Genomic DNA, 121896 nt, shown 5'->3' with positions numbered 1-121896 from the left:
AAATAAATTAAAAAATCTAACATCGTAAACAGTTACAATGTTACTCATTACTTCAGTTTTCTTTTCACCAAATTTTTACTTGTACTTGAGTAGATTTTTTGGATGACAACTTTTACTTTTGAGATATTATTTTGGACTAACGCTACTCTTACTTGAGTAAACGTTTTGGCTACTTTACCCACCTCTCTTCAGTTGTGAAGAAGCAGGGAAGGTGCCAAAGGAGTAGTTGTTGTATTTTGTCTTTGCTGGAGGTATATCACTTAGTTTCTTTGAAACGGGTTAATTGAATCTTTTGTATGTTGGAGATTGTTGGTGTTCTAAGCGACCTCCTCTCAACCCTCCTTCAAACCATCAAGCTCCTCTCTCGAAAATTAAAAAAAAAAAAAATAATAATACTCAGGGGGAAGAAGAAGTGACTGATTGTCCCAGTTCAACTCTCCCCTTTAGAAAAAGCAGAAGATATAAAAAACAACCTAAATGGTTGTGATGAATTAAGCATGGACCTGAATTTCATTTAAAATTTTATTGGCTATGAATTATGCTGTTTTAGAAAAAGACCTCTGAAACTGTTTACTGCGCAACAAGGGCTTGTGTGTATGTATGCAGGTGCGACCACAATCCAAGCAGCCTGATCTGAAAACTCAGCAATTTTATGATAGCTCATGGATATTCATGAGCTATCAGCAAGCACACAAATTGTTTTGGGGCAAGCTGATGAAATGAAAAAAAGATGCACACCTCAATCAAGACCTCATGTGCGTTTAAAACTAAATCAATGTTCAAGTGCTAAAACATTGGCTATTATAGTATTTGCATTTGAGATATTGAGACAAAATGAACTGTAAACTGTATTAGTTTTAAGACAATATTAGCATAAATACCTTTAACAAAATTGGCAATAAAGTTCTCAGCAATTTCACAAAATCAATAAAGATGCAAAATACTGAACATATCAAATACTGACAAGGAAATGCCCTTGAAATGGGTGTTTCAAAAGACAATGACCCTAAACATACTATTAAACATGCAGTCTTTGTCGCAAACCAACTAAAATAAACTAAAATGTCTTAGAGTGGAATAACAGCTGGATGATCCCATAAATTTATTGACTCCATGCCACACAGATGTGATGCAGTTATTAAAAAAAAAAAAATGTGGTCATACAACTGCAGTAAATATTAGTTTAGTGATTTCTAGTGATCCTTGAAACAAAAACATTTACACAAAATAGTTTTGAGTTTGTAATGTTAACTCCTATATATTTTTTTATCGACACACCACTTTCAACGAATTGCCGAATTGCACAGACTGAGGGCTTAGTCTTACGAAGCTTGAGTGCTGGCTCATGCCACTTGGCCAAAGTAATGATTAAGGTTTCGTCGGTGAGCAGTTAGATTCACATTTGCGAGTAACAGGTCATGTCATTTCACATGTTCTGTTTGGGTGAGTCGTGGTAAATAGTCTTTAGATGGCTGAACTTCGTGTTTTTCGAATATTGACTTACTTGGGTAGAAGTACAGATTACAAATATTTTTTTAAAGTGTAGTTTTCAAGAGAAAAAAAAACTATTATGAAGAAATGTATGCCAACACCGTTAGTGTGCTCCTTCAAGCTGGGAATTTTTTGGGGGGGCAATCCCAGATGGCATGAGGGATGTCCCGATCACATATTTTTGCACCCGAGTCCGAGTCATCTGAGTAGATACTGAATTTTTTTTTTTTTTTTGGAACAAAAGTTCCAAATATGTTACAGGACTGTACTTTTTACATTAGTTCCTCTTCTGCTTTTCTTGGGAGTGTTGCAGAGTATAAAATGGATATATTTTTGTATCTTTTGGCAATGCCATTGTATTTCTGCATTATTTTGTTACTTTTTAGCCCGTAAAATGTTAAAAAAATATACAGTATATATGCAGTATATACAAATTAGTCCTGAATGATATTGGGAAAAATTAACATTGCCAAATATATTGCCAAGGCTCCACACTTACTTTTTGAATTAAGCCCCTTTCACAAACGTATCCCGGTAAATTCCCATGTAAAGTGGCGTGGGATTTACTCGCATCATTGCTTTCACGCATGTAGCTATATCCCAGGGATGATGCGGGTTGGGCACTTTCACAGACTTGTCCCGTATTGCCCACTGGCGCTCTCTATGCGGGGACGGCTGCTGGTACGATTCTATAACCCAGACATTACGTCATTTTTGGTCAGCATCAACTGTCACAATGTTGGTCAGATTGTATTTTGTTACAGAGCCGGTTGTGGGAGTGTTCCCAAGGTCGCACCTGCAGCCAATTCAAGCTCACCAAGACTGTATTTAAAGTGCGTATGACAGGATAAAAAAAGTCTTAAATAGCTTTATTATGTGAATGAGAATCATATTTTGAGACGATTCGACGACATACAACAATTTGGCGAAGCGCAGATGACGAGAAATTAGTCTTTTAATCTGCCGTTTAGCCCCGCCTACCTTTATACCGCTCTAGCATCCCAAAATGGAGGATGACGTCGTCGCCATTGAGGGGAATTATTCAGAACCAGGAAAACGCGATGAAGAGAGCAGCAAAATGTCATTGTTTCAATCTATCTACAACAATATTTTTACAGGATATTCCTTTTAGCCAAGTATTTTTCCCCAATTGCTAATTAAATGACATTATTAAATAACAGTCTTGTTCTAAATGGGATATGAAATATTAAAATGCATTTATTCAGTAGGACATGGCAAAATTACTACATAATAGTCAAAACTGTCGACTTGGCACCTCCTGAACGATATTTCATGCCACTGGAGTTAGTCGGCTTTTGACATTTCCCTGCCCTGGCTTCGGAGAGTATAAACAAACCAGGTGGTGTGACAGCTAGCCGACATGCTAACCCAAACAGAGTGACGTCTCAAAGTGTTATTTTCGCTTTCGAAGCGAAAAATCACACAAAACTGCCCCGGATCATGTCACACGGTGGCGGGGTTGTGTCCCGGTGGCGAGCAACTTACAGCTTGTTGCTACCCTGCTAAAAGCAGGAGAGTTCGTTTGCCTGGGAAGCAGCTGGAGAATGACCGCCGGACAAACCGGCCGACGTTGGAGGAGTGTGTAGATGCCAGATGGTCAACACGAATGTGGCGTAAATTAATGCTTAAAAACATGGCGAAAACGTAAACAGAGAGTGCGATGTGCAGTTGTTGTGTACAGCTAACAAGGCATGTTGTGTCTGAGAACTTTTCTACATATCCGTCCATGATCAAACACTGTATTCCCAGCCATTTTTAACAAAAAGTTGAAATTTCTGATGGGGTGGAAAATTTGACAGAACACCGGGCACAGGAAGAGGGCAATAAGGTGAGTATAGCGCTCTCCCCGCGGGGGGGGGGAGCCGCCGGTCGTCGGCCGAGTGGCATTCTCGGTGGACAAGCAGCATTAAAACGTGTACGATGATTGCAGTTTTTGACATAATGCATAACACGTCACATGCATAACATGTTTACTCACTTCCTCGTAAGTCCAATGCTCCTACAGTTGTTGCACACTTGTTTTGGCCGATCTCAGGGTGAACGGGAACTTTTTGAAACCCAAAACGACTCACATGCCTCTCCCTAGTGCAGCTACAAAACCCTGCAGCTGTTTGGCTGGCGTGATGCGAAAAATAAACAAATTAATTTAATGCTATAAAGCAATGGTCTGTTGTGAGATGCTGACCCGGGTGATGTCACATTCGTATTCCTCCTAAACCCGAGACTGGAGCCGGAAGTCACCAATTTTAATGGCGCGGGATTCAAAAATGGAATAAATCGCTTCCACACACATCCAAGTGGTCCTTTTCATTCAGGAGCATGAAATACCAATTGAAATAAGAAATAAACGAGTAACACCATTTACGCACTTTAAGCCCAGGCTATCCAAGAGAAGGATTTTGAGATATTAACTTGCTGGTCACCATTCGGCACAGTGTACTCTCGGATTTCGTGCATTTGCTAGTTTGTTTTTCTGCCGCCCTTGTTTTGAAATTATTACAATTAGTATTATTGATCCCCGTCGACCTACTGTCACGGACCCATTGTGTTATTCCCCCTTTTCCGCGATCGTGTGCATTTTTGTTTGTATTTAATAAACCCTTGAACAAATTTCTACGTTGATTTTTCTTTAAGGTACAACCTTTTTTCCGCAGTTGCGGACCCTAACATCAGCAACAAAATTAACCACACATTTCCAAAGATGGACAATGGACTCTCTTCCTCAACACTACGATCCAGTAGCAATTTAATTTCGTTATCAGTTATTCGTTATTCGTTTTCAGTTTAATTTAGCTACTTCCAGCTTGTTTTGTTGATAATTGCAATGTTTGTTTGCATTGTTTGTTTACCGCTTTTCGTCTGCGAAGAAAGAAGAAGTGACGATCGGCCCGCAATGATATTACGTCCATATACAGCCATCGTGCTGTGACCCGGAAATTTGATGCTTGCTTTCAAATACGCCTCGTCCTGGGAAAGTCCCGGACATTATACTAAAATGCGACCAGTTAAATGTCCGCGTAATCTCCGTGTCAGTCGACCCGCGAAATTGCTTTCACATACAATGCCTTCCCGTTTAAATCCTGCGATTTTTTAAACTGTGTTTTACTGTATGTGAAAGGGGCTTTCGCTGCACTGGTGCTTCTTTTTCTTACGGTACAGCAGCACAAAATGTGGGTGCACCTACATTTTTCCGGAGCCGGGATTGAACCCACAATTCCAGAACTAATAATGTTTAATGTAGAAAAATGTCTTTATTAAATGCTTCATTGAGTGAGTCCACTCAAATTCACTCACACTACCACAGCACACTTAACGATAATTAACACATATGTGCCTTTTGATCGTAGAGGTTGGTGACCAAGAAAAGCCCCAGGAGGGAGGATGAGAGGCTCTATGGGCATGTAGCAAAAAAACATATATTTTTAAAATTAAAAACCGATCCTTCTCACCCGATTCCGATCCTCTGAAAAATGGTGTGATCGGATCGGGACATCCCTAGTCCTTAACATTTCCTCAAGCCATGGTTATGTAGAGGAACACAGTTATCATTTATGAGGTAAAATTCAAAATGTTATTTTTTTGTAGCAGTGCTCTAAAATACATTAGAACTAATGAGGAAGTGACATCAAACATTAGACAATATTGTCTGAGTTGTGTGCCTCTTTTTTGACGTCTTACTTGTTTTGCTCTCGTTCACTGCTTGATCACTTGGTGACACACTCTATCACAAATAAATAAAATGCCTATCCATTTTACAAGGCAGCATTTCTCAAGTCTCATGACCTTGTTACCAAAAGCTCCTAAAATTCAACCTCGGTGACTGGAGTGTGACTGACAACTTCAGCGGGGTCAGTGCCATTGTGGTTACACGATGTCAGTGAAATATTTGGTCTCGTAATTGCTCCATTTCTTTCACGTCACGCGCTCATAGTTTATTGATTATTGCATATGATGCAATCAGAAAAAACGCCTGTGTGGTACATTAATTTCATAGGACCGGCGAATGCCAGCCATGACCTTCACAGCTTAAACAGTCTCTTGGTGAGCCGTAAAAAGTGAGCCAATAAAAAACTATCCTCTATTTGTAGGTCAACATTTATGAAACAAATGAAAATGTATATAGCAGTCAAATTTTTATACACGTTAGCGTCCAACTTGCTGCAGCGAAAAATTACTATTTAGGGAGAAAAATACAGAACACGAAACCCCAGAGGCCTCCTGTCATGAATTAGTGACATTTCAGATCATAACAGCCTCAATACTTTTTTCTTTTTTTACCATAAATGCCTGTTGTTGCCAATTTGCATCATACATATTTTAGCATCTACTAAACCCGAGTGAAAGATTTTTTAAACCTTAATTTAAAAAAAATGTTTTAAGAAAATTAAAGAAAAAAAAAGGCAACATTTCATTCCCTGCTTCCCTCCCAATTCAAATGGATTGGACGTCCATCATCATTTTGGAAATGGGGAAAAGTGCTCCTTTTTTAAATTGTAGTGTGTGTAGCTGGTTACCATCTTTGGTAGATCTTGAAGAGTGTATATTGCGCAGCATTGGTGCGTCAGTTCTTCTTATGATACCGATGTCATTTTAGTGTCGTATTGGTACCAATACTGATACGGTGATACCTCGACAACATACGATCGCATCGACATACGATCCTTTCGACAGCCGGCGTAGAATTTGATTCGACATTTGACATGCTCAAAATAGGATTTATGTCAGTCGCAAGACTCGCAATTTTATTAGTTCATTCATCAAGACCGGCGAATTTTCTTGTTAGAGAAACCAACGTGGGTCCCAATAAGGTTATTGCAGTTCGTCAAAAAAGGAAAACGGTGACGCTTACCATTGAAATTAAGAGGGAAATGAAAGAAAAATATGAGCGTGAGTGAATTGGCTAGACAATGCGGCTCACCCCCGACAACAACAACAGAACCACGAAAAGAGAAAGTAAAAACCACTATTCCACACCTCTTTCACTCTCGTCAGTAACATAGTGCGTTCAGCAACAGCATGCAAAACACAACTGCCACATGAGAACCTGATTCGTTACATTCATTTATAATTATTATTACCTGTATTAAATTTATTCCGATTTGTATTTATATTTCTTTTTTGCTATGGGTAATTGTTACTGTGTTGTTTTCGTAAACGATGACGATAACGAAATATTTCGTCAACTAACACTTTTTTCATGACGATGACAAGACGATAACAGGCAAAAAACGTGTCTTGGGAGACTAAAACATAACGGGACCAATGCCAGTTTTCGTCTGATGAGACGTCACATGTTCAAAAGGTGTGACATTTCATATGTAGTTAGCCTGCATCGTAGCAGCATGTTCCCTGTGTGCCCCCCCCTCCTTCCCGACTCACCAGTGTGTCATCTCCAGTGTCCATGCAGGCTTGCACACACGGTAAGATTTGTTTTATTGGCCACAGAAAATATGCAATGTTGCTTTCGCCTATAAAGGTCTGTGCTGACGCCGCTGACTGACCATCCATCCATTCATTATCTACCGCTTAATCCGGGCTCGGGTCGTAGCAGCTTCAGCAGTGAAGCCAGATTTCCCTCTCCCCAGCCACTAGGTTCATACTGCAGGTCTTAATACACAATTCCATTTTTTTGTCATATTTGTTTTTTTGGCATGCCCTTTCAGGCTGCCTTTGTCCATTGAGCTCATTCAAGTACAGTGGTACGAGCTTATCGACACACGGCCTTTTCGACATCTGACGTAAAATTTGACTCGCCATTTGTTTCTACTTCCGACGACATGCTCGAAATACGACAACATGACGGATTTCTTGTGAGAGAAATCAACACAGGTTCCAAGAAGGTTAGTGCAGGTGGTCAAGAGAAAAAGGTCACACTTACCCGGAGGGTCCTCCCAGCGACGAAACCCAGAGGTGCAATGAAGGTGAGAATACCGGCCGCGGTGGGGAGCCAGCCTGAAAGCCGCTGGGGAAGAAGCCCCAGTTCAACCCAATCGACAGCAGCGCTTTCCCGTGATTAATTTCAGAACTTTTGCAACAGAAAATGCCTGCTGTCTGCTCCATATGACGGCGACAACAAAAAATTAAACGAGGAAGTAAAATAGAACTGCACTCTAACTCACCGTCACGTCAGCCACGCGGTGCATTTAGATACAGCAAAAAATGTCTTATCACATTAGAACTCAATTAGTTACATTATTACAGGAATTATTATTTCATTATTCCAGTTTTTATTAATAATTTATGTATTTTACTATGTGTAATTGCCATTTGTAATAGTACCAGCAGTATTTATTAAGGATTTAGTGTAGGTTTTTGGGCTGTGGAACAAATTAATGGAATTACAATGTATTCTTACGGGAAAATCCTGCTCGACATACGGTCATTTCGACTTACAAACAAGGTCCTGGAACGAATTAACTTCATATGTAGAGGTGCCACTGTATTATACATGTGCACTAATTCGCAGTCCGACACACGCTACGCAAACTGACCTGCATGCGCAGAAGCATGAAAACAAATAAATACGCACTGTGCGTATGGCGCACACACATAAGCCTTATGTGTGTGCATGGGTTTGCCCAGACTTGGCCATGTAAACAATACTGAAATATTGCTCATTTGGCGTAAAGAAAGAAACCGAGCATTGTCAGGCTCATTCTTTTCTTCATTGATTTTTTTTATGACTTGGTCAAGCCCGCCTCCTGCGTAGTCAAAGCTGAGTTCAAGGTAGGTGCTACCGCTAATGAACAGCTACATCGCTGTCGTCTTGCTTGCTGTTCTCGCTCTTTGCTGATGTAATTGTTGCATGAATTCCGATTTGGGAGACTTGACAGTTTAGACCATGACAACATTCTGGAAAAATCAGGCCCAAAACAGATTTAAACAACATACGAAAGTGACCCACATCGGATTTGAAATGGTCCACTTCTATGCGACTTGTCCCGTTTAGACCGTCAACCGACTGCCTCACTGGAGTCTAAAAAACACGAAAAAAATCGGATTCAAGCATTAAGACCCGCAAAATGAACCTAGCAATAGTCTCTCCAGCATTTCATGGGGAGGTAGTTTCTGTACCTGGGGCTCGGACCACCAAGGCCCTGCCTTTGGATGCTACCCAACTCCCTACGCACCCGACTTCTTTGGCCCCTCCCACAGGTGGTAAGCCCATGGATAGGGGGTCCCACGTTACCTTTTCGAGCTGTGCCCAGCCAGGCCCCATGGATACAGGCCCGGCCACCAGACGCTCGCCTTCGAGCCCCACCTCCAAGGTTGAGTGATCATCACACACTAAATGCAACTCGTAGCGTTAGCATAGCATTCGTGTTCGCATTAGGCAAATGCTAACGGCTAGCGTCCTCTTGAAGTCTCGGACAACTTTTTAACATACACTTTGTGGCATCTATAATTAATGGAAAATAATGTACTGCTTCCCTCCTGAGTGTGTATTATCATCACAAAGATGGCGATGCTACAATATGTGCTCGTCTGTCAATGTTCATTCAAAATAGTTGGAAAACTATCGATCGAGTAAAAATTCTTAATTTTACAGACGAAAATGTTTTTAGTGAGCATCGACTAAAACTAGACGAAGTTGGTCTTGAGTTTTCCTCAACAAAAATTAGACGAAGACAAACACATTTTGAGATGATTCAAATATTACAAAGACAAATAAGTATTATCGTCCAAAAGGCTAAGACTAAGATGAAAATTAAAAGGGCTGCCAAAAACAACTCTGAATTGCTATTAGTAATTGTACCTGCAATATTTATTAAGGATTTAGCGTAGGTTTTTGGGCATTGGAACAAATTAATCGAATTATAATGTATTCTTATAGGAAAATCTCGATCGACATATAACAATTTTGACATACAAACCAGGTCCTGGAACTAATTAAATTCCTATGTAGAGGTACCACAGTACTAGTATCGGTGCATCACTATTTTTAACTTATTTTCGGTGAAATCCCAAAGCATTTTGGAATCAGAATTTTACTGTGCTCAGGCCCTTTTTGTGAATATTGGCATCATAAATAGTACCATTTTCTGGTTTTCTAAAAGTGGGTTGCTGATTCACAGCTGAGCCATATTTCCTAAATATTCAAATTCGATCCAGTCAGTAACATATTCGTGTAGTAGGCCCCAATGGTAGGCCACCTTTAAGGAACACTAAAAATATTGCCAAAAATGTGAAATGATTAAAAACACAAATACTAGCTTAAAAATTGATTTTAAAAAAATATAAGCTGTAATGTATTTGGTAATTCATGATGCTTAATTCATTACAGCAACTTGCTTCATACCCTGAAAAAAGCCACAAAGGTGAAGGGTGTTTACCTCTAAAGTTGACCTTGAAGTAATAACAATTTTGAATTGAAAACAAAAACAACAACAGAAATGCATAAATTAAAAAATACTAGAAAAGCTATACAAAAACTTATTAGGTGATGGTGGTCTGGCGTCCAAAAAGATCAATGGTGAGGGCTGAGGTGAACACGGGGATGCTGTTCTGGTGGTGGAGGTGCAGATCCACCAGATCGCCCAGTGTCATGGAAAAAGGCGTCTCCATTAGCTCCATGCTTCCTGAGAGTCCCTGCAACACACACACACGGATACTATATAAAGACTTGTTTTTGTATTAATTCATGGTTCATTTCCCTTTACTTGTGCAAGACACATTTGCTATATGTACAATACATTTTTGGTACCCTTCCTCAGATTTGTACATTGAGACAAAACCAATGTTTGTTTGAAATAGCGTATCGGTTATACAGACATTTTAAATCTTTCGATCCAGTTAACTAAAAATAGGAGCAAAATCAATAGCAACACTATTATATTATTCTGTAAATTTATATGCACACGTGTATATACTGTATGCAGTATATACTGGATATATGCATACCTATCTGTCTGTCTGTCTATCTATCTAGACAGATGTGGGCTAACTTTTCCACAAAGGGCTGCAGTAGGTGCAGGTTTTTGTTTCAACCCATTAGGAGGACACCTTTTCACCAATCTGGTGTTTTACAAGTGCAATAAGTTGATTATAGTCAGATGCTTCTTGTTTCTGCTGAAACCTCATTGGTTTAACAGTCTGTGCTGGATCAGTTGGAACAAAGACCAGGACCCACTGCGGCCCTTGAGAACCGATTTGCCCACCTCTGATCTAGACAAACATAATAAACTTGAAAATACAGAACTTCTTGAGGTTGCTACAGTCTCCTTGGAAAATTTTCAAGATGGTGTGCTTTGAGTCTGTGTGTGTAAAAATCTGCGTGGATTAATTAGACGGAGCAGCTCGGGGCGACGGAGTGGAAGAGAAAGTGATGAGGGAAACGAAGGATGGAGTAATTAAAACATCTCGTCAAGGAAGGAAGGAAATCAGGGAGGAGGGTTGCTCGGGGAGTCCAGCAGCATGCTGGCAACTTACAGAAATATCTTAACGTTACCTAAACATTACGACAATGACAAAAACTAAACATTAAAACAAAGAAGGTAAATAAGAAGTAATTGTATGATTTTTAGACTTGAATAATATCTCTAGGTAGTACTTTCAAATATTAAAACCTCGAGAAGGACCGATTATCGGCTGGGCCGATTATTGGCGCCGATATTTGGAAATTTGACGTGTATCGGTAACAGCCCTTTTTTTAATCCGACTGGCCGATATTAAAAATGAATTTAGAGCTGGGCTATTTTGGATTAGGTGCAGCCACGCCCCTCTCTCCTGCCTGCTGTCTCCCATACTAGTATTCACCCCGTCCTCTGATTGGTTAAATGGTTAATGGAGTTACACTTTTATTGCACCTTTCCACCTTTTTAACCACGGGAACCACGGATTGAAAGACTTGCAGTTCTCAAAAGATCATTGTTAGTATAAGTTAAAATAATTTGATATGAAAACCCCTCTTAAAGTTTTCGTTTTTATACAATTTGTAAAATTAACTAGTAGGTTACCCTTGTTGTTGACGTTGCAGGACAGTGACGTCACTGAGGGCTGCTGGCCTTCCAGAGTATGACTCAAGCGACATAAACGTGTCATCTGTTCTGCCCTTTCAATATGTACGCGAGACGAACATTACTGCGCATGAGAGCACTCTCAAAAATTCACAAAACGAGCAGCGAAAGTAAAATGAACAGGAAAGACGGGATGAGACGAGATGAGAGAAGGACAAAGCCCGTGTTCTGCCAAAATATGCTACACCGGCAAAACGTCTACATAGAGCAGGGCGGTAAACCGAAAATTTACCGTCACCGAAATTCTTAACGATGACCGACGTAATTTTGACCATGTCGGTAAATTCGGTAAATTAATAAAACAAGAAAATATAGTCTTTTCATCCCGCTTTGATTCTGTGTTGTCCGTCTATGTTCATTCCCCTTTAAGAAACCGTCAATGGGCTTACGTAGGGAGTCACGTGATCATCAAGGAGCCAATCAAACAAAAGCCCAGTAAGCTAACGCTAGCAGCTAACGCTACAAGCAAAACGTGATGGAGTGTGGCTTAAGGGAGGTTCACCAAACTTTAACCGACATTTAGTAGACTCTTGGTGGCATCCGGACGGGCTTTCACCCGCTGTCCTCCCTGCTGTTCTCACAATTTCCGGAGATGGTGCTTTCAGTGCTTTCTACTGGTAGCCAGGCTAACGCTAGCTAGCGGCTAACGCTACAAATGAACGTGATGTAGTCGGATAGCGGCTCTAACTTGTCGAAACGGCTGAACTTAATGAGTGGATTGGGCACGGACTGCATCTAGCAATTACTATGTGGCATTATTTTGTATCTGTCTGTGTGTGATTCCTCTGATAGCTTTTGTGATGGTAAAGCATTCAGCTTAAAGTACAATCCAACGGCGAAACTTATAATGACCGAGAAATGGCCCCAGCTATTTTTCTGTATGTGCTTATTTCTGTGTCATTATTGCTATCATAAAATCTTAAGCGTTTCATTTGAAGAAGATCAATATAGCTTTAATGTGTGTGTGTCTCTCTCTCTGTTTGTTTGGGGTTTCATTTGTGCGTGCATTTATTAAAAAATGCACTGGGGGGGACCCTGAAACCATAATGTAAACACTTGTATTTAATAATTATGTCACAGCAGCCATTAACAAGTTGTCTTTTTGAAGTGTACTGTTCAAGCTGCAAGTCATTTGTGTTACAATGACATGTTTGCACAGGCATATTGATTTTGATAATGTACATTGTTCAAGTCATACACGCTGTTATAAATGTTCATACTTGAATTCTTATTGCTTACATTACATTTTTATAAACTTAATGTTTAGACTGCATGTACAATTGTTAAATACAGTATATGAAATTGAATGCTGGTAAATAAATCAACAAGAAACAGTTAATCAGTATTTCATGCATTGATTCAGATTTTCAAATTATATAACAGTACGCTTGGGCGAATTTATCGTCATTTATCGTTATCGAGATAAATCTGCTCAATTTATCGTGATACATGTTTAAGGCCATATCGCCCAGCCCTACGTCTACATGAGGCAAATTTGACACCTAAAGTACTATCGTGCGCTTTCAGCTTTTTTTTTTTTTTTTTGGTTGCATACTAGCAGAACGTACCAAAGATGCCTTATGAAAATACTTAAACGAAGAATATCAAATAAGGGTGGTTTAAATACGCTACGTGAATAATGTAGTCAACAGATCAACAATCTGCTTTAAAGCTACAAGAAAACACAATGCTTAAAAGTATGAGAGGGAAACACATGCAAAAAGTATTTTGGAGCTATGGAAAGGTAATAAAATACTCAATAAAAACACAAATAGTAAGTACTCGCCGCTTTTAACCGATGTGTGCATGTGTTGGATGTCTCACCGCATAGAAGGAATTGCAGAACACCTGTAGTGTTCGTCTAGTGATAGTGACTGCGGACTCCGCACTGTCGCTGCATGCAAGAAGCGTTCAAGAGCTGTTTAGGAACATTATCTAACACCACAAGGACTATGTTATTTTTTTCTACATCGATAGTAAAGTGGGCCAAATAAGTACTTAGTCAACCACTAATTGTGCAAGTTCTCCCACTTTAAAATATTAGAGAGGGCTGTAATTGCCAACATTGTTAAACCTCAACCTCGAGAGACAGAATGTGAAAAAAAAAACAGAAAATCACATTGTTTGATTTTTAAAGAATTTATTTGCAAATCATGGTGGAAAATAAGTATTTGGTCAATACCAGAAGTTCATCTCAATACTTTGTTATGTACCCTTTGTTGGCAGTAACGGAGGCCAAACGTTTTCTGTAACTCTTTTCAAGCTTTTCACACACTGTTGCTGGTATTTTGGCCCATTCCTCCATGCAGATCTCCTCTAGAGCAGTGATGTTTTGGGGTTTTGGGTCATTAGGCAACACGGACTTTCAACTCCCTCCGCAGATTTTCTATGGGGTTGAGACCTGGAGACTGGCTAGGCCACTCCAGGACCATGAAATGCTTCTTACGAAGCCACACCTTTGTTGCCCTTGCTGTGTGTTTGGGATCAATGTCATGCTGAAAGATCCAGCCACGTCTCATCTTCAATGCCCTTGCTGATGGAAGATTTTCACTCAAAATCTCTCGATACATGGCCCCATTCATTCTTTCCTTTACACAGATCAGTCGTCCTGGTCCCTTTGCAGAAAAACAGCCCAAAGTATGATGTTTCCACCCCCATGCTTCACAGTGGGTATGGTGCAATTCAGTATACGTTTTCCTCCGAACCTGTGTTTCTACCAAAAAGTTCTATTTTGGTTTCATCTAACCATAACACATTCTCCCAGTCCTCTTCTGGATCCTCCAAATGCTCCCTCGCGAACCGCAGACGGGCCTGGACATGTACTTTCTTCAGCAGGGGGACAAGACTGGCAGTGCAGGATTTGAGTCCCTGGCGGCGCATTGTGTTACTGTGGTCCCACCTCTCTGTAGGTCATTCACTCGGTCCCCCCGTGTGGTTCTGGGATTTTTGCTCCCCATTCTTGTTATCATTTTGACGCCACGGGGTGAGGAGAGAGTTGAAAGTTCGTGTTGCCCAACAACGGCCCCAAAACATCACTGCTCTAGAGGAGATCTGCATGGAGGAATGGGCCAAAATACCAGCAACAGTGTGTGAAAAGCTTGAAAAGAGTTACAGAAAACGTTTAGCCTCCGTTATTGCCAACAAAGGGTACATAACAAAGTATTGAGATGAACTTCTGGTATTGACCAAATACTTATTTCCACCACGATTTGCAAATAAATTATTTAAAAATAAAACAATGTGATTTTCTAGGTTTTTCTTCCACATTCTGTCTCTCATGGTTGAGGTTTACCCATGTTGACAATTACAGGCCCCTCTAATATTTTCAAGTGGGAGAACTTGCACAATTAGTGGTTGACTAAATACTTATTTGCCCCACTGTATGTGTATTGTTTATTGATCTATTAGCTGCAATCAGCAACTCAAGTCAGCATGTAAGCAGTAGGCAACAGGCCTTCTAAACAGCATTTTGACTTGTGTCACGTGCTGAGAGAGCAGTCCCAGAGATGTGAAGGAAAGGTCGCCGCTGGTTTTCTTTAAATCAGTTCTATTTAAATTGTGACCTTATCAACACCCGTTTGCATTTCCAGTCATCACCCGTGCCTGTGTCTAGTGCGCTAAACAATTTCTGACCTTTATGAAAACAACATGCTTGTTTGAATGCAGCAGTCTTCGCGTCAAGTTGAAGAGTATAACGACTATGACAGGAGCCCCTTACATGGTGCCTATTTTTTTAAAAAAATGGAATTTTTCACTTTTTTGAAGGTGGTTGTTCTGCATGAATGTACCAAGGCAACCCATAAACTTGTTGACTTTGCAGATAGAATTAGCAGCTACTACTATAGAAGTTTGCTGAGTGTATGGTATAGGCAGCAAGCTAGGACTGGGTGTGTGCCGTTTAATACTTACTTTTTCTGCTCTAATGAATAAAAAGTATTCATTTGTCAAATTATTGGTTGGCACCATTTAATTACAGTCAGGCCAATAAATGTTGCGACATCACAATTTTCATGTTTTTGGCTTGAAACCCCACCACAACATATTTGTAATAACATAAACAAGACATAACTGAATTGCAGACTTTTAAATATAACTTCAGGGTATTTCTATTCAAATCCGGCGAATGTGTAGAAATGATGATAGTTTAAATATGTGGACGTTGAACATTTTTTTTTGTTTCGCTGAATTTGTAAATGTTTGTTTCTTTTGTCATTGTTAATTTGGCATTTTTTCACATTCAAAATAAACATTTCATTTCTTAATCCATTTGAAAAAATATCCGCAAATAGACAGCAGCTTTGGAAACTGGCTACATTTAAAAACAAAGGCTCTGCTTTGGGAGGAACATTTTGGCATTCATCCGCTCTTTTCATTTGTCTATCCAATTAAAGGAAATCAATACTTGCTGGCTTGAGATGCTGGGCGGGGCTTATTAGTGACCTCATCCAAGCGAGGAGGCGCGTGCCGTCTGAATGCTAATGGCACTACCCCCACTAGCCCTCATTCCACCACCACAGGAAAAGGTGGAAGACAATGTCCTTTGAAGGCAAAACCATGAAAGAAAAAAAAAAAAAAAAAAAAAAAAGACTATCAAGCTGTTACAGCGAATCATGTCATGTGCTTAGAGAAGCTACAGAACGTTTGTTTGAAGCCACTATTTTAGACTCGTTTTGGCCATTTCCAGAGGCCCTTTGAAGAAAGTCCTTGTAGAGATTTTGTCAGACAGCTACCAAATTTAAGCAATGTCTAACTAGACAGTACCGGTAAGTCAAGGCTTGATATCAAATACAGTGGTACCTCGACATACGATCGCGTCGTCACGCGATCGTATGTCGAGGTACGTTAAGGTGACAATTATTATTACTGTAACAATGCCAAAGAGATCGCCAGCTTCCTTAGGTTTTTGATCATTTATTTCAGAACTTGTACAACACGACATGCTTATGTCCGTCGAAGCTGAACATGTAAAGTGAAAGTACTGTGAAAAGTCCTCACTCACTGACACGTCAACCACACGGTGCGTTCAGGTACACCACGCAAAAATACATCTGCCACATTAGAACCCGATTCGTTACATTATTACAGGTATTATTATTACTATTATATTATTATTCCGATTTGTATTCCTAATGTATTTGTTCTGCTCTGTGTAATTGCTATTAGCAATAGTACCAGCAGTATGTATTAAGGATTTAGTGTAGGTTTTCGGGTTGTGGAACGAATTAATGCAATTATAATGTACTCTTGTGGGAAAATCCTGCTCTAAATACGGCCATTTAGACTTGCAAACAAGGTCCTGGAACGAATTAACTTTGCATGTAGAGGTACCACTGTAATTTCATTTTTCTCATTTAATGAAAATTCAACCACTGAATGCAGGTTAATTTTCAATTTGCCTTAGACAACAAAAGACAACCAAACCAATTCATATAAAGTGTGAGGATTGGCTGTGAATGCTCATCCCCTTTGAAGACAGCCAATGAGTTAACTCAGGGGCCATCTACGCAAACACGGCAACGGAGGTGACAATGCAAAAAGTTTTCCAGAAAGTCCTATTGTTTACACGGCGACAGCGTCTTGAGCTGCTGAAAACTCACAAATTTCCTTTCCCCGTCGTCACCATCTAAATAGTTGACAATGCAAAACTGATTTTTGGGTGACAACGAACATTAGGTGACGATAATGCTCCAATATATTTGTCAGTGAACAGGGTGAAGATACTGATGATGTCAGTACATGCAGACATCCCGACAGTGCATGAAAACATGTCTTCAAGAAGCAACCTTGTACACTGCAAAAAGTCACCTCCTTAAAACTAGTTGAATTCCCTTGTTTCCAGTGTAAATCTACTAGAAATAAGTGAAATTATCTGCCAGTGCTTCAAGTATATTTTACTCAGATTTCTTGAAAGAAAAATACCAAGCTGAAAATAAAATTAACACTTTAAAAAAAACTTTGAAACGTCAAATGTTCTTAAATGAAGAATAAATCGTTCAAAACATTATTTGAAAGCAATTGTTTCTTGATTTTGATGAAATATGACCAACTTTTAGATTTATGGGCTTAATGAGGACAAATAGAAATATTTACTTAAAATAAGTGGAATAATCTGACACATTAATCTGTTAAGTAGTCTGTAACATTCAAAACGAGATGGAGAAAATGATTTGACTCGATTTAAGAAAAATAATCTGATTATGAAGTTATAAATTTGCAGTGTACACGGCCCAACTGCGTTCAAATATTATTCAGTAATGTAGTCAACTATTATCTACTTTAATTACAGCCTGATGCGCTTTTCAATTTTGTTTTTTGACCAGGATGAAAAGAGGAAACAGCAGAAGGGAAAGTGTTCGGACAAGGAAGTAATGCATTCTCATACTGCCACCTACATATTGGGAATCAATACTACATCGGCAAATTCGAGGTTTCATGCTTTTTTGAGCTTCTGTGTGCACGCAACTTTTCCCAACCATAATGGTTGTGCAAACGCGGAATTAAACTAATGGCAAAATCCCACTTCTGCGTTATTGCGTAAGATCTTTGTGCTGTAAACATAGCCTTAGTTTCCGCACATTTGGAATGAATAAATAAATAAAATGGGTTATCAATATGCTCCCGCCAAGTGTCGAAACTATTATTTGACGTATGGTGGCAATACTTTGGGGGCTGTAAACTGTTAATTCATGTTTGTTTTTTGATCAATTCCCAGGTAGTCCGCGATGGGTGCTCTAAGTGGCGGTGAAAGTTGTCTCAAGAAGAAGATATACAACTTTGAATAACAATAGTTGTGAGAGAATGCTGGAGGAAAAAGTGAGAAACATAAGTTAAAAGACGCACTGGCAGCCTACAAATCACATGTGTCGTCTTTGTTCTCACTTTGGATTTTAAATAAATAAAGAAAGAACTAAAGTGGACCAGGACGTTGCAAACTGTCCAACACAAATAAGGTACACTGGAAACACAATAAATATTAGAGGTGTGCATCGGTACTGCCCTCACGATTCGATTCGATTACGATTCGGAGGGCCACGATTCGATTCAATTAAATTTGATTCGATTCGGAGGGTCACGATTCGATTCGGTTCGATTCGGCAATGCATCGCGATGCCTTAAAGCCTGGGATGCATTAAAATTCTAAAGCGAAGCATATTTTTCGTGAATCATGAGGCAACACAAGCGGTCACACATTAAACAACTTTTTATTGGCTCTTGTGTCACTCCTGGTTGAAGTCAAATGAAAATACTTTTAGATATATATTTAAAATAATTAAAAAAAAAAAAAACAGATCACAGCATTTAACCCTTGAGAGTCGAAGGACGCGCCGGCGCGTCCTCAGCGCACGTCGTCTTTGAAGCGCCCTCACGTTTTAATTACGTCACCCACATGCCGTTGGTTGGTCTCGTTTTAAAGTGCGGAAGTTGCGGTTTACTCTCGTTATTATTTGAAGTCAATCGACCAACTAAAACGTGAGATATTGTCATTTAAGTTTTATAGTTTTATTGTCCTCTCAAAAAAACATTAAAACGCTGCATGGATCATTTGTTTATGTCTATATTTCCATCATTTCTTGTCCTTTTTCAAAACGGAAGCTCCATGAAAAAAACACAAATCAAACGAACCCTTTCGAAGTCACAGTGAAAGCACAAAATGCGTTTTTTAAATAAATATAACTGCCGTGCGAGGTTCCACCGAACGAGAGGGAGGAGTGTTCTGAAGCAGCGAGGTGGCGAGCGACGGCCGTGTGGCTCGAGCAGCGACTTTGAGAATGAACGGAAAGCTAAATTTAGCGCAAGCAATTGTGCTTTTTGATCAACTTGAGGAAGAGGATGGTCCAAATTCGTCATCATCGTCTTCTTCGGAAGAGTCCTCGAGTGAAAATAGTGACGGATTTGAACACGTGGGTGACGCCATCGATGAGCAGAGGTAAGCCAACTCACTTTATTTTTTTTTTTATGCTGAAGTTTCTTTTGAAAGTTTCTTTTGATATTGCAAGACAAAGTTAATTTTTGATGCAATATAAGTGTGTGTTTGTGTATATAATAATAAAATGTGCATATCAGATCAAAGTCGTACGTGCACTGTGTGTATCCAAGGCAGGAATTTATAATTGTGGTGTTCTTCTTCTATATGAAGATTAGGGATGTAGCACATATTCAGCTATGGTATTCTTTCTATTGTCATACATATAGATTTCCATTATTATTTATTGCTGTATATATTTTTATTTTATACTTTATTATTTTCATAAATACTGACTTTTTTCATGTACATTTATAGTGACAATGAAAGTAAAGTGAAATGAAAATGGAAGGGCGGAAGGGTGGAAAGAGGACCGACACCCCATGAAAGTGTGGGCTGTGTGATGTCGCCCTGTGTCTAATTCCAGGACGAAACTGCTTTTCGGAGTGGCATGCCTGATAATTTTTTTACTTGTTTATTGTAAATATTTTTGAAAATACTTTTTTTCCCAATGTTATATATATATATATATTTTTTTCCCCCACAATCAGTCTTCTCAATTTGTCTATATAAATGTGTGTTCAAGAAGCTTGATTGCGTGTACATAGTTTTCATCAGGTGATGGGCCGCAATACCTAAACTCATAAAGAGATGGCCTCTAAACACTTTTTGTGTTAGATGGTATATATTTTTTCACTGTTCGGTCTGCTGTATATAACCTGTTTTGACTAGAGCATGTATAAAGGCAAAAAACGCCTATGGCTATACCTGTTGTTTATGTTGAATTGTCAAATATAAGACTATTTATTCTAAATTTTTTTTGGTTGAATGTTCATCCTAACATGTTGAATAAATATTACAAAGTTTCAAAACGGTTCGTTACGCATGTTTGGTTGTCAATTGGACATCAATATTAAAAATTTTGACAAAACGATTTTGGAATTTTTGGTCTTTTTGGGCCCAAAATGATGATTTATAATTGGTCAGTGAAGGAAACAACAGTTTGGACATGAAGTTCAAGGTGTCACAAAAAAAGGGACCAAACCAGGCCATCGTAAACAATTCTTTCTTTGAAATATAAAGGCAACTTCAAAGGCATGCAAAATCAGACAAAATAGGCCCAGACCTTAAAGGGTTAATTGGTGCTTTGAATGAGACCAGGGCTTTCTCTTTTTTTTTTTACACACAGTAGCAGCCTTTCACACAGTGCAACATCTGAACTCCTGTGCAAAATCAGTAATAACAGTCACTGTATTTTAGTCACAACAACCCATCGATAAAAATATTCAAGTAAATATTAAAGAAAGCGACGAAGAAAATATTGTAGTGCAGCAGCATCTTTATCGCAATATCAATCCAGGGATCAGTTCAGTTGCAAACAAAACATCCAACTAAATTGCAGTGTAGAACAAAAGTAAAATGTTGGCCTACCCCACTATATATGTGCAACCAACTTAGAAATGCAATCAGTAACTACCACATAACAATAAAAAATAATCAATTAAAATGAAGTGCAGCAGCATTTTAGCAGCCATAACAATCTGTTTCAACATGAAGAAATATCTTTTTTTTTGCAATTGAGAGAGCAGAGAGATAGTAGAGGTTAGATGGGGCCTAAAAAATCCAGCCCGACCCGACACGGCCCGCTGGTATTGAAGCCCGACCCGGCTTGGAGTGACGCGAAAAAAAAACAAAAAACGCAGCAGCAGCAATTTATTTTCATTTCTTCGAGATGGCAGAAAAAAACGCATGTTTCTTAATGTTTAAATAGTCTACATATTTTTGTGATCATTATAGAAGCATTTGCACAACAAAATAACGCTGTGCTGGGAAAGTTTAATATATTAAAAAGAAAAAAAAAAAAAAAAACGAGTTTGCAGACACACAGAGGAGAGGATTCAAAAGGATCACATTTGTGTTGCCTTTATGTGCATAAAAAAGTGTCTTTCGTTACGAATTCTCAGTTGGCAGAAAAAAAACGCACGTTTTCTTAATGTTTAAATAGTCTACATATTTTTGTGATCATTATAAAATCATTTACACAACGAAATAACGCTGGGAAAGTTTAATATAAAAAAAAAAATTTAAATTAAAAAAAAAAAAAAACGAGTTTGCAGACACACAGAGGAGAGGATTCAAAATGATCACATTTGTGTTGCCTTTGTGTGCATAAATAAAAGTGTCTTTCATAACGAATCGCAAGCGCCACAGCGGAGGAGAAGAAGAAAAAGCGGGCGGCGCCACTGCTTCATGTGAGTGCACAAGCAAATGCACAATACAGAGAGCCTGCTCTCGGTTTTATCCCATTTAAAAAAATTTTTTTTTAAATAATTTATTAGTCCAGCGCGGGGCGGCCCGACCCGACCCGAACGTGAATGCTTAACATTTTGGGCCCGAACCCGAACTCGGGCACAAGATCTAACCTCTAAGACATAGGACATAACATAACAATGGCTGAAGCAGAGAAAGAGGGAGCAAGAAAGATTCTTGATGCACCTAAGACATTGAAAGCTGACATCTGGAGACATTTTGGCTTCTATGAGGTTGGTGGGAAACTTGACCAGAGTTATGCAGTGTGTAAAAAATGAAACATAACAATAATAATACAAATGGGGAAACCAAATCCATTGCATCACCGGAATTGCGCAGGGAAGATTTTTTAACGTACTTATATATTTTAAAATGCGCTGAATCGATTCGGCTTGTTGCCCGCATCGAATCAAATCGTCCATGCCCCGCATCGGGATGCATCGCCCCATCGATTATTGTTGACACCACTAATAAATATGCACAGCACCTTGCAGTGGTAGTACCCTGAGCTAGTGAGCAAATATCTGAAGCTATTTTTCATATTAAAATTAAACTTGTTTTGTTTTATTATATGTTCAGTATAACATAAGGCTAAGAAATATGCTCTACAATCTGTTTCTAGATGCAATTTTTGAAGAACACTTTCTGAAGAAATGTTATTTAGATTTTTGGACTTGAACCTGTATAAGTTATTTTGTTTTGTGGTTTGTTCCCTCTGTATGTGCAGGTAAATGCTTTGCAGTAGATTTATATTTTATTGCAACATAGCACAGAGAAATTGAACTGTTTCATAATGGGCCCAATAAACCAGTGTTTTTCAACCGGTGTGCCGTGAGAGATTGTCAGGTGTGCCGCGAGAAATGATCCGATATCGCTTTTTTTGTGTGCAAATGAGGGAGGTATTTCTTGTGTCGCGTTTATGAACTGCTCGGATTTCTAGCCACCTTGCTGTCCGCGACAATGCGGACTCCAGCACTCTACTGTACGTCATTGAATTAGACTCGTCAAGTGTCGATATACATGAAAGTGTTCCATTTTATCCACGTGTGGAGACCTTCAATCCTCCCTCTGTTTAAATCCAACACATTGTCGAGGACAGCATCCTCCCTCTGTTTAATTCCAACACATTGTCGAGGACAGCAAAGTGGCCGATGGCAAGAAATCAGAGCAGTTCTTGAATGCCACACGAGCAGCTATCCAGCAGCGCCTTGGTGCCAAACAAGCTTAAACGTCATCTCCAAACGAAACACACGTCGTTTCAAAACAAGTCGATGGACTATTTTGTTCGCCTTTGGGAAAACACAGAGAAACAGGCAACTTTTTTGGAGAAAAACTACAGAGGTAAATGAAAAGTTACCTTGTTGCTGAACTTGTTGCTAAATTCAAAAAGTCCCACACTGTGGCAGAGAAATTAATATGACCTGCCTGCGTATTAATTGTCAGCGAGATGCTCGGTCCTGATATTGCTAAAATCCCCCTGTCTGATAAGTCTGAGCTTTTCAAGCCTAAGTGTGATAAAATAAAATAAAATAAAAAGAGAGAAAGAGCTGTTGAAGAAGAGCTTTGTGTGCATCTTCAATTCCAGCCAGGATATCGGCTTTGTGTTCATCTAAACAGGCTCAAGTCACACTGAGTTAGAATAAATATTGAGAAATTATTGGATCATTAAGTATACTGTACAGGAAGCAATTTTGGAAAATTTTTGGTTTGTGGTGTGCCTCGACACTTTTTCCTATGTAAACACTTGCCGGGACTCAGGAAAGGTTGAAAAACACTGCAATAAACAGTATTTGTTTTCCATTTTGAAATACCTTGTTTTTTGTTTTAATAGTTGTATACCAGATTGATTTTCTGACCAATGTATCGATAATCGTTATATCGCAATATCGTGAGGTATTGATTATTTTGAGCCTTGCATTGCGAAACGTCTCATATCTTTGCCACTTCTACTTATTAGCATGAAATATGGTAGGCTGGTATATAATGAGTAGAACCACAAAAAAGTTCCAAGAAGACATGATTCAAAAGACACAGGACGTCTATTGGTGCCTGTGTAAAACAGATGGATGATGCCAAATTGTTAAGGATAAGAAGTTTATTTTGTGTTTGGGTGGAGGATGACAGCAAAGTAGCCTAATCTATAATATTTCACAATCAATCAGTCATCATCAAGTCTATCAAAGGGCAGAGCTGTCATTCAGCGCGTTGAGGTGGAGAAGCTAAAAACAGACATCAGGGTTTAATTGATGAAACGCATGCCATATGCAGATGAGCTCACTTCAATTTAAATGCAGATTTTGGCATTCAGAAGACACAGACCCAAAGAACAATGACGAAATCAGTACCTCGTCTTTCCATATTCATATTCTAATCAGCTTCTTGTTTACCACTTTAACACTAAACCGCTAATGACTATGTATGGCCGGAAAGGAATCCTTTTGCATCTGCTGATTTCATCAGGTCTCTTCACAGCGAACAATTAAACTTTAAAAAGTCACAAGTAAACGTTTGAAGCAGAACGTGGGTAACGCATCACCAGACTCAGCCTTTGATCTCTAGACATATGGTGAGTGCATGAAAAAACAAAAAAAGAAAAAAGCTTAGCATTGGTGCTCCGCCGTACATTTATTTGTCCTAATTAAGAACATTTCTGAGAGAGAGAGAGTTTCAGTGGAAACTTGTATGGTGTCAACGTGAAGCCTTGAACTGCTTCGCCGCGTTTATCCGCTGTTGGCACTAATTAGATATATCGTCCACAGCATTTTCTCCATGAAAGTCCAATTACAAAGTGAAGGGTTCTCGTATTTTTTCTACCTGCATGAGGAAATAAGTCATATTTTAATTGGTTGGCTGGTGATCAATGCAGTGAGATCCAATACAAGAGCTCTATTGAAAGTTCTGCCATTAATTATAAATCAAAGCTTTAATTACCCTTGAGATGTTACTTGCACATAGTACTCAGTGACATAAAAATATCACATTCCCAAAAGCAGTAGCCAAAATAAATGTTCATATTGCCCTATTAGATTAAAAGAGTCAATTTAAAATACACAAACTAAAAAGCTCTTTCCACCATTTAATACATTTTTATCATCTTTGATTTTCATCAAACTTGCAAGATAAGTTGCACTGAAGGTACACATAAGGTTGTTTTCCATTCAAGCTAGTTGAATCAGTCTGTTCGAAGACAGCCAATTTTTCATTCGTATGAAGCATGTGATTAATCTTTGCCCTGATTTGTATGATCAAATATAAATACAGGAAACAGCTTCACTATAATTGGCCATCGGCGATACTTCAGCAAACAAGTCTTAATAATATAATGACCTTTCGTTTTAATCATTTGATGAGCAGTGTTAGAGGTGTTACTATCATCAGTAAAATTAACCACTTTATTGCAGTCAAAAATATCACTGTTGCCTTTTAAAGAGACCCAAACATGTCCTGATGTACTATCACAAGCCCGTTTTTTTTTTTTTTTTTTCCCCCATTAAACCTGTTCTGTTCAGCTGCTTGACAGAATAGAAATCTGAGTGTCCGATTGGTCTAAACAGTTTTAATGTATCACATGAGAGTATGACATACTCCCACTTAGGGATGGGAATCGAAATCCGATTCCAATTCCGAACCGGTTCCTAGTGTTTCGAGGCCTCGACATCACAATGAAAAAGCCATCAAACTAGCATGGCGCCAAGTACCATTCGCTCCAAAGTTTACACTTCAACAGGAAAGAGAGTGAAAATGAAAGGTTACGATGGTTTAGCACGAGCATTGCAGCCGTAAACAAAACAATGACAGCACCTAGGTTCAAACGTTCGAAAGTGTGTCTTCACTTCACGAGGAAATATTACAACAAAGCGACTTGCAGTCATTGCAAGGTTGAGATAACTGCATCGGGAGGGAATACGACTATACTGCACTAACCGAGACGCTAAGGCTCAGTCCTGGCTATACAGCTAGCTTAACTCCCAAATGACGATGCAGAAGATCTTGGTATAATTTGCTGACTTTATTCAACCATCACTTGAAGAGTGAAACTAAAAACAGAAATGAAACAAATGAATTTCGTCCCCAATAACAAATAGGTTCGCATCAACGTGAATCGGCGATAATTAGCTGCTAATACAGTAACAACAGAAACGGTTAGCATGCGTTCGCTAGCATTAGCACATCGTTCAAACCACTACACAACTAGATTTAAGTGTCCGATCGCGAGTGGAAACACAACAACGACAACACAAAAGATGATACATACAGGCGTTGCCTCTGTAGATATTTTACAAACATTAACAAAGAACGAAGGCTCGTAGCAGTTTTTCCCTCTCTCACTAACTCGCTCACTCGCTTGGATGCTTTATAGCTGCACTTCTTTTTCGCGTGTATGCGCGCTCTCCTTCATGTGAGCGCGTTATTCTTCGCGTGAGGAAGCGCAGGGGCGCCCTCACTTGAGCGTGAAAGCACCATAAAAACTAAAAGGCATGCATGCATCAATATAATGGTAAATAATACACTTTAACACATATTGCCAAAGGCAGAACAACGACCTATATGCCAATATATACCAATATTTTTTATTTCTATTAGAAAAATGTTTCAGTAAAATGTTACACATTCCTGTGTATTTGACACCTATTGCCACAGTTAACATTGAGGCTTTGGGCCTCTTTTGACGTCGTTGTGAGTTTGTAAGGTTGTGACTTCTGCTTATACAAACTCGATGCCAATCAAAACGTTTGTTCTTCTTTTTCCCCAAATTAGAATCGATAAGAGAATCAACAAAGAATCAAATCGTTAAGCATTATCGATAATGGCATCGGACTCGTAAATATCGTATCAATTCCCATCCCTACTCCCACTGTGATCATTCAACATACCTCGTTTATTAGGAGAAAGCAGCGATCAGGAAGGGGTTATGGGGGGACAGAAAAAAAAGAGGAGAGAGAAACAGAAGAAGCATAAACAACAACAAGAAATACATTGTACGCCTACATAACTATGAATATGTTTGTGCTATTGTTAGCTAGTTGTACTTCCGGTTGACGGCATGTGGGGGGGGGGCTGATGGCCAAGGAGAAAAATGAACGGGGTGGGGGAGTCAGAAAGATAACTGATTGGGAGGGGTGAAGTGGACACAAATCAGCCATGTGAGGTGTAGAACCCAGTATTTGTGTAAAACCCTTTTGAGTGTGGATATGTAGGCATCCTATTCTGTGCTGCCTGATCGCTAATCATGACACCGAGTTTCTCTAATTGAGTGTGTCTAATTGCGCCTAGTCCTACGTGAATCCCAGCAGACGTGATAGTCCTGCAGACGGGTGGCAATGCCATGTGGGAGCCGCCCCAGAGCCACAGCCCTTCCCCAGCCTATCAGGGGGGGCGAGCCACTGCAACCCATCCCATCCCTCCTCCCAGCAGGGGGGCCACCGTCATCCCCCCCGGGATCCAGGGTGGTCCCCTGGGACATCTGCGCCCCCACAACCGGCCTTCAGAGATGGGATGAGGGGAAGCGCCACCGCACACCAAGCGAACCCCTACTACCGCCCACCCAACAGGGCCACGAGCCACTGCTGCAGCCCCCAACTGACACGGCAGACCGCGGGACCCCCACGGCCCATTAAGCCCAGGGCAGAACAAGATCCTCACCCAGCCCCATAGTCTAGTAGCCCCAGACTACCCCAGCCCCCCGCTGCCCAGGCACCCACCCCATACCGCCGGAAACCAGGGGATACCCATCCCCCTGGCTGAGGACAACAAGCCCCACCCCAGGCCCCACGGGCTCCAGGAGACCTAACCCATGACCCCGCTGATAGAAGGACAGCAGCAGCCGCCGCAGGCCTGGAGAGGCGGACGGAGCCGGAGACACAGCCTGTCCGTCTTGATGGAGGATGTTTTTATTTCATTTTACGGCTCCCCCCTCCAAAAAGATCTCGAACAGTCATGACCCCATACCAAGTGTGAAAATAATTAACATTGTATAATATTTTATAATTCTAGGTGATTCTTATTTAGAATTTCTCTTTTTTTTGTTAAAGATTCTTGTAAGATGGCATGGTACCATTTTGGTACTGGTATCAAGGTAATTTATGCAGGTATTGTTTCGAAGTCAGAATTTTGGTATCGTGATAACACAGTTAATATGCAGCGGTGTATAACAGCACAAAGTCACAAATATTTTGAGCTGGCATTCATTTGGGAACGGGGTGACGCATTAAATTCCCAAATTGAGCAATTAAGACGTCTTTTTTTTTTTTTTTTAATGTACGCTCAGCAAAGAGGGCCCGCTAATTAGCTTGCACCAAAGAATGGTTTTCATTAGCACCTGTCAAAGCTCAGAAGTCAATGTTTACCGCTTGTTAAATGGGAAATAAAACCGAACGGGGGAAATAAAGGCTGCAGGCAATTAAAACTTTGGGGAATGACAGCGATTTGACCACTAATCCACACTACAAAGACCACTCAGTATATGAATGTGGACAGGTGTGTTTGCATTGCCCTACAACCACATCAGTTGTCAGACTGTATAAGAGTCAACAAGCTCTGGATTTAAACTGCCGTGGAAAGATTTTGAAGAGGCATCAAGAAATACCAAGCCACAAAGCCACTTAGTTCATGTTATACATTCTCATCGGACCTTTGCTGCCATTTCCTATTGCAATGTTGTTATGATTAAACAAAGCAAATGTTGTCATTACACTGCTGCATGTTCATAATGACCTTTATGCACAGCTGCTTTGATATTTGCATACAACACATAAAAACCGCTGATTTGACGCCTTGATATAGACTTTGTTACCTTTCATTTTACATTACTTAACTCGTTCAATGCTGTGGCCATCTATAGTGGTCAAAAAGAATTAAATCATTTACGTCAATCGGCTACAGTAGGGCAAATAAGTATTTAGTCAACTACTAATTGTGCAAGTTCTCCTACTTGAAAATATAAGAGAGGCCTGTAATTGTCAACATGGGTAAACCTCAACCAGAATGTGGGGAAAAAAAAAAACAGAATATCACATTGTTTGATTTTAAAGAATTTATTTGCAAATCATGGTGGAAAATAAGTATTTGGTCAATACCAAAAGTTCATCTCAATACTTTGTTATGTACCCTTTGTTGGCAATAACGGAGACCAAACGTTTTCTGTAACTCTTCGCAAGCTTTTCACACACTGTTGCTGGTATTTTGGCCCATTCCTCCATGCGGATGTTTTGGGGCTGTCGTTGGGCAACACGGACATTCAACTCCACAGATTTTCTATGGGGTTGAGATCTGGGGACTGGCTAGGCCACTCCAGGACCTTGAAATACTTTTTACGAAGCCACTCCTTTGTTGCCTGGGCTGTGTGTTTGGGATCATTGTCATGCTGAAAGACCCAGCCATGTCTCATCTTCAATGCCCTTGCTGATGGAAGGAGATTTTCACTCAAAATCTCTCGATACATGGCCCCATTCATTCTTTCCTTTACACAGATCAGTCGTACTGGTCCCTTTGCAGAAAAACAGCCCCAAAGCATGATGTTTCCACCCCCATGCTTCACAGTGGGTATGGTGTTCTTCGGATGAAATACAGTATTCTTTCTCCTCCAATCACAAGAAGCTGTGTTTCAACCAAAAAGTTCTATTTTGGTTTCATCTGACCATAACACATTCTCCCAGTCCTCTTCTGGATCATCCAAATGCTCTCTAGCGAACCGCAGATGGGCCTGGACGTGTACTGGCTTCAGCAGGGGGACACGTCTGGCAGTGCAGGATTTGAGTCCCTGGCAGTGCACTGTGTTACTGATAGTAGCCTTTGTTACAGTGGTCCCAGCTCGCTGTTGGTCATTCACTAAGTCCCCCCGTGTGGTTTTGGGATTTTTGCTCACCGTTTTTGTTATCATTTTGACACCAGGGGGTGAGATCTTGCATGGAGCCCCAGATCGCGGGAGATTATCAGTGGTCTTGTATGGCTTATATTTTCTAATAATTGCTCCCACGGTTGATTCTTTAAACCAAGCATTTTACCTATTGCATATTCAGTCTTCCCAGCCTAGTGCAGGTCTACAATTTTGTCTCTGGTGTCCTTCGACAGCCCTTTGGTCTTGGGCATAGTGGAGTTTGGAGTGTGACTGACTGAGGTTGCGGACAGGTGTCTTTTATACCGATAATGATTTAAAACAGGTGCCATTAATACAGGTAACGAGTGGAGCCTCGTTAGAAGAAGTTAGGCCTCCTTGACAGAAATCTTGACAAAAATCACATCAAACAATGTGATTTTCTTTTTTTTTTTTTTCTACATTCTGTCTCTCATGGTTGAGGTTTACCCATGTTGACAATTACAGGCCTCTCTAATCTTTTCAGTAGGAGAACTTGCACAATTGGTGGTTGACTAAATACTTATTTGCCCCACTGTATATAGTACATTGATCGAATGTTTCTAAACGTGTAAGTCGGGAAGAGGGTTTGGCGCAGTTTGTCTGTGAAATTCAACTTTGGAAACAACTGTACAGACAAACAGTTCTCAGCAGATGCCGATGTTGTATCACTTTGGATTCGAGATCAGCGCCACTATTGATTATAACTAGGGGTGTCAAACGATTAAAATTTTTAATCGAGTTAATTACAGCTTAAAAATTAATTAATCGTAATTAATCGCAATTAATCGCAATTCAAACCTTCTATAAAATATGCCATATTTTTCTGTAAATTATTGTTGGAATGGAAAGATAAGACAAGACGGATATATACATTCAACATACGGTACATAAGTACTGTATTTCTTTATTAAAACAATAAATCAACAAGATGGCATTACCATTATTAACGTTGTTAAAGCGATCCATGGATAGAAAGACATGTAGTTCTTAAAAGATAAATGTTAGTACAAGTTATAGAAATTTTATATTAAAACCCCTCTTCATGTTTTCGTTTTAATAAAATTTGTAAAATTTTCAATCAAAAAATAAACTAGTAGCCCGCCATTGTTGATGTCAATAATTACTTACACAATGCGCCAGCAGAGGGCGGCAAAACTCCGAAAAACACAACAAGTACACCTTTCACTCTGCTGTCATTTTAATCAGTTTGAGTGGGTCATTTGTGCGTTAATTGCGTCAAATATTTTAACGGGATGAATTTAAAAAATTAATTACCGCTCGTTAACGCGATCATTTTGACAGCCCTAATTATAACATTGGGGGTTCATTATCACATCAAATATGAGCGTGTGTTTTCAGTTGCATAATTGTAAACAAATAGGTTGACCATCGAATGCCGCTTTCGCTTTGGATCGAGCTGTCACAAAAACAAAAAGCCTGAAAAAATAAACTTTTTTTTTGTAAAACCAATCAATCTTCTACAACACAGGTGTCAAACCGATTCCAGAAAGGGCCAAGTGGGTGCTGGCTTTTGTTCCAACCGATACAATGCAGAGAGTTTAACCAATGAACTTCCTGCTGAAACAAGCAGCACCTGTTTAACACAAGTTTAACTGATTACACATGTAAAAGACCTAATTGATGAAAAAGTGTCCTCTTCATTGGTTGGAAAGCAAACCTGCACCCACTTGGCCCTTTCTGGAATCGGTTTGACACCTTTGAAGATGGGTTGGTTTTACAAAAAAAAGTTTCTTTTTTCAGGCTTTTTGTTTTTGTGACAGCTTGATCCAAAGCGAAAGCGGCTTTCGATGGTCAACCTATTTTTTTTTTTTTTTTTTGGTAAAACAAGAATGTCGACTTCTTGGTAGCTTACGTGGGAAATATTTATCAGCATGAGCTGTGTTCAGACATATTATACCACAACATTAACGTGTGATGTTACTCGCAATTTACCTGTTGTGGCTCTCAAACAGGGCCGTATGACGGAACTTATCCTGGTCAGCCACTTTCAGACATGCAGCATGCCCGTGTCAACTGAAACCTGGGCATGTGTCATACCTTTTGACTTTTTTTTTTTAGATGTCGCTAAAGAAATAAAATTGATTTACAGTATCAATGTGACTCATTCATTTCTGAAACCAAACAACAGCATGTTCCCAATCACAAAGTTCATTTAAAAAGATTAATAAGGAAACGTGCTTTAACACTCATCCTCGGGGGTCGACAATATAAATGACCCGGTAGCCCGGATGTACTTTTAAAACTGGGCCACCAGAATGCTCCTCTAACCACTGGCCCGGCCGGTGGGGCCAGTGAAATTAATACGTTGTTTAAAAGAAAAATTTTTTATTTCACATTCATCACTCGATCAAAGACAACCTGACAGTCTATTCTATACCTTTTCCTCTCCGTAGGGCAACACACCTCACTCGCTCCCATGTGAACGCACACAACCTGATTACTGCTGTTGACTGATAGAATGTCAGTATCTCAGTACCCAACTAACATTATACTACAAGACGACATGTTTCTGAAACCCCCAGCACCGGGACAAGCACCGGGGGAAAAAGACCACTCAAGAAAGAGAAAGTCACCGGAGGGGTTGAGGGAAAGCGATACAGTATCTAATATGAAAAAAAATGATGAAACAAAAAAACTAGGTTTACTGTGAGGTGTGCAGATCAATGCCCACATATGCAGACAAGGCAGAAAACACTCAGGTGACTTGAAGTTCCGCTCGGAGACCCCCAGTTTATCCAAATTTCAAAATTGTCCAATATGCATGTGTGATACATCATTGATTGATCATTGATTAAAATCTCAATTTTCTGGGGGAAGAAAAATTTTGAACAGGAGGGTATATTAACAAAAAAAAAAAAGTTTTTTAAACAGCAAAACCCTATCTGGAGGCGAGAGCACGCGAGAGCAGAATTACAGACGCCACGATTTTAAAGAGATATCATCGCGTACTTACCTCTTTTCGATCCCAAAACTCCATGGAGCATGTTCCATCGAGTGTCAAGACACGGCTGTGAATGGTTACAGCCGAATTTTGGTAATACAACAAGGGTTGCAATGCAGAAATCGCAGACATCAAGCAGTGGTTGAGATTTTCTTTTTCATATAGTTACCCTTTTAAACGTCTTTTTTTTTTTCAATTTTTTTTGTCTGGATCGATTATTTTTCATCTAACATATCGGAGAAAATGCGACAGTAACAAAAAAATACAACTAAGCGATAGTTATGAGGTAGATATCAGTGACTGTTTTACAGACGCCGTTTTTTTCATTGTGACATAATTTGTTTAAAAGCTTAAAATGTGAATGAAAGATTTTTTAAAGTCGTTTTTTTTTTTTTTTTAAACAAAATATGAGACATCAATTAATGATTCTAAGCTAAAAACGACAGACATTTTGAATAATAAATATAATTAATTACCTTCGTTTTATGGCTGGGTTAAAACAAAAGCTGTTGCATGACGTCTGTATACGGGGGTTTTCAAGGTAAAACGGGAAAATTAAAAATAGTTCGGGGGCTAAATGCGCCATGAATCTGCTATGGCAGCATATAGACATGTTGTTCTATCAAACACAACAGTTATTTTGGCATAAAATACAGCAGTTTATTTTAAAGAGGGTTGCAAGAGCAGAAACTGCTTTTTCAGTCTTGTCTGTGTTTTCCGCCACAAGTTAGAGAAAAGTTGAAGAGTATGAAACCTATGGTATGAACTAGGGTTGTTCCGATCATGTTTTTTTGCTCCTGATCCGATCCCAATCGTTTTAGTTTGAGTATCTGCTCCCGATTCAATTCCAATCAATCCCGATAATTTTTCCCGATCATATACATTTTGGCAATGCATTAAGAAAAAAATGAATAAAACTCGGACGAATATATACATTCAACATACAGCACGTAAGTACTGTGTTTGTTTATTATGACAATAAATCCTCAAGATGGCATTTACATTAGTAACAGTCTTTCTGTGAGAGGGATCCACAGATAGAAAGAATTCTTAAAGGACAAATGTGACTTTGTATATTGTGACTAAATATTGCCATCTAGTGGATTTTTATGAGCTTTCAGTAAATGATATTTCAGCCATTTAACTTCTGCCCATATGCATGATGGGAAGTGCAACCATGACTGTGCGTAACGGTACCAATTGATTTATCTTCTCAGTGTTGAGAAATAAAATAGGGTGTTAAGAAAAAGATCAACTACTACCATCTTACCCACATTGCTTCCCATGATATTTCTGATCGTTGAGAGAGGGATTGTAAGGCTTTGGCCAATTAAAAAAAGGCTTCAAAGGCTGCCAAAATTCTCCTTACTCATTTTACGTTGCCTTTTAGTTTATAGATTGAACGCGACAATGCGTGAGTGGGTAGTGCAGCGTACGCGTAAATCGCATTAAATATTTTAACGTTATTACCACCGTTGACGCGATAAATTTGACAGCCCCACTTTAAGCCAAATCTAAAGACTCTGGATGAGTGTAAGACATTTTGTCTGCAACGATAAATACAATTAGAAAACGATTTAATTTAAAAAAAATATATACACAGGATACAGTGCCTTGCAAAAGTATTCGGCCCCCTTGAACCTTGCAACCTTTCGCCACTTTTCAGGCTTCAAACATAAAGATATAAAATTTTAATTTTTTGTCAAGAATCAACAACAAGTGGGACACAATCGTTTAAACTTTTTTAACAAATAAAAAACTGAAAAGTGGGGCGTGCAATATTATTCGGCCCCCTTGCGTTAATACTTTGTAGCGCCACCTTTTGCTCCAATTACAGCTGCAAGTCGCTTGGGGTATGTTTCTATCAGTATTGCACATCGAGAGACTGACATTCTTGCCCATTCTTCCTTGCAAAACAGCTCAAGCTCAGTGAGGTTGGATGGAGAGTGTTTGTGAACAGCAGTCTTCAGCTCTTTCCACAGATTCTCAATTGGATTCAGGTCTGGACTTTGACTTGGCCATTCTAACACCTGGATACGTTTATTTTTGAACCATTCCATTGTAGATTTGGCTTTATGTTTTGGATCATTTTCCTGTTGGAAGATAAATCTCCGTCCCAGTCTCAGGTCTTGTGCAGATACCAACAGGTTTTCTTCCAGAATGTTCCTGTATTTGGCTGCATCCATCTTCCCGTCAATTTTAACCATTTTCCCTGTCCCTGCTGAAGAAAAGCAGGCCCAAACCATGATGCTGCCACCACCATGTTTGACAATGGGGGTGGTGTGTTCAGGGTGATGAGCTGTGTTGCTTTTACGCCAAACATATCGTTTTGCATTGTGGCCAAAAAGTTCAATTTTGGTTTCATCTGACCAGAGCACCTTCTTCCACATGTTTGGTGTGTCTCCCAGGTGGCTTGTGGCAAACTTTAAACGAGACTTTTTATGGATATCTTTGAGAAATGGCTTTCTTCTTGCCACTCTTCCATAAAGGCCAGATTTGTGCAGTGTACGACTGATTGTTGTCCTATGGACAGACTCTCCCACCTCAGCTGTAGATCTCTGCAGTTCATCCAGAGTGATCATGGGCCTCTTGGCTGCATCTCTGATCAGTTTTCTCCTTGTTTGAGAAGAAAGTTTGGAAGGACGGCCGGGTCTTGGTAGATTTTCAGTGGTCTGATGCTCCTTCCATTTCAATATGATGGCTTGCACAGTGCTCCTTAGATGTTTAAAGCTTGGGATATCTTTTTGTATCCAAATCTGGCTTTAAACTTCTCCACAACAATATATCGGACCTGCCTGGTGTGTTCCTTGGTTTTCATAATGCTCTCTGCACTTTAAACAGAACCCTGAGACTATCACAGAGCAGGTGCATTTATACGGAGACTTGATTACACACAGGTGGATTCTATTTATCATCATCGGTCATTTAGGACAACATTGGATCATTCAGAGTTCCTCACTGAACTTCTGGAGTGAGTTTGCTGCACTGAAAGTAAAGGGGCCGAATAATATTGCACGCCCCACTTTTCAGTTTTTTATTTGTTAAAAAAGTTTAAATTATCCAATAAATGTTGTTCCACTTCACGACTGTGTCCCACTTGTTGTTGATTCTTGACAAAAAAATTAAATTTTATATCTTTGTTTGAAGCCTGAAATGTGGCGAAAGATTGCAAGATTCAAGGGGGCCGAATACTTTTGCAAGGCACTGTGTATATTAAAAAAGGCATGTCCGATATTTTTTTGCCGATTCCGATACTTTGAAACTGAGGTGATCGGACCGATCGATCAGCATCGATCGGGACATCTCTAGTATGAACTAGTCATCCGCGTGACTATGGACTATCGTCATAACCAGTGTTGTTAATAACGGCGTTAGAATATAACGGCGTTACTAACGGCGGTATTTTTTTCAGTAATGAGTAATCTAATTAATTACTTTTCTCATCTTGGCAACGCCGTTACCGTTACTGAGGCGGGAAAGGCGTGCGTTACTATGCATTACTAAGTTGGTTGAATAAAAAAAAGTCAGAGAAACGGACTCACGGAGACGAGAGAGCAGAGCAGGAGTGGGAAAGACGCCGTTGCAACCGCGATGCTAGGTGGCTCCAATAATACCTGACTGTAGCCATAGCCGACAAACTACGCCCACATGACACGGTAGATATCATATTATAGAACTAGATGCAAATGACAGACACAGCTGCATTGGCAACATGTTTTAAGGACTACATGCGTTAGTAAACAGCCGCCATCTTAAAGCAGTAGACCTCTCAGGAAGGCTCTGATGTAGAGATCCTTCCTAGTGAACCTAAGTAACTTTTTTTTTTTTAAATCTAAAATGCTCCTAAATTGGCAAAATCTTAACTTAAATCTATCTTTAAATGATGAAACAGTTTTAAAACTTACACATGTTTAAAGTAGACAGAAGGGAACTAATGCAATAACGGGAGCTATTTTAACAACTTTAACAGTTGATTCACAACTTTAAATGACTTCCACACACAGCAAAGGTTACAATCTAGTTATCGCAATACCCTTGTGTCTAGTTAAGAGGAGGGTAAAGAATTGGGCTAGGGCCAATTGTCCCCCAAACCCTTTAAACTTCACATTGCGTGACCTGTTTTTGAGAAAAAAAAAAAATATATATATGTATATATATATATATATCACTAGTTACTTTGCCAAGTAACTAATTACTCTTACATTCAGGTAACTGAGTTACCAACGCAATTACTTTTTGGGAGAAGAAATTTGTAACTGTAATTAATTACTTTTTTAAAGTAAAATTAACAACATTGGTCATAACGACGGTCTAGCCTGAAAATCGTTAGCCATAATTCCATAATTGCCTTAGACATCTCTTTGGCTTCAAAATTGTTGCCACGACAACCAAGCTGGGGGAGACTTCCAGAAGGTGGTAAGGGAAAGACAGGAAAGCTTTGCCCAGGCACGGGGGTGTCCCGTGGGTCCACCTCCCACTGGAACTCCCAAGAAAAATGTTTTTTGGTGTGTGCTTGTTTCCCGAAAACATTAAAGTATGTGTAAGTGGTCAGTGGAGTCAATTTGGGTTTATGTATGCTGCAATGATTATGTAATTGAAATAGGGTTATTTGCACTCGATTCATGTTTTTGCACCGTTTTGCTACACTTTTCGTTGAAGAGTTCGTTTGAGGGGGCGGGTCACGCCGGCGAGTGAAAGCCGGGCTGATGTTTATTCTTGAGTATCCTGGTAGCTTCCATTTTTTCCCCTCCTCAGACAAAACTTTTTGTCTATTTTGTTGCTTGCTCATCTTTGTAGAATTCACGCGAAAGCGTTCACATCATCTTCAGTCTTTATAATGAAATGGGAAAGGGAGAAGTGACGTACGCCGTAAAGCAGTCAGCACATTGACAGGTTATTTTTTTGTGCGGCATGGTTACTGCCACCCTCCTTAAAGTTAATTAGTGCTGGTGAAAGCGATACAGAATCCCTCAAGATATAAAAGAGGTGTCATTCAACTAGTTGTCAGTCGACATATCATGACAAATGTTATGAAAATATTTTATAAAGGTTAAAAAGTTACCTTGTCTTGTTTTAAGTTCTCAGTTTATTGCTTGTCTAATTATGTTATTTTGTCATAAAATGAAGAAAAAAGAGGAAATGTACACATATAGTCACATGATAGCTACATCATTAACCTCTGTGCTCTGAAGCGGAACACCTGTTGCATTCAGACATAACAGGACCTGGGAATGTTACGGACATACGACTAGGTTGTGAGGCAGTAAATTTTCAGGTCATGTCCGAGTAAACTAAGCCAGCACATCAGGTTACCACATGAGCATGACCTTGTTAAATACAGGAACATTACTTCAGTACATGTCTGAAAAAGGTTATATTATCACAAAATGTCATTGTGTGGGTCTGGCAATATCAGTCCAAATGCTCTAAAACAGCCAGGATTATGGGAACGTTGCTTTGAAAATGGTTGATGAATAAAGAGGCCAAAATGACCTATAATTGAACTATTCAAATTAACCAAAGAACTACAAATAATTAATGAGTAAAAAAATGTGTGTACAATGTTTTTATTATGATCGCTCCTCTCTCCAGTCAGCCATGATGAATTGAGAATGATTAGACACTGCACTATTCATGTTTCATTCTCTACCTGCAGTCAGTAAAAGCGCACACACACAATAATAAAACAAATAAGCAGTCACGGAGAAGTCAGATTCACCACTCGGCTTGCGCGTATTGACTTGCTCATTACGGGCCAAAAACACTTCACATCAACTCTTAAAAAAAAACTACAAGATTTATTGAGCAATTTTTGTTTTTTTTGTGTTTCCTCTATTTCCTGCTGCACCGTCTTTGTGTGCCTCAAGATAATTCTGGCTTATAAAGGGAGGAGATAGAATTATTAAAACATTCTCCAACATTCCCAATTTAGAGCTTAAAGACTAAGCAAATCCAAAACGTCACAAACTAAAAGAGGTACAGTGGTCTTAATGTATGGGAGAAATGACCAAGGAAAAGTCCACTTTATGATTAACCACTTGGGAGTGATTAACTCGCCCTTTAATGCCAGCCTAGTGCACCCCTTTAATTCACTTGCAAAGGCATGAAAGCACCCGATGAGACACATTGCATTAATAAAGACAGTGGTGGCCTGAGTCAAGAATTCAAATTTGTTTCATGTCCATGCTTATGACACAAAACACTTGTGTCTCAATTTATTGTTCCCCATTTGAAAATATTTTTTTGCTAATTCATTACAGCCTTAATAAATCCAGCATTTTTTATGTGTTTCTTCCCAAAAATATTTAAAACTAGCACTAAGTTGTCAGGGTTCAAAGCGAGAAGACAGGCGAGGAAAGGGAGTGGAACCAAATGCCATGAAAACGCGGCGGCGTGGCAGGGTGGTGGCACTTCAAATGTATAATGACATGACAAAAACAAACCAAAAGACCGGGGATCAAAAGGCAAAGGCAAACAAAAGTCAGACTAACTATATCAACTCACTGGGAAACCAAGTAGGACGAGGGCACAGGAAAACATTTGGTGTGGAGGCAGACATTGACAAAAATGACGGAACAAGAACGGACAGCAAGGTGGGGCTTTAATAAAGACATGGGGTAACAAGATAAGGAGGCACAGGTGGGTGATAAGCCAATTGGGCAATCACAAGGACAAGACACACTATTACAAAAACATTAAATGAATCAGTGTTGTTTTATGCAGCCCTTTTGACCAAAATACTTTAGTCTTGTGGGCCGTTGTGTTTTAACCTCGCCTTTACATGGTGAAGGCGAAAACAGATGGCAAAGACGCAAACTTTTGATTCCGTCCTCCAAAGCGGAACGATTGCTCTGCAACCATATGAATAGAACACTCTCGCTCCAATGACGTCAGCACTTGCACACGTCACTTTGGGCATGAGCAGTCGCTGCTCGTAAACATTCAAAACAGCAAACATGGTGGAACGTCGGCTTTAATTGACTGCTTTCATAATATTTTTAATTCAAATATATTTTATGTTCACGTTTTTGTGCCTTTTTAAGCAAAATTTAAAAAAACGTGTGGACGCCATTGTTTGGAGTAGGCGGGTATGTTGTCTTCCGGGCTGAGGAGGTTGTTGTCAAGGAAGTGCATCATTGGCTGTCGCCTTGTAAAATTGCACTGTCTCCTAGGGCCTGGCATGAATAATACAGTACATCGTTTTCACACGGAATTGTGACATCGTTCGAAAGGAGACGGAAACAAGACGGAACCATCTAAATGCAACATCAAATTTGTCGTATTCTTGGAGCGTCACCATGTAAATGGCCCCTTGCTCATATTTTAGTAATTTCAAAAACTGTTTGCCTTCGTCTAGTTTTAGTGGACAGAATCTCATATAAATTTTGTCTAGTTATAGTGGACAGTTACTCAAGATGTTTTCTTCTGAAAAATTCATAAATTTTAGTCCAAAAATAAATGAAGGTTTCAAACAATGTTGAATGAACATACATAGACAAGCACTTATTGCAGCATCTACAAGGACAATGTCAACTTTCTGATGATAATCCACTCAGCAGAAAAAGAAGAACAATATTTCCAAGTAAATCCAACTAGAAGCCACTAACTGTATGTCAAGAAAAGTTGTCCAGACATTTAAGATGATGCTCGCCACACTAAAGTTGATGCTAAGTCTCATGGGAATGCTATGCTAAAGCGACGAGTTACATTTAGTGTGTGATGATCACTCAGCACAGATCATAAAAGCAACACTGTAATCTTTTTCTTACCAGGATAAGAAAACAATTCTTACCATGCGTTTCCAAATAAGCAAGATGGAGCGTAGCCTATCTTAAAACACATCCTCATCTCTGGTGGAGAAAGTGAGGTAGAGGTGCAGCACATCTCACATAGGTGACACGACCCAAACACTGCTACAATGCAAGCTGGCATACTCCAAGTACAATATGAAAATATCATGCATTATGAACATATGACAGAAACTATGTCGCATTTTCATTTCATTGTCGTCTCGTCCGACGAAAACTGGCTTTCATTTCGTTATGTTCTACTGTCCCAAGCCAAGCAAAATTGTTCGTCAACGAAATATTTTTGTGATCGTCATTGTTGACGAAAACAACACTGAAACAAACCAAACACTAACAAACCGGAAAACCTAACATAAATACAGTCGAATTGTGTAGACACAGTGAAAACACAAAACACAGCTCCAGCGATTTGCAATCCATGATCAAAATACCAATAACTGACATCTTTTGAGCATGAACGCATAAGAGTCCTTCCATAAGAGTTCCTCGTCCTCGCCAACAGTAGACACTAAGCCTGTGTTCAGCGTTGCTAAGCGCTCACAGATGCAATGGCATTTACGGAGCTCAGAATAAAAAGGTACATAATGACAGTCAGTAGACAAAAAGATTGGATGAACGGCGTTTGTCAGTCGTTGAAGAGACTGGATTTTGTCACAAACTCCCTCACTTTATGTCACACTATGCCAGATTGTAAATATTTTAAAGATGTTCAGTACCTGTGGCTTACCAGCGCTGTACAATAATCTGTAATTACATTTAAATTTCAGAAATGATTAATGGATTTTTTCCCCCTTATCCATAGCAAATGCAACGTAAGTTTTTTTTCTGCACTTAAATTTCACTTGTGCAGTTTTTCTGTTTTGAGGACGTATGGGTTTAACCATATTCACATTATTACTAGAAAAGGAAATTAATTGTTGCTTATTGTACTTTAATGACTAAAAAAGCCACAAAAAATAATATTGCAAATAAAATTGCAAAATCACAAAGAACAATAGCACATTGAATAGTTAACTTACTGTATATGAAACCAGCATTTGACACTAGTTTAAAGTTATATTATGCAAGCAATATTCATGTGCCATTATTTCATTTGACTCTGTTCTATTTCACCTGTTGTCATGTTGAGTTATTTCGGTCTGTTGAAGATTGTTTAACTAAAAGATGGTAGATTTAAGTTTTCAGACTTTGACGAACTTTTTGACTGTGTTGTAAAAAGTTCATACATGTTTTTGTTGAAATTATAAGGATTTTTTTAGGTCGGCTAGCAGAACCAACTAAAATGGAAACAGAATTACAGTGGTACCTCAACATAAGAATTTAATTAGTTCCAGGACCTGGTTTGTATGTCAAAATGGTCGTATGTCGAGAGGGATTTCCCTTTAATAATTCAATTAATTTGTTCCACAGGCCAAAGACCTATGCTAAATCCTTAATAAATACTGAAGGTACAATTACAAATAGCAATTACACATGGCAAAACAAACAAATTATGAATAAATTTATAGAGACTGGTGAACGGCGGTCAGAGGAGACAGCAGGTGTGGAGGTAGAGGATACGGTGAGCCATGTTCTATCTAATTTAACAAATGCATTAAAATAGACACATGTAAAACAAATTATGAATAAACAGGAAATTTCAAAAAGTGTTTTTATTGTTACCTTAACTTACTGGCGAACGGAGGTCGGAGGAGACAGCGGGTATGTTGGTAGAGGAGATACTATGAACTGTGTTGTGAGTTGTCAAGTCAGTTCACTCACAAACATACCACGCTCATATTTTTCTGATTTCTTTGTTCATTTCAATGGTATGAGTCACCTTCTTCCTTTTTTAACTACTACTACCACCTGCACTTTCTTGGAACCCATGATGATTTCTCTCAAAAGAAAATCTGACGTGCTGCCGTCTTGCGGGAAAATAATGAAATTGCGACACAGTCATAAATCAGTGTATTTCGAGCATGTCGTCATATGTCGAGACAGATGACGAGTCAAATTTTACGTTATATGTCGAAAGAATCGTATATCGATGCGTTCGTATGTCGAGGTACAACTATAGACCCCAATCACCAACGTCACACAGTCACGTGATCGCTGTATTGTGCCGCCATATCGTCCGTCATAGTGTGTCCGTATTGTCAATGATCGTAGTTTCTAAAGGTGGATTCACTTGCAAATTATGGAAGCCCTGGTGCTTTCAGACACTGTAAACTTATTGGCTGAGTTGCATAAAAGCTGTTATTTGGAAAAGCTTCAGTCGATCCAGTCGCCAGATCCATATTTGATGCCCAACTCGATGTTTCCTCCCGTACGGTCCCGTCCCGTGCTTCAGAGCTCGTCCTGAGACCACAAAATTTCCAATCATACTCCAGTTTATGTCACGATGAGTCAGGTACCCAAAATCGGCACCGGCCCGAATATAAACCGACATTTGGTCAGCTGAGCGTCACCGTTGTCACGATTATAAAATGAAACTTGATCGACAACGGGCCGGTATGTGCCAAAAAATAGCTGCCCCTGACGGGAGCGCTTATTTATAACGCTTTATTGACGTGAAAACATCAAATTTTTTCATGGACGCATTACAGTAATGGATTTACGACAGTAAGATCAGTTTTAAATAATCAAATTACACAAAATATTAGCACTGTATTTTAGTAACAAATCGTGGACTGGGCCACATAACCATCTTTGAACAGAAATGTATTAGTCTACAGGTTTTCATGACCATATCCCAATGACAATCACACAGGTATGACATTTATTAGAGTACAAGTACAAGCAGAGTAAAATAATACATATTCACAGTACAAGACAGTCGTTTCCGTGTGGGCGCTCCCGTCAGGGGGGACATTTCACGCAGGGCGGCTATTTTTCGGCACAACAACTGTTGTCGCGCTCACCTTCTTGCTGTGCAACCGTGGCGACAAGCTTCGTAGTCTCCGTCTGATGATGTCTGCGATCGTGTTGGCATCATATTGATGTTTTCGCCGCTGTCTAACAGCTGTTGACACAAACGCATCATGGACCGAGATAAACAAATCGTGCTGCTTTAGAGATTTAACTTTTTAACAATGGGCACACAGCAACTACTAAAATGCCCGTTTATCTTCTCTGTTACTGCAACCAACCGCCACACATGCCTTCACCATTTTAATTAATCAATGTTAACGATTGTCAGGAAGGTTTTTGGGTTCGTTTACTAGGCGGTGGTTCCTTAGACAAGCAGAAAAACACGCAGTAATAGGAGGAATGTACGTAGCGGTAATATGTAAACACGATGAGCTGACGGACAATATGGCGGCACCAGTCAGGGGGGCGGAGTTGTGATGTCACGTGATTGGGATCTATACTTAGCTAATACATGTGATCAGTTAAAAAAAACTCATACGCACTCATGGCCACCAAGAAGGTGCTCACAAGCAACCATACTAGTGCACCATCCAAAGAGAAAATGTATAAAAACATTATTGTCGGGGGTAGTCTGAATTATTATAGTCAGGTAAAGCCCCTTTCAGACTCATATCCCCATAAATTCTTGTTTAAGGTGACACGGGATTTACTCGTGTCAGATATGGGGAGATGTCCCAGGAATACCCCGGGTTGGACACTTTCAGACTTGTCCCGTGTTGGCGACTCGACGCTCTCTGTGCGGGGAGTGCGCGGGGTTTATAATCCGGAGATTAAGTCATTTTGGTCGGCATCGGCAACAAAATAAACCACACATTTCCAAAAATGGATGATGAAGTGTCTCTTCCTCGGCTCTAAGATCCAGTTGCAATTTAATTTTGTTAAAGACCAAATGTGAAGTAAGGTTTGCCAACCATGTTTTTGAATAATATCAATGGCTAAACAATTATAAGCATATTTTCGTTATTTTTTTTAACGCGACCCTTCCAGATTCTTTGTTTAACCCTTAGCAACTTGACAACGAAAATGCTTTTCTTCGACAATCTTCGGAAATTACATCACACCGATAACTGCGAGGGAAGTCCGCCATACACACAGTATTCTTGCATTACTTTTGGGTAAGTTGCGATGTGTGGCGATGTATTGTTCTCAATCTAAAGAAAAGTTGTATGACAGGCTGAAGGATAGCAGGGCACGGAAATGGACATCTTTTGTTCAGACTAAGCGAATGAATTTCACGCCATCATTGAGTCGTGTTCTCTGCTACAAAGACTTCGAAAAAGCCTGCTTCCTCAACCGGTCTGCTTATGATCAAGGATTTGCAAAAAAGTGTGATTTTTGGATAGATGACTGATGACATTTTCAAAACAGAGCTGCCAACTGTTGTGGAACAGTGCTTAATTTGTAAATCATAAGGTGCCGGAACACAAAGTACATATGACAGCGCAGGGATGACGGCACGTGGACAGTTCCCGGAACATATTATAATAGCCTGAATAGGGAAATAGAAAGGAGAGGAGTGAATGATGGCTTCCTTCACTTTATTGTGGCAACAGTTAAATAACACATTACAAAAATAACAGCGGAGTGCTGCAACATGTGACCGCCAACTTCGCACTCACGACGCACTCTTCTCCTCACTTCCCGCTACGTCGACACTCTGCTGTCCGATGGCCCCTTTACGGGCCCTTACACAGTTACGGACATTACATTATGCAGAAAATGGTGCTGAAAACAAAACGCAAATGCCCACATGCCATGCTGTGGGACTTTCCTTTTTTTCTTTCTTTTCTATGTGCTTTTCTGACTCGTTTTGAACCATCTTCCTTCTTTTTGGATGTTGAAATACCATTTGATCCTGGCTGCTTGCTCCCAAGATGCCGCAAATTTCAAGTTTTTTTTTTGTTTTTTTTAAATGTCAGGAGTGTGATTTGTTGGTCCAGCTTCTCAGTGCACCAACAAATCTCAGACTCTTTTATATGATATTAATTTTCATAAACTACATGCAATTCTTGGGATGTGTTGTGTAAATGAATGTATGCATATTATTATTCTATTTTATACTGTAATGTCCTAACTGCATGTAATATTCGGATATAATGTTTTTCGAGGCCCCCTGAAGTGCACGCAACATTACCCTTGTTTTGGTCACCTGATGCGGGAGTGTGATAGAGAGGCACAGGCTCTATCTATCGCTCCGCACAGGCAGCCGAGAGCCCCAAGCTGTGTTCGTAATGTTAGCTCCATGTGTTAATAAAGAAACAAAGTTGTCAGCACGTCGTGTGTTCGATACCTTTGTCAACAAAAAGCTCATAACAAGACACTATGCACAATCCGTTTAAGAGACGCTGGGACTGGAGAGCTGTGAGTAGTAGGAGGCGAGGGGGAGATGAGTGAGAAGCAAAACTTCACGGTCAAATGTGGCGGAAGTCTGCTATTATTTTGTTTTCTTAGTGTTGCCACAATAAAGTGGAGAAAGCCATCAACGACTCATCTCCTTCTTTCCCCCCAACGTTTTTATATCATTATTTTATATGCACAAGAGCTGCCGGATCTGCCAAAATGAACATGAAGTCTGATTATTATTTTATTAAACAATGTCATCAGATAAACAAAAACATAAAATTGTGTGCAAATGCCTGCATCTTCAAATCATGAAAATAATAACAGCCTATATCTTACCAATCTTGTAATCTCGATGGGTCTCGTCCCCATTCCACGTCAGGTAGTCTGGGCACATTGTTTGCATCCTGATTAGCGTCTGGCTAATACATGTTAGGTCCAACATAAAATTCCAACCTCCTCCTCTTCCTCCAACTCTTCAAAAACTTGGATCTCCTCCCTTGCGCTCGATCTATCGCTTATATCGCTGTTTGAATCATTGTTTGAAGGGCTTTGTATGGCGGCCGTATGGAGCGCTGCCATCGCTGTTCTCAGTGTGACGTATCACTTCCGGGTTCGTCCCCTTTCAGGCTCGAACTTCGGAAACGCGATTATTTTGTCAAATATACAACATACAAATTATTTTTTCATGCTTTATTTGTTGGACAATGTTATTGTTGTTAATATTCTCCAACATGGTATTTGGCATGTTATGAAATTACTTCACATTTGGTCTTTAAGTTTGCAGTTTAATTTTGCCATTTCCAGTTTGCCATGTTGATAAACGTGATGTTTGTTTACTGCTTTACCTCATACTGCAATGAAAGAGGAACTGACGATCGGCCTTTGTGCCGCTTTCACACATGCCGCGCCCCGGGTAAATCCCAGACATTATACTAGGACGCGACTCGGTTAATCGCAGTGTCATCTCCGTGTCAGTCGACCCAGGAAATTGCTTTCAGCAATAAGGGCTACCTGTTTAAATCCTGGGATTTAAACAAGAGTTCAGCGTATGTCTGAAAGGGGCTTAAGGTAGTTGGTGTAAGATCAGAGGACAGGAATAGATGGAGGCAACTGATTCACTGTGGTGACCCCTGAAGGTAAAAGGCTAAAGGAAAAGAAGAAGAGGACTGCATGTCACGATTGTGCTGGTTAATCGCGGCTTCAAATGAAAGCAATTACATTCTGTATTCTGTTTGAGCCATGGTGAAGAAAATATGAAACACTGAAATGGTGAAAACAGCTTAAATTGCACACACTCAAAATTATCTTCAGAGAACAAATATCATAGTTTAGTTTCAAAGAAGTATTTCCTTCCATTTTACGTGGTATGACATTTCAGACGTACAAAAGAGGTAATTTGAAAGCTCAAACCAGGTACCGTAATTTCCTGAATATAAGGCGCACCCGTGTATAATGCGCACCCCAAATTTACTTGTAAAATCTAGGGAAAATTATTGTACCCGTTTATAACGCGCACCCTAATTTTAGCACCAATAAATAGAAGAATACAAGAAAACAGAGCTCGTGTACAGATACAGAAATGTCATTTTACTGACTGGTGAAACACAGCACAAGCATAGCACACTGGTAGTTCAAAACATTACCATAAACTGTCAATATTTACGGTAATAATATGATTTGACAACTTCTCCAACTTACCAGAATCTAGGAGAAAACAAAACAGATGTGACTTTTCTTTTAAAGGCTGCTGTATAACTTGCTCGTTTCATCATGATGAATAAATGTTTCTTCCATGGATTGATACGGTAAAATGAAAGTGAGAACGTAAGTCGGAAATCCGAGAGAGCTCATCGCTGTCGACACGACAGTAACAATCGGAACTATTGTTGTTTGGGTTTGAGTTTCGCGAGGGACAGATATAGTTGACGGGGACACACAGGAAGTCTGTGTTGTTACGTTTGTTTTGGTCCGAGTTGCAGAGCCGCAATAAACGTTGACTCAAATGAGTTCAAGAAACTAAATTCTGTGCTTTATGAAGAGTGAAAAAAGCAGAATTTAACACAGACGAAATCATTCGGCCGATCAGAGTGTAGTATTACCGAAACAAAATGGTGATGTCACGTACTGTAATGGTCGGCAACGGATCGCCACATGTTTCTTCAACACAACGTGGCCGTGTCAATAAAAAAAAAAAAAAAAAAAAAAGGTTTATATATATATATATATATATATATATATATATATATATATATATATATATATTTCTGTCTCCATCCATGTACCCGTTTATAATGCGCACCATGATTTTACAAGTTCATTTTGGGGACAAAAAAGTGCGCGTTATATTCGGGGAAATTACGGTAATTTAGAAATTTACAATTGTTTAAAGGGGTAAACATCAATTTTAGTGGAAAGTAATTCCCTCACTTTGGAACTTGTGTGAAGGAAATCAGAAGCTGGCACAGCTATGCACCGTTTATCTCCCTGATTAGCATGAGCTCATAAATGCCTCATCAAGGATGCTAATCAGGTGTCTAACCTGGGGGGTGTGCTAAAAATACAAAAAGGACATGCCAGATCCTGTTTTTTTTCCTCCACAAATTAAGACCCAACAGAGCAATCAATCGGCACTTTTATTCACCGACACGTAATAATCTTCTAACTAAACTGTTCACTGGTTGAGAACTTGAGAGAAGAAAAACAGAAAAAAAAAACATTCACGTAACTGGACTTTTGCTGAACAATCGATGACAAGTGGGCTCAAGTCCAAGCGGGTTGGAGACCCGTGAAGATCTTATGTCCTGCATATCCTGTAAGTCCTGCATTGCATTCGTCTTTGTAAGTTTTTTGTAACTTTGTGTATTGAATTTGAAAGGAAAATGTGTGTTTTGTTTTTGGCGAACTTTTTCATGAAGCTAAACTGTTGAAGCTACTCACACGTTGAAAATACGATTGTACAACGTTTTAAATGTATTCATTTGGTATATTTCAGTTACCGCGATTTGAGGGCTCAATAAATTGAAGAAAAGTACGCCTTGTGTTTGGAGTGTTTGTTTTTGGGTTTGCTGGAATAGTGTCACTGACACACGCAGCATCAAACAGGGGAGGGGGTAAGCGCTGCCGCGCCAAGCCACTGCTTGCTGCATTTTTGACACATGAAAAATAACGAATACATACTACTGTATGACAGAAAATTTTAGTGGTTTAGCATGGTAAACCGTGAAGGTAACCGGCACATGCCTACACCTGACCCCCCCAACCCCCCTTAAAAAGTTTCTCCTCGGATCTACACGATTCATGTAGGTCATCCTTTTTTACTTCAAAACGGCGAATTTCGCCGAAAGGTGAGAGATTTTCATGCCTGAGCATTATCCCCAACAAGTCTTTGTGTTTTTCTGGAACTGGGTAGTCTAAGTAGCCAAGGAGTTCATTAGGTGATCACATTGGTACATTGCCTTGTGAGTTCATTGTTTGACAGTTTGTTTTACTAACTAGAAACTGCAATTTCTGGAGAAATTACTCTGGGTCTTTCCTGTATGGCTATACAGACCTTAGACCCGGCCAGGTTGGTTTGGGGACATTTTGGGGACAATATCAGGTCACCTCCTGTTGATTTAGGGACATTGGGGGCGTGGCCTAGTCATATAAGGTCATTTGGGAACGTTTGGGGGGCGTCGCCTAGTCATGTGTGCAAACGTCAGTGAACTGGCTCGAAAATCCGGCCGGAATGTGTCTACAATCTTGAGGACAACTCTCATTATTATTACTGTAACATTGGTAAGGAAGTCGCCACCTTCGTCACGTTTTCATTTATTTCAGAACTTGTGCAACACAACAGGGCTACTGTCCGCCGTAGCCGAACCCAAAAACAATAGAAAATGAAAAGAGAAAGGAAAAACTATTCCGCACCTCTCTCACTCTCTCGTTAGTCACACGGTGCGTTCAGGAGCAGCATGCAAGACACAACTGCCACATTAGAATCCGATTCATTACAGTATTATTATTATTATTATTATTCCGATTTGTAATTTAAATTTCTTTGTTTTGCTATGTCTAATTGCTATCTGTAATTGTACCTGCCATATTTATGAAGAATTTGCCGTAGGTTTTTGGGGTCTGGAACACATCAAACGAATTATAATGTATTCTTATAGGAAAATCCCACTCGACATACGACCATTTCCAATTACAAACCAGGTCCTAGAATAAATTAATTTCGTATGTAGAAGTACCACTGTATTATCATTAGGGGTGCAACGGTTCAATTAGCCCACGGTTTGGTTTGAACCTCGGTTTTGGGATCACGGTTTCGGTTCGTGTTTAGCTTTTTTTTTTTTTTAACTGCCTTTATTTTGCTTTTAAGAAAATGAAATAAACACTTAAAATGTAAACATTTTCCACAGTTAAAATGCCTCTTAGCTCTTTGGCTAGTTTAGTGACTGACTACTGAAATACACACACAGTAGTAAAAAAGTTACTTGGCAAAGTAACGGGTGTTACCTTTCATGTTTCTTTTTTCATTTTTCAAAAAAAAAACAAAAACAAAAACATAGTATCCTTTGCTATGTTTGGAGGTCATTTAATGTTGTGAATCAACTGTTAAAGTTGATAAAATTGCTCCCGTTTTGCATTAGTTCCCTTTTGTCTACTTTCGACATGTGAAAATTTTAAAACTGTTTCACCCTTTAAAGATAAACTCAAGTCAAGATTTTGCCGATTTATGAAAATGGTGGCTGTTTACTAACGCGACCCAGTCTGTCATTTCGCATTTGTTCTATATGCATGAGATATCTAGGCGTAAATTGTAGGCTGTCGGCTAAATAAATTAAAATAATTTAAAAAAAAATTAAATTAAATAATAATTAAAAAATAAATTAACGAAGGCCGTCGTGTGTTTTCACTGGTCTCATCTTCGGGGTAGTCCTGCTCTGAGAAAGTGATATCTGTGGGTGATGCCGGCTGAGGTGCCAGAGTCATGTTATAAGTGTTGCCATTAGCATAGGGAACAAGCGCTGAGCAATGCTTGCAAATTGTTTTTTTTTTTTTCTCTCAATATTTTCTCTCCCTCCGCATTGTAGTCCACGGGGAAACAGAAATGTTTCCACACCGCAGATTTGAAAGAAGCCAGTGCTTCCTCAAAATTCGGTCTCTCCACTCCTCCGCTCACCATAGCTTTTCGTTTTCTTTGTTTCACTTTCACTTTGCTCGTAAGCGAGAGAGGGCGTGTTTCCTGTGTGAGATGTGGATGTACGATTGTTTTTGGGTTTTGTTAGTTGTTCTATAAAGATTACAGCAGAAGCTGTTATAAAAGCGCTATAGAAATTGAGTTAATGATGCCATTAAATTGACTTTGAAGCATTTCACTGGTCTTTCATTATTTAAGTTTCCATATCGCTTGTCCAAAAAAGGTAATGGGGGTGCTGGAGACTATCACAGCACAGCTGATTATGGGCCTAAAGTGGGGTACACCCTGAAATGGATGCAAGACGATCGCAGGGCACTTTGAGATAAGTAATCTTTACGTTGACGCTCACACCTAAGGACAATTTGGAGGGTCAATCAAATTATGCATATTATTGGGATATGAGAGGAAACCAGAGTCCCAGGAGAAAACCCACCAGGCACGAGGAAAACATGCAAACTCCACACAGGAAAGCCAGAGCCCGGGATTGAACCCTTCATCTCAGAACTTTGTGTGAGGCGAAGTGCTAACGCGTCAACTATTGTATCCTATGGAATTTAATGTATTGTCCCCATTTTAATAATTGGGCAATAAACTGTATGAGTGAAGCAGGAGAAGGTTAAACAGCTTACACCAGGGCGAGGATTTAGGTAGCGTTAGCTTGACGGCCACATTAGCAGGATTATCCAGCAGCCCTGTGGATCAGTTGAATGACATCAAAATCCTATTTGTAAGACTCACACACATCATTTGGTATTCATCAATGAAATTACCATAATTTTCGCCTATTGGAGTATAGGCCGCACAGCCCAAATTCCTCAGAATTTAAGAAAAAGATTAATATACGTATATACACTGTACCTGACGATTTACCGCATGTGTCCATGTCTAAATTTGGTATACCATATTTTTCGGACTATCAGCAGTTACCTTTTTCCTGTCGTTTCTAACATGCGGCTTTTATAAGGAAGCGGCTTATTTATGGATTATTTTTTTGACAAGCAAGCTTCGTATTTCCTTTGTAAAAATAATAAAACTGGATAATTAGACATACAGGGTGTTCCAAAATGTTTGACCCCATTTTGTATGCCAATAATTTTGACAATTTTCGTTGGAATGACCTCAAATTTTTACAGCTTGCGTAGAAACGTTTTAAGTTTTTGTGTGTAACGTTTGGCATTTCTATCTTTTCAGGTTAAAAAAATGCCGTTCACTTCAAAAGAAAAGGCATTTTGCATGTTAGAGTATGCTCGGACTCAGTCACCGAAGACAGTGCCAACTGTTGCCTTCTTCACAAATTTTGCAAAGAAGGCACCAACTAACCAACAAAACAGAGAATTACAGCTGCACTGGAAAATGTTACCAAAGGCATGCTACAGCGAGTTTGAACGAGCTCGAATACCGACTCGACGTGTACAGAGTCACAGGCAGCGCTCATACTGAACATTTATAAAAAAAATCTGTCATAGAACCAACAAACATTTGTAGTTTTCTTTGTAAATTTAACCAATAAAACTTATGACTTTCAACATAAAGTGTATTTAGTTTCATTAAGATCCATCTAATAGTTTCCGAGATATGGGCATTTAGAATGGGGTCAACCATTTTGGAACACCCTGTATTTTAAAAGAATGGCTTTCCAAATTTTGCCATGACATAGCTTTCAGACACTACACTAGCTCACCAGAAGCTCGTCAGACCTACTAGGAAAACTCAGGATTTCATAGGTGTATTTGGCTTCATCTGATACTATATGGTGCTATAAAAGAACAATTTTAAATGGATGAGCATCCACTATTTGCTACAACAAGAAAACGCGATGCTGGCATTGATTAAACATTTTCAACGGGCAATCGGAGGACTTTATTGCCACAGTACGCTACAACAAAGCTGCTATATAGGGTTAGCACTAGCTGTTAACTGTTTTTAAGAGGATTTCATCCACTTCAGGTTTAGAAGGGAAGGTAAATATCTTTGCAAATTTAGTGACTTGTTTTTTAAGGTTACTGTAATTTCCCGAATATAACGCGCACTTTTTTCCCCCAAAATCAATTTGTAAAATCATGGTGCGCATTATACACGGGTACAGGGACGGAGACAGAAATATATATATATATATTATAATTATATAAAGACCAATTTTTTTTATTAACACGGCCATGTTGTGTTGAAAAAAACATATGCGGCGATCTGTTGCCGACCATTATGGTACATGACGTCACCATTTTGTTTCGATAATACTTCACTCTGATTGGTCGAATGATTTCGTCTGTGTGTGTAAGTTGGTAAGTTGGAGAAATTATCAATACATATTATTACCGTAAATATTGTCAGTTTATGGTAATGTTTTGAACTACCAATATGCTATGCTTGTGCTGTGTTTCACCGTTCAGTAAAATGACATTTCTGTATCTGTACACGAGCTCTGTTTTCTTGTATTCTTCTATTTATTGGTGCTAGAATTAGGGTGCGCATTATAAACGGGTACAATAATTTCCCCTAGATTTTACAAGTAAATTTGGGGTGCGCATTATACATGGGTGCGCCTTATATTCGGGAAATTACGGTAAGTCCTCTTTAAAATCCTCATGGTGGGCTACTTTGTTTACATTATGTGATTCACTCAGGGTTAACAACTATCAGTAGTAAAAAATTGTAGCAGATTTTAGCTCTTTAAATCTGTCGTAACATCCGCAGTGAGGCATAAACTGTTCTTCAGTAATAGCATCAAACGTTGGAAAGAGCCTACGTCGGCATTAAAGTCTTCTGACTGCTCCTTGAAACCAGCTAAGAAATTAACGTAGTTGCAAACAGTGGATTTCCACCCTTTAAATGTTAAAATAATTCTTTTGCACTAGTACATTGCATCGGATGGAGCCCTATTGATCTGATAAAGTTTTGGGGAAGGAAGTTTTGAGTTAAAATTGTTTCAACTGACGAGCATGACAACAGAATGAATTTATATTAACGTAATTTACATATTTAGAGTTTAGATAGTAAACAAAACTGATAATTAACATTTGAACGAGGAGAGATTACATTATGTAAATTTTTGTTATTAACAAATTGTCTTGACTCAATTTGTGTGTGTGTGTGTCAATGCTGTACTGTACTGTACAACTGGAACTATGCCTCACTGCAGCCACAGGTCACCAGGTGTGTGGGGTGTGCGTGTGCCATACTTAGACTGGAGAGGAAAGCCTGAATACTAAAACTTATAGCAGTATGTGTGTATGTGTTAGAGAGTATGCGCGCCTGCACATCTGTATGTATCTGCGTCCGGCAGGGAGCAAAGGGGTTGGGTAAGAAGAGCAAATCGTGTAGGGAGTTTGCATGCGTTTGAGTCTGACATGGCACACACTCCATGAGAAGCTTATAATTGTGTGTGTGTGTGTGGGGGGGGGGGGGGGGGGGGGTGAATGCGTGTGTGCTCTCTGAGGTTAATAAAAATCGACAGTGAATTATCTCTTCTGGCAGGGTCGCAGGTGGATTGGACGAACTGGCATGCAGGCACACTCCTCCTCCTTATCTTAGCATCAGTGATTATCTTATAGACACTATCGTTCATGTGCTGTGATTAAACCGCCAAGCCTCGCTTGAACTCTGTTGCTAAGCAAAACAACAGCACCACGAGAAAAAAAGTTTTCCGATGCATTCAACTGTTGAGTATTGTAGACCAGTGATCCCCCAACCACCAGGCCGGGGACCGGTACCGGTCTCGGTCTGTGGCGCATTTGCTACCGGGCCGGAGAGAAATAATAAATAATTTGTTAACGACCACAATCTGGCCTTGACCAATCTGACTTGCTATTTGTATACGACACCCTCTCGTGGTTGGCTGCCATTACTGGGGTGTTTGCACACCTATAGCAGGCCAGCGTCAATCAATGTAAACTGTAACGTTAGCTGCTATTGGCTGTGTGCTGTGGGTGGCAACATCTTTGGACGGCTTTTTTAGGGTCACCTGCTGAGCCAGAAGAGGAGCCTACAACCGAGTCCATTCTGCATAATATGTGGCTATAAGCTAGCAAACGAGGCAACAAAAGTGAATGCACTGAGAGAATCATACCTCGTGGCGAACAGTATTGTTACAGCCGAGAAACCCTTCACGATTGGAGAAGAACTCATTGTGCCTGCGCAGTGGCACAAGAAGTGGGGTGCTGCAGTACCCCCTGGTGTTGGGGAGGGAATAAAAGTGTTTGGTAGATTTTTTTTTTTTTTGTTAAAAATAAATCAATAAATAAAACATTTTGGAACAATGGCTTATTGAACTTGGGGTATTAAATATATATGTTGAAAAAGTTTTTTCAGAGGATGCGTTAACATGCCGCAAAAATGAATTAGTGATTTTTTCCTTACAAAAACAGCAACATTTTCAAAAATTCAATTCAAGGTCGAAAATGAAAATGATTATGATAGTTTCTAATAGTGCCCAGCGAGGAAAAGTAGACTGCAGATTTAGACTGTGGAGAACTACAAATAGCTTGCAATGTAGCCATATTATTGTTTGTTGTTGCAGTTGAGCTGCCGCCGTGCAGAGCGCTGTTGGACATTCGTGTGCAGTTTATTTGAGTGTTGTGAAAAGTGAGTGTTAAACCGAGGCTTATTGGACCTTTTAATTTTCAAATGTTTTTGTGTGTCATTGCGCCATCTAGCTGCAGGGATTAGCATTATAATACAAGGGCACTTTTAGTTCAAATACAAAAAAACACACTGTAGGTGAAAAAGGAAGCCAAGTAATAGTACGGGAACTATACAGCATGCGTGTGCACTGCCATCTTGCACGCCTTGTATGAATAAAAAGCGCGAGCACGACAAATTTGGACTGAAACAGCCGTTTTTGGATGGGGAAAAATCAAATAAGATCCTCAGCACCCCGTGCTGTGAGTAACTTCCAGCCGGCCTGTGCCTGCGACCACGGATATTTTCCTTCAAGTTTTAGGAGAGGCCTCTGTTAAAAAGGTTGATTCATGTCATGATAATGTTCGTTTTTTGCCCCTTCGTTTTATTTTATAGTTACTGTAATTTTCCGACACACACAGTGCCGGTCTGTGATAAAAAGGCCCACATCACACTGGTCCATGGTGCAAAAAAGATTGGGGACCACTGTAGATGAGCTTACACTCTGAGGATACAGCTTCTAGAATGATAAACAACCTTCCTTAGACTTATTATAAAAGGCACCTGGCACCAAATAAGCAGGATTGCCATGAAAGAAGGCAAAAAAATGTCAAGATGAATGTGATGGCTCCTGTTGCTTATAATGAAGCCACCTTGTATCATAGATAACAGAAAAAAACATTTTGAATATACAGTGCATATATTCCAAACTCAGGCATATGTGCAGTGTACACACATACAATAGATTAATGGCTCCGCTCACCAGTTATTAACTATTACTGCCACGTTGCAAAATATAAATAAAGTGACTTAAAATATTCTTGATAAAAAATAAAAATAACTACAACATGCAATCTGCTGTCTCAAAAGATGTTGCTTTGAGATACTATATAGTTCAAATAGTCCATGACAATACATGGAACTCAAAACTGTCATATCCGAACTCATCCTTCCCTCATTAACGAAATGAAAACTAATTGCATTAATCTGTTCCACTCGCTTAAAAAAAAGATTCTGATCAGATTTCTTCCCAGAGAATATCCCAGAGAAGATTATACGCCTAAAATGAGTATTATGATAGTACATGTCTACATAGGTTGCTCCATATTTCATCATTGTGATGCTATTCGTTAGCTCGTCTAAAGTGTTTCCCATTAAGTATTAACATTTTGCTAACAGACCCTGAGGCAAAGATAAAGTATGTGGTTGTTGTTTTTTATTCACACCTAAATTTTTATTGTTTTATATTTGAGTTGACAGTGAACACTTTTGAAGAAGTAGAATAAGATACCAAACTGCTGCTTGTTGTGCAGTGGGTTAGGGTTGAGCTCATTGCCATACAATGTCCCAATCTAGTAACACCAAAAATTAAGTTACATACCAAAAATTAAGTTACATACATACATACATACATACATACATACATACATACATACATACATACAGTGGGGCAAATAAGTATTTAGTCAAGCACCAATTGTGCAAGTTCTCCTACTTGAAAAGATTAGAGAGGCCTGTAATTGTCAACATGGGTAAACCTCAACACTGAGAGACAGAATGTGGGGAAAAAAACAGAGGGTTTTGAGTGAAAATCTCCTTCTATCAGCAAGGGCATTGAAGATGACATGTGGCTGGGTCTTTCAGCATGACAGTGATCCAAAACACACAGCCAGGGCAACAAAGGAGTGGCTTCGTAAGGAGCAATTCAAGGTCCTGGAGTGGCCTAGCCAGTCTTCAGATCTCAACCCCATAGAAAATCTGTGGAGGGAGTTGAAAGTCCGTGTTGCCCAATGACAGCCCCAAAACATCACTGCTCTAGAGGAGATCTGTGTGGAGGAATGGGCCAAAATACAGTGGTACCTCTACATACGAAGTTAATCCGTTCCAGGACCTTGTTTGTAAGTCGAAATGGTCGTATGTCGAGCAGGATTTTCCCATAGGAATACATTATAATTCCATTAATTCGTTCCACAGCCCAAAAACCTGCACTAAATACTTAAAAAATACTGCTGGTGCTATTACAAATGGCAATTACACGTAGCAAAACAAATAAATTATAAATCAAAATTGGAATAATGTAATAAAAAGAATAATAATAATTCCTGTAATAGTGTAACGAATCGGGTTCTAATAAGGCGGACGTTTTTTTGTGTACCTGAACGCACCGCGGGGCTCACGTGCCAGAGACAGACCGGTGAGCTTGAGTTTCACTTTCACTTTGAATGTTCTCTTGAGAACACCATCAATTGCGGCAGACAGCAGGCGTTTTGTGTTGAATAAGTTGTAAAAGAAATGATGAAAACGTGGCGAAGCTGGCGATTTCTTTGGAGACAATAAGAATTGTCAGCTTAATTTATAAAGACTGGCGAACGATGGTCGTCGGAGGACCGTGGAGATGTATTGTTGAGCCATTTCACGGATGCCCACCCCACGCTCATATTTTTCTGTCATTTGCATCTTCATTTCGAAGGTAAGCATCAACTTTTTCCTTGTTTCACCACCTGTACCAACCTTTTCTGAAACCTGTGTTGATTTGTCACACAAGAAAATCCGCCGTGCATTCGTCTGCGGTGCTGCCATTGTCGTCGTATTTCGAGCATGTCGTCGGATGTAGAAACAAATGGCGAGTCAAATTTTACGTCGGATGTCGAAAAGTTCGTGTGTCGAAGCGATCGTATGTAGAGGTACCACTGTACCAGCAAGAGTGTGTGAAAAGCTTGTGAAGAGTTACAGAAAACGTTTGGCCTCCGTTATTGCCAGCAAAGGGTACATAACAAAGTATTGAGATGAACTTTTGGTATTGACCAAATACTTATTTTCCACCACGGTTTGCAAATAAGTTCTTTAAAAAAAACTCAAACAATGTGATTTTCTGTTTTTTTTTCACACATTCTGTCTCTCATGGTTGAGGTTTACCCATGTTGACAATTACAGGCCTCTCTAATGTTTTCAAGTGGGAGAACTTGCACAATTAGTGGGTGACTAAATACTTATTTGCCCCACAGTGCGTGCGTGCGTGCGTGCGTGCGTCCGTGCGTACGTACGTACATACGTACATACATACATGTGCACACGTGCACACTCCCCCCCAAACTCACATTTAAGTAGCTTGCATTGATTTAAGCGAGCCAGACACGTGACACTATCCCTGTCATCAGTCTCTCCCTAGCAACTCGCACACAGAAAAAAAAAAACAAAAGTGTTACCGTAATGACGTTCTCGCTGCACGGCCGAGTGGGGCACAAAGCAATAAGGTGGTGTAATGGTGCATAAAAGCGCTTTGTACCCTGCAAGGTCAAATTCCTCTCTCTCTTTCCCACTTTCTGTAACATTTGGATATGCCGTAGATCACAGCATTAAGATGGTATGTACCTTTTTGAAGACCAAGTAGTCCTCCATATGCTCAGCGTAAACTGAGGTCAGCCGGTACTGGTTTTCTATAGGGATGTCCAGCTGGTAACCGGTGAGGATGTAGCAGACAGTGCGGAACTCCTGAATCTTCTGCTGGAAAACCTCCTTCAGACGCTGGTTCTTCAGCTCAGACCGCTCAATCTGCTTGAGCAAATCTAAGGAAGGAAAACGTGAGAGAGTTGTTCAGGCATCTTTTAGGAAATGTGCAAAGACTCGATATTGTTACCCAGAGTGGGTTTAAATCCTGTGTTTCATACCCTGAACCTCCTTTGATGGCGGTAGGCTGAGGTTAGCTGAGTGCAAGGCAGCATCCACTTTGGCCCCACTGCCCCCCTCCTGCACTTTGCGTACCACATCCCGCAGGTGTTCCACTTCCTGCCGCAGGGCTTCCGTCTCCTGCTGTCGCTGCTGCTTGGCCACGGCAGTGGGGTTCATCTTTAAGTTGAGCACACGGGTCTTGAACGAGTCGTAGTCGCCCTGAGAGACGTAATTATTGATTTATTTGGTGTCATATGTGCGACCCAAAGATTTACCAGCCCCACAAAATAACATCAGAAAAACTCTAGGTGTTTGTCACCGCATTGTAGAAAAATATGTGACAAATGGGATTCAAGGACAGGCCAGCAAGTCACATACTCCTAAACCTCACAGCAATCCAATATATAGAGCTATTACAGCTACAAAAGACTGGCCGACGTCACACCAAAACCTATATGTTAGGAATTGAATATCCCTTTAGTTCATAAGTGAGTCAAGGCAGGTGACCAAATACTTTTGGCAATATAGTGTATCAAAAAAATATTTCCACAATTATTATTATCAGACGTGAGATTTAAGGACTGACCCCCACGAAACAACATAAAAGTTTTCGACTCAATAATCAAAGACAACCCGAATGTAATCTATTTCACACTTTTCCTCAACCCAAAACAACAAACAAACAAATTAATCTTAACCGTAGACAACTCCTGCGGGGGCGGTTGTGCACGACATGTGAGAGAGAATCAAATTAGCTCTCGTTGCACACAGCCACTGGAATTTGCGAGGCAAACTAAGATAAAGTGATGCAACATAAATGATCATTTAGCTGGCAACAGAAAACATTTTAAAGAGAATCCCAAGCAACCGTAAGAATACTGCAGAATTCAGTGGTGCGCACAAGGCCACGGGCTTATTATTCGCTAAACCACAATAAAGTGTCCGAAGGCGGGGATGAGGAGGACCTTGTCAACCGGGGTCAATGTACGTGTGGCAAAACAACTTGATGGAATGCTGAAAAAACATCGCAGGAGACATCTGCCACCGAGTGAGGATAAGTTCAATTAGAAGTACAAAAGAATTTTAAAACGAGGCTACCAAACAAGGCCAAACAATGTCCCCATTGGCAATATTTGAAAAGGAGCATACAAAGGTAACGTATTTTTCAGATAATAAAGCGCACTCGATTATAAAATGCGCCACCAATTAACAATATTTTCATACATAAGACCCGCCTGATTTTAAGCCATGTTAATGTAACAATGTACTGCATTTTTCATTTGTATTTAACATATCAATTATTTGTTTTATTCATTTATCTATTGGTTAGCTTAATGATGAATAGCACTTAATGGGAGCTGTGCAATACTGTTGGGGCCAATAAAACAGGTTCGAGGTAAATAAGCGCAACCAGAATTCATTCATAAAGCACACTAGATTATAAAGTGCGCTGTCAATATTTGGGAAAACAGAGAATTTCAAGGCCCTATAATCCGGAAAATACAGTAGTTTAATCAGTTTTGATCTGTCTGTTGGTTAGAAATATTTTCAAGGAGAATGTGGAGGTAACTTTGATCCGTTTGATCCGCTAGCTAGAAAAAAATCTTCTACTGTTCATAAATGCCTTTTCAAACTAGAAACACAAGAAAGGCACAACTGCTAGTTTTAAGGAGAAAGCAGCCGTGAAAAGGCCTTAACTAGTTTCAGCGAGAGTTTAATCTTGTTCGTTCCACCAAAACTGCTTCAAGATATAATTTAGTTTCAACAAGAAGTTTGCAAGCCCCTGTTAGAGTGTCCCAAAGCTTGTGAAACTCAAAGAATTGTCATTTATCAAGGCTTTCTCTGTTCCGTTAATTGTTAATACATCCACCAAAACAACACGATAACCCTCCACCGTTTTCTGACACATCAGTGGTGCTGCCCACAGGGATAGAACATATGGACCCTCCTAACTGCGCAAATTTACTCTTGCCATGCTTCCCATAATGGCCAGCAATGCTAATTTGTTTAGGTCAGGGGTCCCTAAACTATTCCACATCGGGCTGCAGTAGGTGCAGGATTTCTTTCCAGCAAGACAGGACAAGATCTTTGAACCAATCTGGTGCCTTACAGTTGATTGTAGTCAGGTACTGCTTGTTTTAGCAGAAACATCATTGGTTAAACAGTCTGTTCTTGATCAGTAGAAACAAAAACCAGGACCCACAGCGGCGCTTGAGGACCGGTTTGGATACCCCTGGTGTAGGTACTACTACTGCCCAATCATTACATACAGAATTAAAAGTTTTAACAGTACCGTGCCAAACATTGCAAAGTGTAGTGTCAAAAGTGTAAATCAAGAAAAAATACATGAAGTATTTCAGCGGGAGTGCATTTTGAGATACAAGTGGCATCGAAAGTCTTTTGTTTGCAAAAATGAGATAAAGTAGCTCCTCCAGTCATCACTGCTGTGTGTCACTATCATGTTCTCACACATTTCCCAGTAATTTGGACATACAAAGTTGGTGAATAGTTTGCGTCTGCCGAAAGAATTAATCTTATTTCAGGATGTGTCCATGTCATTTACAAGGTTGTGACCTTTGTGAAGCTTCAACTCGAACTGTCAGGTGACAGAAGAAGGGAGTTGAAAACTTTAGTTCCGGTTTCATACCCTGGAGTTTGGAAAAGAACAAATTAACTCTTTGACAGCTATAACACACGTATGTTTGTTTTACCAAGATAATAGTCACTTTGATTATTTCTAAAAACACAATAAGTTAATAGAATACTAAGGAGTCTTTAATATTTGCAAAAACACATTTTAGCTGGTTCGCTTAGTCTTTGGTAATTACAAAATGTCTATATTTCGTTGGAAATGTATTTAAATTTTGACTTGTTTTGCAAACTCACAGAAAATCTTTTCAATGTCATTTCTAGCCAAAAGCCAAAACACAGGGCCTTTTATTCTGTTATCAATAACGAACAAGCACAAATCTGGATGCATTAATCCACATTCGTGTAGCACATGAGTGAGATAGATGTAAATAGATAGAGGCGTGTGTTATGGCTTTATCAGTGTATCTGTTCTTGATTTCAAAGCATCAGCAGACGCTCACTTGATGCAATCTCCTGCAAGGGCAACAATTTTATCATGTCTTGGACCCTTGGCGGCAAAAACATGAAAGCATGAAAGACAAAGCGGATATATTTTACAGCAGCAGCATTTTGGCTCGAACTGAGGGCACGACAATATAAAACCAAGTTGAACATTTACAATGCAAAAGCGTTAGCATGCCACAGCCAGGTATATACCCGGACACCATACAAGCTGGGATATTTTCTGGGTTGGCACATCAATGGAACAATGAAGCCCCTGTCATCAATATTGCATTTTTGGAATGGAGTAGGGAGCCACAGAGACCAAGGAGAATTTCTTTTTGCAATAGCTTGATAAGAACTCACTGGTAAAGGCCTGTACTAACTGGCTGTCAATCAACATTAAGAGACCCAACCATTCACATTTTAGCTGATGCCAGGTTATATGATCTAAAAATAAAATCTCTGAATTTTTTCACCAAAAAATTGATTTAGATTTGTTACATTTTTTTTCTCTCCCTTTTACTTTTTTTTTAAGAAACACAAGACAGAGAAAGCTCAAAGCAAGTTTAAAAAAGTGTTAAATGTTAAATACAGGTAAAACATCTCCCCCATTTGTGCTTTCTGTCCACAAATACAATGTAATAACTAGGCCAGGGGACCCCAACCGCCGGGCCGTGGACCGGTACCGGTCCGTGGCGCAATTGCTACCGGGCCGCACAGGAATAATAATTTATTAACGACTGCATTCTGTCCGAATTAACTTCGGCGCATCACATTTGTTCCCGGAAATAATTAGCCCCCATACTAGCATGACTGAAAAACAGACGTCTTTGGACAGATTTTTTTAAGGGGAAAAGGGCATCTGATGAGCTAGAAGATGAGCCTACAACCTTGAAGAAAACAAATCTACGCTACTTCCCAATCACCAAAGACCCACAAACTGCGAAGGAGTGTATTCGTGACCCATTTGTGAATAAACCGAGTGATTCGAGCATGTCTGTGCAATAGGAGGATCAGCTTGTAGAGATCGCAAATGACGGCGACCTTAAACGTACATTTAAGACAACAACTCTACCGAGTTCTGGATTAAAGTAATTCCAGAATATCCTGACATTGCTGGGAGAGCACTGAAAACCGTGCTACAATTTCCAACATCGTATCTTTGTGAAGCGGGCTTCTCTCACTCTTCCATCACACCTAGACGGGACAATCTCGTCTCAACAAGTTATATTTTCCCTGCACTTAACACGACGGGGATAAAAACAAATGTTATTTTATTTTTACTGTATTTTTCTGCCGCACATTTACATGCGCGTAACGTTAAAAATTGCCGCGAATCCAGCGATTCCAAAGTAAACATTACAAGCTTTCTTTAAAGAAAGGACTTTTAACTTACGTTTGATCATGGACGGGCATGTAGAAAAGTTTACCTCAGACACATCCTGCCATGTTAGCTGGACACAATAACTGCACGCAGCTCTCTCACATAGCGACTTCGCCGTGTCGTTAAACATTAATTTACGCAATTGTGTTGCACATTTATGTTTATGATGTAAATATTTTTTTAGCACCATAGGATAAAATTGAGAGTCCAACTGAATATAAAAGAGGGCTTTTTCCCTGCCACAAAAGCCTTGGGAGCAAAATTTTATAAGGGTGCAAAATTTGACAGAACACCAGTCCGTGAAAAAAAGACCCAAATCACACCGGTCCGTGGTGCAAAAAAGGTTGGGGACCCCTGAACTAGGCAAAGAAACAAACTCTCATGGAATAATCTATTGAATAACTTGTTGCCAGATTTTCTTTTTGGCAAGTAAGAAAAAACGACAACAAAACCCTATCTTTTTTTCTTTTTTTTTTTTTTTTTTTTAAGTATCCCAATTTTAAGGGTTTCGGGTTTTTATGAATTATTAAGGGTGTAACGGTACATGTTATAGTATTGAACCGTTTCGGTACGTTGTAGTCGGTTCGGAACGGGCGCGTACCGAACGAGTTTCTGATGTAATATAACCCTTACTTTTCGACGCTGTGAGTCGACCGGGTTACAGTTTCTTTGTGTAGATTATATTTACTCCGTGTTCGCTACTAGAATGAGGACCATCACGGTAGGACAGTCCAGAAACGTCAACGGTGCGACAACGTGGCCTCCGCGAGAACGCAGTGAAACGCAGGCGTTAGAGTCAATCAGCCAATGCACACCAGTCGCAGTGCGACCGGGTGTTTGATGCGTCCCAGAAGCGGCTCAACGCGACGCACGAGAAAAGAACGGCAGAGTTTATTTGACGCGAGACGCGGCCCTCCTGCATCAATACTACTAGCTAGGATCAGGCCGGAAGTCACTCGTGTAATAATACGGTGGATCTGGTCGATTTTCAAACTAATATGCAATGGTAACCTACTTTTTGATTCCATCAGATCTCTTGAGCACAGGCGTTTTTTGCCATGGGCAATGTGGGCTACCGCCCAGGGCGCAATCTAATTATCCGCTAGTTTTCTAGACTAATACCGCTCATTTCCACGTCAAGTTAGTAGAGTGGGCGCTAAGGCGCCCCTTACTATCATGTCAACTGCTGCTGAGAGTCGTGTGTGTCAGAGGAAAAGGCAGGGGGAGTCGAGAGGGGGATCAGCTGCTCGCAACTGCAGAGTGAGTGAGCGGGACGAGTCTCTATCACTCTCAGAGGAAAAGTAGGGAGGGGTTACCCGTAACCTGTACAGTTTTTCCACAGGCCACCTCATTATTCATGTGACTACTTAAAGAAATGGTGATTTTTTTTCCCAAGAAAGTCCATTAATGGGTCTATCATATTCCTCGTTCAATACTCTATAAGAAAAATATAACATATATGCATCTAAAATAATCCTAAACGATTTTATTAGCAATTTTAATACTCCTTTTAGCAAGGTTACTTGGGTATGCGGTATGCCGCTGCGTACGTTCCCATAGCAACCAGTCCTGTTATTGTCCTACGTCAAAAGCGCTGCATATTCTGAGAACGAGAATAGGCGTAAGCTTAAGGTGCGCATTTTGAGCAGAGGACGGCCACCCCACCTGTTAGGATTAATCTGTGCGTCCATGAACGAATATAAGTATTTCCTCTTCATGCCATAAAGTTCTTATGATAAGTTAGAGCCGTCATCAGCGCGACCGTATCGTGTTTTTCTTGTTACGTCAGCTGGTTTATCCCACTCGTTCTCGCTGCGTCGAGGAGAGCGTTCTTTACTTTATATTCGCATTGCACATTTGCTTTAAGAGGGAAGGTGTTAGTTTAGCATCTTAAAATGATGCTGTACATCCATATGAGTGTTAAGTGCTTAGTTTTCGCCACTTTTATGGCCAAGATGACAGCACGCAGCGCGCACTCGAACCCCCCGTCCCCACCTTCGTGTTCATTTTACTGCACAAATATGTATGTGTGTCACGTGACTCAGAGTGAGTGGGCGGCAATCGGGCCCTTTTTTAACTGGCAAAATGAAAAGTTATCCGTCTGGAAAGAAAAAAAGAAAGAAAAAAAAGCAGAAGAGGAGAAAAGGAAGCAAGACAGCGGTGAGTGTACTATGTTACTGTAGTTTTATGTCCTAATGTAGTCGAAGCACTGCAGACTAGTAGTAGTAAACCAATTAACTGCCTTAACTTGTTGTAACTAGCTTGTTAGCGTTTGCTAACAGCATTGCAGCATGCTAGCGTTTCTTCATACATAAAGATGTGACCTAGAACATGAAATCACTGTTTAGAATCACCATACACACTGATCAGCCAGACTGATAAGATGTTACATGATTCACTCCTGTGCCTGAATGTTATCCTTATTAAGTAAAAGCAATATAACTGACCAGGTAGTCAGTAGAATATGGTATGTGTAAAGGTATGTGTACTAAGCACAATAATAATAATAATAATCTGAAGTACATTTTGTTTATTAAGGCAAATGTGTGTAAATAATTAAGGATAGTGTGAGTGAATGAATAATGCAATTGAGGGGGGGGGGGGGGGGGGCACTTTGAGTGTCCAAAAAAGCGCTCTATAAGAGCGAGGCTTTATTAGACTTTTATTAAATATGCTATTGCTACAAGTCCAACTGTCCCCCTTACTTGCACATGCTCAAAGGGCCCCATGTTGCCTGTAGCCTAGGGCCCCCGGGGACCCTTGCTACGCCTCTGGGCGGGGGATAGACTATTTTAGTAAAATAACGTAAAAAGCGTAACACATTCTTGTGTTTGATGTCGGGTTGCACATTTCATTTGTAAAATACATGTTAAAATCTTTGTCATTGGGATTGCTTTTCTCTTTAGCACAGGACTTCTTTTTTCTTCTTTCTTTCACAAAGAAAGCTGACCAATACGCGGGGTCTGAAAGGCAAATTGTTGTTGGATTATTATCTTTAAATACCTGCTATTTTTTTAGCAGAATTCTAGCTTTGTATAGGCTATTATATTTTGCATTTTGTTTTTTTACTGTACCGAAAATGAACCAAACCGTGACCTCAAAACCGAGGTACGTACCGAACTGAGATTTTTGTGTACCGTTACACTCCTATGAATTTTGTACATTTTTTTTTAATGATTATCATACTGGCAAAAGCTGTTTGCGTTTTAAAAAAAGAGGAACACAAGACCAAAGGAACAGTTCATACATAAAGGGAAAAGGGTCATAGAAGCTTGAAAGTTGGCTCAAGGTAGTGTGAGAATGAGTGCGTGATGCAGAGTGTGTGTTTAGTGGCCGACAATAGATCTTGTATGAGTGTGTTTTCTTTTACCTATCATGGTAATAAAATGCATGAAAACATCAATTACCACAGCAAAGGCCTTTTCATAAGCCTAGTACGTTTGGGTCAGGCAACAATGCGGAAAGAAGACAGTACCCCGCTTGCCAGCATGGCCAAATGTAGACGTTTTGAATAAACAGCATTTCAGGAAGTAAACGTCATAGATTTTCGTTGATGAACATTATAGTCTGCATCACAAATGGATGTCTTATTCATTGTTTTAAAAGAAAGCCATCGCTTTGTTCACTTTAATAGGATGCCCAGCAGAGGCCAATTCGGCCTTTCCCAAGGATAATACTCATGTTCCAAAATTCTCAGGGACTTATAGGAAAATTGAGAGATTATAGCAACCATAAGTAGGGTTTTCTAGTTCCTAGTTTATAGTATAGAGCTTTTTAATGTCGTTTGTGGATTATAGTTCTACCCAAATATTTTCGAGATACCGTTTAGGCTATGACAACAAGAAGTTTGAAACCCCTTTGTGAGTGTCCACAGCTCTATGAAGTAAAACTAAAAAGCAATTATGACTTCCTCTATGGTTCTTATGCCCTCACTTGTGAATTTGACTGCCAAAAGAATGAGACATTCATTCACCAGACCCTTTTCTATTTTAGATGCTTTCAGATGTCAAAGCGTTGCCACACTGGAATTAAATATGTTTCTATTTGTGCACGTTCTCCTCTGTGCAAATTTACTCTTGATACACCGCACAAAATGGCCAGCAACACTCCTTTGCACAGGTATCGCCCATTCATGCAGGTATTATTCTTTCATAACTTAAAGAATACGTAAATCGGTTTGTCAATGACATGCTGTGCATTTCTCACACCAGGCTTGAGGGCGCCAAAATTAAACATACTTTAGACTTCAGACAACCAAACCTAACTCTTTTTATAATCATTGAAGACAACATTATTGAACAACATTCCTGCCACAAACAGACTAATAAATCTCAATACCTTGATATTTAGTCACTAGCCATGTCTTCTCATCCAGTCACTTCCATTCATTCTTAAAGTATAAGCCTCCCACTGAGTACGAACGAATTGAGGTGGGGGGGGGGGGGGGGGGGAATTGCTGCTCATAGGAACCGACCCAATCTATAGGCTGCGCTCGTACACTCACACCTACCCATTTTTGCACGGTAATTGCCTTAAATGTGTTGGTCATGCTCCAAAACACAGAGATTCTTTTCACCCTGCTACCAAAATGAAGCAGAAACGCAGGCTCTCACACGTTTCATTATTGGCGTACTGGGCCTGCTCAGTTGGGCACTTGGAGAACTCGACGACTGAGGGGATGAAACACTCACGTAATGACAATTCGAATAGAGAGGGTGGTAAAGAGGAGCTTAGTCAAGTCAAGCCCGCTGCACACAGAGCGGCATGGCAGAACTGCGTTGAATTTTAGCACAGTGTTGAAGTCCAGCAGTTAGTTTTTATTGATGGCATATTATCCACGTTACTTTTGTTTTTATATGACTTAAACCCTGATAGTTGCTGCATACAGATCATAACAGTATAAAGAGTACAAATGCAAATGTTTTTACATGAATTGAGTAAGACTTGTTTTTCTGGTTCCAGCAATAAGCTTTATTTAAAGAATGCTTGGTTAATATGCAGTAAGTAACTGAAGCACTAACAGGAATTCAGAAGGGAGTGTTTCCCATTCAGATTGGTTATCTCCAGCGATTGTTCCACCAATCACAGCTGGGAACGAGGTTGGCGATCACTGGAAACCGCCCCCTTGCACCGCCAACTCTCTCTGCTCCCATATTTATTATTATCAAGACAACTTTGGGAAATTTGGCACAAATAATGCAACAAAGATGTGGCAAAACTCGTTTGCTTGTGATTATCATTTGTAACCCACAGAAGCCGATTTGAGAAGATGCAGCTAGAAAGGTGAGGATAAATAGAACATTTACAAACTTGGGAGGTAAAAAATGTACAAAATAATGTGCACACTAAATAAAAAAGACCTCACAACGACAGTATTGATTATATTTCTTACTTTTTATGTCTTATTGATTAACCACAAATTTAGTTTACGACATGTGTAAATTTTTAATCCACAACAGAAACCTCCGTGAAGTTGGCCCCCCCATCAGATGCAAAGTTACATTAAAATTATGTCAATCGTTTGTGCCACATTTTTGCTCATTTGTGATGTAAAAATGTTTGTTTGTGCTGCTATCGTTTTATAAATATTCAGATATTAATTTTGAGCGATGACATCACTCACAGTCCCCCATTTACTGGAAAATGAACCCTAAGTGGTGCAGTTTGTTTGTGCTACATTTGTTCCAGGTGCTGGGACACCCCTATGTTATCGAGACAGTTGGTACGCTCCATCAGCCGCGGGACTTAGGATATGGAAAGGCTGAGGATGACGTCATCACTCGAAATTAATATCTCAATACGTATTACCGCTGCAACGATTCATCGATTAACTCGAGTAATTCGATTAGAAAAAGCTTTGAATCAAATTTTGCTGTTTCAAGTATTTGTTGAGTTTAGAGCTGAAACGACTGCTCGAGCAACTCGAGTAACTCGAGTTTAAAAACTGATCTGAGTAATTTTATTCACCTCGAGGAATCATTTAATTTTGCCAGCTCTAAGCATCACGTTTTGCCCGGACTACTATTATTGCGGGACAACGCGCTGATGTCACGTGCGTAGAGGAAGAAGCAATAAAAAAAATATTGAAAAAACCTTTCTGCAGCTGACAGCCGCTACAAACTAGTACGCCAACGTTGCTAAAAACTAGCCCGCATGATGCTACGATGGTAGCAGATAGCATCTGATTCTGATGCGTCTCATAGATATCACATGTATGTTGAACTAGATGCAAAATGACAGAGTCAGCGGTGTTGGTAAACAGCCGCCATCTTTAAGCAGTACACTTCTCAGCGCTAATAAATATGATTAACGTTACTCTCACTTGCTCACATAACGTTAGCCCTGCGGAGGGCTAGGTTTCTATTAATTATGACCACTGTCGATGCATTGCCAACGTGTGTTACATACAGGCTTTATTTAATCTGTGAAAACATAGCGCTGTAGAGTGATGAGGGTGTAAAATGAAAATATGATAAAGCTAATCGTCAATTTTAGCTCAGTAGTCATTGCTGGATAAAACACCAAGTAGCACTGGTCCCTAATGTGCTCCAATACAGCAGGTATCATACTGTAACGTTGACAAAGAATCACCCGCTTCGTTAGGTTGCAAATATTTATTTTTTGGGAACTTGTGGAACGACAACAACAACAGGAAGGCACGTCTCTCGCTTTCCCGTACCTCCCTCCCCCCCGCACGTCACGTGGTGCATCAGGAACGCATGCAAATATCCCCGCCATATTATAACCTGATATGTTACAATACATTTATTTTGAACACTGCAAAAACTCAAAATCCTTTCAGGACCTACAGTTTCGACTAACTTAAAACTTAACTAGAACTTAAAAATGGCTTGACACAAATGGAAATTCAATTGAAACACGTGGGAAAAACACCTAACTTTTAAGTGATGTGTGTTATCAAGCGTAATGGCATTTTTAGGTAAGAAATATATATTTTTTATAAGATCTAAGTTTTTGGAGTGAAAGCAGTGAATTGGTCTTTTTATTCTAGTCACATCTGAGAGGCAATTGTTGGCTGTTTTCAACAATGTACATTGAAAATAAAGACATTGACTGAAAATGGTTCAGTATTAGATGAAATTTCTTGTTTTGTCATGTATATTTATACTTGCTCTTTACCTAAAAAAAATATGTTTTATCCGATTACTCGATTAATCAATAGGATTTTCAGTCGATTACTCGATTACTAAAATATTCGATAGCTGCAGCCCTAGTTGAGTTACAGTGGCGTTTTGGTGGTTTGTTTTGAAAATGTGTGCATTTAGTTTTATTGCATTGGGTGTATACACTGCCCTCTAGTGGCAACAGTGACTATGCCATGACTTGTCTAACATTGCTGAATCCACCTGCTCCATGTTTAGACCAACATTATATAAGTTTTTGTTTGAGCTAATATTTTTATGCATTCAAAATTTAGTTCAGAGGTGTATTTAGCCGTGTTTTTGTGGGAATATGTGTTTGAACTATTTGTTAAAAGCGTTGTAAAAAAATGTTTGCATTGTATAGCATTTAAGCTAGCGGACGTATGCTATGCAAGTTAGCCAATTGTTCTTTTGTTGTATTTAGATCCTCATTTATTTTTTTAATACCGTTTGAGGCTAAGCTCAGGTATTTTAATTTGTTTTTAAATGAAAATTCAATTCTGCATCGTTTGAACACTCTGGAATTTAATTTTGTATTCGCGTTAAATGCTCTTTTGAAAGTGCAAGCTCAGCAAGCCTTTGTTTTACATCTCCTAAAATTTTATTCTCCAACACATTAAATGTTCCTAGTCCGATAACTCGATTAATCGAACTAACTAGTTGATAGATTAAATCGACTACAAAAATAATTGCCAGCTGCAGTCCTAATATCTATAAAACGATAGCAGCGCAAACGAAAATGTTTACAGAACAAACGCAGGACAAACGAATGGCACCACCTCGGGTCCATTTTGCAGTAAATGGGGGGCTGCGTGACGTCATCACTACAAATTAAAAGCATATCTACAAATCGTTGCAGCATAAACAAAAAATTTTACAGCACAAACTAGCACAAACAATTGACACCATTTTAAGCCATTTTTAATCAAAATTGGGGGCTGGTTGACCTGAGATTGACCTATAAAAGAATTGTAAATATGTATCTCTAAACCGTAGCACCACAAACTAAACTTTTTATAGCACAAACAAATGGCATAATTTTTATACAAATTTGTGTCTGACGTGGGCCAACTTCACAGAGGTACAATAGAAATGTCAGGAATACAAGCTTTGAATTTTATTGCTAAGTTCTCAACCTTTTTTCTGCAACATTCCCAAACAGGTTTGTGTGCTTTGCTTCATTCCAATCTACATTCTAGCCTAGTGTGATTAAATGATGTGATTTGCAAAAAAGAAGGCAAAGTACTTGCCTGTAGGTTGTGTCGCTCCAGCCTCATCTCCAGTGTTTCCTTCAGCTCCTCCAAACGCTGCCGCTCTGCCTCCAAATCTTCAATTTTCGACCTTTAAGGGAAACGTTACAATTTCAATAAATGAAACGGTCGTCAATTATTCCTATTTACCTAAACTAAACAATAAAATAGTAGTTGGCTGTGTGGGTGTTGCATCCTACCTGAGCATGGTGACCTCCTCTTTGCTCACTAAAGAGCATCTGTCATCTGTTGAGGCCTGCTGCTTTCTCAGGCTCTCCATCTCAAACTGCATCTAGGACAGAGGAGTGACCAAGGACTGTCTTTGAAAGACTTACAAAAGCAGTAGTTTTTAAAATTTTCAAGAAACTTCAGTCTTTTGTTGACTTCACACACGTTTCATTATATCAAAAACTATATAAGTGGATGTCATCTACAGTTAGGAAGAGGGTATAAATGATAGAACTGAACAGCATAAATGGTTGTGATTCAAATTGGCAGTGATTCAAATTGGCATTTGAGTAGGCGTGTATAACTTCAGATTTGAAGCATAACAAATATTTGAATATCGCTCCATGTACAGAAGGTTTCTTCTAGCAGAACACCTGGAAGTATTTGTGTTCCCAATATCTTTATGTGCAAAAAAAAAAAAATAAATATAAATCAAATATAAATCAAATATCAAATATCAAAACAACATTTTCTTTTAAATGTCAAAGCTAGACGTCTTCAATGAACCGAAAATGGATATTTTGTAAACATATTTTTGAAGTTTAAAATCTTTTAATGGTCCCTTTATGTAAACCTGGAACTTTTCCCAGGAACTTTCTCAATCTGCCATGGGATTTTGAAAAATCTCTTTAAGTAACCACTTGTTCAAAGACTTTATCCATGTCTACTTTGCATGTTTTTGTTCTGACATTGCAGTGTTTTACGGCAATTATCCCTCATTTCCATTTACACATCAATTTACCGTATTTCACTGACCGCATCTGGCACTAATCCTCGTCTCTGCCTCCCCGAGACAGATAAGTAATTACTGCTTCGCTAGACAGGTGGATTTCACGCGTCAATAGGTACTTGCCGCCGCAGCGTTGACGTTTCCCAGGCAACCAGGGGCCATTAAAAAGTAGGTGCTAATGCAGACATATAGACAGTCAAAGTTTTAGAAGGCAAGTATAGAGGCATGTCTATCACCTCCACAGTGAGCGTATACGATACAGTATTCTGGTAAAATGAAGTTCATATTGAGTTATGTGAAAGCACAGAATGAAATCTTTGTAATATGTGTAATTGCGAAATGACATATTTAGATGATCTGTGTTTGGTCAGATGTCTGAAAATGGACATGATGGTGTTACAGTATTTTTTCATTATGAGCAGACAAATTGACATTTTGATAATGCGCTCATGTAAATGGACTGACATTTACTTACTGTAGGTGTGAATTGACAGATTTACGTATGTGTGTATAATATGTTTGGATTATGAGTGAATGCGCAAGGCATTTTTAAGGGACAGATAGATAGCTCACACTGCAAACTGAAGTAACCCAATTCAGATTTTTTTTTCTTTATCCGATTCGAGTGAGACACTCTCTTAACAGTCTGAAAGAGCCAGGTATTTTCAAATCAGATCTGCGTCACTTTCGTTTGTGGATTTAAATCAGATATAGGCCGCAGCTTTTTGGAAAGTGGCTAAGGTCTGAACTGTCGAGTGCCCCCTATTAGAATTCGGGCAACCATTGATGACAGAAATTTGTATTGCTTAGCAACAGGTGAAATGGCAAGGGCGAGGTGTGAACTTTGTGAAAAGTCTTTGTTAGAGATTTTCTTCGGATTATCTAAGTTAGAGTTCGGTAGTTTGAACGGTCAAACAAAACTATATGACCAAAAAATAAAAAACATTCATTAAGACTGCAGTCTGAATGCAGCCAGATCCAAAACATGTTTGCATATAATTGGATAGACAATACAGTTTAAAATGTTTTATTTATGTGTGCATGTGTGTGTACATGCGTGCTGACTAATGTTAATGTATGTATGAAATGTGGATAGCTAGATCCATAGACTTTATAATGAAGTCTATGCTTGATCTTTAAATTTCCTGTGCATGTGAATAGACACACAGTAGTTTTTTATTGACATTTGTTGACAATTCAATGCACAGACTGATTTCACAGTGCCGTGCAAATGTTTTGGCAGACTGGGTATGATCATCTTGGGGTTTTTTTTCTATGAATTGACAGCCTTGGGCTTTCATTATATGACAGGGACGGCAGATGTTTACATCGTGTGAGCATGTGAATGGTCTTAGATGCAATATAATACTGGCATTATGTTATCTGCATTAAGAGTTGCACTGACTAGTCACTAATCATGTAATTGTTACATTTTGTCCATGGGAAATTTCTATGTGAAGGAATTGACACGTAGATTTTGCGTGTAACTGTGCATGTAATGAGTTTTATATGTTAATAGTCAGATAAATGTACTTTATATGACAATATGTACGTATAGACGGACCAAAAAGCTTGCCTTATTTTGGTGTGGAAATGAATATACATCATTTTACATAATTTTATGTATAGAAAGAGTTGTGTGTTTGTGTGAATGGAAGAGCATCAAAATCAGAATCTTCTTGTTGGGAACACATGTGGAATTTGTCTCCAGTATGTAGAGCCACTTTAGTATTACAACAAATATGCCATTATAATAAAAGTCCATTTAATAAAAGTCCATTTAGGATGTAACACAGTACAGAGCCATGTAAGGATAAAAGTTGTGCAAAGGTGGACAGCAGTATGAAACACTGATCAACACAATATAAAGTGACAATAGAACTGAATACAGATCAATAGCCAGGTAATGTAAGTACGCAGGAAGTGAAGTTACAACAATGAATAGGACAGTACTGTCAGAACAAAGATTTGGGAAAATTGGCAGGTACAGATACATTGCTTAACAAGTTAATGGCCAGAGGGAAAAGCTGTTGGAGCCCCTGCCAGTGGGGGGATGTAAATATCCCCTCAGGGATGAACTAGACCAAACCAATGTTGTGGTGAGCTATTTTATGAGGTCCATATTAAAATATTGTTGAGAGACAGAGTGATCTGTGGTTGTGTGGCTTTAACAAGGTGAGCTATTTTAGCTGCGCAGTTGATATTTTTAGTCAGTGCTTGAATATAAGACGTTTCCACACTGCAAACATCAAGCAACCCGCGAGGTCAAAGGAAATGAGAAGAACGTCAATCTGACAGTGTTACTATACAGATTTACAGCTTGACACTTGTTTACAAAAGCCTTCAGTTTTAAATGTGGCGGTTCCGACTGCAAGTGTGTGTGCGTGTGCGTGCGTGTGTGTGTGTGCACTCTTGTGTGCGTGTTCCAACTTACGGTCTGCAGCTGCAATTTGAGAGTGCCTGTCTCGTCCTGTGTTTTTTTGAGCTGCAACTAAGTACAAGAAAATAACATAAATGTAGACAGAATGCACCTCTTCATGGATTGATATTTATTTCCTAAGCCACCATTTAGCCAGCTCACAAGTTTAACTGTTACAACAATGGGTCACTAAAATGCAATAACTCATGCTAGCATGTGAATTCCTTAGTGCAAAGCCAGTGTGTGTAAATGTACAGTAGTTTAATGAGGATTTCAAATATACCGGTAATGTTTTAATCTCAATGTATGAACTTGCCCATGTGAAAATGAGTCATAGCATTTAAATTTAAGTTTAGAGGTTTTACATTAACATTGGCTGTACATTATTGTATACAGTATAAAAATAGAAATGTAAAATAGAAAAGGAAGCATTTGCATGAAAAAAAAGCCACTTTAGCTCAAGATTCTAAATTAGCGTGTGTTCAGTGTTTACTTATTATTAAGTTTTCCGCTTCGCGTTGTTTGCGGCATCTGGTCAGGCTACATCCACGCAACAATGGATAAATGCCTAAATAATGCTCATTATTATTTAGCCTATACCCCATGTTCCACACTATTCTGTGTGGAAATCTATGTTTATTCTGTCATTATTCTAAGGATCCACTCATTGTACTGTATATTTATACAAAATGATTAAATACACTGGAATTCGCTGAGCTACACAATTTCTCACACAATTAGCAGTACCACTTTTCCTCTTAGAATGTCTGTGACACAGAGATACAGTGGCACCTCAACATATGAGTTTTTTATTGTTTAATATTTAAACTGTAGGCTTTTTTTGGGGGGGGGGGGGGGGGGGGCTAAATTTTCAAACAAAAATAGCTGTGTGTGCCGCATTCACTTAGGTTTATTATTGCCCTAAACACAATACAAAGGGAATTATAAATCTCATTTCCATTGATGATGGGATGGACAAGTACTATTGTGAAATGTGAATAAAAAAACCACAGAGTAAACTATAAACACCTGTATACATGCAGTATATCCTGGAAGCAATTCGCTTGGAAAGGCAGACATTGGCAAGTTGGCAAAAATGTCCCTCTGATTGAATACTATTTTGGAGACAGTGGGATTTTTTAAAGATTTTTGTAAATGGTTTATTTGATATTTCTGATAAATATTTTGTTGCACTTTGCATGATGACTGCATAATGTGCTGTACCCAGCCCCAATAAATCCTTTATCACCCTGCCTACTGCTCACCTCCATCTCTGTGTTGAGGTTCTGCGTTTTAAGAAGGACTTCCTCCGCCTCCTTCAGACGCTTGCCAAGCTGTGGCGAGTGTTCGGCAGGCGCCAGCTCGTTGTCGTACGATTCCAGAATGGAGCGCATGCCATCACGTTCCTGCATAACACATGCAGGCATTAACCTCCAGGGAAATTTCCTTATAGACAAGGTCAAGACTTTACGGTATTTCTGACACTGAACATTTGTGAAGGAGAATGAAGTGTGTCTCGTTATTTGCCATTTCCCTGATTGGCCTGCCACTACTCAGCAGTCGGGGTGTGACAGGCAAAGATGTTTATTTTGTAAATGAGGAACAAAGCTATGCCAGGCAGCTGACAAGAGCTTGGGGTCACGCTCATCGCATTTATTCCTAACGCAGGATTCCAAACAGAGGAAGATGAAGACGAGAGGAATCAAAGCAGAAAGTGATGACAGAGTAGCACATCCAGGCACGCGACATGACACCGCCTCGCCTCTCTGGCTTCTTATATTTTGAGTGGTAGTGGTTTTACGCCATTGGATGCATTTACCGGACACTGTATTACGCACACAATGCATTTAAGCATGTATGGTCAAGACGATCTGCTGCTGTTTAAAGAGAGTCGCAGATTGACTTTAAAGTGCCTGTGACACGAAAAAGCATGTTTATTTCATAATATACGTGGTATTTTATGCTCCTGAATGAAATGGATTGGATGTGAGAAGAAGCGATCGATATATTTATTCAATTTTTTGAATCCCGCACTACGAAAATGACAGACTTCCGGCTTCGGTCTTGCATTGAGGAAGAGGGCGCTGTGACGTTTACGGGAGAGGGAGTCCTCTTCACTATACAGCCGTAATGTTTTATGAGAAGGACTAAGGATTCAGCACATTTTGGAGATTAGTTTGTTTATTTTTCGCATCACGCCTGCCAAACGGCTGCAGAAAAATCTTGCTGTACGAGGTAGAGGCGCGTGCGCCTTTTTGGGGTTTCAAAAGGTTCCCATTCACCAGTGGATATTGGCCAAAACAAGCCCTACTACTGTGGGACCATCAGACTTACAAGGAAGTGAGTAAACATCGTGTTTTGTATTGTGTAAAATACTGGGATCATTTTAATATGTAGGTGGCTTGCATTTTGTGGCTGACATGCTCCTTGTCCCCTCGGCCAACGACCGGCGGCTTGTCGCACATCCTCCCGCCGGGAGAGCACTATACTCGGCTTATAGACCCCAATCACCAACGTCACACAATCACGTGATCGCTGTATTGTGCCGCCATATTGTCCGTCATTGTGTGTCCGTACTGTCAATGATCGTAGTTTCTAAAGGTAGATTCACTTGCAAATTATGGAATCACCGGTGCTTTCAGATGCTATAAACTCATTGGATGAGTTGCATAAAAGCCATTATTTGGAAAAGCTTCGGTCGATCCAGTCGCCAGAACCAAATTTGATGCCTTAACCGATGTTTCCTCTCGCCCGGTCCCGTCCCGTGCGTCAGAGCTCGTCCTGAGACCACAAAATTTCCAATCATACTCCAGTTTATGTCACGATGAGGAGTCGGGTACCCAAAATCGGCACCGGCCCGAATATAAACCGACATTTGGTCAGCTGAGCGTCACCGTTGTCACGATTGTAAAATGAAACTTGATCGACAACGGGCCGGTGTGTGCCGAAAAATAGCTGCCCCGCGTGAAATGTCCCCCCAGACGGGAGCGCTTATTTATAACACTTTATTGACGTGAAAACATCAAATGTTTTCATGGACGCATTACAGTAATGGATTTACGACTGTAAGATCAGTTTTAAATAATGCAATTACACAAAATATTAGTACTGTATTTTAGTAACAAATGGTAGACTGGGCCACATAACCATCTTTGAACAGAAATTTATTAGTCTTCAGGTTTTCACGACCATATCCCAATGACAATCACACAGGTATGACATTTATTAGTTCAACCAGAGTAAAATAATACATATTCACGGTACAAGAAAGTCGTTTCCGTGTGGAAAGGGGGGACATTTTAGGCAGAGCGGCTATTTTTCGGCACAACACCAGTTGTTGCGCTCACCCTCTTGCTGTGCGACTGTGGCGACGAGCTTCGTAGTCTCCGTCTGATGATGTCTGCGATCGTGTTGGCATCATATTGATGTTTTCGCAGCTGTCTAACGGCTGTCGACACAAACGCATCATGGACCGCGATAAACAAACCGTGCTGCTTTAGAGATTCGCCATTTTAATAATGGGCACACTGCAACTACTAAAATGACCGTTTATCTTCTCTGTTACTGCAACCAACCGCCACACATGCCTTCACCATTTTGATTAATCAATGTTAACGATTGTCAGGAAGGTTTTTGGGTTCGTTTCCTAGGCGGCGATTCCTTAGACAAACAGAAAACCACGCAGTAATAGGAGGAATGTACGTAGCGGTAATATGTAAACACGATGAGCTGACGGACAATATGGCGGCATCAGTCAGGGGGGCGGAGTTGTGACGTCACGTGATTGGGGTCTATTGCCCTCTTCATGTACCCGGTGTTCTGTCAAATTTTCCAACCGATCAGAAATTGCAACTTTGTGTTAAAAATAGCCGCGAATACAGCGATTACAAAGTAATCACTACAAACTTTGTATAAATAAAGGACTACTTACAGTACGTTTGATCATGGATGGGCATGTAAAAAGCTCTCCTAATACACATATTGTTATGTTAGCTGCATAACAACTGCAGCCGCCCTACTTTGAGTCTCTCGCTGTTTACGACTTCGCCGTGTAGTAAAGCATTATTTTGCCATATTCCTGTTAACCATTTGGCAGCTACACGCTCCTCCGACGTCGGCCGGTTTGTTCAGCGGTCATTGTCCAGCTGATTCCCCGCAAACGAGCCCTCTGCCCTCAGCAGGGGAACGACGAGCTCTAACTTGTTCGTCGCCAGGCGAGTTGCCGATCGACAACCCAATCGTCATGTGAAATGATCCGGGCTAGTTATGTGTGATTTTCGGCTTCGAAGACTTTGAAACATCACTATGTTCGGGTTAACATGTCGGCCAGCTGTTAAGCCCCTTGGTTTGTTTACATTCTCTGAACCCGGGGAAGGGAAATGACATAAGCCCGACTTAGGTGGCATAAAATATTGTTCGGGAGGTGCGACAGTAAAGGGGAAGTCAACAGTTTTGACCATTATGAAGTAATTTTGCCATGTCGTCCTGAATAAATGCATTTTTATTATTTACTACTCCATTTAGCACAAGACTGTTATTTGTCATGACCATGCCATTTATTTAGCTATTGGGGAAAAATACTTGGATATAAAGAATATCCTGTAAAAATATCGGAGTAGAGAGACTGAAACAATGACATTTTGCAGCTCTCTTCGTCGCGTTTTCCTCGTTCTGAATAATTCCCCCTCAAGGGGCTGCATACTAAATCAGATGAAATCGTTACTCTGCTGACATCATCCACCTGTTGGGGACGCTAGAGCCCTATAATAGCAGGCGTGGCGCACAGGCAGATTAAAAGACTAATTTCTCATCATCTGCGCTTTGCAAAATTGTTGTGTGTAGTCAAATCGTCTCAAAATATCATTCTAATTCACATAATGCTATTTAAGACTTTTTTTTCCCTCTCGTACGCACTTTAACATTAGATGGTTGTTGGTGCCAGACTGGGACTCTCACATACACCGTCTTTATTGTTTCAAGAGAATGGTCCGAAAACGAGAAAACATTCATTCAGCAGCAGTTCTGTGGGTAAAAAATGCCACAATGAAGGCAGAGGAGTATGGCCAGACTGGTTCAAGCTAATAGAAAGGCAACAGTAACCCAAATAACCACTTGTTATAACTGACATACGCAGACGTTCATCTCTGAAAGAATAGCACATCAAACATTGAGGCGGATGGGCTACAGCAGCAGAAGACAGCACCAGGTGCCACTTCAGTCAGCCAAGAACAGGAAACTAAGGAAACAATTCACACATGCTCACAAAAAATTGAAGAAAAGAGGATTGGAAAAACATTGCCTGGTATGATGAGTTTAGATTTCTGCTGCAACATTCGGATGATAGGGTCAGAATTTCGCGTCAACATGAATTCATGGATCCATCCTTCCTTGTATCGACGGTTCAGGCTACTAATGGTGGTGGTTTAACGGTTTGGGGGATATTTCCCTAACACACGTTGGGACATTTAGTACCAATTGAGCATCGTTGCAATGTCACATCCTATCTCGCGATTGTTCCTGACCATGTACTTTATCACCACAGTGTATCAGTGTTCTGATGGATACTTCCAGCAGGATATGTGCCATGTCATAAAGCTAGAATCATCTCAGACTGGTTTATGAAAGAGATAATGACTTCACTGTACTCAAATAGCCTCCAAAGTACAAAGTAAGGGCTTTGAATGTACATCAGTGTGTCCTTATCATTGCTGGTATATTGTCCATTACCATTGCTGGTATATTGTTTTAAATATTCATTGAAAATATATATTTATGTGTATTATGAATGAGAACCAGGTGGGATTTAATAAGTTCTCTTCGTCCCATTTCTTTTCAGGTATTTAGTTTTGTTTGCTAACCAGTTGAAAACTGATTAACTGTGCATGCCTGTCTTAATGAATAAAACTGGCTGAAATTATAAATAAAAAATGAATTTGGACCAAACTCTCTCTAAGCAGTGTTGCGGGCGCTTAACCAGTCTGTCGTGGTGAAGAAGGAGCTGAACCTGAAGGCGAAGCTCTCGATCTACTTGTCAATCTATGCTCCTACCATCATCTATGGCCATGAACTTTGGGTAATGACCGAAAGCATAGTATCGCAGATACAAGCGGCTGAAATGAGTTACCTTCGCAGAGTGGCCAGGCTCAGCCTTAGAGATAGGGTGAGGAGCTTCGTCATCTGGGAGGGACTCTGAGTAGAGCCGCTGATCCTCCATGGCAAGAAGAGCCAGTTGAGGTGGTTTGGACACCTGGTTAGGATGCCCCCTCGGGAAGTGTGTCAGGCAAGTCCAACTGGGAGGAGAACCCGGGGCCAACCAAGGACACACTGGAGAGATTATATCTCCCTGCTTGGGAACGCCTTGGGATTCTGCCAGACGAACTGATGTAAGTGGCTGGAGAGAGGGCTGTCTGGGCCTCTTTGCTGAGGCTGATGTCCCCGCGACCCTGATTCGGATAAGCGGTAGACGACGACAACAACAACTCTCTAAGGACCAGCACCTTACTGAATCTCTCCCACTAAGGATTAAGGCAGTTCTGAAGGAAAAATAGAGTCCAACCCAGTACTTGCAAGGTGTATCTAATAAAGCAGCTGCTGAGTTTATGTTTATATCTTACGAAAACACATTGATATGGTGTGTGTCTACAGACATTGACATGTTTTGTCTATTTGAATAAGAAGTTTGCCTTTTGAATGAAAATATTTTCATAATATGTGAGCATGTGAATGGCGATAAATGTGTACGGAATTGTACACTTTCTTATTGGGCTTGAAACGAAACTCAAGGTCACGCTCCTGAGTTTGCTGTCATCACCCTGCACACATGAGTCAAATTGGGGAGCCTGAAAGACTGTTGAAATCAAAGCAGAGAGTGATGTCAGACAAATGTGAAGAAAACAAGATGAAGAAGAAAACCTCCTCAAGTCCACGTCTTCACAAGTGTCACTCACTGTGACGTCGCGTCTCCAAATAGCTCGCCACTGTCAGTGTGTGCACATGATACACATACACACACAAAAAAACCAAGCCAGAGGCGAGACATATTTGTGTGCTTGAGATGAGCGTTTAGGAGGATAATAAAACCGGATACTTTGGGGGGTGGATTGAATTTGACCTTGTCAAAAGTTGAAGTTCAGTAAACAACGCATTACACTACTAAAGTTGGGGGGTCGGGGGGTGGTCAGACAACTCTGTCAGAAGCACTACCATGTCAAAAGTATACCGTAGGTCAGATTTTTTAAGACAGTTTTTCATCCGACTGAATGGTACTGTGTCAAAACTTTTGCACGCGGAGGTAAGCAGATCCAAATTGATAGTTTCAGATGCAGAAATCCGTGCTGCATCAGTGTTGAATCCTGTTTCATTTCTGATAAGCAGAAAAATACTTTATGGCTCAATTTAGACTGTGACCCATCAATTCAGAGCACCGACTGATGACGTTGAAGCATGAGCGTGTCAAAGCCAAATGCTAATTTGACGTACAGTGTTAGCACGGCTTAGCATGAGCTAACACAGTTAGCGTTTGGTCAGCTGCATGGATTTAGATGTTTGTAGACACATACAGTTTGTGAAAATCCTAAGTGCCATTTTGATATTGTTTGATGGGCTGGCTAGTAAATCTACATTGACACATTTTAAGGTTTGGACCATTGGTCTGAGAAATGGTTTGCAACAGGACCCCTCTGATTCAAAATTTGATGAATCCTGCCCAAAATACACCCTAGCATAGCTGTCTACAAATTTTTCTAGGTGGGTATTATCATGATGTGTTGAATATTTGAATTCTGTCTAAAGCTATTTGTACTTAAAAAGAAAAAGCACCTTGCAAATATGAAAATCCACGCTAAATTGGGGTTGTAATTGCTTTTGAGAGACGAGGCAGCTGGCCCATCGTGTCAAAAACACAAAAAATTGATCACCATAATCAGACACTGATTAGACCCACTGGCAAATCAGGCCCACGTAATTTGAAGGTGTTAGGGTCACGAAACAAACGGCGGAGAAAAAGAGAGAGAAAATGCCGAGGCATAAAAGGGAGGTTTAGAGGTTGAGTTGGAACAGCTGAGCGCCGTTGGCTGTTTGCTGTCTATTTAGGTGGGCTTCATCTAAATCAAAAATCTGTCAGATAAAGACAAAACAGGCCCTAATTTGAAAAATAAACAAAAGGGAATGGTAGTACGGGGCGATAAAACTGTAATTAGCATTTTCATTGCCTTTTTAATCAGTGCCTGCAGGTCATGACGGCCGAAAAAGAAAGCGGGGGCATGCCATAAACCTGCTGTTTTGGTTCAGATGTCTGCTTTGTGGTGGTATGAATTGAACATAATTCCATTTCTAATGTTTCACTACATGTACTATAAAGTGTGTTTCCCACCAACTAACGTGAACACACACACACACATACTGTATATATATATATATATATATATATATATATATATATATATATATATATATATATAATGGGGGTGTAACGGTACACAAAAATCTTGGTTCGGTACGTACCTCAGTTTTGAGGTCACGGTTCGGTTCATTTTCGGTACAGTAAGAAAACAAAATACAAAATATAAATGTGCTAGTTGTTTACACTTTTGTGCTTTCAACAATAGGAACATTATCCTATACAAAGCTGAAATTCTGCTAAAAAAATAGCAGGTATTTAAAGATAATAATCCAACAACAATTTGCCTTTCAGACCCCGCATATTGGTCAGCTTTCTTTCTGAAAGAAAGAAGAAAAAAAAAAGTCCTGTGCTAAAGAGAAAATCCCAACGACAAAGATTTTAACATATATTTTACAAATGAAATGCCTCAATTAATCTTTTTTTTTTTTCTTATAAACGGTTTTCAAAAGCTTTATTGGTGGATTTTCTAAAGTTAAAGCGCCACACAGAAATTAATAAATTTCATTGTGTAAGCAGGATCTGTGTATTATTATTATTTAATTACAGGTGTTTTAGCTCATTTCAATTTATTTTATTTAAATGGGCTATTATTTATTTTATTATGTGTTTACAGTTTACAAATGTTATGTAGTATTCATTTATATTGTATATTTTATGTTGTATAACTTTGGTTCCTATGTGAATATTAGTTCCTACTTGTTTTGTTGTGGTAGGAGGGTTTTGTATTGAACACGGGGCCGTGTTGGTTATCATTATAGCAGAGAAGACAGCAGTAAATCAACAAAGACAAGTCAACTGTGCCCCGAGCTACCACTCAAGAGATCTGATGGACTCAAAAAGTGGGTTACGATTGCATTTTAGTTTGAAAATCGACCAGATCCACCGCATTTTTACACAAGTGACTTCCGGTCTGCCCGATCCTAGCTACCAGTAGTAGTATTGATGCAGGAGGGTCGCGACTCGCGTCAAATAATAAACTCTGCCGTTCTTTAAGCGTGCGTCGTGTTGAGCCGCTTCTGGGACGCGTCTAACACGCGGCCGCACTGCGACTGGTGTGTATTGGCTGATTAACTTTAACGCCTGCGTTTCACTGCGTTCTCGCGGCGGCCACATTGTCGGGCCGTTGGCGTTTCTGGGTTATACTGTCTAACCGTGTTGGTCCTCATTTTAGAGAGTAGAGAAGACGGAGTAAATATACCGTAATTTTCGGACTATAAGCCGCTACTTTTTTCCCTCATTTTAGTCCAGTGCAACTTATTTGTTGATTTATTTGGGTTATAGTAGGAGTGTAACGGTAAAAAAAATCCCGGTTCGGTACGTACCTCAGTTTTGAAGTCACGGTTCAGTACAGTAAGAAAACAAAATGCAAAATATAAATGTGCTAGTTGTTTATTACACACTTTTGTGCTTTCAACAATAGGAACATTAGCCTATACAAAGCTAGAATTCTGCTCAAAAATAGAAAATACAATATTCTGAAATGTAGATATTTTGAAAAACAAAATAAAAGTTAAGACTTTTTCTTTAAAATAAATATCTGATGTGCAAAATTGAACAGTTGCAACACTGAAGTGAAGAGTTGTTCCATCTATATTCTTTTTTAATTTGAATTCCCCACTCAGAGGGCCAACCATCTTCCATTTAACCGTTACCCACGCTGCTCACTGCACTTCTGAGTGGTGCGACGGCCCTGGCTGTTTAATTGTTATCTTTTTTGAGACGGTCAGTCATCTGATCGCCACGTCCGGCAGCTGGCTGCCTCCCCTCCCAACGTGGCGTACTCTGATTGATGCCGGACGGGCTGACGACGTCACCGCCGCTGATGGGCCGACGACGTCACCGCCGCTGATGGGCCACCCGAACTAGCCGCTGTCTGACATGTATCCATTATGCAGCGCTTTGTTTACATTTGCGGCAATAACGACACTTGCTTTATGGCAGCTAATCCGATACACGGTAATACGGCTCTGGGTAATACTATTTAGGCCGTTGTTTGAGCTTGCATACCTGCGTGTGTGTTGTATTGTGCCTGAGTCTTGTTAACCGAATAAAGGCAGCGTTAACAAAAGTCATCTGACCGCTCGTCATTTTACAGTCAACACTCAGAGTTCGCAACTTCGCATTTGATAGCATACGTGCCGCGTACCTCCTCGCCAGCTGTTTGCTCGCTATTCATTCACCTGTGCATTTGATCGCTATTTTGTTACACTCCCGCTTTTTCGGTGAGGTATTTTGTGTTCATTCGTGATTGGATCGTTTTTGTTCACCACTGTAAATAAGAGCACCGCAGCAGTAGAGGTAAACTGCCGTTTTCGTTCAACCCGTTTTGTTTAGTGTAGAAGCCAGGTTAGTGGCTGTATTGTTTTTTCTTTTTTACGATCAGGGTTTACTTAGTGGGTGGGGTTCAAGTGTAGTTTCATTTTGTTTGTTGTTTTGGCCTGGGCTTACGCTGAAGCCAGCTTCTTCCGCATTTTGTATATTTTGTTCATTGCGAGTTCAACTTGTGTGAATAAATTTGTGTTCACTTGCAACTTGTGTGCGTGTCTCGTTTTATGTTACGCCCTTAGCAGCCGTCCGTGGGACGTAACAGTGGGATTATGGGAAGCATGAGCGGGCATTCCGCGCTTGCCTTAAATGCGTCAAATATTTCAACGTGATTAATTTTAAAAAATTAATTACCGCCCGTTAACGCGCTAAATTTCACAGCACTTTACATTTCGTCAGAAACTCGTTCGGTACGCCCTCGTACTGAACCGAGGACCCCGAACCGAAACGGTTCAATACAAATACATGTGCCGTTACACCCTTAGTTAATAGGTAACTCTTTGACAACGGTGTCATAAGACTACCATAAAACCGTCATAATTATGACATGATTATGACACTATTATGGCCGTTAATGAATGCTTATGACAGATGTCATTACGTATCATCTGGCAAACTATGTCACCAACACTCCATATATGTCCAGCTCGGATCTTTTGATTCTATTCAAAAGTGAGATAATTTGACGGATGACACAAAATGACATCTGTCATGATGTCATTAATGCTCATGGCAGTGTCATTTCATAACGATGATGGTCTTATGACAGTTTTATGGTGCCACTGTCAAATAAAGTTTTACCAAATACCAGAGCTAGCAATTTATGAAACAATTGGAAGAGTAACTGAAGAAATAATTAGCGCAGAACATGGATTTGGATTATTATTTAATATTTGTAGCGCTGCAATGCATGCTAGGAGGCACGGTGGACGACAACAGTGTTGACAGCAGGTGGCAGCAGAGGATGACTGTCTCCCCCAAGGGAGCAGTGATGGCCAAATGAGGCTTCTTGAAGCAATGAAGCTTTGCAGCCAATTGGTTCAAAGCTTTATGGTGGCTTATTTGGTCTTAGGACAGTCTTATGATGCCGCTGTCAAATAAAGTGTTACCGGTTAATATATTTTGGTGTAAATATCCATAATACAGTGAGGTCAGCTGCGGCTTATTGTCCAGTGCGGCTTATCTATTAACAAATGCTGTTTTCGTGTCAAATTTGGTGGGTGGCGGCTTATAGTCAGGTGCACCTTATATTCCAGAAATTACGGTAATCTACACAAAGAAACTGTAACACGATCGACTCACAGCCTCGAAAAGTAAGGGTTACATTACTTCAGAAACTCGTTCGGTACGCCTCTGTTCCCAACAGAGCACCCCGTACCGAAACGGTTCAATACAAATACATGTATCGTTACACCCTTTTATATATATACTAGGTCTGTCAAAATTATCATGTTAACGGGCGTTAATTAATTTTTTTAATTAATCACGTTAAAATATTTGACGCAATTAACGCATGCACTGAATGACCCGCTCGCATATTGCCTCAAACAGATTACAATGAGGCCGTTTATGGACATTAAGAGTGAAGAGAATGCCACCGGCCGCTTGGGGGCAGCGCCGTTCCATACTCATGTTATTTCCTCTAAACGTGGGAGAATTAGTAGTTGTGAGACGTTTATGTATTCACAATGCAATGCAAATTGTTATTTGTGCTCCACACATATTTCGGTAAGTTTTCTTTCTTTTAGTGGCAATTATGTGTCTCTTGTTGTATTTTGGGTAAGATATGTACAGATATATGTTATACAGTAAAGGCGAGTGAACACAGGCGTTCTTTGGACCGCGCCGTTTATTGGCACAAGCTTCGGCAACTCCTTCACAACAAACATAAGTATCGTTTAGTGAAAGCACAACAAAAATAATATTCCTTTCTCTCCCCCAAAAAATAATGTTCACAAAAAGAAAAGCACTTCAGTCTATAGTAATGAGGCCCTATTCTGACACACAGTTAAACAACAATGCAAAATGAACTGGCATTCCATATCAAAATAGCTATGCAAAATACACTTAAAACTTAGACTTTGGTCACTCTATTTTTATTATTGTTATTTTTATTCTTCTTATTATTATATTAACTCTACTTTTGATTGAAAATTTTACAAATTTTAATAAAACAAAAACATGAAGAGGGGTTTTAATATAAAATTACTATAACTTGTAACTATAACATTTATTGTTTAAGAACTCCAAGTCTTTCTATCCGTGGATCACTTTAACAGAAAGAATGTTAATAATGCCATTTCTGGATTTATTGTTACAATAAACAAATACAGTACTTACAGTGGGGAGAACAACTATTTGATACACTGACAATTGGCAGTGTATCAAATACTTGTTCTCCCCACTGTATGTACAGTATGTTGTATTTATATATCCGTCATGCGTCAATAATTTACAGAAAAATATGGCATATTCTAGAGATGGTTTGAATTGCGATTAATTACGATTAATTAACTTTTAAGCTGTAATTAACTCGATTAAAAATTTTAATCGTTTGACAGCCCTAATAGAGAGAGAGAGAGAGAGAGAGAGAGAGAGAGAGAGAGAGAGAGAGAGAGAGAGAGAGAGAGAGAGAGAGAGAGAGAGAGATTAAACCCCTAAACCAGTACTTCTCAAATAGTGGGGCGCGCCCCCCCAGGGGGGGCGCAGAGCAATGCCAGGGGTGGCGCGTGTGACCTCGGGGAACTTTTTTTTTTTTTTTTTTTTTGCCGTACTAGAATAAAGTGTACTTGCACATCCACTCAGTTGGTGGCAGTGGCGCTCTCATTTTCAAAGTGCACACAGTATTTTTTAAGTAAGCAAGAGCACACGGAAGAGATTCATGAAGAGCTGGAGAGCTGTGCGCCTACACCGTTTTCGAAAGCCGTTTTTCGGCCGGACTCACGCAGCGACCCACTGTCTTCTCCGGTTCTCACGTGACCGCCCGAGAAGTGCCATTTTCGGCTTGGGATCGTCACGACGACCGCCCTCACCTACGGTTCTCCCTCGGCCGCCGAGAATGCGCTTTTTTCGGGCCGTTTGCCTTTTGGCTTTGACATTTAATACAGTGGTAGACGAGGAAAGACCACGGTTTACTGTGTCTAAAAATGATTATAGCGGACAGCCGGTGTTGACAGAACACCGGAAGCCAAATCAAGTAAGAGGCCACTTAAAGACATTAGACCCCAATCTCATTGATAAGCCGCTTGGTTGTTTTTCAGCGAAAACGTGCCAAATATTGCCAACAATCCGCTTTGTCAGTGTTATATCAGTAAACCAGTGAGCACTGTTAGCATGCTCGGTGCAATATAACACCACATCATTGCAAACTGGAGGTGACACTGGGAGCAGAGAAAATAAAAACTGTTCTTCTGTCCAATGAGACTTTTTTTTTCTTCTTCTTCTATTCAGTTTGTTTTTTCGGTCAAATTTTTTTGGCATATTGTCCTCATGAGTTAATGTTTCTAATCAATTTGAATTTGTTATTATTACTGATTTTATTTTTCAGTATCCAATGGTCAAAAATGTACCTTGAGTGTATTTTTACAGTTTGGATGTGACTTTTTTTTTATTTTTTTTTTAAATTCAGGCAAATTGATGCGCGTTGTCTTTTCTGTTACAAACAAAACAATGTTAATAAAGTTATACTTTGTAAGTTGATCTGTTATTTTCCCTAATAGAAAAAAAAGGATACAATGTGAGGCAGAGGCGTACTTAAAATAGTAATATTATAGACAAATGATACTATTTACAGTGACGGCAGAGTTTGGGGGGGGGCGCGAAACATTTACGTCTTCCTAGGGGGGCGTAACAGAAAATAATTGAGAAGCACTGCCCTAAACCCTCACTCGAGGTGAGCGCATGAGAAAAATATGGCATATTCTAGAGATGGTTTGAATTGCGATTAATTACGATTAATTAATTTTTAAGCTGTAATTAACTCGATTAAAAATTTTAATCGTTTGACAGCCCTAATACAGAGAGAGAGAGAGAGAGAGAGAGAGAGAGAGAGAGAGAGAGAGAGAGAGAGAGAGAGAGAGAGAGAGAGAGAGAGAGAGAGAGAGAGAGAGAGAGAGAGAGAGAGAGAGAGAGAGAGAGAGAGAGAGAGAGAGAGAGAGAGAGGTTAAACCCCTAAACCCTCACTCGAGGTGAGAGCATGAGAGATCATAATTAAAGACTGTAAACTATAACAAACTATAACAGAGGAAGAGGATTCTGTGTTTTAGGGCATCGTTGACATTTTTAAGTATTTTATGAGATACTCCGTTTTCCTTCATGTATTGTTAAGCATAGATATAGCTTCAAATTACTAAAACCAAACTGTTCCAAAAACCCAGAATTCCTTGAAAGACATTGAAGATACTTAAGTGTTGGTGAAACTAACCAATGTTTAACTTGTAATTACTAAAGCAAAGGTCCCCAAAACGTCAATCACAAGCAACTGGGGATATCAAAGATAGTCTCATTAAAAAATAAAAAAAAAATCCATAGTTTGTCCTTGCTGTTATAAAATTTAGTGGAAGAACCAATGGTAGAGCTTCTTTCAACCACCTGACCAACCACCTCTTCGATTGAAATTCATGACAGCGAGTCAGATGTTGTCACAACACATGAAAGGCATTCAACCTTGACCGTTACTAACACACCGGCATCTTCAAATTCTTACCTCAGTGATGGTAAAATATTAGAGCAGGTGCCGATATAAGTAAACTTTAGCAAAAAACTATTTCCAGAATGTCTTCCTCCACCCAGAATGTCATATTGGGGAACTTTTCATGACACCTTAGCACAAACTACTAAGAGGGAGCTCAGACAGTGAAAGGTGAAGAGTGAATATTTAGTGCAAAAGTGTAAAGTAATCACGTACAGTATATGTGTGTGTGTGTGTGCATCACACCTTGGTAAGTAGCAAGAGCCTCTTCTGCAGCCGACGCAAAAGCACCTCCTGCGTCTCCCGCTTCTTCTGCTCCTCCAGTGTTTTGCCATGCTGTTGTGACATCTCTGCCTGTAGCTCGAGTAGCGACCGCTCCGCACTTCGAACGCTGGTAGGTAAAAGAGTAATAATAGGTGTCGTTAAATCTTCATGTCAGCAGGGCGTATTGATTAAACTCTTCAGGGTGGGACCTTAATACGCAAACATTAGGTCTTTGCCACGTGAAAGTGAATTAATAGAGTTCTATAATTATTCATCAATCTTTGCCAAAGAGCAGGGATTAAAATCTCTTGTTCTCTTCTTGGGCGTCCAGGCGTGTCCCCGCTCTTCTGCGTGGCTTTCGCGGGTTTGGTGGGGCTCGCGTGCGCTGGATGTGATTGGGCGCGCTCGGGCAGGGGGTCCCGGGGCCGGGATTGGCGATGGGGCGGCGTCGGGTCGGTTGTCAACAGGCTTACACTCACAAGGGATTCACATGATTACTGGTTCTAGATCGCAGAGCTGATTTGTGTAGACCAGGGGTGCTCAAGTCCAGTCCTCGAGAGCCCCTATCCAGCTTGTTTTCCATTTCTCCCTTCACCAACACACCTGACTCAAATAATCAGGATCATTATCAGGCTCCTGCAGAGCTTGCTGATGAGCTGATCATTTGATTCAGGTGTGTTCAAGGAGGGAGACATGGAAAACAAGCTGGATAGGGGCTCTCGAGGACCGGAATTGAGCACCCCTGGTGTAGACTCTACCCCTAACAATCACTTAGCTTATAGACTCCCCCAACCCTCCCCTTCTTAAAGTAAATGTAGTAAATGTTAAGTCTGAACATCATGAAAATAATCCACTTCATAATGGTAGGATCAATTCTATCCTTACAACAAACATATGGGAAGACAATCTAAATGACCTACATATGTGATACAAATAAGGTTGCTGTTGCTTTAAAGTTGGTGGGGACAATTTGAGCATCCTGAAAAGTTTATAGTGTTATGTCCCCACCGTCCCTATGCAAACCAACACCCTTGGTTCCGATTAATGAAGGATTTTATTGATTTGTATCATTGTTGAAATATTGATTTTCTTCCCAACATAAAAAGTAACTTAAAAGTGGTTTGTCGTACCTGAGTTTATCGTGCCAGTTATGCTGTTGCTTTCACTTTGTCAGTAAAATAAAGCTAAAAAGATATCTTATCTTTGCTTTTGGCATAGAACAATCAGTGTGTACAGAATCTTGCTTTCATATTGGACTTATCAACATAAACAAAGCGAGATGTTTTTCCTTTAATCTGAAAAGACAAATAAGTAGTAGCTTTGTCAATGTAATAAAGGCCAACTTGTCTTGCCGTCTTTTTGTCAATATAATAAATATAGCCAATTTAACGGTCAAAGTAACACATCTTCTTGCTTTCGCCTCGTCATTATAAACGAGGCAACACAGTATCTTGCCTTCACTTTGACAAGAAAACAAATGAAGTAACATATCCTGCCTTTGCTTTGACTAGCCCAACAAGTCCTCGCTGTTGCTTTGGCAAGATAAACAGACAATGCAACCTATCTTGCCTTCGCTTGCACTCTGGCACCATTAAAAAAAAAAGCATTGTAGATCAATGACGCTGTTGAAAACAAGTTGAGCGTCAAATCCTTTCAGAGATGATGTGCTGCATTGCTGTCAGGCCTGATCAATAGGACGGTAATTATATGAGAGGGAGCGAATAATTACAAGGCAAGTCCCCCTCTTGTCGCCCCTCCACCATCACCCATTCTTCTGTTTTTAATATTCCATAATGAGGCCCATACGCTGGGCAGCAAAGAAGCTTGTTAGCTAATGAAAGCTTTCAGAAGAAACATCCGCACATGGCCCTCCCCGCAGACTTTCACCTCAGCCTAAGGAGGACACTGTTAATTACGCCGACTTTCTCTTCTCTTTTCATCCCGCACACACACATTACTGTTTGCCAAGCTATCAGAATGGGGAGCAGTTTAATTAACTTGGTGACAATTAAGGAGTTGTCCGAGATACGCTCTAAAAGATGTGAGGGGGGTGAATTTGAGGAATCGTGGTGGTTACCGGCTGTTGAGTGTGTAGTTCTGCTCTTTCAGGACAATTTCCCTCTGCTGGATTTGAATCACCTCCCTTGACAGATCCTCTGGTTTCCTGCACAAATAGCAGTGAGATCAATTCAACGGCGAGCCAAACATTTTCCATATTCTCTTGCTCGGAAGCCAGCAAGGTTAAACCCTGCTTAGCCTAACCCTGGAGAACCTAGGCAATGATTGAGAAGGTCACATTGGTAAAGGGAAACGATGAGGGCGCGACCAGCGACGTATTAGCATTCAATTTAAATGGGATGCTTAAGCTGCGGGTTAACACCTGAGTGTTGAAGCAAAACCAAGAACAATAATTGAAAGCTATAGTGAGTGGAAAAAAGTGTCAAATGATACGAGGTTATGATACGTTTGTGCCTTTTCCTTGCTTGATGTCCCAAGGCCTGCTGAATACTGCTTGAAACGTCCAAACCTGATTTGGACCCTCGTAAATAAATAAATAAATGAAATGCCGACAGCTTAACCCCGCACATTGAGAGATTTAATCAATGGACCATGCGGCATCAATTGTGTTTGTATAGGGATTTTGAAGCGCCACATAGTCGAAGTGTATGCTGTATCACTTTTTATTTTTTGTACTTTTATTTTTTTTTGACAAGAGCGGGCAAAGGGTAGCACACTTGCCCCAACAGTGCTTTTGAAGCTCGGTATATGATGGAATCCTGGAATAAAGGGAGGGTACTTTGTCCGTTGAGGATCAGACGTCCATTGTGATCCAGATAGTAGGGTGTCTGCTGATGGGCGCTGGCCATTCCCAATCTATTGTGAATTTAGGACAGCGTAAGCAGAATGCTTGGAATTGGGTAAATTGTCTATCTTGTGGAGCGTCTGGGTCGGGACAGTAAATTTAAACTGGGATTGGAAATCGTTTAAGAATGTTTGGTGGGAGTAGTTTAGTCTACTTCAGCCATACAGCTATAGTTTCGGCCTTCAGGATTTTACTCGCTAGCCAAAGCAAAAGAAGTCAGCCAAACAATGAGAATTGAAAATACTTTCAAGGCACTGTTGTATTCTAATTTCAAGATACAGTTAGATGTGTGAAAGCCGTTCAATATTTGTCTCGCTGAATCTTACGTGATGGACAAAAGGTTATAAATGCCAGGTTTTTGTGTATGGGTCTAATGCTACAATTTTGTGGAAGATGCGTACAAAAAATAAAAATAAAAAGACCGAAAATTGTTGGACTTTAAGTTGCACGAAAAGAGTACATGGTTCAAATACATTTTCATTCATGATGGATTTGAAATCTCCCAAACCACCGACACGGTTGTTTGTTAGCCGCTAGCACATCTGTGGGCATCCCAATGCAAAATGTAATGGAAAGCACAAATATGATTACATATGCACTTTGAACTTGGAGCAAGTGACCTTAAAAATCAATAGGCCGACACTCGTCAAAGCACAAATCCTTGGTGCGACGTCCTTCGATCAAAATCAATAGGTGGACACTGAACAATAATTCCTTGGTGTTTGGGGGAAATCAAGTGAAATGACACAAGCACCAACTCCTGTATCTCGCCCATCTTGAGTTGTTCAGAATCAATAGAGCTCTCACTATGGACTTTGAAAGTAGCTTCACATCAGATCATGTCAAGTCAGCCGGGGCTGATGACAAATGACAAAGCTGTTGAGTTTGAAGTCAGGAGGCGGGGGCTGATTTATGCCGCTTGGCTGGGGGGTGCAGAGCGTCAGGGACCAAAGTAATCTCATGACTAAAATATGAGGCATCGTGAATCATGCGATAGAATAACTTCGCTGATTCTGTGCAGCCCCAAGCGCCAGGGATCGGCCTCAAAACAACATTCCAGTTTCAAAAATGGAGGAAAATGCAATTTATTACCTCTGCATTGCCCCTCTTTCAGAATCAGGCAACAGCTATTGGAGCAAACTATAGGAAAAAAAGAGGATATATATGGATATATTTCTTAACTTCACACTGAAATTCTCAATAAATAATGCATGAATCAGAATGATCAAATTTAGGCTTAAGCGACAGGTTGCCATTTAGCAACACAAGAGATTGCTTGGCCTTGCTAGACTGTTTACTAAACTTAAAAGCCTTATGAAATAATTTAGATTATTTTTGATATTTTAGAATATGGATAAGAATGAGACTAGAACTGATCGTTACTTGATATTTGTATATACTATAAACACGTACGATTATGAACTCACATCAAAAGGTGAATATAACCATTATCAAATGACATCAATCATTCATATAACCATTATGAAATTACATTTTTAAACATACATTTTTAAAACGGCACTTTCTTAAAAGAAAAAAAAAATCAAACATGACTTCCACAAACTCAAAAAATGCGGCTCCTGGAAAGTTTGAAGGATTAAATATTCACCAACACAAGTTTGACAAACCAATATTTATCATAACTCGAACTCATAAACATAAATGCATTAAATGGCCTTATGGGTCAATGGACAAAATAGAACGTGAGCTGGCCATTTTTTTCCAAAGCAGCCGTTTAAGGCCATAATGCACGACTCATACCGTGAAGAGCTCATGTAAGGGAATTTGGCCCAACTAAGGACAGGAAATGTTTTTTGTGATAAAAAATAAATAAAAATTTAAAAAACTATTTCATTACATAATTTCACCAAGATACTGTATTTTCCCCTCTATAAGGCGCATCGGAGTATAAGGCGCAGTAGTAGTTAGAGATGAGAATATCGGGGCACCTAACAATTCGATTACGATTACGATTCAGAGGCTATGATTCGATTATAAATCGATTATTGATGCACCCCCCCAAGCTATTATCTGCTTTTAATTTTTCATACATCAGTTAAAATAATTGTACCAAAATCCTCTCCTGCCTAAATAAAGTACTATTTCACTATCACGTTAACAGTTCAAAACAGTAACTAAAATACAAAAGTCCCCATTCTTTATCAGCAGCTTTAAACTACATTCAATTAATTTAATGTTTTGAATCAACCGTTGAAGTTGTTAAAATTGCACCCGTTTTTCCATAATTTCCCTTCTGTCTACTTTTGACATGTGAAAGTTTTAAAACTGCTTCATCATTTAAAGATAGATTCAAGTCAATATTTAGCCGATTTAGAAGTATTTTAGATTAAAAGTTAATTAGGTTCGCTGGGAAGGTTCGCGGCAACAGCCTTTCAGAGAAGTCTACTGCTTTAAGATGGTGGCCATTTACTAACGCCAGCAAGTCTGTCATTTCGCATCTAGTTCTCTTTACATGTGCCAACGTCGCCGAGTCCGTCATTAGTTTCGTCATTAGAAAGCCCTCCCGTCTCATCAGACCATAGGACATGGTTCCAGTAATCCATGTGCTTTGTTGACATGTCTTCAGCAAACTGTTTGCGGGCTTTCTTGTGTACAGTCTTCAGAACATGCTTCTTCCTGGGGTGACAGCCATGCACACCAATTTGATGTAGAGTGCGGCATATGGTCTCAGCATTAACAGGCTGACCCCCCCACCTCTTCAATCTCTGCAGCAATGCTGACAGCACTCCTGTAACGAGTCGCATGACATTTTGGAGGGAAAATGACAAGCAGTACTCAATTTGGACATTTAGGGATGCACGTAGTTCCCATGCAGTGTACCCACTTTTGTTGCCAGGGGTTTAGATAATAATGGCTATATTTTGAGCCATTTTGAGGGGAAAATAACTTTGTATCGTATCATATTTAAGAATAAGTAAATTGTTCATTAAGCAACAAGAACAACAGAATAGAAATAAAAACAGCAGCTCAAATGGACAGGGCATGCAAACTAACTGCACAGGTCAATTAATAATAAACAAATACAAATAATAAATGAATAGATGAGGAGTGGTATTGTTTAGGCATAGGAGCAAAGCACAGCAAAAGGGTGTGCTTTTGCTATTGTGCTATATACTGTAGTTAAATGTCCATGAGGGCAATGACAGCTCTGGGGTGGAAACTATACTTTAGTCTGTTTGTTTTAGATCTAGACTGTATTGCCCTCTAACGTCAAACTGAAGGAAAGAGTTGAAAGAAGTGACGTTAGGGTGTGAGGAGTCCCTTATAATGCTGCAGGCTCTCCTGAAGTAGTAGGATGCTGCCAGAGATGGAATAGGGCAGCCATTTTCTTGAGCTGCTTGCTCTCAGTTCAGGTGCAACTGGAGAACCACAGTGAAATGCCATAGCCCAGGACTTGAAAATTACCTGATGTCAAGAAGGACAACTCTCAACGCTGATTTTATACAAAATATTTAAGGTTCGGCTGTATAAAAATAAAAACCTAGTACTGGACATTAAGGAATCAATACTTCCAGACAAAGGCAAATTAGATGTAATTGTTGTTTGACGTGATTATAAACATGCAGAGAATTGTTTGGACAAGACAATATCAAGAGGAGAAAGAATCTACCACAGGAGAATCTGGAGGCAGCATGGGGTAGTTTCTAAATATTTATTTGCTGCATTAACCTTTCACGTTAAGCCTCAGTCATGTGGTTGCCCTTTGCCAGCGGCATGTGCAACGTACTTGTTTATTTTTGTTTAATCCACAGCACAGAGGCACGGCGGGCCATTGACACTTAGAGATCATCAGAGCACTCTGTAGGGGAATGAACGTGCCGTTCAAACTAACGACGGTCTAACAAAGGCAAGCGTTCCTAACTGTGCCTTGTCAATTACAAAAGGTGACTGATGAGAGCTGAGATGTGCTGCCATGATATCTATTTTACTTAATCACATTGGTTGTAATAAAGGTCATCAAAGTGTGATGGTGTCATAATAGCGCCCCAATGGAGTTCGCTCACCTCAGCCCACCAATGCTGCACGGCTTCTAGAGCTAAAGAAGCTTCCATGAGTGAGGAGTGCAAGGAATATTGATTTGCTTCAAGCACCAAGGGTGAAACATACACACAGAACCCACTGATTCACTTGCAATAGTGTGCAAAGTAATAGCAGTCCAATAGACATGTACCGTGGTATGAAAACTCAGTTTCAAAACCACTAAAATTTTCCGTCATACCATTCCTATGGTACTAGCTATTTTTATGTCCCAAAAATGCTGGGAGAAATCCTTTCAGTTGCAGCTCCACGGCTCGCCAATCCGCCCCCCCACCACCTTTTCGGTTGTTGCTCCATGAGTCAGATGTGCTACACGATGGCTGGATGAGGTGAAACAATCCCCCATCGAAGAAAACGAAGTCGCATCTATGGTAATACTTCGGCTACGGAAAAGTCCCAGACAGCCGTGGCTTAGAGCAAGAGGGCCAACCAACTTGTAAAACATGTTTGCGGAGGGTGGCTGCCAGAGGATGGCGATACCTCTAATATGATTTCACATTTATGTGAAGACCACCTGTCGCTTTATACAAAATTAAAGGTTAGTAAACGCTAGGGGTGCAACGGTTCAGTTAGCCCACGGTTCGGTTTGAACCTCGGTTTTGGGATCACGGTTTCGGTTTGCGTTTTGCATTTTTCTTTTTTAAACTGCCTTTATTTTGCTTTTAAGAAAATGAAATAAACACTTAAAATGTAAATATTTTCAACTGTTAAAATGCCTCTTAGCTCTTTGGCTAGCGTAGTGACTGACTACTGAAATACACACACAGTAGTAAGAACGTTACTTTGCAAAGTAACTGGTGTTACCGTTCATGGTTTTTTTTTCTTTCATTTTTTTCAAAAAAATAAAATAACAAAAACATAGTAACCTTTGCTATGTTTGGAGGTCATTTAATGTGAATCAACCGTTAAAGTTGATAAAATTGCTCCCGCTTTTGCATTAATTCCCTTCTGTCTACTTTCGACATGTGAAAAATTAAAACTGTTTCATCCTTTAAAGATAGACTCAAGTCAAGATTTTGCCGATTTAGGGAGTATTTTAGATAAAAAGTTACTTAGGTTCGCTAGGAAGGTTCACCACAACAGAGCCTTTCTGAGAAGTTTACCGCTCTAAAATGGCGGCTGTTTACTAACGTTACCGAGTCTGTCATTTCGCATGTGGTTCTATATGCATGAGATATCTAGACGTAGATTGCAGGCTGTCGGCTACAATCAGGAAATATTGGAGCCAACTAAACACTCTTCCCTCTCCGTGTCTCTGACTTTTCTCGCATCATTCAGCCAACGTATTAACGCACATTGTCTCGTTGCCGAAACGGTGACAAAATCCGAACGGAGGAAGAAAAACGTAATGCACGAAAAATGTACAGACTTTGAACGTAACGTACAGCGTACATATTTAAAAATCAGTGCTCACTTGTACAAGTTACGCCGAGACCGTACAACTTGACAGGTATGAATTATAGTGGACCGTCACAGTTAGGTAGTAGCACTCTGTAGCACGGAACGCCCAACTATCAGTGGTCAGGGCGAAACTATGTGCTTTAGCGAAATCATCTTCGATGGCTTTGCGTGCCATTTCATAAATGTCGAGATTTACGTTGTTGGAGAAACATGTCGCAAGGGAACAATGTAACGTGGGTCAAGCGTTGCAAATTAATCAACAAAGCCCGCCGTGTGTTTTCACTGGTGTCATCTTCGGGGTAGTCCTGCTCTGAGAAAGCGATATCTGTGGGTGATGCCGGCTGAGGTGCCGGAGTCATGTTATAAGTGTTGTCAATAGGATAGGGAACAAGCGCTGAGCAATGCTTGCAAATTGTTTTATAATTTTTTTTTCTTCAATATTTTCTCTCCCTTCGCATTGTAGTCCACGGGGAAACCGAAATGTTGCCACACCGCAGATTTGAAAGAAGCCAGTGCTTCTCAAAATTCGGTCTCTCCACTCCTCCACTCGCCATAGCTTTTTGTTTTTGTTTCTTGTTTCACTTTTACTTTGCTCGTAAGCGAGAGAGGGCGTTACTCGGCTTCTATTACACGGGTGCTTGACAGCGATCGGACATTTACTTGCGGGGCGGGAATTTCTCCACAGCTGTGCTTCACGTCAAACACAGGCACACAGAGCTCGACCAATTCATTCCACAAGCGTTCGGAATAAATTAATTGCAAAACCGGAAAGCGCGGTTCATAAAGGCATATTGAACTGTACAGGGCAAACCGTACGGTTCGGCTTTGAACCGCAAACCGTTGCACTGCTTGTAAACGCTGTCATGAATGTTTTCCACCAGCTATGAGAATTATCTCAAGCATGTTTAGTGTGTCTAGCGGTGGCAAAACATGCTATAACACAAGCTTGTTAACGAGGCATATAACGTGGCTAATTAGTATGCCAAGACGGCCAGGTAGTTTCCTCTCTAACATTAGCCTACTTTTATTTATGTCTACCGCCATTGTAAACATCTGTTCAAAATAACATTTTCATAATACAGCCTGTGCTGATTTCTTTCTCTCTGGCGACTGTCATGTTGAGAGAGAGTGTGTTTGTATAATGTAAACATTATACGAGTCATACACACATGCTTTCTATGGAAAATGATTCAATTATTTTTGTTCTGATAATAATAATGTTGAGGTGCGGCTGTCGGTTTAGGCTCACCTAAAGGACTGCATTTATTTTAATTTTATTTGGAATATTTCAGTTATTTTTTTTATTGTTTTTTTTTTTTTATGTATTTTAACTTAACATTACACTTATGTTCTAATTTGCCAATATACTGTTTTGAAAAATAAAAATCCTGCTCAATGGAAAAAAAAGTTGTTTTTGTTAACCCAGACCTCTCAAAATAACACATTTTAGAGCTGTAATTGCAATACTCTGAAACAGTTATGTTTTTGCTTAAGGTTATCATACCGTCAGAATCTCATACCGGTACATGTCTAAATGTAACCAGATTCATCAGTACATATTTTTAATTGCTACAGTGCCTTGCAAAAGTATTCGGCCCCCTTGAACCTTGCAACCTTTCGCCACATTTCAGGCTTCAAACATAAAGATATAAAATTTTAATTTTTTGTCAAGAATCAACAACAAGTGGGAAAGAATCGTGAAGTGGAACAAAATTTATTGGATAATTTAAACTTTTTTAACAAATAAAAAACTGAAAAGTGGGGCGTGCAATATTATTCGGCCCCCTTGCGTTAATACTTTGTAGCGCCACCTTTTGCTCCAATTACAGATGCAAGTCGCTTGGGGTATGTTTCTATCAGTTTTGCACATCGAGAGACTGACATTCTTGCCAATTCTTCCTTGCATAACAGCTTGAGCTCAGTGAGGTTGGATGGAGAGTGTTTGTGAACAGCAGTCTTCAGCTCTTTCTACAGATTCTCGATTGGATTCAGGTCTGGACTTTGACTTGGCCATTCAAACACCTGGATAAGTTTATTTTTGAACCATTCCATTGTAGATTTGGCTTTATGTTTTGGATCATTGTCCTGTTGGAAGATAAATCTCCGTCCCAGTCTGAGGTCTTGTGCAGATACCAACAGGTTTTCTTCCAGAATGTTCCTGTATTTGGCTGCTTCCATCTTCCCGTCAATTTTAATCATCTTCCCTGTCCCTGCTGAAGAAAAGCAGGCCCAAACCATGATGCTGCCACCACCATGTTTGACAGTGGGGATGGTGTGTTCAGGGTGATGAGCTGTGTTGCTTTTACGCCAAACATATCGTTTTGCATTGTGACCAAAAAGTTCAATTTTGGTTTCATCTGACCAGAGCACCTTCTTCCACATGTTTGGTGCGTCTCCCAGGTGGCTTGTGGCAAACTTTAAACGAGACTTTTTATGGATATCTTTGAGAAATGGCTTTCTTCTTGCCACTCTTCCATAAAGGCCAGATTTGTGCAGTGTACGACTGATTGTTGTCCTATGGACAGACTCTCCCACCTCAGCTGTAGATCTCTGCAGCTCATCCAGAGTGATCATGGGCCTATTGGCTGCATCTCTGATCAGTTTTCTCCTTGTTTGAGAAGAAAGTTTGGAAGGACGGCCGGGTCTTGGTAGATTTGCAGTGGTCTGATGCTGCTTCCATTTCAATAGGATGGCTTGCACAGTGCTCCTTGAGATGTTTAAAGCTTGGGAAATCTTTTTGTATCCAAATCCGGCTTTAAACTTCTCCACAACAGTATCTCGGACCTGCCTGGTGTGTTCCTTGGTTTTCATAATGCTCTCTGCACTTTAAACAGAACCCTGAGACTATCACAGAGCAGGTGCATTTATACGGAGACTTGATTACACACAGGTGGATTCTATTTATCATCATCGGTCAATTAGGACAACATTGGATCATTCAGAGATCCTCACTGAACTTCTGGAGTGAGTTTGCTGCACTGAAAGTAAAGGGGCCGAATAATATTGCACGCCCCACTTTTCAGTTTTTTATTTGTTAAAAAAGTTTAAATTATCCAATAAATGTTGTTCCACTTCACGATTGTGTCCCACTTGTTGTTGATTCTTGACAAAAAAATTAAATTTCATATCTTTATGTTTGAAGCCTGGAATGTGGCGAAAGGTTGCAAGATTCAAGGGGGCCGAATACTTTTGCAAGGCACTGTACATGCCAAACAAGTTACCAGTAGGTGCACTAGATTCTAAAAAAAAAAACAAAAAGACCCAGAATTCGTGACATACACAAGGGGTGTGACAATATATCGAAAAGGTATAAATATCACGATACTTTGAAGCCCAAAAGGTTCCCGCCAAGAATCGATATTTTTAAAAAGTGTTATTTAATTAAAAAAATATATAAATACATTTAAAAAAGGAACGAACAGTTTGCTACCAGAATCTTCCATTAGAATAGTGTCTACGTTAGCTCACAGGATGCCAATGATGGCGCTAGCCATCCAATTCATCTTTTTTTTTTAACTGGATTTGACGTCTAGCTCTGTAAATTGCTCTGAAATCAGAGCGTGTCTTGTGGGCAGGTCATTTCCTGTTGTCTTAGTGCATTTTGCAGGTATTTCCTGTTCATTTTGAATCACTTCCTATTCGTTTGGGGCCATTCTTGAGTCACTTCCTTTTCAGTAACCCAACATTAGCAGGAAATGACCCGTAACTGCCCCAAAATCGACAAGAAGTTACTCGTAAATGCCCAAAAGGAAAAGGAGGTGACTGAAAATCAACAGGAAATAACCTGCAAAATGCCCCAAAATGAAGCCATTGCCTGCAATTGGCTTCCACTGGCAGTCATTGACGTCCAATTTGTTTGAAAAAAAAAAAAAAAAAAAATCTCATTTTTCCCCTTTCGTCTGATCTTGATTATTAGCTCACCATTTCATTTTACTTGATTTGGATATTGTTTTCTGAACTAATAGTTGCAAAGAATCTGCTCTTAAAACTTACATTTTCTCATGAACAGTTTATGAAAACCCCATAAAATCAGTATTGGCGTGATGCTAGAGATCTCAGCAATACAATGATTCTAGAATTATGGCATTATTATATTGTGTGTGGCTACGTTTCCATATAATATTTTTAAACACCTTGTTAATAAATTTGTTTGTTTACGCTTTTTGCTACAACTTGAGAATGTTTCAATAATTACTGTACTTTATTTTTTCAGTCATAAAACAATTTTTTTGGTCACAGTATTTTAAGCAAAGAAAGAAATGGGTGATATCTAGCTAACTGCTCTTTAGTCTTAAATGCTACTTTAAAAGGGTGTGCTCTGCTTACAAGTGTGCCGTATACACTTGGGGAAATGGCTAAGTCTAACCCACTAGCTGCTCATAGTGCTGTCCTTGGCACTCCCTGCGATACTCCTCACAGAGAAACAAATTGCGTGTACCGCAAAATAGGCAATATTTTTATTTTATTTAAATTCTGTTTTTAAGGCTTGTTTCAAGGCAACTGTACACTTCCAATTTGGCAAAACATCTTGTAGGCCAGCAATTAAGAGTGACAGCATTTTCAAAGACATCTCTTCACATCGAAGTCACGAGTCAATCATCTTGTGGTAAGTTATTTAGTTCCAAACTAATAATATTCGAGGAGAGAACAGAGTCGGGTTTAATGCAGCGTCCTAACCAACAGGTTAACAATTAATCAGCCCTAATACCAAAAAAATTAAAAATCTAGCTCCGAAGATTGATGCGTGTACAATGTACTGTACATCCCGAGAATATACGTACCAAATTTTTCATTGAGCCATTCGCGCATAAATTTAAGTCTTAAATAGATCAACATCAAAGCCATATCACTTTAGGGAACCTCACAATAAGATTTCAATTTCAGTACCTGAAAATGTGTGACATGTGAAGTTAACTCAGTACTTCTCAAATAGTGGGGCGCGCCCCCCCAGGGGGGCGCAGAGCGATGCCAGGGGGGCGCATGTGACCTCGGGGAACACGTTTTTTTTTTTGTTTTGTTTTTTGCCGTACTGGAATAAAGTGTACTTGCACATCCACTCAGTAGGTGGCAGTGGCGCTCTCATTTTCAGAGTGCGTGCAGTATTTTTGAACTAAGGAAGAGCACTCAGCACACACAGACAACAGTTATTAAGAGCAGTGTGCCGCCACCGTTTTCGAAAGCCGTTTTCCGACCGGACTCACTCACGCAGCGACCCACTGTCTTGTCCGGTTCTCACGTCGCCGCCCGAGAAGTGCCATTTTCGGCTTGGGATCGTCATGACGACCGCCTTCACCTACGGTTCTACCTCGGCCGCCGTGAATGCGCTTTTTTCGTGCCGTTTGCCTTTTAGCTTTGACTTTTAATACAGTGGGTGATGATGAAAGACCACTGTTTGCTGTGTCTAAAAATAATTATAGCAGACAGCCAGAAGCCAAATCAATTAAGACGCCACTTAAAGACATTAGACCCCAATCTCATTGTTAAGCCGCTTGATTTTTTCAGTGAAAACGTGCCGAATATTGCCAACAATCGTCCTGCTTTGTCAATGTTATATCAGTAAACCAGTGAGCATTGTTAGCATGCTCATTGCAAAATAATTCCACACCATTGCAAAGGAGGTAAATACTGTGAGCAGCAAAAATAAAAACTGTCCTGTCCAAGGACACTTTTGTTTTTCTTTTATTCAGTTTTGTTTTTTCGGTCAAATTTTTTGGCATATTGTCCTCATGAGTGAATGTTTCTAATCAATTTTAATTTGTTATTATTTACTGATTTTATTACATTTTATTTTTCTGTATCAAATGGTCAAAAATGTACCTTGAGTGTATTTTTTAGTTTGGATGTGAATTTTTTTTTTTAATTCAGGCAAATTGATGCACGTCAAGTCTTCTCTGTTACAAACAAAACAATGTTAATAAAGTTATACTTTATTATAAGTTGATCTATGTTACTTTTTTTCTTTATTAGAAAAAAAGGACACAATGTTAAGCAGATGCGTATTTATAATAGTAATTTTATAGACAAATGATACTATTTACAGTGGCGGCAGAGAGTTTGGGGGGGCGCGAAACATTTACGTCTTCCTTGGGGGGGCGTGACAGAAAATAATTGAGAAGCACGAGTTAACTGATCAAATGTATCAACATTAAAGTGAATTAAAAGTTAATCCTGTTCACCTTTTAACTTCCTCATCACAAACACAAGGCAAGTTGAATACCCAGAGGTTACGTTCCATTTAGCATTCTTATTGCATCACTGTCACACTTAATAACGGAGACGCACTCAGTCGGTGTGTGTCAATGTGTCAAGGGCGGCTTGTAGTGTTTTATCATCTGTCAGATCTGCCCGACTGCTTAAAAGAAACACGCAATCATTCTCTCATCACCTGTTTGGACAGTATTTGAAACACACAATAAAAACTTCCACTCCTTGGAAAAGTAGGTATTGGAAATTACTAGAGCCCCATCTACAGGTTTCATGTTACAGTACACGAGTGGCACTAGTCGTTGACGTATACAGTAACACACACTGACCTGATGTTAAGTCCAGTCGATTCGCCGAGGTTTTCCCACGCTCTGATCTTCTCCATCAACCTCTGTATGGTAAAGGAATAGCTTGTAAACCAATCAAGGTGTCATTTTCAAATAATTTGACACATAAGAATTCAAATTGCTTCCAAATGTGTCTAAGTCATCAATTTCAGCTTCTATTGGGTTTTAATCACAGTACCGTATTTTTCGGACTATAAGTCACAGATTTTTTCATAGTTTGGCTGGGGGTGCGATTTATACTCTGGAGCGACTTATGAGTGAAATTATTAACACATTGTTATATCATTTCAGATGTTATTTTAGCGTTTTGGAGTGACATTGATGGTTTGGTAAATTCGTTAGCATGTTCTTTATGCTATAATTATCTGAATAACTCTTGATAGCTATGTTACATTAACATACCGGCCACGTTCGCATTTCGTGGTTCATGCATCATGTACCATTATCCTACTGTACACGTATTCAGCATGTTGTTCTCCATTGTATTTTTATTTTCAATTTTCTTTCATGATGACATATCTGTTCTATGTGTTGGATTTTATCAAGTAAATTTCCCCCAAAAATGCGACTTATACTCCGGTGTGACTTAAATGTTTTTTTTTTTCCTCTTCATTGCGCATTTTTGGGCTGGTGCGACTTATAGTCCGACAAATTTGGTCATTTTCAGACTATAAGGCGCACCTGACTATCAGCCGCAACCCACCAAATTTGACACGAAAAGGGCATTTGTTTATGGAGAAGCCGCAGCTGTCCTCACTTTATTATGGGATTTTTACACCGAAAGATATTAACCGGTAACGCTTTATCTGACAGCGGCATCATAAGACTGTCATAAGACCAAATGAACTACCATGAAACTTTGAACCAATTGGCTGCAAAGCTTCATTGCTTCAACACGCTTCATTTGGCCATCACTGCTCCCTTGGGGGAGACAGTCAACCTCTGCTGCCACCTGCTGTCAACATTGTTGTTGTCCAACATGCCTCAAAGCATGTTGGACGACGATGTTCTGTGACAATTATTTCTTCAGTTACTGTTCCAGTTGTTTCATTAATTGCTATTTATGGTATTTGGTAACACTTTATTTGACAGTGGTACCATACGACTGTCATAAGACCATCAGAATTATGACATGACACTGCCATGAGCATTAACTCATTTGCTCCAAAAACGTATAAATATGTTCTATTTTTAATTGTTTCAGTGTCCCAAAAACATATTTTTAGGTCTTTTACGGTTTTTTTTTCCATAAGAGACATCTCTAGGTGCTGATGCAACTTTGCTCCAAAGCACAAAGCTCAAAATCCATTAAGAATCAATAAAACTGGCCACCGGAGGGCAGTAGCGCATTTGGTAAGAAATCATATCGGACCATGAAAGGAAATGAATGAAGAGAAATAGTCAGGAAACGGAAGTTGGAAGTAAGAACCGTGAGAAAAATGTGGAGAATAATGGAGAAAACAAGGCACATGCCCCACAAGTTCCCTAGGTGAATTGTGTTATGAGGTAGTGGTCACTACAAAAGAAAGATAAAAAAAAATTCTTTATTGATGAGACAGGCCAGGCGATGAGGTGATGAGGGAAAATTGCCGATACAGATGGGGTAAAACACAACCACAACAGCATCATCTCTCAGCTCAATAGTTTAGTTATGTGTAAATAAATTGTTACTTTGCTATCAAAAGCTCTATTTGTCTTGTTGTTTATGTTATTTTGTAGAAGGCAAACATTATTCAGATGTTTGGGATGTCACAAAAGCAAAAAATAGCTGTGTTAAAGTCAAAGTTTTGTTTGAAATGTATGCTTTTACAAAAAGCTCAATTTCTCTGTTTTTTCATCAGAAATTGGAAAATTGCTCAAACTAAGCTATTTTCTAATGCTTATTTCTAAAGAATGGAAAAAGATATTAACTATTTTTTTCCTGCTGAAAGAAGAGAGTCTAATCTTTCTTTTGGTGGGTTCCATGTTTATATAGCAATAGAACAGAATTTTCTGTGGGCCTTGCAAAATCAGTCAAAATCCCGTAAAACGGCCGGGAGCGAAGGGGGTTGCTCCGGTGAAAATGGCTGGGAGTGAATGAGTTAATGAATGCTTATGACAGATGTCATTTTGTATTATCCGGCAAATTATCTCACTTTTGAATGGATGTAAATATCCAAAATGGGCATAAATGGATTAAGTACTATAATTCAGAATGTCATTAATGCCCATCTGCTGTCAAAGACAGTGTTATTTATTAACGCAAATAAATCAACAAATAAGCCGCACTGGACTATAAGCCGCAGGATTCAAAATGAGGGAAAACAGTAGCGGCTTATAGTACGAAAATTATGGTATGCTTGAAAATTATGGGAATATTTAAGACAGACCCTTGAAAACATTAAAAAAATGATTAAACAATATTTTTAAATGTATAAATAATGTAATGACATTTGCCTCTGATAATGACCACAATATTGATATTATTGGTGTACCTCCTTCTCTAATTCCATGTTCACTAAATCTTCTTTGGTCTTGGCCATACGCTCCAACTTTCTCTTGAGGCCTTCCACCTCTTCTTTCAGCAGGTTACAGTTCTCTCTGCTCTCCCTGTATTAACAAAACAATCAGCAATGGCACGTCTGTTTGCTAAACATATGATAATAGCAGGTCATCAAACATCACAAATCAATCTTTAGGGCTATTAAAGTTAATGAGAAAAACATGACGGAGAATTAAATGGAAAATTAAGACTTAAAAAACAATAAAAACCTCAAATGATATATTACAGTACGTTTACAAAACTAATGAAAACACATATAAAAGAGAAAATGCCCTTCGTTTTTCGTCTTTGGCATAGAATTCCATCAATGAGCATTTAAGGTTCCTTTTTCAAAGTGTTTATTTCCCTGCTGCTGGTTTTACAACAGTAGCACACACGTCTGTACAGCACAACCCAGTACCAACAAATATTAGATATTGTAGTTTACTAACTCGGTGTTGCCTCCAGGTGGCGCCATTATATTGACTGAGATCAGACATTTGTGTTGCCTTGCACGGCCAGACTGTTCTCCCTGTATTTTTCAAACACTTTGAGAATAGTTTGGGATCCACATCCTTAATCGCCTCTCGAGCCGAATGATATCATCTGTGCAATCAGATTTGACTATTTGCGTGACGTTTTCTTATCGAGCAACGTCACTCTTGTGCGTTGGAAGTTGTCTCCACAACAACACAGATGGCGAATGCGAGAGCCGAGAATACATTCCAATCCGCGGTAAAATCAGTTTTATATTACCAAAAACACATCGACACAAGTCATTGACAACAGTCTGTCTCGCGCTAGCAATGTTAAATAAACTTCTCCGTTCTCCGCTTGCGCCGCGCTAGTTTCTTGTCGCTTTACCAACATCACGTCTGCCCGTCGCTGATTGGTCCAATCCGCTGTCTGTTTGCTGTGACTTGCTCCGCCCTGGGAATTTGATCCGCAGGACGGTCGTCAGACTCAATCGCTGGAACAGCAGTGAGTCTGGAGTTCCAGGCAAACACTTATGGCACTGGCTGCTGCCAACGGCCAGAATGATGCCAAACGGCAATATGAAATTGATACCTAGGCTCACCCTACACGTGTAACTGTCAAGTATGAAGTTTCTATATGGCAATAGCAATCTTTCCTTTTAAAGAGCCCCTAAAAATCGTGAATATCAAATGAAGGAACCCAATGAGAAATAAAATTGACCTGAGAAAAATATTTTCCTCTCTAAGGAGCTTGAGCTCTTTTTCCAGATCTGGTACCCTGGTGGCCTGGGACTTGATGCTTTTCACAATGGAAAAGTCTTGTTCCTGGAGAGACAGACGTCTTTCTAACTCCTGAGGGGGAAAAAAAAAAACACAAAATGCTATGTTTGTTAAGCTGGATTGCTTGTGTTTGTGTGTGCATGTACCTTGATTTTAATGACATGGTCTGAGCAGGACGACTGTGCTGCTTGGAGGCTCTGGCACAGCTGAGACATTTCGTGGTACTTTCTAATGGGGGAGGATTAATTAGGGAAAATCACTTGTCAATGGGGTCGCCGTTTCGAATAGCAATACCTCCGCTGTAACTCCAGCTGCTCCTGCAGGGCTTGTTTCTCTAACTTCTGAGTGGAATCTTCTGATTCCTTGTTTTGAAGCTTCTGTTTAAGTTCTCTAATTTCGTCCTTCAGACAGATAAAGCTCTGGCAACACATGAGAAGCACCAAGAGGTTTTTTTTTTAACTAAATACGACATACGTAAACACACAGAAACACTAAAATTTTTGCGGCAATATTTTCTATCATGGTGTCATAAATACTAGCAGATCTTCAGCCATGGGCTACATCTTGTTATTATGTGTGATTAACATGTACCTGGTTAGAGGTGTTAAGTTGGGCATCTCGCTCCTCCAACTTCTTGGCCAGACTCTCTAGGTTCTTGCCGAGTTCTCGGTTGGTCTCCACTTGCTGCGCCAGCTTCTTGACTGCCTCCGACTCACGCTCCTCTAACTTCTTGATTACCGCTGCCATTTCATTGTTCTTTTCTTCCACTTTCTATCCACAAAATATAGTATTAGTAGTTTTAAACTTTTGTTTAAGTGCTTGTAAAATGGTAAATGGAGAGTACTTATATAGCGCTTTATCTACATTGTTACAATGCCCAAAGCGCTTTACATTGCATTACATTACATTTTGTTTTTAAAAATCAACTCTTATGTCTCTGGTATTCAAAGTAAGTCAGGAGTAGGAACTCAAGTACAGTAAGAACAAGGTGAGAACAACTGGGATGAGTAAGAGGGTATGAAGGCGCATGGTACCTTCAGGTTGCATGCTGTGTCACTGGCACTTTTCTCCAGCTCCACGCGAACACGTTTGTGACTCAGTTCCATCTGTTTCTTCTCCTGATCCAACTTCAGGTAACGACTTTGCGAATGGACCTTCTCGGCCGCTTCCAACAACTATATGGCAAGAAAAGAAATACATTCACAGTGCTTGTGTATCTATGTATACTGATTAAGACTTATGCACAAACCATCCGATCTTTTTCCTGGCTTATCTTCCTTCATGCAACTAATGCTGCCCTAACTAAAATGTACCTCCATACTGCGCTTGTACTGGTTCTGCAGGTTGGTACTGGACGCCATTGAGGTGCCCGGCAGCTGGGGCAAATGTCCAGAGCTGCTAATGAAGGAATTGAAGGACTTCAGGGTGGAAAACACAGTTGTGTTTTCTTCACAATCCATTCTAAGGGCCTCTGGAAACAAAACAAATTAAGGATCTCTCTTTTCACACTTATTATTAGAGGTGTGCGAAATTTCCGATTCTTAGATTATTCGCGATTCGGCCGTTGAGATTTGAGAATGATTAACAGAAATCCAAATTCCGATTATTGAAATATGTCAAGTAAAGCGGAAATAAAACAGTCAGCGTGGTCTTCGGGACGCAATGCGGAACGGACCAAGAGGAGACATCATGCTTGTCATTTCCCCTCTCCATTACCCGGGTAATGACTCACGGCTCTGGATCAACTCATGCTGCTAGATAAACAAAACAAAAAAAAAAGAATACCTGACTTCTGCCGACAGCCGCTACAAACTACGTCCACGTAATGCTACGGTAGACAATAGATATCAAATGTATATAGAATAGGGCTGTCAAACGATTAAAATTTTTAATCGAGTTAATCACAGCTTAAAAAATAATTAAACGTAATTAATTGCAATTCAAACCATCTATAAAATATGCCATATTTTTCTGTAAATTATTGTTGGAATGGAAAGATAAGACACAAGACGGATATATACAATCAACATATTGTACATAAGTACTGTATTTGTTTATTATAACAATAAATCAACAAGATGGCATTAACATTATTAACTTTCTGTTAAAGCGATCCATGGATAGAAAGACTTGTTGTTCTTAAAAGATAAATGTTAGTACAAGTTATAGAAATTTTATATTAAAACCCCTCTTAATGTTTTCGTTTTAATAAAGTTTGTAAAATTTTCAATTAAAAAATAAACTAGTAGCTCGCCATTGTTGATCTCAATAATAATTATGGTGCTGAAACCCATAAAATCAGTCGCAACCAAGCGCCAGCAGAGGGCGGCAAAACACCAAAAAACACAAGTAACAAGTGGAAATGACACTTTGCTGTCATTTTAATCTGTTTGAGCGGGGCATGTGCATTGAATGCGTCAAATATTTTAACCTGATTAGTTAAAAAAATTAATTAACGCCTGTTAACGCGATAATTTTGACTTTTCTAATATAGAACTACATGCAAAATGACAGACTCAGTGGCGTTACCAGCACATGTACAGAAAACTAGATGCGGAATAACAGACTTGCCGGAGTTAGTAAACAGCCGCCATCGTAAAGCAGTACACTTCCCTGAAAGGCTGTTGTAGCGAACCTTCCAAGCAAACCTAATTAACTTTCTATCTACAATACTCGTAAATCACCAAATTTTTTACTTGAATCTGTCTTTAAAACACTTTTAAAACTTTCACATGTCGAAAGTAGACAGAAGGTAAATTATGGAACGACGGGAGCAATTTTAACAACTTTAACGGTTGATTAACAACATTAAATTAATTGAATTTAGTTTAAAGCTGCTGATACAGAATGGGGACTTGAGTATTTTATTTACGCTTTTGAACTGTTAACTTGATAGTCGTTTATTTAAGCCTGAGAGGCTTTTTGTACAATTTTTGTAACTAATGTACGAAACATTAACAGCAGCTAAGTGGCTTGGGGGGTGGGGGGGGGGGGGGGCGTCGTAGCCTCTGAATCGTAATCAAATCGTTAGGTGCCCAAAGATTCCCACCTCTACTTATTATTGTGGTACTATAAGACCAGGAAAAATAAGCATTTATTCAATCTTCGTTTAGGATTGACGAACGATTGAACGATTTCCCACTTGTAAACCCAAAAGTCTAGGAAATATCTGATATCGACACGGAATTCGACAAAAGACAGTCGCAAATGTACAGCAAGCTGCAATATTACTCATTTTTAGTAGAGAGGAATACTGCCTATAACCTGATTATGAAAAGGTTATTAGTTGTATGTAAACAAAGTTGTTGGGCAATTACATAAATAGTATACAGTATCCCCATTATATATTTTGTTCTTGACGTCCATGGTCTAATTTGATGGGGAAAAAAATTAATGATAACTTTCTCCAAAACTTTTTAGACGACTCATCTTTATTTTATAATAAATTATAACTCATCAGAGTTTTTCCTAACTTTAACTACAGCTGATGAATTTTGTAAAGTTTCGATAATTCTCAACAGCTACGTGTGGTACATTTTAGTGTACAGTTATCGCATTGCTTAAGGTATACTCGTCTTGGGACTTCGTTTTGGGGCTGTGTAGGTGTAGCCCAAAGGTTGTGGCCACATTTCATGCGCTCTGACTCTAAGGACGGAACCATGCCAGAATAATGGACCATACTGGGACATCCATTTGAATTGTAGTTTCCACCGCCTTCCAGAGCCTAAGCAAGTTAAATAACCTCGGTTTGTTCTATGCACATACATAAAAACTGGGCAATTATGAGACTTTTACTTACCGTCGTTACTTTGGGGTTGGCTTGTTAGTGGCAAGCTTAACGCGTGTTTGATGGTAGTAGCTGATTTGAAAATGAATCTTGTTATTTAGCCTAGCCTCACGTTAGCGCGTCTGCAGGAATCCCCCTGATTGGCTAAAACCAAGTCTCGTGAGAGTTCACGAACCATCAAAGCTCTTCCCAAAGATAAGTTTCTGGCAACCTGCTGGCGTTTCATAACACAGAACACAAGAAATACATTGTTATATTATATCATATTATATTATATTATTATATTATAATATGTTGGTTATTATATTATAATATGTTGTGATGTGACACGTAGATTTGTAATCTCTTAAAGTTCAGCGTGATATTATCGTTGCATTATACGCTTTAAGAGTACGTTGTACATCTTTAACATCTACATTTGGGTAAAGAGCTTTGCTAAGTTTACACATAGATATCATACATATAAAGCTTGTGTGTGGTATTTGCGGCGTAAGTAATTAGCGGCCATCTTGAGTCGGAAGACTCCTTTGGCGGGCTCTCTTGCAGCAGTGGCTTATGACAAACCATATTAACGTGGATATGATTGAGGCTGAGTGTTGGGAGAAAAAAAAGTTATTTTTAGCTGCAACGTTACTACATATCCGACGTTTATGAAAAACCAAGCTCTTTTAAAATAGGTTGAAATTGAGCAATCTAGCTATTTCAAAGTACATGCTCCATTGACTGTAATGTTATATTTAAAGACTGGGCCCGACGCAAAATGGCCGCCAAAAGACGACAGTCGTCTGCCCAGTTTGCTCACAACACGTATGGGCACATGAAATAACCTCTTTTATAGTAACAAAATGCAACATAATAGCTTTCGCGTTACCATACGTACGTTACAATGTTCCATGAAATTAGCCTCTCAGAAATATAGAATTCAAATGACGAAATGGTTTTCACTTCCATGGTTTGTCCAGTAGATGGGAGCAATGTTACGTTCGTCAATGTTTTTGGGATTAGGCTTTGCTACTATAGAATGGACGCTAAGTGGCGCCAGTGAGCAGTTATGTACTTGATGAGTGGGATCTGATGGAAAGGTGTGAACTCCTCTTGCAAAGGTCAGATAAGGAGCAGCAATGTTCCGAGTGACATCAGCACTGCTATTCCCTGCATGGCTGTCGCTTTGACTTCTTCTCTTCTCTCTCGAGAGAGGACGCCGCTAAATTTGGAGACTTCACCTCGCCTGCGACCCCAGTCCATCCTTTTGCTGATACATCTTCCTTTTAATCTTCCATCAGCCTCCTCACTGTATGTGCCTACCTTTGCTGTTTCTCATTCGAAGCTAAAAGAAAAATCAAGTATTGTCTATATTTGTTGGGTTGATCCAATCCACATGGACCAGCCTGGCTCTGTCATCAGCTAAAATGCTTACATTATATTGTGCATCAATTATCAGAAAGTGTGTGCGTAGTTTCTGATAACATGCACAATATAATTTAAGAATAGTTGTAATTTTTAGGAGCTGCAGGAGTTGTGGAACTCTTCTGACACAATATTTTTCCTGATTAATACTAAAATCATAGGAAAACATCGTGGGCAGGGCTTGAACAGCAATTGTGCAAACTGGGTAAAAGAGGGTCTTGATAATCGCCCACAATTTAGAGGGGTAGCCCAAAGGTCCAATTTCAAAATTGACAGTGGTAGATGTACAATCCATTTTGACTGAAAGATTTCGGCAGTGATAGTAGTAGTCAAAATGGTTTGGACGTCTAGAGCCATAAATGGCATTGAAAACTGAGAATTCACAGCCAGTCCTATCAGTTTTTATAAAACAGACCTTTATCGTTTTGTATGGCAGGCAATTAATTAAATACCCCCCAAAAAGAGATGATTCTAGTCCTTCCTTCATCTGCCTCACCTCCTCTTAGATACTCCATCAGGCACCTCACTCGCCCCCTCCGTGCTGTGTGCCACGCCGGGCTTGACTGCTGCCCATTTTAGTTAAGCAGCGTGCCCTCGCGTTCGGATATGCGCGACCACGTAGGCGCCGTGAGGAGCAAACGAGCAGAAGTGCCTGCAGATGTGCCCTTCAACACCATCTGTCACAACACGTGACTATTGCTGCCGTCTTGACATCAGCAAGTTCAACGTTACCCTTGGATCATAAACATAAACGAAAAATATAATTACTGTACTAATTCTTTGGTCGATACAAATCCTTGTAAATGAACCCACCTAGAGTACATCTCCTTAAATGTTGTCCATATTATTGTTAGGAATATTGGCAAAAAGCCAAGATTTGTCTGTCTGCTTTTTCTTGTGCAAGTGGCAATGCAAAGATTTGTTCTTGAAAACCAGCAACAGGCTCCATGGCCGCGGGGTGACCCGAAATGGCGTCACCTCGGCAACAAACAGGAAAAACGTACAGGACACTGTGAAATTGCGGAAAAAGACAAGGCTTCAAAGCACATTAGACACGACTCTAAAGTGTTTAAGGGTAAAAGGAGAGGAATCAATCAAGGTCTGATTTTATTGCGCTCTAATGAAAGACACTTGGGTCAATAGGCTGTCTCTGACTGCACAGTTTACATGTCTACCTGCACATGGCATCGACATGTGGTTTATCATGGCATGCCCATTACATTATCAATACAACAAGGACCGAAGCCAGGCATCAGGGCGGGTTTGGATCAGAGAAATTAATTTGTGACTCTGGCCCTTACAGTGACAAGTTTAGTGGCTAGCTTCTGTTTACATTCAATTAAGAAAATAACAAATTGCATTGCAAAATGCATTGTGGTCAAACCTTTTCATTTCATCAGCACATGATTTGTCCTAAAACATTGTTACATGAAGATAACAGTGTGCATTTTCAAACCCCTACTAGCATTTTTTTTAAACTCATGACTTCTCCCTGGCCTTTCAGCACATTGCAATGTGCATATCACTGGAGAAAATGACATACGTAATTGGCTTCAGCCATCATCTTGTAATGTATTTTGCTCATTTTGGCTTCATATGCATATTTCGGACCAAACCAGGTTCACCTCTGAGATACAGGGCTTATTGCCTTATGATATTTAGGCATACTAATAATTGGACACGGGTCATTGTTTTCATTTATGTGTATATTTGACTGAAATTGCAATAAACAGGCAGCACAGTGGAAAGTGATTAGCATGTTCGCCTCACAGTTCTGAGATGAAGGGTTCAATCCCGGGCTCCGGCATTCCTGTGTGGAGTTTCTATGTATTCTCCCCATGCCTGCGTAGGTTTTCTCCCACATCCCAAAAACATGCATGTTATGTCATTGAACACTCTAAACTCCCTATGTATGAGTGTGTGCATAAATGGTTGTTCGTTTCCTTGTGCCTGCGATTGGATGGCAACTGATTCAGGGTGTACTCCGCCTACAGCCCATAGTTAGATGGGATAGGCTCCAGCACCCCCGCAACCCTAATGAGGATTAGCGGCTTGAAAAATCAATGAATGAATAAAAAAATAAAAACTCCATTGATAACACACTTTAACCAGGGCACACTCCCATTCTGACCAATTATGTTCTCGAAACAGTGACAAATATTGGGAAATGACTTCAGTGCCTCATTGGAGGACAGACAACACCTTAAGAATGGACATCTCAGCAGAAATAATCATGTTTAATGGATTAAAAAAGCACAGGACTTCCTTTTTCTGATGAGTAAGAATAAAATTAATTTTAAAAAAGTAAACAAAAACTAGTGGCTGCTGAGATTTTAGCCAATTCTCGCAGTCGGACATCCGGGCATTAATGACGTCACCAGCCACAACAAAGCGTCGCCATATTGAAATGGGGGCAAAACACGAGTCACAAGCAGTTGCTCTGTCGTGCATTGTAGTACAAACGCGTTGAACTTTTGTCTTATTTGCGGTCTTTTTTTTCCGTCGGAATGACTTAAAGTTGCCGTGTTGCGGTTTGTAACACAAGGAAGAGTTCGGAGCCGCATTTGAAGATCTTCATTCTTCCTCGTGAGAAGAAAAAGTACAGGCAAATGGCTGAAAGCAATCAATCAAGGAACAGTAAAAGAAGCCGGTTCCGTGGACCATTTTCGCCAGTGGGAACCTAAATCCAGGCACATTTACGTTTGAGCCGACATTTTACTTCTGGTGAGTAAACTTTAATCGATTTTTTTTGCCCCAGTTAGCTGCTAGGATTCAATAGACTAGGCACTGGTTGTTATTACCGTAACCGACAACTCGCAAAGCGTTATTTTTTTTTTTGCCGTGAACTGCTCCGATTGGTCAATCGGTATATTATTGGCCTAGTGGGAGTTGGTTATTTTGCTGTGACATGACTCATGCACTGCGTTCTTGCCTAGTTACACCCCATTTAGTTGTACTACCACGGTTCATGGCTAAATAACGCTTGGAGGCGAATTACCGGTTACAGCAGAAATAATCACTCTGTATATCCTACCAATTTTCTTAGTTCCACACAGTACATATTTCACGTAATTGATAAGGGTCAACTTACTGGGTGACTTTATGAGGTAGTTGTAGATGTTTCCGAACTCCACTGCGGGCCATTCCTTTGGATTGTTTATCCAGCTACCAGCTGCGACATTGTATGGGCAGATTTGCAAGCCAATAAATGGTAATTTTAAGTTGTATCGACTCCTCGCGTCTGTCGGCAGTGACTCGTGATAATAATAAGTCATGTTTAAGACATTTTTATGAAAAAAAAGATGTAAAACACAGCGGAAATATATGAATTTCAGACAACGTTTGTCTACGGATGTTTACCTGTGCGTGCCCCCATCTCAAAATGGCGACACATTGCTATGCAAGATGACGTCATCGTGACATTATGCCGACTGCGAGAATAGAAGCAAGTATCCTAGATTGCTCGTTCTTCCTCAAGACATGAGTTTAAGGCTGTTCATTTAATTGATTTTGAACCAGAACCAACTTTTCTGGTTAAAAGCATGTTTAAAAGGTTCAAATAGGTACGTCCGATTTTCAAAACCGCACCATTTTGGTTTATTCAAAAAGTGCCTGTGACACGAAAAAGCATGTTTATTTCATAATACACGCGGTATTTCATGCTCCTGAATGAAATGGACCGCTTGGATGTGTGGGGAAGCGATCGCTATATTTATTTAGTTTTTTTAATCCCGCGCCAAGAAAATAAGTGACTTCCGGCAACAGTCTCGAGTTGAGAAAGAGGGCACTGTGACGTTTACGGAGGAAGGAGTCCTCTTCACTATACAGTCGTACTGTTGTATGAGAAGGACTAAGGATTCAGCTGATTTTGCGGATTAATACGTTTATTTTTCGCATCATGCCAGCCAAACGGCTGCAGAAAAATCTTGCTGTAACGAGGGAGAGGTGTGTGTGCCTTTTTGGGGTTTCAAAAGGTTACCGTTCACCAGTGGATATTGGCCAAAACAAGCCCTACTACTGTGGGACCATGGGACTTACGAGGAAGTGAGTAAACATCGTGTTATGTATTATGTCAAATACTGGGATCATTTTATGTAGGTGTGTAGGTGGCTTGCATTTTGTGGCTGACATGCTCTTTGTCCCCTCGGCCGAGAGAGTACTATACTCGGCTTATTCCCCTCTTCATGTGCCCGCTGTTCTGTCAAATTTTTCGCCCGATCAGAAATTGCAACTTTGGGTTAAAAATAGCCGCGGATACAGCGATTACAAAGTAAACACTACAAACTTTCTTTAAATAAAGGACTACTTACGTTTGATCATGGATGGGCATGTACTGTAAAAAGCTCTCCTCATACACATTAGCTGCACATTTTAGCTGCACAACTGCAGCCGCCCTCCTCCACTAAGTGTCTTGCTGTTTACGACTACACTGTGTAGTAAAGCATTATTTTGCCATATTCGTGTTGACCATTTGGCAGCTACACGCTCCTCCGACATCGGTCTGTTTGTTCGGCGGTCATTGTCCAGCTGCTTCCCCGGCGAGCTCTCCTGTCTGTAGTAGCAGGGGAACGAGCTGTAAATTGCTCTCCACCGTGCAGTTTGCCAATCGGCGAAGACAATCGACAACCCAGTCGTCATGTGAAATTATCCGGGCTAGTTATGTGTGATTTTCCGCTTCGAAGACTTTGAAACATCACTCGGTTCAGGTTAGCGTGTAGGCTAGCTGTCACACCCCTTGGTTTTCTTTTACATTCTCCGAAGCCGTGGAAGGGAAATGACTTAAGCCCGATTTAGTTCGCATAAAATATCGTTCAGGAGGTGCAACAGTAAAGGTGACGTCGACAGTTTTGACCATTATGGAGTAATTTTGCCATGTTGTCTTGAATAAATGCATTTTTATTATTTCATATTCCATTCAGCACAAGACTCTTATTTGTCATGGCCATGCCAATTTATTTAGCTATTGGGGAAAAATACTTGGATAAAAAGAATATCTTGTAAAAATATTGGAGTAGAGAGACTGAAACAATGACATTTTGCGGATCTCTTCGTCGTGTTTTCCTCGTTGTGAATAATTCCCCCTCAATAGGCTGCATACTAAATCAGATGAAATCGTGACTCCGCTGACGTCATCCACCTGTTGGGGACGCGAGAGCCCTAAAATGGTAGGCGTGGCTAACCGGCAGATTAAAAGACTAATTTCTCGTCATTTGTGCTTTGCTAAATTGTTGTATATAGTCGAATCGTCTCAAAATATGATTCTAATTCACATAATAATCCTATTTAAGACTTTTTTTCTCCTGTCGCACGCACTTTAAGCTGCCGTAGTTTCCCCTGAATTTCCGCTTCCTCCCATGAGATCGCGTCGGCTTAAAGAACAAGAACAACCATGGCTACCAGCGATTCTGCTATCTTTGCCTAGCCAATTTTGGACACAAATTGCACAACGCCATGAGTAAGTGTATTATGATGTATTGTTGTACATATGTAGAAGGATTGTCAAATAAAACATGCAGCCTGGAAACGTTTAACACTTCATTTTACTTCGTCTGCACATTTTTATGTACAACACAACGACAGACAGAAATACAGTGGTACCTCTCTTACGAAATTAATTGGTTCTGGAAGTAGTTTCGTAATTTGAAAAATTTAAGTAGAAACGCGTTTTCCATTTAAATGCCCTAATTCCTTCCTAGCCCCCCAAAATTCAAAATTCAGACATAATCTTTTATCATGCATTAAAATGCATCAAAATATGTAACAAAAACATGTTACAATCATATTATTGCACAATATACATATAATAAGAGTTGTGCATAATGTAAAATACCAAGAATAAAAGTTAATAGATTCATGTAAAGCTGTCAGAACACGAGGGGCGAATGAAGAGGATGCTGGGATATACACATACACATAGAGTAGAGGTCCCTCTTAGCCACTGGATGCCAGGAATGCTAGGCAATAGCCAATGGTAAAGCAGCTATAAGTATGTTACATTCCTTAAACTATGGGAGCTGCGAGTACCAGCCATACTATATTTTTGCCCTTCGTATACCAGTGTTTCTCAATTATTTTCTGTCACGCCCCCCCAAGGAAGACGTAAATGTTTCGCGCCCCCCCAAACTCTCTGCTGCCACTGTAAATAGTATCATTTGTCTATAAAATTACTATTATAAATACACATCTGCCGAACATTGTGTCCTTTTTTTCTAATAAAGAAAAAAGTAACATAGATCAACTTATAATGAAGTATAACTTTATTAACATTGTTTTTTTTGTAACAGAATACTTGACGTGCATCAATTTGCCTGAATTAAAAAATAAAAAAAAAATCACATCCAAACTAAAAAATACACTCAAGGTACATTTTTGACCATTTGATACAGAAAAATAAAATGTAATAAAATCAGTAAATAATACCAAATTAAAATTGATTAGAAACATTCACTCATGAGGACAATGTGCCAAAAAATTTGACCGAAAAAACAAATCTGAATAAAAGGGGGAAAAAAATGTCCTTGGACAGGACAGTTTTTATTTTTGCTGCTCACAGCATTTGCCTCCTTTGCAATGGTGTGGAGTTATTTTGCAATTAGCATGCTAACAATGCTCACTGGCTTACTGATATAACACTGACAAAGCAGGACGATTGTTGGCAATATTCGGCACGTTTTCACTGAAAAAATCAAGCGGCTTAACAATGAGATTGGGGTCTAATGTCTTTAAGTGGCGTCTTAATTGATTTGGCTTCTTGCTGTCTGCTATAATTATTTTTAGACACAGTAAACAGTGGTCTTTCATCATCACCCACTGTATTAAAAGTCAAAGCTAAAAGGCAAACGGCATGAAAAAAGCGCATTCACGGCGGCCGAGGTAGAACCGTAGGTGAGGGCGGTCGTCGTGACGATCCCAAGCCGAAAATGGCACTTCTCGGGCGGCGACGTGAGAACCGGACAAGACAGTGGGTCG

General features: G+C 39.8%; 1 protein-coding gene across 1 annotated transcript; it reads right to left on the bottom strand.

Moving 5' to 3' along the window:
• Positions 1–276: 276 nt before the first annotated feature.
• mad1l1 (mitotic arrest deficient 1 like 1) lies at positions 277–113685 on the bottom strand. Its single transcript, XM_057842981.1, has 18 exons — positions 113533–113685; positions 111047–111204; positions 110768–110908; positions 110325–110504; positions 110028–110152; positions 109880–109961; positions 109675–109805; positions 108431–108545; positions 105939–106000; positions 93160–93246; positions 91065–91209; positions 76668–76808; positions 75418–75474; positions 72226–72317; positions 72026–72116; positions 59153–59372; positions 58857–59050; positions 277–10101 (listed from the first exon to the last, which is right to left on the bottom strand). The coding sequence occupies exons 2-18, from the start codon at positions 111191–111193 to the stop codon at positions 9949–9951; spliced, it is 2163 nt and encodes a 720-aa protein (XP_057698964.1). The 5' UTR covers positions 111194–111204; positions 113533–113685; the 3' UTR covers positions 277–9948.
• Between the last annotated feature and the right edge of the window lie 8211 nt (positions 113686–121896).

This window comes from Corythoichthys intestinalis, chromosome 8, assembly GCF_030265065.1.
Source record: "Corythoichthys intestinalis isolate RoL2023-P3 chromosome 8, ASM3026506v1, whole genome shotgun sequence".
NCBI lineage: Eukaryota > Metazoa > Chordata > Actinopteri > Syngnathiformes > Syngnathidae > Corythoichthys > Corythoichthys intestinalis.
The sequence above is the reverse complement of the archived record's forward strand: the minus strand, read 5'-3'. Positions and strand labels throughout refer to the sequence as shown.

Coding starts and splice junctions, on each gene's coding strand:
- mad1l1 (XM_057842981.1), bottom strand. CDS start 111,193: ATGGATTGTGAAGAAAACACAACTGTGTTTTCCACCCTGAAGTCCTTC. Junction 75,475..76,667: donor ACCTCAACACAGAGATGGAG/GTGAGCAGTAGG, acceptor TCTTGTACTTAG/TTGCAGCTCAAAAAAACACA. Junction 10,102..58,856: donor ACTACTTGGTCTTCAAAAAG/GTACATACCATC, acceptor TGTGTGTTGCAG/GGACTCTCAGGAAGCATGGA.